Source organism: Tachypleus tridentatus, chromosome 6 (assembly GCF_004210375.1).
Source record: "Tachypleus tridentatus isolate NWPU-2018 chromosome 6, ASM421037v1, whole genome shotgun sequence".
NCBI classification, from domain to species: domain Eukaryota; kingdom Metazoa; phylum Arthropoda; class Merostomata; order Xiphosura; family Limulidae; genus Tachypleus; species Tachypleus tridentatus.
The window spans coordinates 37,003,911-37,148,089 of NC_134830.1; the positions used below are offsets into that span (position 1 = coordinate 37,003,911).

General features: G+C 35.1%; 1 protein-coding gene across 4 annotated transcripts; it reads left to right on the forward strand.

Moving 5' to 3' along the window:
• Positions 1-17,044: 17,044 nt before the first annotated feature.
• On the forward strand, positions 17,045-60,825 carry LOC143252257 (uncharacterized). 4 transcript variants are annotated; one of them, XM_076504127.1, is made up of 3 exons: positions 17,045-17,432; positions 48,059-48,110; positions 51,213-60,825. In XM_076504127.1, exon 3 carries the CDS (start codon positions 51,246-51,248, stop codon positions 52,479-52,481), a length of 1,236 nt encoding a protein of 411 aa, XP_076360242.1. In that variant the 5' UTR covers positions 17,045-17,432; positions 48,059-48,110; positions 51,213-51,245; the 3' UTR covers positions 52,482-60,825. The 4 variants fall into 4 exon arrangements, 3 of the variants coding, with proteins under 3 accessions (XP_076360242.1, XP_076360241.1, XP_076360239.1); XR_013028903.1 differs by lacking the exon at positions 48,059-48,110 and having other exon boundaries at positions 17,056-17,432; positions 51,213-57,919; positions 58,747-60,825; XM_076504126.1 differs by lacking the exon at positions 48,059-48,110 and having other exon boundaries at positions 51,187-60,825.
• Positions 60,826-144,179: the final 83,354 nt, after the last annotated feature.

A 144,179-nucleotide genomic window follows, 5' to 3' on the forward strand; every position in this document is an offset into this window, starting at 1 on the left:
GATATTCATCCTTAATATATTGCAAAAACTGTTATGTATTTGTGTATATGTATATAGCTTCCCATTGGCGCAGCGGTAAATATGAAGGCTTGACGCTAAATACCTGGTTTCCAATGGTTTGCACAGCATATATACTCTATTGTGAGTTTTACGCTCAACAACAAACAAACAAAGACATGGTTTACATTTTTACAATAATCACTTTCGTCTGAAATCACGCGATGTTTTTTTTTTGCAGACTATTTTCTCTTTGTGTTTCAGCATTTCGTCTCAAAAATTGTGTCTAATTTAGCAGTGTAAAAGAAAAGGGAAGGCAGCTAGTCATCCCTACCCACCGCTAACTTTTGGGTTACTTTTTTTATTAACAAATAGTGGGATTGATCGTAACATTGTAGCGCTTCCACGACTTAAATGGTGAGCGTGTTTGGTGGGACGTGGATTCCAACCTATGATCCTCAAATTGCGAGTCAAGCACCCTAACCACTTGACCATACAGGATCCGCAAAATTTAATCAACAAAATCAAACGGATTTTGGTAAGAAATGTAGAAAACTTCTTGTCTCTTGTTTAAACGACAACACTTTTGGTTTTATTAATGTATCAGCCTAAACGTAAATCATTATTTTCTGATATTTAACAAACGATTTAAATAAATATATATATATAGTCATATACTTTATGCAAAACAAATAGCAAAATATGGTGATACACGGCGGCCATTTTGTATAGATTTTCTAGCCGCGGCAAAGCGGTTCTAAAATGACTCTGAGTTTGAGCGTGCGTGTTTTAGCTCGTACCTCCGTCATCTCTTGACTGGTTTGAGATCTAATTACAGTTTTGGACTCAAAAAGTAAAACTCTTTCGACATGTGTAATTGACTACTCCAAAGTTCTCATCGATTAATTTATTCTAATCTTGCCTGAAATAATTTCAATTTGAGGGTAGACTGGTAGAGATTCTGATGAGTAATAAAATGGATCGAGTCTACGTGCGCCCCACGCTTGGTATTGCTGGCCCAGAAAAATATAATTATTAAAAAGGAAAAAATATATATTGTAAATTACTTTACTCTAATTCTTCCTATAAGAATTTTAAGTGCTGCGACTATTGAGAATTCCCTCTTTAAAGATAAATAAACTTTAAACATGTACACAGTGGGCTATATGTGCTTTGCTGAGCCACGGGTAGTAGGTTTAAAGTATTAAAATAACGATTTAAATAAACTTATCTTGTAACTATGATTTTTTCTATTTTCGTTATTAAAGGTTTTACTGTTGAAACACGAATACAAACATATTTCATCGTACTATAACAATCATTTGTATCCATCAGCCAAACTTGGTTTCGGTGAGGCATTCGACTCGTAATCTAAGGGTCGCGGGTTAGAACCCCAGTCACACCAAACCCCTTTCAGCCGTGGGAGAGCTATAATGTCACGTTCAATCCCACTATTCATTGGTAAAGGAGTAGCCCAAAAGTTGGAGGTAGGTGTTGATGACTAGCTGTCTTCCCTCTAGCCTTATACTGCTAAATTAGAAACGGCTAGCGCAGTTCATTTATTTATATTTTTGTATCATGAAATTTATTCTAGGCGCATGCAAGTTGAGTTAATTTATTAAAAGGCTGACTTAATAGCAGGGTGCTAGTCACGCAAGTTTTAACAGTTTAACTAGTACATAATATTGGGCTATCTGTACTCCCCCTTCACGGGTATCGAAACCCGTATTCTAGCGCTGTTCGTCCTCAGGCATGCCGTTATGCCATTAAGGGGTGGAGGAAAGCTAACGCGTAAATATTAAATACATGCATTTATTTGGTGACGTCATTGAAAAGAAGCAAAGTGTTATTCTTGGATGTATCTTCTATTAATGTTTTGAATAACAGGTTAACTCTGGTATGACATATTGTTTTGCTAGTATTCTTTTAACACAAATGGTTAATATTCCAATACAGCTCAAAATTGCAAAAAATTAGATTAACAAACACGACATTGAAGTAATAATTAAATAAAGTGGTTCAGAAGTGCCCCTGTTTACTATTGTACTAGAGAACTGAAATATATATATATATATATGCAATCGTCTAAAATCTTCCAGAGAAGGCAAGAAAAAAGCTACTAGTGACCTTTGATACTTGGTCTGATTAAGACAGTTTAAAATGCACTTGAACGTTCTGTCTGCTACTCATACATACAACGAGTGATCATTTGGACACTAACTTGCTGAACCAATGAGAAGGAACGAAGATGACCACTGGACTCAATAAAACTCTATGCGTTGTGTGACAACGTGTAGTTAGATAGAGGTGGATACTGGAAACGAAACAAAATCATTTGTTGTTTTTTGTAGTTAAGCGCAATGCTACACAATAGGCTATCAGTGCTCTGCACACCACGGTTATCGAAATCCGCTTACCAGTATCGTGCAACTGTGGGGACAAACTACATCTAAAATTTTGTATTTCCAAAATTTAAGTTTAATTTAGTAAAGAACAACGTTTACCTCATTTCCACGTATTTCATTTATAGTTTTTTTATTTTATCACAATGAGTTGTTAACGCTGTTACCATCGCAGGGATTGATCTCCAAATGTTAATGTTACATGCCATCAAGCTTATCGCAGACCCACCGGGGAGAAAAATCTAAATATTATATGGTATATATGGATAGAACATATGTGTAACTGACAAACAAATTGGTGTTACAACCGCAAATATATAGGTAGAAAATATGTTTAACTGACAAACAGTTAGAGTGTTATAATTGTAAACCAGTGGCGCATTTAGATGGGGACTAGAGGGAGCTCATGGTCTTATTAGAGGCCCGTTGATAATTTTATTTTATGTAAAATTACACGGGATGTCTGGCCCACAAAAAATATTCTCCCGTGGGCCCACACAGTCTTAAATCCGCCAATGTTGTACACACATACCTCGTTAGTGAACAATTTAACCTGCTATTAATTATCAGGACTTAAATATTTGTAGAAATAATATAAATATTTCTAATACGTATAACCATACAGTGAATACCTAATATTGCTTGTGTTTTAATAAATTACACATTTTCTGTATAGAATTTTCGTACAAAGCTATTCAAGGACTACTTACCTGTGTATAGTCGTCCTTAGTTATGAATTAACAGACTAACTGTAAGGCAACTAGTCAGTTAGCGCTCACCGCCAGCTCTTAGGTTATATTCGTTTGATTTCGTAGTCGGTTTCCCTGATAACTCTTAAAGCGCACCTCTGACCCGAAAATAAGTAGGAACGGGACGCGAACCTGAAAAGCGCGGATTCATAGTCAGGTCGCGCCAACCACCAGGCCACGCATGTTGAACGTAGGCAGACCTCAGATCAAAGCAGGTTTCAAATTAAAACACTTGCTATCCTTCTGCGTTTGTAACGTCTCACGACTTGTTTTTTTCCAATGAGACGAAAATGTGACCCACGCTCTCAGCTTAGGGCTGAAAACTTGCATACAAATTAAATATTCAATTTACGTTTCACTTTTCTTTTAGGATAAGGATTGTCTCATTTTGTTTTCACATACCACCGTTGTTTATTTTCATTATATCAGGGACCTTAAACGTTTTGAAGTGACCCAAGCCTTTTCGAAAGTCTGAGAGTGCCTGTAAATATATATATATATATACACACGCACATAGATGTATGACTTTAGTTGGTATGATATGCTCACAATTTCTTCGGATTTACAACGCTAAGATCAAGAGTTGTTCGATTTATCTTAGTGGGCACACCAGATAGTCTGACGTTGCTTTGCTACGAAATCAAAAACACGCACTTTTTGTACCCAATTATTCATTGTTCGCAATGATAGCGGTTATAACAAGTTACAAGTAATAATGCTAATTTCCTGTTGATAAAATACAGGATTACATATGTGAAAAGTGCTAATTTTTATTTGCTTTTCAAATTATTCATTCTTCGGGATGTATCGCAACCGGTAGCTTAGTGATTGATCAATGTTAACTGATTTCTAGGTAACTTTGCACGATCAGTGCGACTGAGAATTTTTAAGCTGAAAAGTCAAAGATTAAAACGAGTAAGTGTGCTTAAAATCACGTGATTATGAACAATAATCGTCAGCAGAAATAAATATCAAAGTTGTGATAAGCAGGATAAAGTTTTCACTCGTAACTTTGGGATCGTGAAACCCTACGCTAGTAAATAGAAATTAGGCATAAGTTGTTTATTTCGATACAGTGATTAGACAGTCTACGTGCGCTTAAATTTAGGGGGTGGTGATGCAAGAGTAGGTAAGAACTGGCGAACGTCCGAAGCAAGACAATGTTTTGCTCAAAAATATTCATTGAAGTGGCATATGGTCCTTCTGCGCTCCCCTGGTAAGGCGCCTATAACACATTTCGACTCTTTCATTAACTGATAGCTCATGAAGCACGGATACTTACACATATATGTATGTTTGTTCTGTAGTTTAACTGACTGAGAAAAACGAACAAACTTCGATAATAATAATATATCTGAGAAATGTCCAAGACAATTAATTATTTCCTTGTATATTATAAGAAGGATGTTTTTATTTGATATAACGATTTCTTAAGTTTGATCGACTTTTCTAATTCACGGCAGAATTAGAATGAGTGTTCCTTTCAACTTGAAAATGTTACATTTCAAGAAAATAAAACTGATATAATGAACCTCTTTTCAGCTTAAATATTTTAATATTCTCCTGGGTTTGTTTTACCATTTTATCTGATTTACAAATGAATGTGAATTAAAATGCACACTTCTTTCTGCGCCCACGTGATTTTTATTTTATTTCTATCTGGATATTAGATAACATCTACTTGCCTAGCAAGCTTTTATCAATCTATGATATCCTCAGTACTTCTACACCGAATACTTATATCTAGTAGCACGTGTATTTATGTGGAGTTTACATTAACAGCGGGCGTTCTTACGTTTTGGATATATTAGATATGACAAAATATTGCTTTTTAGTTTCGAGCTATATTTGAGGCAAAATTTTTTACCAATTTGAAAATTTTCTTGAGAAAATAAATTCATAATCTTCATCATAAAAAAGGATAGCACGTATTAGTTTCTGGTCTATAACTGTTCAATTGATTGTTTAAAGAGGCCTAACATTGCCTGATGTTTAAAGCATTCATTCACCCCCAGCCTGAAGGTTGAGGATTCGAGTTTTTATCTTAACATGGAGGCTCTTTCAATTATGGGAACACTATAACGGGACTGTCAATTCCATTTGTCGTTGATAAAGAGTACCGAAAGATTTGCGGTGGGTGGTGCTGACTAGCTGCCTTCTTTACAGAATATCACTTCTAGATTAAGAACAGAAAGCGAGTTTAAATAATTAGCAAAACTACACAAGAACCATTGGTACTTTTCTGTTATATGAATACAATGATGAAATATTTTTAGAAATTTATTATGGACATTTACTATATGAATAAAATGCATATCTATGTATATTATAATACACATATATATATTTAAGTTATTCAAATTACTGGAGTATAACGGAAAACTGTAGAAGATCCATCATCTGTACATAGCTGCCTCTAATTTTGAGCTGGTAGATTGAACACGTTTCTCGAAATACAGAATTAGAGAGGAATGATTGTACAGCTACACTATTCTCCATGTATCAGGAAAGAAGAACAGAGACAAAACTTCAGTAAGCAGTAGCGATGAGCAGCTTTCATTAATTCTGAGACTGTTAAACATCACTTACACATGAAAGGTTCTGTTTAAGAACCACTAGTGACAGTTTCACACATGTGTTAAATATTTCTTTTCTTTTTCACCGGAGGTGAAAGTGTAAAGTGAATCTGTGATGCAGTCAGTGGTCTAATGCTTTATTTTGATTGGCCATACTATCTGCTGTGGATTGCAGTTTCGTCTTTTCAAGGCTCGTCAGGACCGCTTGGGCCAGCAAATTAAAGAAATACCATTAAGCCTCTTATGTTTAACATATATATACAATTATTAAAGAGTTATTATATAGTGGAGTAAAACGGACTCAAAACCATATAGACAGTGACAGTTCTGTTCATATTTCGGTTCTTCGTGGGGGTTCTTAGAGAGGTGGGGGAGGCAGGGACGATTGCTTTCTCGTCTTCCCCGGCTCTTGCGCTACTAGTATAAAACAAAGAAAATTAAACAGAGTTACATCTACAAAATAACTTTAGAGTTACCTGTGAGACCCGAGAACCTTTTGTCAGTAAACCCATGTGGAACTATTTGCTATGTCTACCACACGGAATAGAACTGGGATTTTAACGTTGTAACTCCGTAAACTTACCAGTGTCTTTCCGGATAAAGAGATGTTTACACTGAATATTGTGATAGTGAGTTTTTTCTTATTATTATTATTATTTTGGTCAGGTTTTAGGATTAAGTGTCACGATAAACAAAATATAAAATTATTGTATGTGGTGCACTGTATGGGTCCCATCGGTAGTGGTTTGTGTATAAACAAGTTTATATGTTTGTTTGTAGTTAAGCACAAAGCTACACAATGGGCTGTCTGTTCTCTGCCAACCACGCAGACATGTCGCCGTACCACTGGGGAAGACGTTTACCAATAAACAGTAGAATTAGCCGTTGCATTATAATGTCTCCATTGCTGAAAAAGCAATCATTTTTAGATATGGGATTCAAACTCGCTGTTATTTGAGGTTTAGTGAGTGTTATTGTGTTTATGAAGGGTGGTGGTGGAAGAGTGAGATAACAACCAGCATTTCGCTATTCGGTTTGGAATAATTACAGACATGAACACGTAGGAGTGACGACGTAAGTGGTATTAAATGTTTGCCCTTTGACCTGGCCGGTTAGCCCACTTGTCGCTTAAGATTCATGTCGGATTGTTATTAGACCATATTTTGCTTGGTATTACATGGTATTTCAAAGATACAAACCAGTTACATTATATAGTACGATGATAAAAATCACGTAACATCAACAAGAACCTTAATGACCAAACGCTTTCTACAGGTGACCTTTGCCTTCGATAAAAACAAACCCGTCTATAGGAAACTCTAGGGTTTTATCGAGTTTTCCTGGGTGTGAATTACATATCGCGATATAAAGACATACTGTAAAGCTTTGATACTTTTTCAAAATTTTGATCATACTCTAATTACAAATAAGTATCTTTTTTTACATAATTTAAAACTAGAAGGCGGGTATTGGTGGCTCTGTACCAAAAGTTTTATAAATGACAACATAAACGCTGTTTAGACCATTAAAAATTAGATGGTTCATAATAAAACTGGTCTTAACATAAAATCATATTAGGCTTAACATCAATAAACAGGATTCGATGGATCAACACAAAGCTTCGAACACACACGTCTTCACCAACCGTGTCTTCAGTAATAAACACGAAGACTTGTAACGCTAGAATTCAAGGTTTGATCCTTGCTGTAGGTACAGCGTAGATAGTCTGTTGTGCAGCTTTGTGCTTAAACAAAAACCATTAAAGTAAACCTATGAGTTATCAAAATAAATATTTTTACTTATTTATCGAATATTTTCATGTTGCACACACAGTATTTGGTTCGGACATAACACCACCGTTAAGATGTTATTGATGGAAAACATATCTGAATTAAAAGAATTTCGATCTCTGATTAATTCATAAAATGTCTTAGTTTGATAGATAATCACACAATAAATGTTCTTTATTTCTTCTAAGTTTTATTAGAATATCACAAAAGTTATTATCGCATATTTATTTACAAAATATTGTGTATGTTTACTAACTTACACAACTAAAAATATATTGTAAGTATACACATTTGCCACCAGATGTAGTACAATTTAGAAAACTCCTTAATTACATTTTGTCAAATTAATTCTAATAAACTTTTTAAAATTACGTATTAAAGCTATAAATAACCATCTCAGATATGTAATCTTCTAACGACGTGTAATTGCATTAATCCCATTAAAATTCTTATAGGTTTATATTAAGCTTTTCAACTTAGATTTCTTTTAATAGACTATTTATTCTTATGGTTTATCATTTGTATATTTTAATGGTCACAGGATCCTAGGTTGTAGCAAGGAAAACAATAAGTTTTAATTACACACATATATTGAATATACCTTCTTCAGCGAAGCCTTAATATCTACTCAGAATTTTTGGTGTATTAAAAAATAATAACAACTAATTTTAAATAAGCTTGGGAACACGTCTGTTGAAATGCTGAGTGACACCTCTTCAATATTTGTCCTTTACTTTGAAAACTTCTCGAGAAACCCTAGCAAAAACACTTTTCAAAACAACAATAGTCTGGCATGCTTAGGTGGTTAGGGCGCTCTACTTGTTATCTGAGAGTCGCGGGTTCGAATCCCCGTCACACCAAACATTCTCGCTCTTTCAGCCGTGGAGCCGTTATAAAGTGACTGTCAATCTCACTATTCGCTGGTAAAAGAGTAGCCCAAGAGTTGGCGGTGGGTGGTGATGACTAGCTGCCTTCCCTCTAGTCTTACACTGCTAAATTAGGGACGGCTAGCACAGATAGCCCTCGAGTAGCTTTGTGCGAAATTCCAAAACAAACAAACAAACAAAGCTTCCATTTAATCTGTGGAACTGAAACTTAAACTACCAATGAAATAAGAAATTGTTGTCATTTTGTTACTCAGATATCTCATTTACTAATAACAATTTCAACCTAAGTATTTACGGTTAAATAAACGAATTTGAATTCCATATATATAATCTTCCTCTGTTATAATAATAATAATTAATTAATTATTAATGTAATCCCTTATACCATAATTCCTTTTTCAGTTAATTCTATTTGTTTTATACCCTGAACAACAGGTGTTGTATTGTTATGGGCTTATCTTTGTTTTGAATTTCATTGTTTATCTATTTTACTATATAATACAAGTACGTGGGGCAGGAAAGATGAACTTATATAAGGCTATAGGTTAGTTCAGTCTGCCCATGTTTGGTTAAACATATCTTAAATTTTACAGTGTTTTAATTAGGTTTTCTTTTTATTATGGATTACAGGGTACTTTTTCATTGGCGCTTTTCCTTTTACTTAGCATTCAAGGAAGGAGAATCGGCCATTTTTAGTTATTTATGGTAATGAGGAACATAACTCTTTTTATTCATATTTGTATTCCTTTTTTCTATTTTACTATTTTTAGTTTCTATCATTTCCTCTGTCGTATATGATACATAATTTTATGCTGTTGGTGTTCTGAATTATTTAGGTCTATCCGATTTTAGTTGTTTATTTTTACTATTTGTTCAACCACTTGAACCTGACTCTCTAATAATTTTAAATATGTTCACCTATTGTTTTCACAGTAAATTCTTTGCTTTGTTTGCTTGTTTTTGAATTTTGCACAAAGCTATTACAAATGTCGACACATTTGACCACACCGTGTTATCTGATCTTTCTTCCTGCAGGTGCTCACTTTATCTCATCTTTCACAAGCTCATCATCCATCCCTGCCTCACTCCATCTTATTCTCCACTCCTCCTCATCCAGATTGATGCCAACTTCATGGTCTTCAATGCACTGCCAGTAATTTTATTTCTGTACTAAACGTCATCATTGTCATTACCCGTGTAATAGACTTCGCATGTCTCCCTTCTCCTCTCAGTTTTTTTTTTTTTAATTTCGCTTATTAATTGGTCAGTATCAGTTCTCATCATATCCCTTTCTGATTGAAGGTATGGTTCCAACTACCACACTTCAGAAGGTAAACGCTTTTGCTGTGTATTTTGAGTAGAATTTTCGTTCTCCTCTGCCCCACCCTCTGGACTGTGATGCTCCCGCAGAAACACTCCTTATGTTTTGTTTGTTTTTTAATTTCGCACAAAGCTACTCGAGGGCTATCTGTGCTAGCCGTCCCTAATTTAGCAGTGTAAGACTAGAGGGAAGGCAGCTAGTCATCACCACCCACCGCCAACTCTTGGGCTACTCCTTTACCAACAAATAGTGGGATTGACCGTCACATTATAACGCCCCCACGGCTCAAAGTGTGAGCATGTTTGGCGCGACAGGGATGCGAATCCGCGACCCTCAGATTACGAGTCGCACTCCTTAACACGGTTGGCCATGCCGGGCCCAGTAAATTCTAATGGTCTCCAAATTATTCCAAATACCAACATTTTATATATTAAATGTTTATTCTAAGGCTTGTGGTCCTACTGGCATCAATAAGTTCTTATTCCACACGCTAAAATTTTGTGCGTTAAATTCTGGATCTGTGATCAGTGGATTTACAGACACCACTAGTTTTTGCATTCCACATACTAGAATTTTGTACATTGTACAATAGTTCTGGGGTGTGTGGTATCAATAGTTGGTTTTCCTCATGTGTGGCCTAACGTTCGTTATTATGTGATTTATTTCAACAGTAGCGAACCCTGAGCTCTCAATTAGCTAACGCGTAGATCATATTATTAAAAGTATATACATTTGCCACCAGATGTAGTAAAATTTAGAAAACTCCTTAATTACATTTTGTCAAATTAATTCTAATAAACTTTTTAAAATTACGTATTAAAGCTATAAATAACTACCTCAGATATTTAAAAAAACATCATCATAGAACGCTAGAGAAAAATAATTAATTAACTTTCAAAACGTTTCACACGGAAGAAGAAGAAAGACAGCTTGTCACTTAATAATATCACATTGATATTTGTTAAAGACAATAATAAAAAATTATAGGAATGTATTTTAAACTAAAACTTAGCATTTGATACCATTATCCTTTGATTTAAAATTGTCGTTTGTGATTATTTTATATTTTAAATAAATTGTTATTATACTAATATCTTGATGCGTCACTTAACACCTGAACAGTAACAATTGTTGTAGCAATTTATTTTCGATATCAGACCTGTTTAATGGGTTTTCATTGGTTACAAAACATTTTTGATGAGAATTATGAAAGGTTTTGCTCAAGGGCGTAGCCATAAATGGTCATTGGGGGGGGGGTTAGTTTCAGTGCTTGATGCAAGCGTCACAGGCGCGAAGCCATGCTAAGGGGTCCGGGAGCATGACCCCCGGGTAGGTTTTAAATAAAAACATAAAAGAAAAGCCTGAATTATGAATTCTGAGACCACCTTTTTGATAAATTTCAGAATGGCAAACTGAGGTGTTTATCTTACTCATAAATAAATATATAGGCCTATATATATATAATATATAACTTAAAGTTATCAGGCCCATCAAAGTAGGCCTACAGTCCTGTCATCAACATATAAAATATAGAGTCACTCAGGAGAGTGCAAAATATATGTATAGTGTCTATAATCCGTATTAAAATATCATGGAGAGTGTATGTTCAGATTCCCTGGATTTCAAGAATTAACTTCACAAATAAACAGTGAGTGGCACCGTAGCAAAAAACACTGCATGGGTTCTTTAAACCCATTCATGAGGCTGAACCTGATCAGTCTGCTGTAGCCAATCAGGTTGAATCTGAATTGTCAGAGTCATCACCATGGTCTTCTACCAATGCTGCCACAACCACCTCAGGTCCAGTCTGGGACATTGGAAATTACATTTCTGATGATGTCAGCATTGGTAAACAGGTAAGTCGACTCCTCATTATATTAATTTTGTATTAAAAATCATGCAAACACTCTGATGAGTTTTAAACTGAATATTCATTGCTGCTAGTGATTGTAGGCCTACAGCCACAGGATGTTAGGCCTGCTTTGTGAAGTACAGCTCTAAGCCTTTCTCTTCGAGGTTATTGTACTCTCATAACAAACTTTCTTATGTGCAAGATAACTTAATTAGATCTATGTCTTTCAGTCTTTTTTAGATAAACGCTGAAACCAAAAAAATGCCTCCTTGAGAATGCCTGAAACCAGGAAATGATTATGTTTTCCCCCAGTGTGGTCCAAGAAAGCTGCGTTTTCAGCATTGTTGGCTTTCACAGTGGAGATGGCTAATCTAGAGTCAACATACAAAGGGTGCTTTCTGCAAGTACTGCTGTCTTTTTGCTCATGATGGTGCTGGTGTTGGAAGCCAAAAATTGGGACAACTAGTGAAATTTTCATACACAAACTGGAAGAAGGCTGTTGAAGACTTCAAGGCACATGAATTGAAACAGTACCGCCAAGACAGCAAAGAAAAAGCTAACAATTTTCTACAGGTTGTAAATACAAGTTCATCTATGCACTTGCAGCTTGATGCAAGTTACAATATTAGCTGATGAAACAACAGATATTTCAGGCATTGAACAGTTTTCGCTGTGTGTTAGATATTTGCATGCCAATGACAACTCTGTTGCAATGAGAGAAGATTTTTTTTGCAATTTATACCTGTTTATGACGTAACAGGCAGAAACTTGGCTGATGCAGAGATGCCAACTATTTCAAATGACTGAGTATAATGATTGTAGACAGAGCCCTTTCACAGTTTTGGTCCTTTTAGATTTGCCAGAAACAAGACAATCTGGTGAACGAGGCCTCTTTTTTTCCAACTTGTGAACGATCGCATTGGTGTTTTTATGCCGCTTAGAAAACGAGAAATACCCATCTACGCGAGCGCTGATTGGCTGACAAGCACTGATGACGTAACTATGATTCCCCCATGTACCGAGTATGGAGAAGCACCACACTCAAACTATTGGTAGACGTCGGAGATACCAATATGTTTTATTTATCTCAAGCACAAACATGATTATCGCAAGCAGCCATTTGGACCGTGTCTTTTATTTATTATCAAAATTTATTTGTATCTCACTAGAAATTTTCTTTTCACCCCTTTCAAGTCCTGAGGGAACAATTTATCACTTTATTGTATAGGCCTATATAATATATAATAATTTGGGAGTTGCAACAAGTCTTAATATTTGTCTGTTAGAGCGTATAGTCGTAATGTATACACTAAAATCGTAATAATTACACTCAAATTGTTATGGTTGGCATCTCTGCTGATGTTATCATAACAAATCTGACAAAATATGGTATTGACATGGCTTATCTGCGAGAACAAGGGTACGACGGTGCTACCTCTATGAGTGGGAAATTCAATGGTGTCCAGAGACACATAACTGATAAATTCTCACTTGCACCCTATGTACACTGCAGTGCCCATTCACTAAACTTGGCAATTTCTGATGCTTGTAAAGAAGTTCCTGTGCGAAATTGCATGGGAGTAATTTCTAGCATTGAAAACTTTCTCAATACATCCAAACGAAAGCACGTTTTGGCTCTTTCGGTGGAGAATAAAGCACCTGAATTGAAAAAAAAGTCTGAAAGGTCTCTTCCCAACCCGGTGGGTTGAGAGGCATGACTCAGTCATTGTCTTTCTAGAATTAATCCATGCAGTTGCAGATGCCCTTGAGACCATATCAGGTTGGCAAGACAGAGATTCTGCCACGCAAGCCAATCAATTGTTGTGTTCAAAAACACAGCCAGAATTCATCATCACTCTACTTACCATTGCAAAATTGTTTTCCTTTAGTTTACCTCTGTGCAACTTACTGAAGCAACAGAACATTGATTTAGGTGCTGCGATGCATCACGCAGAAATAGTGGAAGATTTAATCAGATCACTCAGAAATAATACTGTGAATGAATTTAACAACATTTTCTGTGAGGCTCAAACTCTGTGTAGTGAGCTTTAAATTGACATCGTAATGCCAAGGCAGGCTAAAAGACAGATGTACTGTGCTAACACACAAACCACTAGCCCTGAGGAGTACTTTTGTATTGTTGTATTTGTACCATTTGCTGATCACTTTCTTTCGCAAATATGTGACCGGCACAAAACTCTCCTTACAAACTTCATGTGTCTACTACCATCAGGATCTACCACAGAACGGTCAGAACCTACAGCACAACAATGTGACCAAATTAAAAAGTTGGTCAATATGTACAAGGCTGATATTGACAACACTTCACTAGCTGCAGTAGGTGAACTTGGGTTTGGTACAAATCACTTGCGAACAACATTGCGACTATTTGTTGTGTGTGAAATTATCTGCCATGCAATCACGGATCTTAATGAAACTTCACAAGTGGCAACTGAACTTGTCTAAAAGTTTGGGCCCATTGGGGGGTTAACCCCCAAACCCCCTTGGCTACGCCCCTGGTTTTGCTAATACGCGGCTATACTGATGTGACATTGTTCAACGAACACTAAATATACAACTGCACTTGGCCCGGCATGGCCAGGTGGTTAAGGCACTCCCCTCCTAACCTGAGGGTCGCGGGTTCGAATCCCCATCGCACCAAACATGCTCGCCCTTTCAGCCGTGGGAGCATTATAATGTGATGGTCAATCCCACTATTCGTTGGTAAAAAAGTAGCCTAAGAGTTGGCGGTGGCTGGTGTTGACTAGCTGCTTTCCCTCTAGTCTTACACTGCTAAATTAGGGACGGCTAACACAGATAGCCCTCGTATAGCTTTGCGCGAAATTCAAAAACAATGTTACTGAGTTTACGGTTGAAAATATTAACAAGGAGATTACCCATCTGATTAAAGTATGCATTTTAATCATTATAAATAGGAAAGTAAGAAAATTATACTGAATTAGCTATAATCATTACGAGGCTAATTTTTGTTAAGTAACTTGCTTTGATCGGAAGTTAATGTTTGTGTGTGTTTTCTTATAGCAAAGCCACATCGGGCTGTCTGCTGAGTTCATCGAGGAGAATCGAATCCTTAATTTTAGCGTTGTAATTCCAACCCATTTTTAAGAACAAACCCTTTCCTCTTATTCCCTCAATAAGTTCCGGACCATAAATTCAACATATTTAAAGAAGACAGAGCAGCATGCTAAACTTGCAGACTCAAAACAACTTAAAAGGTATCGAGTAGACTACAACTACTTCACTTACCATCGCAAAGTTTCGATCTGAACTCCGATATACACATATGGGAACACTTTGACAGGAAACCTGGAGTCAAACGGCTAAGGTCAGTATCTCAGCAACAATTACAGAATTGTATGCTTAATCTGTGAAAATATTTAGACCAGAGTCCTATTGAAAATATGACTGATTCAATGCATAAGTGACTGCAGGTCTTTTGATTGTCCGGAGGAGATCCTGTCGGATATAGAACATTAGATGTTTGACAATAAGTAGGTCTCTGATCGTTAGTAGGAGTTAAAATGAAGAGATCTATGCAACTGACGCTTATTTCAACTCCATAATGTTGGTAAAAAATATGTCCTTTCTTTCTTACGCTCATCACATAAATGCTCTCCCTGACTCGTATTTAGCTAGAAACTGACATCCAAACATTCTTTCGTATTTCTCAGTAATCTAGGGACAAAACAAATATGATGCTCTGTGTTGCCCGAAAAATTTGAACAATACAGATTCAGCCATTTGTGGACCATTTTCAAATGAATCACAAGGTAAACTGTTACATAGAGTTTGGAAAGGACAGCATTTGTCACAGCCAGTCACAAATCAAGAATCTGAGGGGAAAGAAACTCACGGATTTTTAAAAATAGAAATAATTATTAGTTTTAAGCAGTTTTTGGTGTTATAATCAGTTGGGGCATTCGTCTTGTCTGGTATTTAGGTAAGTGTATTAAGCTAGCTTTTTGAAATACAGCATATAAAAGTATTCAATAATTAGTATAAATAAAAAACTTATTACAGAGTTTATTTATTTATAAGTTCTAAACAAACAGTCAGTGTCAAATCTGTACTTTCATTAATCCTGACCTTAAACTGTTATACATGGTCAGAAGAGCTAATCCTACTATGTCGTTCTTTGTTCTCTGTGTGTGGCTGGCATGTTTTATAAGTTGTTGATTAACTTTAAATATTGGCGCATTAATCGTATACAAAGACAGGATGCTGAAAACACTTACCTTTCTATTAATTGCACCAATTAGATGAATGTGTGATGTGGAATTCTGGGAATTTATAATAGAAATTTTATATAAATATTCTTCTAAGAGAAATTAGCTCTTGCACAGAAATCATCTAGAAATCATGAGAAATCCGTATTCTTTAAGTACAGACGTCCGTCAGTTGTATTAATAATAACAAATTACTACCAGCTGGTATATATTGATATAAGGTTATCAACTCAGGTGAAAATGTTTATATCATACGATCATCCCTTCAGAACGTCGAATTTAACAACGTATCTCTGAAATACATCTAAGTTTTTCAGGAAGTGATAAAGTTACCACTCTGATGATTAGAAAACAAATCAAATGTTTATTTATTCATTCCAAAATCGCTTGTTTGCTTTCTTTTACAGTTCTTTCTCATTAAATTACCGACACGAAATCATAGTTACCTGACAAAAGAGTCAAAAGGCGGATGTCCTCAAATTTTTTCCCATGGTAGCCATACACAATTATTAACAACTGAATTAAATTGACAGAATTATAAATATTGTTTTTTTTTTTTTTTGGTAATATACTATACAACAAGGTTAAGCGTCACTGCATATATCTACAGCAAACAATTTAGACAGTAGTGTCTGTGCTATAAAGATAAATCTTACGATTTAAAGGCGGAATTATGGAATGCCAATTGTGATACAGCTGTTAGCTTCTGTCTGTATAATAAGGCCACTTTTCTATATCAGTCCTTGATTAATATACTCAAATCTTTTTAGTGACTAGAGTGTAATGACTAGAGGTGGGAAATTATAAGCATTTGTGGTGATGAGTTAATTTTTTGTCAAACATATAAACTACAATAAAAATTGTCGCACGCCAGCTCTGTATAAACACTGTTTCAGTGCAGATGAATCTCGCGTCTTTTAATGTTTTAAGACGCATTTAATGATTTTTTGTAGTCGTCTTTGTTATATCTATTGTTATGTAGCTTTGAGTTTAATTCGGGGTTGTTTCTATGAGATTGACTGGGACATTCGCAATCACATTAAAAAGCTACTAGTCATAAATGTGGCGCGAATCTCAGTGCTCCCGCCTGGCAGCCTGCCAGATCGCACTTGTACCTGAAGTACGCGTACACAAATACCAACCAAAAGTTCTGTGGCGTCGCATTGGTTCGTTTGAGGCGATGGTTTAGAAGCGGGAATCGGAGCAACCAACGTTAAGTTTTGACGTAATGATTCCAGAGCACTCTCGTCACCCAGTGTCTATCTCTGATTCCCACTTCTCTTCAGACCCCCAGTTCGTTTGTCCCCTCCCGTGCAATAAGATCGGAATATCTCGCAAGCCTTAACGCTCTTGCGTTAGTTTGCTGGTGTCTTAGCGAGGGAAAGGCGAACTGCGCGTGCCGCAAGCGCCATGTTCTTAGGTCTCCGCACGCTGAGTGATGATGCAGATTATAAAGAAAACAAGCATGTGTGTCCATGGTTAATGCACTTTCTGTCATCAGCGACCGGCAGTCACTTGTTTGGCGGCGGACCTACAGCTTCTGTCTAGCTGAAAGCTCATGGCATGGGTATAGAGGTCCAGCCCGTCCCCTGCTTCGTTCTGGATAATAAGGTAAGTACAAATAAGATCGGGGCTTAAAACTATAGCACACAAGTGTTACAAACGGCCTAACTAGCAACGTTTTAGATTTAATTTGTTCGTACAACGTACAATTAGGTAAAGCGATCTCTACTTCTGTATAATCTACTCAGTGAAAATATGTACAATTTATATTAGTTTTAATGTCACAGTTGTTCTTCAACTGTCAACATAATAATCACTTATCTAGAATTACCGAAAGTGCTGTGCTCTACACCTGACATCATTTAGCAATCCGATGGAGTCGAAAAGAGATGATCAAAATGAAATACTTCTAATTTAATTTGTGTTCAAGTTCGGTTAAACAGTACTTAATCTATCAGATTCAGGAATGTAAGTCGTCTGTTAATAACTTAATGTTAATGTTAATGTCTCTAATAACTTCTTAATATTTAAATATAATGTAGAACCGGTGCTGGGCTGAGATATTCTCACGGCAAATTTACACCTTTGTATTTTTATATTTAATGTAAGAAAACTTTCATTGTTCTAACATTAACTTTTTACCGAAGCGATCCAGTAGTAACTAGAGCTATTTAAATAGAATATTCTAGTTATAATACTCAGTTGTGTGAAGTCACCAAGTACTACAGGCATATACATTTATTTTTTTTTTAAGTGAAGTGAATTTATTTAAGACCAAACATTTGCGGAATTTCGAAGAGATAAATTTGGATTGTTGTAATAGTTCTCTGACATTACAATAGGTGGCGGCACTATGTGTTCAATCTGCTCTGTATCTTTGCATGCAATAGATGTAAAAATTATTTCGTTAATTATAATAAAAAGAATCACACTTTTGCGTTATGCTTTATCTTCTAGTTTAAAGTGTTTTTTCACATTTATATTAGTACGATAAAAAGGTTAGCCTTAACTCCAAAAAAGAAAATCTTGCAGTGCATGAAACTGTCCCGTTATTTAAGTTGAGCAGTGCTTTAATTTACCTTAAGTATTTATGTTTATTTAAACTAAACAGCATAAATTTTTATGTTCATATTGATATCTGGTTTCACTAACATCACAGTTCAACATTTTGTAGCTTATCGTTACATATTTAATATTGAGTACTGATAACATTGTACAAAAATAATATCGTTCGACTTGGAGAGTCTGTGGACCTTCCGATTTGGGTGTACAACTTTAGTGTTCATTAGAATATATTAATTAAATATTATTAGACGTGTTTCTGGTAAAACACCGTTCCATTATACATAGAGACTATTATTATGAATCTAGCTTCTAGTGTAAAACTGTACCGTTATATCTATGGGCTTTATGGTGAAAAATTGTTCCATGAAATATATTAATAGACTGGTTTATCTTATATTACCGTACCATGGTGTATACAAATTTATATCAGTATACCGGTTTCTGATATACAATTAAACCATGATGTGAATAAATCTATATCAGTATACCGGTTTCTGGTATATAACCAACCGCGAAATAGGTTCTTATTTTATCCATTCCTCTCTCTATGTGTGTGTTTATTTAAAGGATCACGTATTAACTTGTTGATACAATTGTCACACGTATCTGTTTGTGTACAACTGAATTTCTGCTATTAGAAATTTTAATACTGTGTTGACTGCTTTGTTAATATTTAAAAGTTTCAATGTAAAAATATTAGCAAGAGTTTAAGTTGTAACTAAGAAGTTATTGTGATAAGAGTGACACAAGTTAAACAAGAGCTTTGGAAGCGTGTTGAATGATTGGTGTAATATAACACGTCTTGTCTATTTCGTTAGAGCAGAGTTCTAAAGATTACACTGGAGTGTACACTACAACAGCGTGCAATAAAACTAGTTTACGTTCCGATTTAACATCACGTGAATGGCATATCTTATCTCTTTCAGAGATTCCAGTACTTTGTTAAAATTCGAGATCTGTGTGGTAGTAGTACTACAATTTTTATTTCTTATACACATACATTATCTTCAGCAAAAACAAATTTATATACACCGTCAATACAGTAGTATTTAAAATTTGATTGTGGCTTTGGTTTAAATACATGTTTGTGAGTGCTTTGTTTTGAATTTCGTGCAAAGCTACTCGAGGGCTATCTGCGTTAGCCTTCCCTAAGTTAGCAGTGTAAAACTAGAGGGAAGGCAGCTAGTCATCACCACCCACGGCCAACTCTTGGGCTACTCTTTTACCACCAGATAGTGGGATTGACCATCACATTATTACTCCCCCACGGCTGAAGGGCGAGCACGTTTGGTGTGACGGGGATTTGAACCCACGACCCTCGGATTACGAGTCGAGTGCCTTAATCACCTGGCCGTGCGTGGTCGTTTGTTATTGTTTTTATTGTAATACTTTTTTTTTCTGGACACTTCATCTTTGAAAAATCAATCCATGGCAGACATATAAGTCAAAATGACTGGTGAAGTTATTGTAATTCACCGTAATATGTTGTTGATAAAATAAAGATGTAGAAGTTATGATTGAATACGTTGTAAAGTGTCTTAAATCGCATGAAATAAATTGACACTTCTTGGTTTCTAAAATCATACAAATATAAAGATTTTACTAAAACTATCTTAAAAGTAAAGCATATAAAAGAACCAATGGAATCAGCATTCGTGTTGGAAAGAAGTCAGTATCCACACAAACACAAGAAATTCATACAAATACAAAACCAACGTTTAACCAATTAATATGTTAAGAAACCAATAATGCTCATACTAGAAAGAAGCTAGTATTCTTCCGAATAAAATACATTCTGATTGGTCAGAAATGAATCAGTATTCAATTAAATACGATCATAAAGATTTTTTTTATTTTTACCTGTTTAAACACCAGTTACTTGCACTTACAAAATCAGATAATTCGCATAAATAAGAAAGAAACCAATGTGTATAGACATTCGTATAGGTTAAAAAAATGTATTTATGCAGATATAAAACCCATCTTAACATGAGAAATAAATATTCCGATAGAGACGAAAACCAACAATAACTTAGGTAAAACGTAGAAAAGAAATCAGGACACATAGGTAAGAAATAACTACTCACAGAAAGTAATAGTTCATAGGTAAGATAGAAATCAAAACACAGGTAAGAAGCCAACAATGACATATGTAAGAAAAAAGTCAATATTTACCTTGATAAGAAAACAACAACTGCATAGGTAAGAAAGAAGTTAATATTCACACGGGTAAAAAACAAAACAAAAAACAAACAGCGATATAGGTAAGAAATAAGTCAGTATTCACACAGGTAAGCAACAAACAATAACACAGATAAGAAAGAAGTCAGTTGTTTGTTTGTCAATTTCGCGCAAAGCTACTCGAGTGCTATCTGCGCTATCCGTCTCTAATTTGGCAGTGTAAGACTAGAAGGAAGGCAGCTAGTCACCACCACCCATCCCCAACTATTGGGCTACTTTTTCTACAAACGAATTGATTGACCGTCACATTATAACGCCCCCATGGCTGAAAGGGCGAGCATGTTTGGTGTGACAAAGATTCGAACCCGCGACCCTCAGATTACGAGTCGAACGCCTTAATCCACCTGGCCATACCGGGCATACAAGTAAGAAGTCTGTGTATAAAATACAACGTTATGCTCAGTAAGGAGGTAAATAACCATTACGTTTACACAACTAAAAGCACAAAATTCACGTTAGAAAAAAAATGAATATTCACGTAGTTGCGAACACAAAATTCAGATATGGAGGACAGAAACCAATATTTACACATGTATAAAATGAGTAAGTACAATAGAAAGACTATGGGAAAGAACAATGAATATTTGGTGCTCAAACAAGATAGATGTGTTTGATAGCTCGTTTATATACTTATTGGACTGTAGAATTTTTATTCTCAGTATTTATAACATTATTCGTAAAATGTCGGGAAACGAATAATCTATATGTGTGTTGAATTGGAACGTTATTTCTCATTACTCACACATCCGTTTTTAGTCACTTCCGGTATGACGTCATAAAGACAATGCTGGACGATATAAACAACAACTCTGACGTGTTTTAGTGAGTTTCCCCTCCTAGTTAAGACTAATATTACTTTGATATAATTTAAGAATTATGCTATGTACTTGCAAAAGTTTTTGGTAATATTTAGCTCATAAAGTAATGCTATAAATAGGGTTATGGGCTATCTTGTGTCTTCTCAAGACGGCTGGTATGGGTATTAAAACTTTAATTAAAATAAAGCAGAGAACAACGTTTCAACCTGCTTAGGTCATCTTCAGGTTAACAGGTTTTTTTGGTCGTAGCACATGAACCGTTCGTCTGGTACTTTCGTTTGTTATCGGTTTCACGCAATTTTCTAATCGACCTCCCTGCTCAACTGAGACCTGATTTTAAAACGAAAAAAACTGAAATGGTTACCGAGCTTGTACCGTTCGTTTTATTGGGAGGAAGGGGGCTAAAATACACCTGCCCCTCCCAAGTCCCATACCGGACCTAAAACCCTAGTCAGATGAAACCAGTTCGTCTCATTGCTTATTTATTTAAACTGGATTTCTAAGAGGTGATCCACCCGAGTTACTTTACTAAATTGGTTCAGTTGGTTCTTCAAAACAACTTGCAACACCAGACAGACAGCCGTCATTTTCCTCTTTCTTGATATATATATAGAGAGAGGAATGACGAATCTATGACTTTCTCAAAAAGACTTAGTCACTTTTGGTAATTTGATCATCTTATTAGTCAAATTATAAACCGAATTATGGAAAGAGTAGTCAAAGACTTTTAAATTTTGAAAGTTAAAAGTTGTCCGTTTACCATTGTGCGCTTTGGTGGATTAAGCACAACTTTTAATTAAATGTTGTCTGCCCTTGTTGAACAGCAGTTTAGAAGTTATAAACCACGTATTTTTGGTGGTGTTGAAGTTTTAAAACCATATTACCTTCCCCTAAAGAATTGAGGTTCTCATTCAGACTTGAGTGGAAAATGGTTACAAACGGATGTAGTTAAATGCCCGTATGAAGTATAGTAAGAAACAGAAGAAAGGTTATTGACTGCCGAATGCTTCGCGAAAAGGTCATGGGTCCTGTGGATGACAAGGAAAAGAATAATGAAATCGCCATTTGAAAGTTCGTCTTGAGTTTAGGCTAAAATTAGATGACCTTAGCTACCAGTTATATGGTCTAAAGGTTAATTGCGTCCAAGAAATGCAGGGGAAATTACTACTTACATGTAGTTGAAGTTAAATCAAATATGATTTTGTCTTTCGTCTTGGAGGGAGTGGTGGTGGTTAATGGGCTATCTAGTCGAGGCTGTAATATTTAAGGTATTGATTCCCGTGAAGAACTGTTTGAGAAAGTATTGTTATACTACCAGAAGGAGTAAACTTTAGGATTGCAAATCACAACGCTTCAATAAATTTCAAATAAGGGGTCATAGTTTTTTAACCCATCTAGCTACAGGCCACGGGATGGCCAGGGCCAGGTAATTTTATGTACAATTTGTTGACATAAAGCGAGAACAGTCGTTACAAATAACCTCCGAAACATTTGTAACATACTTATACGATCTCACTAACCTATATTACAGGAATGCTTTTATAGTATTTCAAGAAACTTTGCTACGTCAGAATATACTAACAGAATTTTCATAATACACCAAAGTTTAATGTCCTTTTCCAGTGCTAAAATCTTGTAAATGAGTTATTTCATACGTATAGAACGAATATATATTTTTCCTCTTATTAGGGTAACATTCTAGTATATATAATTTAAACAATTTCTTAAAGAGTATTTTTTCTTTTTTTAATTAATTGTGTTTAGTTAGTATTGTTTGCTTCGTGTTTGTCATTACTGGTTACAGTTTCTAATTATTTCTATTATTATTCATTACTGTGTATTTTTATTCTAAATATGTATTTAGGTAATTGTTGGTTGTTGGTAGTTAAACACAAAGCTACAAAAAAGGATTTTCTTTTGTGCTGTGCCTACCAGGGGTATCAAAATTCGGTTTCTAGTGTTGTAAGTTTGTAGAAATGCCGCTGTGCCATTGGGGAGGGGGGCAGTTAATTAGTATAGAGATTTAAGACTAGCCTTAGATTTCTAAGCTGGCCAAATGTCATGAGATATTATTGGGATTACGGCCGACAACACTTTTAACAGTAAGGGTGACCTTTTCAACTCATGAAACCGTGTTTTTTTAATTATTTAAGGAAAAGTAAGAATAGTAAACTAAATTAATCACTACTGGGTTTATATCTGTTCTGATCTTTGTATGTTGATGAAAAACTTAGTATTGAGGTCTATTTAAGTTGTTTTTTGTTATTATTGCTCTATTAAAATACAATTAAAATTATAATGACTATGCAATGTAAGCATAATTATTATTTGTTTGCTTGAGTTGACCCATTCGAATCATTTTATTTTTTATTCCAGAATTGTTCTGTAAAAAATAATGATGTATATATATTTCAATGATAGAGTTCTCCAAGTTTTAAATAACACTTTTATTAATTCAGTTGAAATTTCTTATTCCAACATTTCTTATAATTATCATTGACTTTCCAGATATAATTAAAAATCAAGGCAAAATTTTACTACTACAAAGACTTATAAAATTCATCGTTTAAGCGAAATGATATACCTTTGGCAGAAATAATTCAACGTTTCGGTTTTTGTGCTCTCGATATTTGGTGAAATCAATCATTTAAGTAGTATCGCATATTCTTACCTTGGAATATTAATATTATCTATTTTTGACATGATAGCTTGTCTCCCGGTAGCTCAGTGGCAAAATAACGGATTTACAACGCCAAACTCCAGGGATCGATTCCCGTCGCTAGACAGAGCAGATAACACATTGTATGTATTTGCACTAAGAAGACGACAGGAGCAATCGCACGTGACTTTGTGTTTAGGACACTAGATTCGTAATCAATGATGAGTGGGGTGGAATCCTCTCATCAAATATGCTTGCACTTTCAGCTGCTGGGGGCCGTTATAAAGTGTCGGCCAGTTTTACTGTTCGTTGTTTAAAAGTTGGCTCTGGGTGGTGTTGAATACTTATCTTTTCTCTAATCTATCTCTTCAAAATTAGGGAAGACTGGTATAGGTAACTCTCGAATAGCTTTACGTGAAATGTTACAAATAATATTTTACCGCATTATCAAGTTAACGCTGACGTTCGTTCAGTCTGAGGGCTGTATCCAATGAAAGTTTCTATATAAATGTTTAGTTTGAAGTAACTTACATAGCGTTAATAATTGCAAACAGCGAGAGCTTTGTTTCACGATGAAATGACACAGTACAAATCATATTCAATATCTAATCTAAATTTTATGATAAAAATATTACTCAGACTTGTAGCTTTATAGGAATAAAACTACTGGTGATATAACTTTGTAAAGTTTCTACGAAGTAAAAAAGAATCCTACGAAAAAATATTCAGTGGGCGTTTTAATCTTCATAAATGTTATTTAAGTTTCCTGTTTCTTGTTGATGTTTTTGGCAACAACTCTAAAAATGATGTTAAATTCAAGGAATAGTCACTTCTGGTCTGCAAAGCGCTGACATTTCGGATATAAATAGTTTCTGATATTGTTCGTAAATTGTCAGAGAAATAAGGATGTTCAAAACTAGCAAATGTGATCATGTTGACATTGTATATGGTAACAGAAGGTAACGATTGTACTATGTCCTAAGACAGATCGGGGAGAAAACTTTGAGGAAAATTATCAATTTGGGGTTTATATTGCTAAGCCTGGCCAAGTACAGTTCTCTTCAACTCTTTTGTCGACTTCTGTTGTGAGGCACAAAATATAAACGCAGACGGAAACTTTTCGAAACAGAACAACGTTTGTTAAAACAGTGGGTGGTTGATCGAAGCAGATGAATACCCCAGTTTTGTCGTACGGTCTGTTGTTTTCTGTGTGGCCTGTTGGTTTTCTTGACCTAATTCAGTGCGCTCGTTGCACCAGTACTGCTACTGTTACACGATCAGCGCACGTGCTCTGACTTACGTAGCCAATGGCTCGTCTTAGAACTTCGCTCATGCACCTGCAGCAAACCGCCACCTGCACTTACTTACGGAACTACCCAAAGACTTCGGAGTATTGTACCGAGTTTGCGGCAGATGTTGTGATGGCATGGATATTCGCGGTTAGCAACTCGAATTATCTTGCAATAGTTGCTAAGGGTAGACTTTCAGTCTTGCTTAGTCAGTCGTTGTTATTACTTGGGTATTGTTCATAATCCCTAGCGTTCTAAACTCAATTCAGTTCCATCCATTATTGCACTTGATTATTAACTAACAAAGTTTTACTGTTTACGAGAGCTTGCAGAGTTATTTCATTTGTTTTGTCTTCGTGGCTTAACCGATGAATGAACAGTGAGATGAGATGTACAATGTTAAAACAAACAAACAGAAAATAGCCAAGTGTCGGTTTATAAATACGTGAAAAAAATCGTTATGAAATGAAATATAAATCCTGTATGTCTCATCTTTTCTTTCAAGGGGCTTTAACGACTGTTGCCATAAGCATTTTTTATAAGTTTGTATTGGTTGTTTCCTTGCTCAAATATAAACAGTGAGCCATTTCTACTCTGTCCACCAGGGGTAGAGAAATTCGATTTATAGCGCTGTAAACCTGCAGATTTACCGCTGAGCTGTGGAAGGGGTATAAAATCAAAAGTGAACCTGAATTAGGAACTGAGAACGTTCTATCAATTATGTAACTGTCATGTGTATGATCGAATTTTTTTTTTTTGCGATTTTATCTGTATTACGTCTAGACCCGTTTCTTTACAATGCACTTTGTAACATCAGAACTCCATCTTTATAGTTGCTAACAAATAGATCGAATCACATATATTTATACGCGTATGTGTGATGTCTGATACCTTTTCATCGGACTTAGTCTTCCGTTTGATGTACTTTCATATTAAAGTATACCATTTGTGATAAAAGTATGTTCTGTGTCTGGGTTCATAATATAACAATGTTACAATTCGGAGCTCGATTTTGCACTGGATAGAGTGCAGATAGTCTACGGTGTAGCTTTTCGCTACAAGCAATGACAACAAAAACATACAACCTTTGAGTGTATCTGGAAGTTATGTTAACATAATAGTTAATACGTATTTCTGACTGTATTGGAAATTCCATCAGACACCCATGATATTCTATGCATTATGCAATGTGCCTCCACTGATGTAATAGAGTTCTATCAGGGGTTCAAGGATAATGTATCTAAAAAATGAGTAAGCAACTTTGTGACGTAAAGTGCAGACACTGTGTATCACATAGATAGTAATGATGATTGAAAATCGTCGTCGTCTGTCATTTTACGACGAAACTAATTATTGATGTGTGTATTCAATATATGTATATACATATCAACTGAACGTTAATAATTCAGTTTCAGTAAATTTCTGTCTCGGAATCAAACGACAGAGGGCACTAGTGTAAATATAACAATCGTCTCATAAAAATTGTATGCAACAGTTTTTGCAGCATAACGTTCTGATTTTCAATTTTAATGTATAAATGCAACGATTCCCCTCACTCACCGACTTATTTCCATGATAGTTTGTACTAAGTTTTATATTACTGCTTACTAGGCTGGGAACATATGACCTGTCGCAGCGCACTGCACACTTGCGTGCCTTATACACTTTGACACTTTGACATGCGCATAGGCTTAGTGAGACGTTACCCCCTAGAATTTCAAAAAAGGTAATTGTTTCTAACTATTGCTCTCTCGGTTTAAAACATTGTTCTCGGGTGACAAAAACACGTCGTTGCAAGTGTGTGCTTTTTTCTTTATTTGTTTTTTTTAAGCTCAAAGCTACATAACAAGATCTCTGCGGTTTCACCACCTTGAACATCTAATCCCGATTTTTAGCGTTACTAGCCTTTGGGTTTATCATTTAACCATCACAGGGATGGACATATGCAGTACTGTTGTTTTTGTTTCGAATTCCGCAATAACCGTCTATAATTATGGTATAGAGGGAAGGCAAAATCACCCACTGTTAAGTCTTGGGATTTCCTTTACCAGCAAATAGTGGAATTTATCGTAACTTTATGACTGAAAGAGTGAGCATGTGCGGTTATGAAATTACATGGGAATAAAGTGTTCTAACTACTAGGTCATGCTGGGCTCACGTGCAGCAACAATCACCGATAAGCTGGTTAGGTCATATCAAGCTTACTTAATAATCCAATGACGTTTCGTTGAGCACTGATCAAATGTTCGTTTTCTCACCAAAAACACGAGGAAAATTTGAACATTCTCAAAACATTGACTAGTACATTCAATCGTTTTTCTTCGTATCACACTTTGTTAACCAGAGAACGGGCCTTTTTTTACGTATTAATAAAATCTTTGAGAAGTTATATATACTTGTTAGTTCAATAAGAAAAAGCAAAAATATTCAATAACAAAAATTTCAGTATTCTGTTTTTACACCACATGTAAAGGTATCGAAATTGGCAGTAGATAAATAAATATATACAACTGACAATGACCAAAGAAGGTCGAAACGTTGTTCGCTTCTCTACATAGTGTTTTCTCTACCCATACCAGCCGTTTTTACATATGTAATACATAGCTTTTGTTTATTTTATTTCATAATTTTGCTAAAAACTACAGAATGGCTAGTTACGCGTAAGTGTCCCAAATTTTAAATTAATAACTAAGACGGAAGAAAACTGCCATATTTTACGCCTTGTAAGACGCTGCATCATGGAAGACACACCCTAATTTTGGAAAGACAATTCTAAGAAAAAAATATTTACTCAGCAACCAACACCTTGATGCAGATTTGACTTCTTTTCAACATACTGAGTAAATATAGTTAAACACATCATATTCTATCCCTCGTTAATACAGCGGTAAGTCAACGGAGTTACAACGCTAAAATCAGGGGTTTGATTCCCCTTGGTGGACTCAGCAGATAGCCCGATGTGGCTTTGCTGTAATAAAACATACAAACATCATATTATTCACAGTATATCTATTATATTAGTTTGGTTGTTTTGTTTTTTTTTTTTAATTTTGCACAAAGCTACTCGAGGGCTATCTGTGCTAGCCGTCCCTAATTTAGCAGTATAAGACTAGAGGGAAGGCAGCTAGTCATCACCACCCACCGCCAACTCTTGGGCTACTCTTTTACCAACGAATAGTTGGATTGACCGTCACATTATAACGCCCCCACGGCTGAAAGGGTGAGCATGTTTGGCGCGACGGGGATGCGAACCCGCGACCCTCAGATTACGAGTCGCACGCCTTAACACGCTTGGCCATGCCGAGCTCTATAATATTAGTTAAATTGAATGTTTTTTCTATTGAAAATACTTCTAATTGGTAAGCAATGACATTATAGACCCTAAGTAGACTATAAGCTCACCTCTTGCCTTAACCCATCACTTTTGTCTTGGAAGACGCATGGGGATTTTTCAAGGTATTTTTAAAGAAAAAGTGCGTCTTACGAGGCGTAAAATACGGTAGTCAATCCACGGTTTGCTATTGTTTGAACCAACAGTAGGATTTAACCGTCACTCCTATAACGCACTCGTAGGCTCAAAGTGTGATGCTTTTTGTTTTGTTTTTATGTGTAGAGTTCACAGTTCGAATACACTAATAAAAAAGCCACGCCCGTCTCAAATAGTTTATATCATGCATGGTTGCGTGAACCTATTTGTCACCGTAAGGCAGAGAGAGTCATTTACGAACGTGCTTGTTAGTGGTGCTGCCACACGATGAGTGAATACAAAGTACTGTTTTTTATCGAAGCATCTGTGTGTGTGTGTGTATGTGTATGTGGTAAAATTTGAAGGCCACCTAATTCCAAAGTTTATACTTTCTCTCGAATGCGAGGTCTTCAGACTGAAGTCGTAGGCGTTATTTCTACGAGTAAGTTGTTTCGAAACACAATCATACACTGGATTGTATTTATCATTTATTATACTCATGTTTCTGTATATGCAACTGACGTGGATGCTGTACCGTAGATAATTCTGTCTATAAGTAATACAACGTGTAAAATATAACATCCTGAAGTGGGTAAAAGCTTTCAAGAAATAGAAACTCAACAGGACAACGTTTCCGACACACAGTTTGTCCGTGAAAATGGTCATACGTTTCGTCGGAACGTTGCATTGCTTTATTTTTTGATTTAGGAAAATAAAGTGCGTTATTTCACATTTTCTACGTGCATGGATGTTTTTGCTTTGATATTTTAACATTTATAACTTACGTTGGCTCAAAATTTGTTTCCTGAAATGTTCTTCGTTTTCTTACGAGGCTTCTGTGAAAATAAATAAAAAAATACTTCTCTGTATAGTTTGTTAATTAACAATAAAATATATTTTTGTTTTGATTTGTCGGTGCAAATAAACTTAAAGTAGAGAATGAGACACACGTACACATTATGTACGTATTTGATGTAAAACGCAGCCCGGCATTGCCATGTGGTTAAGGCACTCAACTCCTAATCCGACTATCGCGGGTTCGAATCCCCGTCACACTAAATATGCTCGCCATTTTAACCGTGGGGGTGTTATAATGTGACAGTCAATCCAACTATTCGTTGGTAAAAGAGTAGCCCAAAAGTTGGCGTTGGGTAGTGGTGACTAGCTTGCCTTCCCTCTAGTCTTACACTGCTAAATTAGGGATGGTAAGCGCAGATAGTCCCTGTGTAGCTTTGCGTGAAATTCAAAACAAACCAGCCAAGTAAAACTCTAAAAGTACATCAAAAAATTCTCTGACATTTTTCCCTACCACGGGCGCATGTACAAGTAGCCCCCAAATATGTACCCATACTTTAAGTTATGCAATTTCTGTATATCGATTCTAAAAGCTTAAGTTTTCTTGCAGATAATGTTGGAGGATGTCTGAAAATAAACCCCAAACCATTGACTAACTACAACAATATTTTACAAATAGTTTTCATTTAATCAGAGTTGGAAATTGTTTAACAGCATGTTAAGCTCTGCGTCGTAGATGTCATGATTGTTTGGATGCTGGCGGAGCCCAGTTTTAGCATCTCAAATGATGCATCAGTGTGTGTACAGTTAAGTTGATAAATGAAATATTAATAAAGATGTTTGCTGCCTTGTAGGTTTATTTACAATAGCCATACAAGCATTCGAAATGACACTTCAGTTTTGGGACCATTCCGTATATCAGTTCCCTTTCAGAACACTACCATATAAATTTGGAATCTTGTGTCATGATGAAAAGAGGTTATTCCCCTTTAAACGTCCTGAAGATGACTTGTGTCATCTACCAGTGTCACGGCGGTATGTCTGCGAACCTCTATCACTGAAAAGAGGATTTTAATACTCATGTTGTACAAAGCGCAGGTGACCCATTGTGTAGCTTTGTGCTTAATTCAAAACAAACGTTCTTCACTTTAGCGAAATATTAAAACGTCTTTTTTATTTTATATTTTTAATGTTTATCAAAATATAAATAGTACTGAGATATTTATTTTTTATTTTTAAACAAGGTAGTGAAAGACTTAGTGGTTATCACTGTAACCAAGACAAGAAAGTCACTCGGATATTACTGTGTTTTGACTTTTGCATTGACCAACCTAAAATATATATCGAACGATTTCTCGACTTTAAAAAAAAAATGTTGGTTGAAATATCTATATCATTGTTCTAATTTCTCGATTTATTCTCGAACTTTCAACGTTTTTTTATAAAATCTCACTTTGTTATAATTACAAGTAAAGCGGTTGACCTACGGTGTGACCTTGACTTTTGACTTACGTGCATCAAACGCTAACCAGTTGGCCGTTTGGAAACACTCAACCCTTTCACCAAACTTGTTTTGTTTGGGTATTGTTCATCTGAAAGCTACTCAGTGGACTATCTGCGCTATGCCCACCACGAGTAACTTAACCCGCTCTTTCTCATTATAAACCTTCAGACTTACTGCTGAGCTACTGGGCGATTTGGAGAGGCACCATATTTGATGAAAGAGTTAATTAAATATATTTGAATTACTGTTAACACATACATCCATAAATGTATCATCACCTGCGCCTGTGGACGAGGATATAAAAACATTATATTGAAATAATCATTGGCAAATATTTCATTTTTAACTATTGGTTGGTTTGTTGTTTTTAATTTTGCGCAAAAATACTCGAGGGCTATCTGCACTAGCCGTCCCTAATTTAGCAGTGTAAGGCTAAAAGGAAGGCAACTAGTCATCATCACCCACCGCCAATTCTTGGGCCACTCTTTTACCAACGGATAGTGGGATTGATGGAAATTTTCTAACGTCTTCACGGCTGAAGCCTAAGCATGTTTGTTGTGGTGACCCGTAGATTACGAATCACGTATCTTGACTACCTGGCCATGCCAGGCCCGTTCTGTTTTTGTTTTTCGAGTGATAATTTTGACATAAATAAAATTTATAATGATAAAATACAGAAAATTACTGTTGTGGATTAAAACTACTGTGATTATTAATATTACTAATTAGTTCGCTTTTGAAATCTTGCACAAAGCTATGCGAGGGCTGTCTGGGCTACTCGTCCCAAACTTTGAAATGATAGCCTTGAGGGAAGGCAACTTTTCAAACACCACTCACCGTCAACTCTTGGACTACTTTGACTGTCACATTATAACCTCTCCCCTGCTGAAAGGACGATCTTGTTCAGTGATGGGATTCACGATCCATCGATAGTGCATTTGTTTGTTTGTAGTTAAGCACAAAACTACACAATTGGCTTTTTGTGTTATACCCACAAAACCTGGTTTCTAGCTGTGTAAGTTTCCAGACATTCCGCTGTGCCACTGGGGTCGGGGGCGCAGATAGTGAGATAGTGATTGTTACAACTATTAGCTTTTACAGATTTACACCTGTTTGGTTTTAGTGTCTGATAATTTTCTTTAGATATTGAGGCCCACCGTGACAAGGTGGTTAGAGGCGTTTGACTCCTAAGATGATGGTCGCGGGTTCGAATTCCCGTCCTAACAAACATGCTTTCTCTTTCAGCCGTTGGGGCGATATATTATAATAGTCAATTCCACTATTCGTTCATAAAAGAGTAGCCCAAGAGCTAGCAGTGGATGTTGGTGACTTCTCTCTAGTCTATCACTATTAAATTAGAGACGGTTATTGTAGGTGGCTCTACTGTAGCTTTGCGCGAAATTAAAAAAAAAATCACTATGTTTTAATTATTGTTTATTGAATACGTATAAGCTGGAAAATTATATTATATGTATATTTTTAAATAAGGAAATTAATTTGAAGTGAATAAATTTTATAAGTTATTGGGTTATAGAATTTCAAACATTACGATTAATACTTTAATGATTAATTTTGAAGAAGAAGTGTACTGTTTCAGAATATTCGCGCAAAACCACATATAATAATGAAATGTATGTATTATTTGCTATCAATAAATGTGTGTGCTATTTGAGAATTTGCTTGCTTAATTTTACGCAAAGTTACTCGATGGTTACCTGCGCATAACTGTTCTTAATATTAAACTGATAGACTGAAGAAAGCAGTCTTAACAGTACACACTATTAACACTGGGTACTGTTGCTGGATTTCACAGTTAATTTCTGAGTGCAGAGAGACTTTGTTTGTTTGTTTTTTCATGGCAACAGGGCCCGGCATGGCCAGGTGGGTTAAGGCGTACGACTCGTAATTTAACTGTAGCGGGTTCGAATTTCGGTCACACCAATCATGCTTGCCCTTTCAGCCGTCGGGGTTTTATAATGGTATGGGAAACCCAACTACTCGTTGGCAAATGAGTAGCCCAAGAGTTGGTGGTGGGTGGTGATGACTAGCTGCCTTCCCTCTAGTCTTACACTGCTAAATTAGGGACGGCTAGCGTAGATAGTCCTCGTGTAGATTTGCGCGAAATTCAAAAACAGACTTTATTTTGCCACTTCTTGACATAAGCAAAAATATAAGATTGCTTAATATATGTGCGTTTATTATAGAACAGCCATACCTGTCTCCACCAAGGGGAATCGAACCCTTGGTTTTAGTGCTGTGAGTCCGAAGATTTACTGCTGTTTCACCAGGTCACTAGTCAAAATGATTAAATATATGGACTCCTCTTGTAGTGAAAGTTATATAAACGAGTTGGTAAGTTAAGGTTAAACCTGTTTTTCCGACAATGCAGTGATTACGTTTCGCTTTTCTTAACACAAAATAGTCAAATACAAATTCCGATAGTTCCAAAAGTTATTGTGTTAAATATCAGTATAAAGTCCCACGAATAACGATGAAATTGACATTATCAGCTACTTAGTTGTGAGACAATTTTGGTTAAACACGAGCAACACGCAGTTTGGATCGATCCCAGAGGTTAGGCTTTGTAACATGTTTAAAACTATAGTTCACAGTTTTGTCTTTCTTATTTTAAATACTTCCCAAAACATAACTTAAGTCATATATATATATATATATATATAAAATCAGAGTCTAAAAAAATTAATGCATGAAGTGCTTTCTTTTGAAAAAAATAATTAGAAAAAAATATTAAGTTAAACTAAATATGACCTTATTTTTACTTTCTACTTAATGCACTTTGACACTTGTATTTTGAGTTTGAGATTTCTTTCTTTCCATACAAGCAAAAAGCTACACAATTGGCTAGTTATATTGTGTTTCCCATGGGGATCTAACCTATAATTTATTGTTATATGCCCACAAACTTAACCCTGAGCCACCGTGGGGTGCTATGTCACGAACCCTTTAATGGTACAGCGGTAAGTCTGCGTTAGAATCCGGATTTCGATACACGTGGTTGACAGAGCACAGATAGCCCATTGTGTTGTTTTGTACTTAAAATAACAACAAGTTATGTCACTGTAAAATATAAATTTTGAACTATCTTGGCTCGTGTTAAAAAAATACTTAGTTATTTATATAGATAAATTAAATGTGTAAAAGCGCTTTCGAATGGTTGACCATTCTTTATTATCCTAAAGAATAATAGTCAACTATTCAAACACGGTCCCGTTTTGAAAATATTACAACTTTTTTGTGATCGTGTGTGCAAACTACTTAACCGGAATTTAATATATATGATTACTGATATATATCTACATCAAGCACTGGTACAGTGTTAAACATTATAGTATGTTTAAGGAAGGAATTCATTCAATGGAGATCTCCTCCGCACGAATTACATAGAATCATTGAACATTTCACAGGTTATCACTGACAGTAAATTCAAATATTTGACGACATCTGAAAGGAAATATCGTAATAATCGCTTCCGGTTTAGAAGAACAACTGTGTACATGAAAAAACGTGTATAGCGCTCGTGTGTGCAGACTTCCGTTACATGCTTAAAATAATAATCTTTACATACTTGCTGACTTTAATGTGTGATCAAAGTATTTTCCTCGAGATAAGGTTAGTTGAAAATCGTAATTTATACAGTTTTCAAACCTATCCAGTTAACAGTATGCTGCTCAAATTTTTTGCATTGCTACATAGATCCCTATGACTTAGCCAAAATTAAGTTTGTTTTTGAATTTCGCGCAAAGCTACACGAGGGCCATTTGCGCTAGCCGTCCCTAATTTGACAGTGTAAAACTTTTGGGCTACTATTTACTAACGAATAGTGGGATTGACCGTACATTATAACGCCCCCACTTGTGACGGGCGAGTATGTTTGGTACGATGAGGATTCGAACCCGTGACCCTAAGATTACGAGTCTAGTGCCTTAACCACCTGGCCATACTGGGCCTAAAATTAAGTTCAAAGATAACATGTATCTTTGACTAACTACTGAACTAATATTTGTCTGTTTATTAAAGGATCTGTCTGCAGGTTCATAATTAATAATGAATAAGCTTAGTGTAAAATATATCAAACAATAAAATCTACGGTTAGTCTAATTGGTAACCAGTTCCAATCGCTTTCTCGCAAACAAATTGTATGATGGTAGGTTTATAACGAAAAACGCCTCAGATGTATAAAATATGCTTTTGTGCCTTTGTAAAAATTAAACAACCTTACGTTAAACAAAAACAGTTAGAAACAAAGTAAAACATCAGTTAATTTGAAGACATGTGATTGTAATTTCCAACTAAATGAACTTTTTTCAGTTTAACTGCTAAGCACTCTCACTCACTTTTTCGCAAACAAACTGTATGAATAAAAAACACACCAGAGATAATTTTTTTCTGTGTTATCATAAAGATTAAATAAGTTTCTTTAAACATAATAGCTATTATCCTTGACCAGATGGTACGATTCATATTTATAGTATCATATTGAACAGTTTTGTGTTTTTACACGTACAACACTCTGTCTAAAGAACTGTTCGAAAGATGCCAAACACGTATTAATTATCGTATTAATGGTAACTTTGCTTACATATCTTATTTTTGTGTGATTTGTATTTACCAAAGTTATAAGCCCTCAAGTAGTTTGGTATATAAGTAGTTTAGAAAATGTACTTACAAAGCTCATGGGGGGTCCATATAGAACTCACATCGTTGAATTTTAGGGTTAAACATTTTTAGTTAAATTACTTTATATAAAAATATTTGTCCTGTATCTTGTTTTTAGCAAGAAGGGTTATTTAATAGTAATATAAAAAACAGTCCCTAGCTACCTATTATATTACGCACTATAAACCATCAGTGGCTCGGTAATAAGTCTGAGGGCTTATAACGCTGTAAATCGGGGTTTATTACCCGCGATGAGAGGAGCTCAGATAAACAATTGTGTAGTTTTGTGCTTAACAACAAACAAATATAGTTTAGAATTTCGGGTCTTTGAACTTAAGTAGTTTTCAGGTTTCTAAAAATGAAAATATTTTTTCCATAACGGTAAAGTTTGAAGAAAACTACGTCACCATCAAATCAAGTTCTATTCTATGTGTGTTGGACGACTATGGTTTTATTCAGTTTGTAGACTGTTCTTATAAATGTAATACTTTTGTAATAGAGACGCGTCTGTTTTGTTTTTTCCTTTCATTTCTTCTGAAGATTTTATTTGAAGTGCTTACGTATATTAATTTTCTCTGTACATTCGTATAATAATTATTATGCTTATAGAAAATATGAACGCTACATTGGAATATTTAAAAAATAATGTGAAGAAGTTGTTGTTTTTGAAATTAGCACAAAGCTACAGATAGACTACCTGTGCTCTGCCCACCACATGTATCGAAACCCGGATTTTAGCGTTTTAAGTCCGGAGACATACCGCTGAGCCAGTGGGGGACAAATATGAAGAAAAGATGAAGAAAATTAGTTCAGCCATTTTGTCAAAATATCTTTTTTTTACTAGTGCTCCTTCTGTCGCACATTTAGAAAACAAAGAAGTGAATCTTAGTGTGTTATAATTTTACAAATATAATAGTAATTTTTGTATTCAAAATCATACTACGATTGAAATATTTTTCCTTGTTTGCTACAATATTTATACTCTTAAAATAATTTCTCAAATTTTCTGAGCACCCTCTATCGGAACCTAATAGAAACGTAATCAGTCCGCGACATAATAGTGTTAGCACTTTAAGGATCTTGTTGCTTACATCCTATTTTATATTCTTGTCGGGTTGATAAAGAAAACTGCTTTGAAAGCTTTTCTGCTGATTTTTATATGGGTTAGGTACGAGATTTGTTTATATCCAAAATTTAAATCTATTGTTTAGACTGATTTAAGCAGTAATACTAGGAATTGTGAAATAAAATCTGTACACAAGGTATCCTAACGTTCTTGTCACGTGCATTAATTTAGTTGTTTGTTTTAACGCAATGTTATACAGTGGGCTGTCTGTGCTGTATCAACTGCAGGGAATCAAACCTCATATTTTTGCGTTGTAAGTCCGTAAACTTAGCGCACGTCCACATGCGACCACGTGCATCAAAATGTACACAATTAATTATTTAACATTTTTACTGATAGCTTTCTTTGCCCCTCACTACTACAGCGGTAAGTCTACGGATTTACAACCCTAAAATCAGGGGTTCGATTCACCTCGGTGGGCACAGCAGATAACCCAATGTGGCTTTACACAAAGAAAACACAAACACAAAAAACTTTCTTTTCTGTCACCTGCATTTTTAGAAAATATTGAATCATAAGAAAACCATCTCTAACGCCCTCTGATGGTACAGCGGTACGTCTGTGAATTCGCACTGCTAGAAACCGGGTTTGATACCCGTGGTGTGTAGAGTACAGATAACCCATTGTGTAGCTTTGTGCTTAATTCAAAACAAGCCATCTGTAATAATTATTAAGTAATAATGTGAAGGTTCATCATTGTATGACAATCATTGAAAACACAAATTCCATTATTATGCACCAGGTTTACAAGTTAACTCCTCAAACCCGAGGGAAAAAAAAACTTTCGGCAGAACGCGTGAAAAATTATGAGTTTAAGGAAGGGTTTGTGGTTTTTTTTTTGTCATAAATACAGCTGTGTAAATTGAAAAGCATAAGTACGGTTATTAACAGTTATGTCGCGCGTAAACATTGTACATAGATTTATGAGAATGAAAACATTATACTATAGTCAATGTTGGTCTGTTTGGCACAAACAATTTGTATGAAATATTTAGAATGATAGCATTATATTACAGTCGTTAATAAGCGTGTCTCACATAAATAGTATGCGTATATTACTTATTTATGGATTGTTATTATTATTAGAGTCACTAATGAGTATGAGTTTATTATTAGTCAATAAGCTTGTAATTATGACCTGTGTTAAGTTTCCAGTACAATAGAACTACGGTGATAGTTTGTAGAAATTTCAGCTTTATGAGAAGAATCTGAGTTTTCAGTGTTATAAAAGTCACAAGTTTGTTTTTCGTTAAGCATAAAGCTCCACAATGGGCTAACTGTGCTCTGCCCACCGCAGTTTCTGGCGTTGTTGCTCTGCAGATATACCGTTATGTTACTGGTAGAGTAAAAAGTTACAGCCGTTTCACAGGCTGCCGTTTATTTGCTTGAATATTATAAACGTAGAATATTCCACATATGCATGTGGAAAGTTTTATGGTAAGAGTAACTAGACTATTTCTAAATATCTTTTAAGTATAACATTTGAAAATTACTGCTCTGGATGCTGAACTATATATAAGTCTTGAGAAGTTGTTACCATACGGAAAACTAAAGCCTTCCAAAAATGATGCTAAACTTTTATACCAAAAAAAAAAAATTGAAGTGATTTTCCTAATTTATTAATGAAAGTACTCTTAATACAGTACAATGTAATTATCCAGATATAAGTCATGAGTTTAAAAATTTACATAGTTTTGATGTTCGACTTAAGTCAAAGTTACACAGTAACTTCGTGATTTAACGTAAAAACGTAAACATCAAAGGTGTTCAGTGTTTACTTCACATGTATAGTAATATGCGAATCGTTTGCAAACAGTTTGGACTTTATTTTCATTTACACTTCATTGTCTTATTTTTCAGTTGTGGCTAACGTGCTAAGACTGTAGTTCTAAGAAGTTATGGTTTGCGTCTCGTTGTCGTGAAGTCGCGTTCCATACTGTGAAGTTGTATTGCGTTACAAGAGAAACAAAAAAAATTCCATCATTCGATAAGAATTGTTAAATGTTGGTGGGGTATGCTGGTGACTAGCTGTTTTCCCGCTTGTCTGTCAGTTCAAATTAGGGATGGCTGATACAGACAGTCCTTGTTTAGCTTTGCGTGAGTACCCGAAAAACACACACAAAAGAACTACGGGTATCACCGTACGTCTCATTCAGTTATTTTCCACCGATCGTATCTTGAAATCTTCGTGATACTTTTAGACCTGTTACAAAATATAATAAAAACACGCAGTAGAAGGTTAGTTTTAACTCCATGTGATGCTTCTATATAAGAGTGATGTAGTGCAGTCCATCAGCTCATCTTTTTTTATCAGTATGCCCTTTGACCCTCTTCTACAATCTAAGTAAGCATCGGTGATGACAAATCTTGTTAGTTTCATACAAGTAAACACGTGTAGTCGTAAACAAAAGTTTCTATGTTGTAATTTGCTTGTTAACTAGACGGAGTTGTGGATTTTAATAATGACATTAAGTGGAAAGATTTAATAATAATGCATCTATGAAATTATAACTTGACGTCACGTTTTTCTTGTACATTCAAAGCTAGATTATAAATAAAAAGTAGTCATGAGTATGTAGAATGATTGCAATATGTTTTCATGAAGTGTTTGGATGTTTGATTTTTAGAGTAAAAAATGTGTTACTTTGTACTAGTAAGTTTGTTTTTAGTTAGTTAACGCAGGTCTCTAACAATTTATGACAGCCGGTAAGTGTACAAGTTTGTAGAAATCTTAAACGAGCAAATAAAATAATTCTGTTATGCTGGTAAGCAACATTATTTTTAAAGTAACTGTTTAGAATTTATGGACACATTAAGGGATGGTAGGAAACATTATATTTTAGGATTTAAACATATATTTTATGTAACGATCGTATAACATTCATGGGCAGTAGGTCTAAAGGTAATGTCTATAAACAGAAAAAGGATCAAACCCTTATTCCGTGGATCACCTGTTTTGTAGATATGCTCCTCAAGTTAAGGGTATTTAAGTAATGGAATGAATGACAAGTTTTAAAATTCATAAGTTCACTCTTCAGCATATGTTTTACAGAAATAATAGGTGATATAATTATATTACTGTGGAGGTACTACAATTCTCATAATTCAGCCATACCTGATGACAGCTCACTGGGGTACCTTATATAATTATCTACTTTTAAGAACATACTTTCAGCGTTTGTTGGCAGAATTTTGCACAAACTACACGGGAATTATGTACACTAGCTTGGTCATGTGTTGTTGTTGTTTTTTTAGTTTCGCGCAAAGCTCCTCAAGAGCTATATGCACTCGCCGTAAATAATTTTTAAGTGATAGACTAGGCTATTTGCAATAACTGTACTTAATATTGAACTGGAAAACAATAAAGAGAGGTGATAGACAACAACATCCACCGCTAAGTCATGGTATACGCTTATCGAATGAAAGGATTTTACCGTCACTCTTTTAACGCACAGTTAATACGACCTCAAAGTGCAGAGATCGATTTGGTGGCAAGGGGAAGTGAATCATCTATCCATAAGTTCACAGTCCAGCACGTTAACTACTAGATCCCATCTGCCTGACCCGGCATGGCCAGGTTGTTAAGGCACTCGACTCGCAATCTGAGGGTTGAGGGTTCGAATCCCCGTCACACCAAACATACTCGCCCTTTGATATCCGTGGGGGCGTTATAATGTGAAGGTCAATCTCACTATTCGTTGGTAAATGAGTTGCCCAAGACTTGGCAGTGGGTGGCGATAACTAGCTGCCTTCCCTCTAGTCTTACATTGCTTAATTAGGGACGGCTAGCGCAGATAACGCTCGAGTAGCTTTGCGCGAAATTCAAAATAAACCAAACCAAACCACATATACCTATCACTTTGTAAAGTGTCTCTAAGCGTGATGGACTTAATTGCAATTTAGAACGTTAAACTTTTTTGAAAATAACTCTAGGGCACAGTATAAAAATTGCAGACTTTTTTGTATATGTACTTATAATGAAAACAACGTGACCATGACGTATTTGATGTGTATGTGTAAGTAACGTGTTTATTATAGAACATTTCGTGGTTTCTAAATAAAGCATGTATGTCATCTTGTTTGTTGTTCAGTTTCTGCGAGTTTTGTTATAGCTGTTTTTTATTTAAGTAGTTTTATTTAAACGTGGTGTCCGAGATATATGGATATCTCTGGCAGTGTTTTGTTGATGTTTTTAACGTAGAGATAAAAATCGCAAAACGTGCATGCTTTGTACAATGCAAAATACAAAACCTTGGTATCTGAGATGTTCCTAGGACTAAGTAAGATAATTTTATGTCCGGATAAAATATGTAACTTACTTGATTTGTCAAATAGTTTGTGTCATAACACGTCTGAGATAACAAAGAGCTAACCTCTGTGTCACTAGGTCAAAAATAAACGTTGTCTGGCATAGCCAGGTGGGGAGGATACTGGACTCGCAATCTGCGGGTCGAGGGTTCGAATCTCCGTTCTACCACACATGCTCACCCCTTCATTCGTGGGAGTGTAATAATGTGACAGTTAATCCCACTATTAATTAGCCAGAGAGTAGCCTAGGAATTAAGTGACTATGGGTACTGGTGATAGGATAGCTTTCACTGATAAACCGAACCGAACGTTAAATCACGACAGAGATAGTCAAACAAACGTAAGCGATAATTGTTCGTAGTGCATATTTCAATAAAATCCAAGTATGTTATATATTTGGAAACCAAGCTATGACTACATCGTTCTTGATAACGAGAAACCCACTTGAAATAAAAATGTATCTCAGAACGACTAGTATGGGTGTTAACACTTTTATTGATAAGCAGAGAACGTTTCGACCTTCCTAGGTCATCTTTAGGTTAACAGTGAGAGAATTTCCAACTGCAACTGTAAACACTGAGCTACATGACTACACCATTGTTTCAGTTTACATTAAAAGTTGTTAAGATGAAATTAAAAAGTAACACACAATTGTTCATTATGCTTTACCGTGAATAACAGAAAGTCAAACAAATGAAATGTTCTCTCCTATTTTTAGTAACGCACATTTTTTTGTATTATTTTCGCGACTGTTGATTCATGTAAACTTTTATTTTTACTTATAATTAGTGCAAACCAATTCACCTTTCTGTTTATATAAACGTTAAAAACTGTCTGAAATCACCTTTATATGTAATTTTAGGCTTTACAGGCACGACTGTAGGAACAGTTTTTATGGTAATTTTGATATAAGATTTACATCGTAGTAAAGAATTCTGCTATATGGCGGAAAGTTTCAATAAACACATTTTATTTTCAGTTTGTTTTGTTTCGGATATTTGCACAAAGGGCTGTTTATGTGCGCATACCTAATTCTGAACTGGTTGATTGCAGCTAGTCGTTGGAACACCTTAGCTACTTTAATCAAATAATGAGAGTTGCTCTTCAATCTTATGACACACCCCACGGCCCCAACTGCGGAGTGTTATATACGGCTTCGAAACGCGAACCATGCATTCTTCTGCAGTCCGGTTCGCTAACACTAAGTCAAGCTGGTCCTGTTTTTATGTTCGTAAGTTTGTATTACCTTTGATGGATATTTAATTATCTTCGAGCTGTATTCAATTGATTGTTTCACGAGTTGTGTATTTTGTACAAAAGTACTTGAATAGAAAACTGAAATCATCTTACCGTCGATTCCAGTACAAGATGTGATATGAAAACGGTTTTCATACAGAGCTAATCTGTTGTTTACTTCTGTTAATATCCACGCACAGAATTAAACATGTACAGTGCTAAATAATTGACACTTGCAGGAGAAAGTGTTATATGTTATGCAGTTTAAATCTTAAAACTTAATTAAAATTTTTCTCATTCACGCCCCCTTTAAGCCCCCATCCCCAGTGGCACAGCGGTATTTCTGCAGACTTATCGCTAGAAACCGGATTTCGATACTTGTTGTTGGCAGAGGCAGAGCACAAACAGCACTTTGTGTAGCTTTGTGCTTAACTATAAACAAAGAAATGTATGAGTGAAAAAGCGAATCAAATGACGAGATAAAACACAAAGATACACATTAAAATACTACACGTGTTCTAGTACTTACTTATTATTGTTATTAATGAGAAATGGATTAAAACGTTTTAATTTTTGCATTCTTGCACTAATGACTCTAAACAAATCTCTCTCTCCCCAGGATATCATGTGCTCACCTGAGGCACACTTTGTTAAACAAAGATTTAATGTATCATGTTGTTCATGTAATAGTGTTAGTGACGATGTTGATTAACCTCTTAACATGGGTGATCGATAGAAGTTCACCTTATATTAACCAATAATATCGATAGAAGCTCACCTTATATTAACCAATAATATTGATAGAAGTTCACTTTATATTAACCAATAATATCGATAGAAGTTCACTTTATATTAACCTATAATATTGATAGAAGTTCACTTTATATTAACCAATAATATCGATAGAAGTTCACCTTATATTAACCAATAATATCGATAGAAGTTCACCTTATATTAACCAATAATATCGATGGAGGTTCACCTTATATTAACCAATAATATTGATAGAAGTTCACTTTATATTAACCAATAATATTGATAGAAGTTCACCTTATATTAACCAATAATATTGATAGAAGTTCACCTTTATTAACCAATAATATTGATAGAAGTTCACCTTATATTAACCAATAATATCGATAGAAGTTCACCTTATATTAACCAATAATATCGATAGAAGTTCACCTTATATTAACCAATAATATTGATAGAAGTTCACTTTATATTAACCAATAATATCGACAAGCATACAGTTTTGTTTCTTTTAAATCCTTGTTATTTCGTCGAACCTGTTATGGACATTCAAAAATTTGTTCTAGGGCTATAGGCCATATGGTGACTATTTATCAACCACTGTCTGGATATTACTTGGGTCGTTTATGGGTAGGTAGTGTTCATCTTTTTAGATGTAAACTATTCTTGTAGTTATCCCAAGCAAGCAAAAAAGTTCAATTGTAGGATCTTATCTGATTGAATAAGTTACGAACCTATAGGTTTTTATGATTAGATAAAACAGTAGGGAAATGCAGTTCGAGAAATCTGATATTATGAGATCTTTCATATAAAGTCCTTCTCCAGGGACGAGTTAGAAACTGTTCTTTTGGAGTCCTTAGAAAAAATATGTCGTGTTTTTTTTTTCAAAACTTATTCCTCCATATCTGCTAGGATTAGATTCTAAGTTTAAACGTACGAAGATATAAATAAAACACAGCGTTGTTTAGAAGGCTAAAAATAAAGATTGTTACTTTCTCTTATTCTTGCGTGAGTCCCGGGTGACTCAGTTGTGAGTTCGAGAACTTACACACCGGTTTCAATACTGGCAGTGAAAAGAGCACTGTTAGCCCAGGATGTGTAGCTTATCACTTAACAACAAATAAACTTATCTTTGCATGGGTTATAAAACTTGTAAAGTGTAAGTAAATTATTGTACTACTTTAGTTCTTACAATTCCAGTGGCAAAGTCAGAATCTTCAATTTTCAGTATTTCTACTTTGTAAAAACTAATATTAGGGACAGAGTAGCTGTCGCACTGTTTTATTAACTTTTGATTTTGGACGTAGATATATATGTCAAAAAGAAGGACTGCGTTAAAAACAGGACATCCAGTTCTCTGACTAATAATATTTTCTAATGAACAAAATAAGCCTAAACAAAAATAAAAAATACTGCACCAATCGAAAGCTTCCCTAAGATACAGACCATAATGTGGGATATAAAATGTACCCTAAGTTTTGGAGGTGACTGAGGAAGTAGGACCAAAATTCAATGGGGGTACATCGTCTATCATTCTTATATGAAGAATAACTAAATAACAAAATAATCAAAGAAATAGAAATTAGAAGAGTGAGATGCGGGTGCTCAAGTATTCATAATTTCATGAATGCAACCAATTTTTTTTTTATTTGATATTACGTGACATTTGTATAGTGCCTACCATATTTATTGTATTCTAACCGATTTGATGAACCCTGATATTGGTCAAAAAGCTTCGTTGACAGTGTATATGGTAAATATGGTGTGGTTGACATATTATAATATTCCCTTTTGCCTTCTCTCATGGGTTCTTAGAATTCTAGTAACTTAATGAGTTTTTTTTTCCCTATCTAATTGAATATTGGTGTGAATTTATTGAATCATAATGATTGTTTATACCTTTTGAAACATGATAGCTTTAGATTCAACAGAAGTGATATTTGAAATCAGGCAAAGAGTTCTCGCGTTCCACTCGTCTCAGATGAAAACTGATAAAATACACGATCAAATATTGATTAATATTAATTCAAGAATAATACAGCATTTTATAGTTACCAATTAATATTTAATTCATTACTGTAATTGTAATATCCTAATGTATGAACGTACTAAATGACTGTATGTGATATCAGAATGTAATATACCGTTTACTAATTTTTATGGCCCGGCATGGCTAGGTGGGTTAAGGCGTGCGACTCGTAGTCTAAAAGGTCGCGGATTCGTATCCCCCTCGCACCAAAAATGATCGCCTTTCCAGCCGTGGGGGTGTTATAATGTGACGATCAATCCCACTATTCGTTGGTAAAAGAGTAGCCCAAGAGTTGGCGGTGGGTTGTGATGACTAGCTGCCTTCCCTCTAGTCTTACACTGCTAAATTAGAAACGGCTAGCGCAGATACCCCTCGAGTAGCTTTGCGCGAAATTCTTAAACAAAGAAACAAACTAATTTTTGTGTGTCTATTTCATAAGCTGCTGATAAAACCTCGGTGCCACTGAAGGCTCTTTGGTAAGTCTGCAAGCTTATAAAGATAAAAAAAAAACAATATATTTCAGCACTGCGGTGAGCGAAGCGCAGATAGATTTATTTAACAACAAACAAATTAACAAAACAAAACAGAAGTTATAACACGCTTACTCTTGTAGGTTCAAGCGACTTTACCTACATTTTCATCCTTAAACATAATATGTATGTTGCTCCTACCTATTCAAACAAAATACTGACGTTTTTATTATTTTCAAGCTCATTATTGAGAATAGCGAAAACTGGATATGGTTTCGACGAAAACATATAATGTTGAAATAATTATCACGTATCTTTCGTCTCATCGCTTTCGTCAACAGTCAACATCAAGTATAGAGTCGGTTTGAAACTGTCAGTAGGTCGTGGCTTCGAATCTCCGTCATACCAAACATGCTCGCCCTTTCAGCCGTGGGGGCATTATAATGTGACGGTCAATCCCACAATTCGTTGGTAAAAGAGTAGTCCAAGATTTGGCGGTGAGTCTTACACTGCGTACATTGTTAAAAGTTTCACCGTCTTAAATGCACAGAAAAAGCTGAAACAGTGCTGAAATAAATTACAACGAACAGATTTGAAGTTAACGTTTCTTCACACTCCTAGAATCGCTTTAAAAATTTCGAGAATCGTTCCAATAGTGAGACAAATAGAAGAACATTTTTATTATTTCACCACTTGTTATGGATGACTTATACTTTAACGCCACTTACGTCTATTTTTTCGCCACCATGGTTTACTCAGAAGCGACACTTTTGTATAAATAGCCCCGTTGTTTGTATTACCACTCCATCCTGGAATCACGGACAACCACTGCAGTACATAATACACCTCAAAGTTAATAAAAAAAAGTGTTCGCGAGAATTAGCCGATAAAACAAACACAAACAAAAATGGATGTCTGATTTCTCTTAAAGAATGCTGTGACATTACAATAAGCGGGTCAAGGCTTTTATTAATCTTTGTAGTTAAAGGTCATTGGGATTGAATAGTCAAATTGTTACCATAGGTCGTGAACAGTCAGTCCTCTAGACGTTTCTGTGTGCTTTTGGTGCATTAACGTATATGATTGATAAGTGATTAGTTCCTAACGTACGCGTCTTTCAATGATTTTAAACAGTGACATGTTTATTTGCATTACACCTAAATAATTACAAGACGTAGGTTTGTTGGCACACGAGGCGAACTACAATGTGTAAATACGCTTACGAGGTACAAATGCAACAATGTATAACAACGTACGTTTTGGTGGAAACCTTTAGAACTTCACACATTTTATTAGGTTGTCGCTATAAAGTTCAGTGAGGTCATATAATAGTAAAGTTCTTAGTTCGTCCATTTTATATTTCTATTCAAGATGTTTGTCAGGGTGTACAAATGGCGTGTGTGTGTATGTTATTTTCCGGCACCTTCAACTTAAACCCTTTCATGCATGAGCAACAACACTATCTGTTTAGGCCTTTTTTCTCGAAATTGAAAGGGTTGGAAGTTGATTTTAAAACTGTGCCGACACGTGATATAACATGCAGTTATGTACATCAAGGTTGAATCCACGAAGATACTAATCTTCTGTTCAAACTGTTCAACTGCACAAGCATGTAAATGTAAGACAGTTGGGGGGGGGGGGCGACTGAACCTCAAGCCTTTTCTTATCCTGAATTGCAAATCTTTACCTAACATACTAAGATCATCACTAGAAACCTCCGATTAGATATAGGAAGAAACCCTAGTCGGTCTATTCTGTGTATGCTATTTTAAATTTATACACCGGGTTTCGATACCTGGGGTAGGCAAGAGCACAGATAGCCCTTTGTGTAGCTTTGTGCTTAATAACAACTTATTATTTTCTGTATTTTTATTTTACGTATTGTGGTTGTTGATCGACTTAAGTAATATTTCAGTAATATTCCTAGGACGTTAAAACTTTGAACAGTGGAGGTGTTAATTTTATCGAGTTAGCTCAGATGTTTTTTTTTGATAAAGAGACAGACCAATGTTCCGAAAAATTTCCGCCATTAATTCTATTTTTTATTTAACTATTTTATCAAGTTTCGCTAATAATAAGGATTATATTATTATTATGAGAATTTTCATGTGATTTTTCAAAAGATTAGAAAGCTTTAATTATGGTAACAATAACATAGAATGATTAGAAACACACCTCAAAATGTCATCGGCTTATGTCCCTAATATAACATCACACACATGTCACTTTTTGTTTAATATAACGACCTGTATGAACGTTAGGCCTACATGAGTAATTATTTTTACGTTCAATTTTCAGAACAACACCTCTTCGGAACTCTGTGATGTAAATTATTTAACTCCTATCAAAGGTATTCTGACTTCTGTGAAGTGAAGTATCCAACTTACAGTACAATCACCTTCGTGACCAAAAAGAAGCTTCATATTATGATGCTGAGAAATGTCAACAAAAGAAGCTTTCACTTGTTATATAGAGGAGATATGTTTCTTGTGTTATTCACCTGTGTAACGTCTGTATTATAATAGATTGCTTTCATTTGTATATCTAACCATTTAGTTTCTCATTATGAAGAGGATAGCTAATGTAGAACCATTACTAGCTCCATTTATAAGATTGTTAATGTACTTAGTGAAGTGACATTATTTTGCTACAAATGGCATTACTTTTGAAAACCATATTTAGATACTCCGTTTACCGTATTCTCTTCTGAATAAACTGTATTTCAGTATGATTTCTTCTCAGTGAATACTATTGTAGAATGAATCAACGTTAAAGCGACCTGGCATGGCACCCGATTTGTAACCTTTGGGTTAGAATTCCTTCACCAATCATGCTCGCCTTTTCAGTCATGGAGTTGTTATTATGCAAAGATCAATCCCATTATTCGATTGGAGTAGCTAAAGAGTTGTCGGTGGATGATGTTGGCCAGCTGCCTTCCCTCTGGTCTATCATTCCTAAATTATGGACGGCTAGCCCAGATAGCCTTCGAGTAGTTTTACATGAAATTCAACAAATTAACAACGTCAAACCTGGTTATGCGAAAGTCGTCATCAAAATGTGAATTTGATGAAAACTCTTAATAATTCCTGATTGTCACTAGCGATATTCAATACTTTAGGCCTAACAAAAATGTTGTATTCCTGGATTTTATGTACATGACACCGATATTCAAACCCTCTGGTCTGATATAATGTTATCCTTCTTCAACTTCAACAGATATCTGATTTTCCCTCTCTTGTCGAAGTTCTGTATTTACTCGTATTTCACTACCTTGTTCTATATATTAGTTTTGTAACAGTTAGTTCACTAAGACATGTAGTAGTTTCACGTTCTTTTGTTCAGTTATATGGTTTTTCCCAACAATATAGCTGTTCAGGACTGATAAATCTATACTAGTTGTATTTGTTTTAACATTCTCAGAGTTTTGTTTTCTGAATCTGGTGAAACAGGATTCACTTTCAAATCCCTCAGTAACACTTCGAAGGTGGAGAAACTAGTATGAAATTATATTTCGCTCAATACACCTCATATATCCGAAAAATGATATATTTTCTCCTCTTCTGAAGTATTGCGATATCATTGTGAAGTTATTTTCATTACATTCATAAGAACCTCAGATTGAATACTATAATTTAGAAACTGTTTAGAAATATCTATTACAGTACATATTCTCACTAAACCAACGAAACTTTAGTTTCAGCAATCGATTTCCTTCAGCAACGTTTAACCTTTCTTTCTTATTTTAGGAGCATGTATGCTACTCTAATTTTAGCAGTGTAGACTGGCTCTCGATTGGTCAGGTACTGCACGTGACATCACCGATTTATTTATTTTTTTCTTATGCATTCAAGTGACTTTGTACGATTGGTTCATAGAGGCAAGATAAATTTGTATATTTTGAATTTGTAGAAAACTGAAACTATAATGCATATATCACACGAAAACTGTTTTATCTCTAATAGTCTATTGACGTTTAGGATAAAATACATTAAAAAATCTAGATTTATTTATCTTTTGAGAGTGGAAGATACAGCTGAAACTTATAATTACTTTTAATATTGCGCTTAGTATTGTAATATTAAAAAAAAGTTGAAACTTCTCTTTATTAATATCTCTTATATGTAACTTTTAAGTAGCGTTTGGTTAAAATTATAATCAAATGACTGTTTGTTTCACTATATCTGTATAAGCTAATGATATACAACATCTGGACAGTACTTACTATTGCTCACGTGTCGTACGTTTGAAAACACAAAACCGTTCAATATGATACTATAATTATGAATCGTACCATCTGGTCATGGATAATAGATATTTTGTTTAAAGAAACTTATTTAATCTTTATGATAACACAGAAAAATATTATCTCTGGTGTGTTTTTTATTCATACAGTTTGTTTGCGAAAAAATGAGTGAGAGTGCTTAGCAGTTAAACTGAAAAAAGTTCATTTAGTTGGAAATTACAATCACGTGTCTTCAAATAAACTGATGTTTTACTTTGTTTCTAACTGTTTTTGTTTAATGTAAAGTTGTTTAATTTTTGCAAAGGCACAAAAGCATATTTTATACATCTGAGGCGTTTGTTCGTTATAAACCTACCATCATACAATTTGTTTGCGTGAAAGCGATTGGAACTGGTTACCAATTAGACTAACCGTAGATTTTATTGTCTAATATATTTTACACTAATTTTATTCATTATTAATTATGAACCTGTAGACAGATCCTTTAATAAACAGACAAGTATTAGTGTATGTGTTTTTTCTTATCGCAAAGCTACATCGGGCTATCTGCTGGGCCCACCGAGGGGAATAACAAGTATTAGTTCAGTAGCTAGTCAGAGGTACATGTAAAATTTGAACTTAATTTTATGCCCAGCACAGCCAGGTAGTTAAGGCATTAGACTCGTAATCTGAGGGTCGCGGGTTCGAATCCTCATCACACCGAACATACTCGCCCTTTCAGCAATGAGGGCGTTATAAAGTGACGATCAATCCCCCTATTCGTTGGTAAATAGTAGCTCAAGAGTTGGCGGTGGGTGGTAATGACTAGCTTCCTTCCCTCTAGTTTTACACTGCCAAATTAGGGACGGCTAGCGCAGATAGACCTCGTGTAACTTTGCGTGAAATTGATAAAACAAACAAACATTCTATAGCTCATTGTTCTTATCTTAAAACTGAAACTTCGTTCTTTAAATTTTCACAAACAGGACAAAAGATCATTTTTTATTTCTTTGCTATTAAACCCTATACGTTTAATATGTTTAACACAAGCCTTTGCAGCTTTCTTGGATGGTATTACCTTTAAACATATCATTTGTAAACTAAGATTTGATAAAGAAAGAAATGATTTCATACTGAACGTTTCGTGTGTATTTATTTTTTTACAAATGATGATAAATTAGGATGCATAAATAATTAATTGTAGGTTCTTTTTTTTTCTGTCTTTTGTAGAAAACCCAGACGCTCGATGTAGATGAAGATAACATGTTGTGTGATTCCCAAGCTCGCGGTGTCAAACGGAAGTATGAAGACGGCAAAGAGTGTGAAACGCCCACCTCACTATATATCACCCAGCGTCAGTCAGTGTTTAATATTAGTGTTTGTAAACTGAACAGACTTCGACAGACTCTCAGTCTGAGACGGTCCGTTCTCATCTATAATACTCTACGTGAAATCCAAAGAGAATGTGAACAGGAAGGGATAAAAATGAACTATGCCCCTAATAATCACTTGTTCTTGGCACCTCTAAATCCGCAGGTCATGACCCTCGACCCACCTCCTGTTCCGAGCCAAACTACGTTCGAAGGGTATTCGGGAAACACATTCAACTCTGCCGTGGATTCCAAACCCATCCAAAGATGCCTTTCTGACACGGAGCAGCCTAACCCTGATGCTGATAGTAGCTACCCATTGAAGTCCTTACTGAACACTTACCAGTATAAATCACCATCTCAGGCTGAAGAACGGCTTAATCATAAGTCACAGACTAGCTCCGTAGAAAATAGCTATGCTTCTAAGTCGTGTACTTTAGCAGAAGGAGTTTACAAGCAGAATGGTGACGACTTGAGTGAGGAATACGACAGATACCTGATGGAGTTCGACTCTGCATCCGGAAGAATAACGCCTTTTGTAAAGACAGCGTGCGATCGTCTTGATTCCGGTGCCTTATGGAATGACGACAGTGACAGACTGACCAGTTTGAACTGGAGCTCAGTATTGAACTTCAGTTCCCTATCAACCAATACAGCCACTAGCGTTCTGCCACCAGAACCGGCGTTTGACTCCTCTGGGGATTGTCAGTTTGCTGAAAGAAACAGAAGCAGCTCTGCAGCTGACAGCGTGGCTGAAACTGTACAAACACCTAGCGAATCATCCAGTAACCCGGAGACGTCCTTACATGTGCTCCTTCCTGCTACAAGCAGCCCTACGTCAGAACTGCCAACTCTGAACTTCCGTTACACAACTTCTTCTCCAAGCCCAACCCCCGGGGCCACGTCCAGCTCTAGTTCTGGGGATGAAATATTTGGTGATATAGATATGGCACTTTACGACTTTGACCTGTACTCTCCCTTATCTCCTCCCAATGTGAAATTGGCCCCGGTTAGTGCTGAAGAACTTATGACGTCACTCACGGAAAACGGTCAGCCTTACCCTGTGTCCAGTTATTTGAAAGAAAAATTAAGCGAGGACGAAGAACAAAGTACTCCAGTTGAATCATGACTGAATGTCCATTCTCATGTTTTGAATGTAACATGTTTTATGTTCGTTATCAGCACTCGATTCTAAGAGCTTAATGACACTTAATTGAAAGAGCCTGAAACACTGATAGTGGGGGAGCAGAAAGATATAAGTGCTTTATACGTTGGCTTTAAATTACAAATAATATTAAAACTCAGAACAAAGTTCCTGATGTTCCCAAATATTTGACAACCGTTTTGTTTGAAGGTTATTATCGGCAAAGATATATTTATATACCAATTACTATATACACGTGCGATTTTCACTCAAAGGTTTCGTACTAATTTAATAATCATTAAACAACGATCCCGTATAGAGAGAGGTACAAGGGACCAAATTTGAAAATTCTGCTTCATGTCGAAAAATTTTCTTTTCTACTGAAATCCAGTTATGGATCAAATACTTTCGTTTAGACAAATAGTCCCTTGGAACGTTGATCGTCGAGTGTTCATACTGTCAATGTTTATTTGTCCTCATGTTTTTGGTACAAAAGGAAAAATAACTGTAATTAATTATGTAAATAATTAAAAATATTATCCTGTCCCACGAAAACTTTAATAATAATTATACTTAACTATCTATGAAACTTTATTTAAACATTAGTGTGGAAAATGTTTGTTTTTTTCCTGTATTTTTTGACAGTGTTGTGAGTCGTGTGTTGCTGGTTATTTACTTAGCATTTCTTGTAAACAAAGGTATTGAAATTAACTTTTTTATACGCGAATGGCAGATCTTTTCCCATTACTTCTTTTTACTTAGCTAAAGGCAGAAAGTTGCGTTAATATTCTGTACACAGTGAAATGTTACAGGGGTAAAGTGATGTCAAAACAAGTTCTGTAGGTGAGCCAATATCGCTAGAGAACTTTGTTTAAACAGCCAATCGTCTAGTTTTTAAGGATAATAGAAAATTGGAAGAAGTATGAGTAACTTTTTTGTATCATGATATGTTCGTAACGTCTGCGTCAGTACGAAAGCAAGGAAAGACCAGACTATTTGAAAACTGAACAAATGTACTAAGGAGCTCTGCTTAGCATTAATCATACTGTGTATATATTCAGCCAAAGAATAATATTGACAAGTTAATTGTACCACTTCAGTTATTACTACTTCTTTCATGTTTTGGTATGTATATAGAGTTACTTTAATGTAAGGAAACATACCACAGTCGGCATATTTATACAAATATTAAGAAATTAGAAGAAATAATGCTCTTTATCAACCAACTGGTATGATGAACAGCCATCTGCGAGTTGGGTCTTCGGAGAGCGAACTTGAAATGTTTGTACATAAAATATCTGCGTAAGTCATGAATAACATAATATATACATCGTTATTTTACAGTTTATTATATATGTATGTATGTGTCACCAAACATCAATATATTGTAACAGTAAGTGATGTCCATAGAGCAGTCGCGAATTTCATAATAGGGTGAAAAACCTAAATCGTATATAAAGTCACAAGTATTTTTCCAAATATTGATTGCTATTTTGCATATCTTTATACAAGACGCTTGATTGTTGAAAGGTTTATTGAAATATTCCCTAGCAGTTTTAAAGAAAGTTTTTCAGAGATGTGAAGATAACCGCCTAAGGTTAATATTCTTTGTTTTGAATATAATAATGTTGTTATTATATGTTAGTTATACTCTAACATGTAAGTCAGAATGAATAATTAAATGTAATTCAGAATGACATTTCAAAGTAAATTATTAAGTTCGCAGATCCTTCGGGAAATACGATATGATTCAAAACTGAATTCACGACATGAAATGAAGAATATTCAGAGAAGTGACATTTGAAAATAGCTTACCTAAAAAATTATTGCCTACAGTCTCTGGGGACTGTTTCTTATAAAGTTGTAAAACATGAGCAGTATGAGGAGCCAGTAACAAGTTATTCTTGTTACGTTGCAGGTAATTTTGTTATTTTATTATTCTTGTTACGTTGCAGGTAGCTAGCTAGTTTTGTTATTTTATCCTGCGTGCAATAGTGTGAAAATTAAGTGATGGTTGAATTGTTGTACAGCAGTGAAACGGTATGAGGATTTTTCATGTAATGTACATGATTTCAGCTTGTTATTTTGGGGGCTTATTATTTGCAATGTGGAGGTTTCCTACTTTGTAGTCCTGGAATGGAGAGCGCAGAATCACACGTGTAAGATGGAGACTGGCTCATGTAACATATAGTTGGAACTGTACTGTGTTGTAGGTAGATAAAGTAGGGGCTGTTTCATATAATATACAATTGAAACGGTGTGTGTGGATGTTACTAGGTGTATGGCAGGTATGTAAGATGTAGGCCGTCTTATGTAACATACAGCTGGAATAGTGTGGGTGTTACCACGTGTACTGTCTGCAGGAAGGTACAGTAGGAGCTGTCTCATATGACATACAGCTAGAACAGTGTTGTGTTTGGTTGCTATCACGTGTACTGTACTGCAGATAGATAATTTGGGGACTTTTATTTGCGAGTGGGTGATAAGTATTGTGATAAACAACGTATCACGTGTATTGTAGTGGAGAATTTTCATCTGCTTGTTAATAACCTAATTGGCTCTGTCCTGTATTATTTTATTGGTATTTAATGGGCAGGTGATTGTAACGTACATTGCACTTCAGTTACTTATTCATTTTCAAGAATGTAATATAGATGTTGCCATCCATACTGAATGTTACATGGGATATATGAGGTGTATCTTCTCTACCATATTGAATGTTACATGGGTTATATGAGGTATATCTTCTCTACAATAATTCTGGTATGTAGAGCGGATATTATTACTCTTATAATTCTGCAAGAAGGAAATAGAATAACTTGTTCTTTCAGGCAGATAATGTGGAATCTGTCTCCTGTACTCCATTCCAGGAGCTGATGTAGGTACTGTCTCCTTCAAGTCGTCTCATGTATCGTATTGCAGGTAGCAGGTTTTTTTTTTTTAATTTCCGTGTTGGAGTATGTTCCAATAGGGGGCGTGGAATTGCAGCACAAGTTTTGTTATTGCTAGGGAACAAAAGCAGAGGATGCATAAGCCTAAATTCGTTTTGCATTATCATCAAACAGTGAAAGGGTTAAAAGTAATATTATTCTTAGATTTTTTGATTCTATATTCTTGATTCTATTTTATATTCTTATAAAATATTATAACAGAGAAGTCATTACTAGACTTACGTCTCCAAAAGGTGAATTATGGTATACAATGTCCTCTGAATTATCGATCTGTTGTTAACACTGCGTTACCAAAAACATATTACTTGCTTAATTTATAGTGTTAATTTATAATAGCATGGTTTCTGTAACTGCTTTTAGTGGCGTTTTCCGAAGAAGCAAGATTTTTTATAAACTAGAATTGAAAGCTGCCTTGGTTTTGCATCTCAGACTCTGAAGTCATTGAAATTTAACTTTGTCAGAGACTGAAACGCTTTCCAGCTAGATATTAAATATCGAACACTGTTTGTAAATGTCAAACACTGCTGCTATTTAACAACACCAGTGTTCAAATACACTGTTAAGTACCAAATGTCTGATTCTAATATTGTTGAAAACGCTTCCACGACCGAAGGCAATGTTGTTAATTATAAAACAAATGTTATAAGGTTATATAACTGTTGCTTACATCTGACCATGACAATGTTTAATAAATAGTAAACTGTAAAGGTTCATACTGTTGGTAGATTTTCATATCCAAGGTAATGTTTTTTATGTATCAAGTGCCAGAGTTTATAATATTAATAGTTATCAAATGTTAAAGGTTGTTTAATGTCAGTGATAACTTTTCGATAGTGAAGGCAAATGTTAATAACTTATATTCGTACCAGAAACCAATATTACTGCTAGGTAACCAAATCTGAAGTTAATAGCAGTGGTAAGGTTCTGTATTATACTTGAACATGTTATTTGATCACATACTTACGGACAAATCAGTAGATTTTTCGGTTATCCAAGTTTATTTAAGAACTTATAAGATGATTCATTTATTAATAAAACCGTATTTACTTATAAATTAACCTGTACCTCATAACTTGTAAGATAAAGCTCGTGTTGTAAACGAAATTGTGGAAAGCTGTCACTTAACTAACCGCTCCATAGATTCTTGCAGAAAAAATAAACTTATCATGTTAAAATCATTAAATACATTGTACTAGATTAACAATTGTTTCCGATTATTAACTTATTATGTACATTATTAGTCCATGTCACTACACCACAATAGCTTGAAACATGTTCTTAAGTGAGTTAAATTTGATCATTGAGCTAATCATTAGTTTCAATGTTGAAATTAGTATTCCAGTATTTGATCTTACTTTACGTTAGTTTTCTAATTCACTTTCATATATATATATATATACTTTACCTTAACTTATATCACGTCTTATATCACTTTCTTTTACCTGATGCAAGAGTTTTGCAAACTGGTGTCCCGTGGAAAGTGTCGGTACGATGGGTTGGAGCGTAGGAAAGAAAGAAAATGCACAACACTCTTAAGGTATTCAGAAGGTACAGATTCAGTAGGTAGTAAATACTGGGAGGTTTTATGCTGGCTTAATGGATTGTCCTGCTACTTAATTTGTGTTACTTTTGATTCTACTTTCTCAGTAGATTTGACGCTTCTTTTTGTGACAGCAATTTCAAAATGTCCCTGTTTTATATTCTGTAATAGTCTGATATTCCCCAGCTTCCTCTTTATGGCAGATTGTGCGAGATTTTCTGACTGTGTGTTCGCCTGCAAGCGCTTCTAATTTGATTCTCGGCAACTTCTTGCAGGTTCAAGTGTTGGGAATTCTACATAACAAAATCAGTTCACATATAAATATCGTAACACACATACTAGTACGATTTGATTCGGTAATATTTTGTTTTGTTTTTCCATAGAAAGCAATTTTTTTGTTGTTAGTGTCAAAATCGTATTACCCTTGTTGTGAAAGCATAACATTTTCTGTAAGATTGTTTTATATTTCCTTTCAGAGGGTCACCGACTGGTCCAGCGGTAAGTCTACGGACTTAAAACGCTAAAATCAGAGGTTAGATTCCTCTCGCTAGACTCAGCAGATAGCTTGTTGTGACTTTTGACACATTTGTTTCCACACAAACTGGGAAAATACCATACCAAAAATGTGTCAATTGTTTTAATGTAAAGAAAATTTTCAAACTTAACGGTCAGTTTATAACATTTTACATAATTTTGCTTACAAATATATTCATAAAAACGGCTCAAGAAGTGCAATACTTGAAAAGTAAATATTTCTGTTAAAATAGAATTGTCTTCTTTACTTAATTTAAAAAAGCCTAAGATAATAGAAAATTTATCCATTTGGAATTTTTGTATAGTGTATGGAGTTTAATTTATATACGTGAGTAAATCCTAGGGTCGCCCCCATGTGGCTCAGCGGTAATTCTGAAGGTTTTAGGTTTGTTTTGCTTGTTTGTGTTTTTAAATTTCGCGCAAAGCTACACAAGGGCTAGCCGTCCCTAATTTAGCAGTGTAAGACTAAAGGGAAGGCAGCTAGTCATCACCAACCACCGCCAACTCTTGGGCTACCAACGAATAGTGGGATTAACACATTATAGCGCCCCCACAGCTGAAAGGGCAAACATGTTTGATGCGACAGAGATTCGAACCCGCGATTCTCAGATTACGAGTCGAACGCCTTAACCCACTTGGCCATGCCGAGCCATGGTTTGTTTTGAAGTAAGATAAAAGACTACACTCTGGGCTATATTAAGTCCGTAGACATTCTGCTGTAAAGCCTAGAGGTTTTACCGATAAACATCGGATTTCGAGGCACATTATAGATAACCCAAATGTGTAGGTTTGCTGTTAATAACAAAAACAAGGCAAGCCGTGAGATTTTTCTACATCAGTAACTCGCAATCATTTTCATTTGCTTTCCTGAAGTGATTTTTTTCTGCTATTACACTTATTTGTTGTTGTTTTTATCACGAATTAACTAAGCCTAATATTTAGGCCTATTTAACAATTAATAAATCTTTTTAATCGTTCCGTTTGATATCTGGCCAAGCGCGTAAGGCGTGCGTCTCGTAATCCGAGGGTCGCGGGTTCGCGCCCGCGTCGCGCTAAACATGCTCGCCCTTCCAGCCGTGGGGGCGTATAATGTGACGGTCAATCCCACTATTCGTTGGTAAAAGAGTAGCCCAAGAGTTGGCGGTGGGTGGTGATGACTAGCTGCCTTCCCTCTAGTCTTACACTGCTAAATTAGGGACGGCTAGCACAGATAGCCCTCGAGTAGCTTTGTGCGAAATTCCAAAAACAAACAAAAAACAACAAACAAACCGTTTGATATTATTATATTAATTTCCTAATATAATACAAAATGTCTAAAAACTTACGTCAGAAAGATTGTGTTTTTGTGATTAGAGATGACTACAAAGGGTTATTGGTTGGAATGTTAAGCTGAAAGGTATTTTCTAGTTCAATCTCCTTTCATTTCTTTTCGTAAATACATTTTGTTTAACGCATAAAACTGTTTTATTTTTAAGATTTACTTCCGCATCGTAGTGTTTAAACAAACTTATATATGTGAAAGATAAATTAATTCTGTTGAGATTAACATAATTAGATTTGTAGTTAATTGTTTGCGGGATAAATTTTGAGTTCGTAAAATTGTAGTTGTATGTAATTCGTATATAATTGCGTAGTCTGGGTGTAACGCGGTTAAGACGAAATACAGGGTGATTTAATGAGGGGTATTTCTTATTGAATAAATATACGCTAACTACACAGATGTTCATCGCTGAAATAGAACACTTGGTTTCCAACATTGTCAAAGTACGTGATATGTGGTAATGTAAGAGCACTTCACCTGCAACAATGTCAGTTTCCATTTTAGCGTATTTTATTATTACCGTTAAGTTCGGAAAGAACTAACAAGCCATAGAAAGTTACGTAACCTTTAACTATTTGTTTTTACTTTGTAAAAGGCCAATACTATTTTGATGAAACCTAAGCTACGGGAGCCACCTATCACTGAGAAACTGCAGGATAATGAAAGATTTAACTGATTTAGTAACCATCTTTACATGCAATTTTCACGATATTCCCTGTGAACGTATAGTTAGGGACGCTGTCCTTGTTACTACTGAACAGTACCGCTTACACGAGCTCAAACATTTTTGTATGAAACTGATATTTCCTTAATGTTACCATCTTGGTGGAAGGTAAATAATTATTTGTTTTCAGAAACATATACAGGGTAATACAGAAAATAGCGTTCAAAATTAAATTAGCACTTTCTTTGTATATGTTACCCTTCGGGGAGAGAAAAACATTTTCGGAACTAGTTCTTATTTATATTGTTGGTGCTTTGCAGTCAAATCGTTCGTGCAATTCTGTTTTCTTGAATTTCATTCTGCAGTAGTTAATTGCGAAACCCCTGAATAGATTTTGCTCAAGCTGAAAAGTCACATACTTGATACACTGTTGCTGAAAAGAAGAGAGAATGAACGGTTTCTTTTGGTATATTACCCGAGAAATACCATTTGTCTTATATCCCACTACAGAAACGTATGTAGGTCTAATGCATTACGACGTATTGTTTATAAACCGTATTGTAAACACGCTTACTACTTTATAATTTAGGCCTAATTTTACCGTTTGAGAAGTAAACAAATTATTTATAAAAATAATTACCAATCGCCATTAAGGTATTTCCTGTCAATTTTCTGAACATATCAAGAATAAAAAAAAACAAAGTTATTTGATTTTTGAAATCTGATGTTGATACCGCTTACTTCTTCCAAGAGAAAAAATTCGACTTGAAAACTTTCACTATTTACGCATAATAGAATTTTCGTACAGCAATAAACTTCGTAACTTCTGTATAAATATTTTGATTGTTTTTTCTTTGTCGATTGTTTGGCTTCTTTAATTTTCTGTGACGTATTTCCTATGTAATTATTACGAAACTGTGTTGGAGCAATAAAGAAAGCAAATTAATCCAAATTTTTGTTAGAAACGAAACGTTGAGGTTTTGTATTCGAAAGGATGGGTGATTACGAAGCTTTTAAGGTACCAAAGGGTGAAGAGGGGAAATGTAATTGCATTGATGTCCAACAGGTGTCTGTTAAAACAAAACAAAAGTTTTTTTAGTTGATAAGGGCAAAGGTTGCGATTAGATTTGTGCAATGTAATGTGTGTGATAAGGAATAACAAAAGAAATATTTATTGTTGTTAAAGTAAGAGAATGTCGAGATGATGCACATAGTTCAGAGGGTAAAACTGTATATTAATTTGTATGTTCATACAGTACGTGGACGAACAACATCGTATTCTGTCCAAAATTTTCCAAATAAAACGTTTTACCGAATAATTGTGGTGTCTACCTGAGTTTGATTTGTTATTTTGTATAAAAGCAAAAACGCATGATATACTTCTGGTGTCAAAATAATGAAACATCTACAAGGTATATTATCGCACTATCTACAAGTTATATGTCTAAAAACTAGATATAACTTTCTTAAGATTATCAGACGATAATAATACTAACTTATTATTTGCACCTGTCCATTCTAATTGGCTAGAACGTGTCATCTGTCGATAAGACTAAATCGGGTGTGTTACCTGACGACCGTAAACTATGGACGTAGTTGGCAGCAGTTGCTTTTCCCTAAGAGAAACTTTGAGTCCATCTCTTGTCTAAATTACAGTACCTACATTTTATTAAAATTATGAAGCTAATTACTAGTCAGTTGCCCCCTTGTGGTTTGTTTGTTTTGTTTTTTTTAATTTCGCGCAAAGCTACTCGAGAGCTATCTGCGCTAGCCGTCCATACTTTAGCAGTGTAAGACTAGAGGGAAGGCAGCTAATCATCATCACCCACCGCCCACTCTTGGGCTACTTTTTTACCAACGAATAGTGGGATTGACCAAAACATTATTACGCCCCCACGGCTGAAAGGGCGAACATATTTGGTACGAACGGGATTCGAACCCGCGACCCTCGGATTACGAGTCGAACGCCTTAACACGCTTGTGGCAAAGCGAAATGTCTACGGACTTACACGACTCAAAACCGGTTTTCGATACCTGTTGTGTGCATAGCACTGATTTCCCATTGTGTAGCATTATGCTTAACTACAAACAAACAAAAGATTTAATTTAGTTTTCAGTATCCACCTCTGTCTAACTACACAGTGTCATACAACGCATAGAGTTTTATTCTGTGTCCAGTGTATCCAGTGGTCATCTCTGTTCCTTCTAATTGGTTCGTCAAGTTAGTGTCCAAACATACTTGTGGGTTGTCATGATACTAGGAAATAACGTAGGATAAGAAAATGACAAGAATACCGATAAACAAATACCTTCAGAAGAAAAGAAATCGGGTTATTGATTCTTAACCGATAGACAAATACCTTAAGAAGGAAAGAAATCGGGTTATTGATTCTTAATTGGTAACATGATGTTATGAATGGATACGACACACCACTTGTCTATGTACTACACCGGACTTGAAACTTATTAGTAGAACTAAGTAGAGTGATTGAACTGCCGATAGGACAGCTATAAAAACTCTGAATACGACTGTAGCTAGAATATTATATTACTTGTCTATACGATTGATTGCTAAAACTAAGCAAGGCTATTTATTCATCAAAATAACGAAACGTGATCTAACAAATATAAATATGATTCGACAATGACATTCATCGATGTGATTGGTTATAGATATTACAATACATACTTTAACGAACAATTAACACTCCTACGAAAAGTGGGGCCTAATAGGCCCCAGAGCAACTTGAAAGGTTATTAATATTAGGCTAATAATTTTGTATTTAAATGAAATTGCCATTTAAATCCATTAATGAATGGAATTTCCACTGTTCCTATCTACTATCTAGCGAAACCACAGCCAGGGGAACGGGCTTGAAGAAATCAGGACTAGAAACGTCTTTTCGTAGGAGTGTTAATGTGTTATTAAATAGGGTTACCCAGTTTTCAATACCACTACACTGTGTACCACATCCCAGCGTAACCTTATAGCATTTTAGATTTAAATACAAATATTTTGGTTTTATATTTATATGTGTAATCTGATAATAATAATAAAATTGTCTTTCATTGGCATAATTTCAAGGCTAGTCCAGATAATTCTATGTTATTTGAATTAACATGGCTATAGATTATATTGTTATTAGATTCTTGAAGTTACATTTAACATTTCATATAAAAGCCATTAAAGGCATGCCATGGGCTGTTGGTTAAAGCACGCGACTCGCAATATGTGGATCACGGGCTCAAATCCCGTCACCAAATATGCCCACCCTTTCAGCTGTGTGTGTGTGGGAGTATTATAATGTGACTGTCAATCTCACTACTTGTTGGTAAATAGTTTGGGTTGATTGATGTTGAACACTTATGGTTTCTATCACTTGTAAATTATGGACAGCTAGCGAAGATAACCCTTTAGTAACTTTGCACAAACTTCAACTAACAAACAAAAAGCCATTAAAGCTATACATTAAAACAGAGGATATGAGTATAAGAGACCAATCAGTAGGTTAAACTACAGCTTAGCTGTTATATTAAATGAAAGTTCATAAACTATGCCATATCATAAGTGTTATCACACGATTTTAAATTTGTAAAAGCGGGCTGTGTCTCAACTGGGACTATCGAAATGTAAGTTCAGTAAACTACACTGTTCCTTAGCATTTATAATATCGATGTAAAATTAGCTTAATACTAGCTTGTTAGTTGTTATTATTCCCATAAAATAAGCTGTTTCATACTACTACAAAGTCAGTTAGTTAACTAGTTTAGTTGTTATCGTATCTATCTGTTATCATGCTAGCTATTATCACACTCCTAAAGTTAGTAAGTTACACTATATCTCCACTATTTTAACACGCTTAAAGTTAGTAAGCTACACCATATCTCCACTATTATCACACTCCTAAAGTTAGTAAGCTACATTATATTTTCACTATTTTAACATGCTTAAAGTTAGTAAGCTACACTATATCTCCACTATTATCACATTCCTAAAATTAGTAAGCTACACTACATCTCCACTATTTTCTCCACTATATATCTCCACTATTTTAACACTCCTAAAGCTATTAAGTTACACCATACCTTCACTATTTGAACACTCTTAAAGCTAGTAAGCTACACTACATCTCCACTATTTTAACACTCCTAAAGTTAGTAAGCTGCACTATATCTCCACTATTTTAACGCTCCTAAAATTAGTAAGTTACACTATATCTCCACTATTTTAACACTCCTAAAGCTATTAAGTTACACTATACCTCCACTATTTGAACACTCCTAAAGCTATTAAGTTACACTATACCTTCACTATTTGAACACTCTTAAAGCTAGTAAGCTAAATTATTTTAACAATCCTAAAGTTAGTAAGCTATACTATATCTCAACTATTTTAGCACTTCTAAAGTTAGTAAGCTACACCATATCTCCACTATTATCACACTCCTAAAGTTAGTAAGCTACATTATATTTTCACTGTTTTAACACGCTTAAAGTTAGTAAGCTACATTGTGTATTATCCGTTACCATAAAGTTGTAAAGTTAATGAGGTAGAAAGTTTATTAGCAGTTTTTATGTCTGTCTTTTATTCAAGTACGTTGAAGTCCAACAGATATGCCTAAATTATTCGCAAGAACCCAGATTCCAGAAATATATTAAAGAGGATAATTTCGAATTTAGACAGCAAAGGAAGAAGACAAAAAACCAATTTAAACTGAAACTGGGTGATGTGGTTGGAGAAGTTCAGAACAGGATTAAATCAGAAACAATAATGTCACACCGCACTTTTGAAATAAGACAAAGTGCGGTGTACCATGATTCCAAGCTGTACACGTCACTACACATTCCAGTTTTGTACAAGTATCTATGTGAGGCATGTAGGCTAAGTGATACATGTTTTAAGTTCTCATTGCATTTCACTATTATTTAAGTAAAAGTATTAGCACGTGTTTGTCACGTATCATAATTTATCCCGGACAATTTCTGGTTTATTATGTTATGTACAGCCGGAAATTTTAACTTAGAAGCTAATAGAATATCAGTATGTATCTAATTTATGATTTTTGCTAACAAAATTGTTACACACAATTTTCTTTTTTAACACAAATATATTTTAGTATATAAACAACAACACAATTTATAATAACGGTTATCACAAATAATAGTTTATTTACAAACATTTTATGAGCTTGCAAATAATGTTTAGGCTTCTATCTAGTCTGGAACTGAATATTTTATCGATCGTCCAGGTCCACGACAAGCGAATTAATTCTGAGTTGATATTCTTACACTTCGCTTAAGGTAACTAGCTGTCTATTCTTGGCTGGCCTCACGCCGCTTACAAGCTCACTTCATACCAACAACGATATCTAATGTCCTCGTAGAAACACTAATGTTCGAAGTTGAAAAGCTTATAATGTTCGAAATCTATAAATGTTCCTAGTCAAATTTTGTAGTTTTCCAATTAACAAACGTTAATCACAAATATAGCTTTCGAGATTTACAGTATATTGACTGTAGCTGACCACCTGTCTCTGGGCATGTCAATTTATAAGCTTTAAAGCGAAATTATCGAAAGTTCGCTTGGAAACAATATTCGAAGATACGCTAATATTTTAGTAAAACATATATTGTTGATTCTTACACTTGAGAATCTTCTATAATTTTAGAGAATAAGCAGAACTTAAGTAATACACATTTAACAATATAAGTCACATGCATTTCTAAACATATATTCAACTCGAACAAATATAAATATTAAAATAATATTAAATCCGTTGCGGTATTTATGATCTTTCAACATCAAAGTAAGAAAAATGTCATAACAATATGCAGAACAACTGCACAAAAATCTAAAAAAAAAGTACCTATATTTTATACTAGTTATGAAAGGGTGAAAGCCTTGGCTGATCTACCTATGACAATTCCTTCTTTCTTATCTGATGGTCTTTCAAGCTCGAACATGTTATATGAGCTCTTACTGACGAATTAAGAAGTTAATTACAGGTTGTAAGCTGATATAAAAGTTTTCCTTAGGAGACATACGAGACATCACTGCATCAATACAAAAACTACAAATAAAAAAAAAAACTCCATCAGACTCCAAAAAATAAACAAAACTAGAAAGTCACTCAGTTAGAGAAACCGTTACCCTACAACATTTTGACTTTTGCATTAACCAGTCTGAAATATGCACCAAACGGTTCTTTACCCTCAGAAATATAGTTCTAGGTACCAATATTCTCTTTGTATCTCAATTTTCTCTGAAATTTTGTATGTTTTTCAGAATCCAAATTGTATATTATTATAACTAAAGTGGTTGACATTCTGTATGATCTTCACATCTGGGTTACATTCACCCAGAGTTAACTAAGTGGGCTTGGTGTCACTCAACCTTTGTACTAAATATGATCAAAATGGGATTAAAACTTTTCCGGTTGTAATCTACACATTCACAGGAGTAGAAACAATAAGAGTAAAATCATGTGTGAAATATATCAAGTCAGAATACAAAATAGAAAATCATAAAGTGAAAATTAAATAATAATAATTATAACAGCCAACTGGTTAACAGTTTATAAAAAAAGATATAAAAATACAAAAGAAAATTTATTAGTAAAATAAAGCATATCGTTAAACAGTTAGAAAAACAACAACAAATAAATTAAAAGTACAAAATAACCCATGAAAATAAAAAAAGACAGAAGGAGCGAAAAACATGTAGAATAATTCAAATGTTGACTTCTACAAGGAGTTTAGACGCTTTCTCTGAACAGCGTCTTTGGTCAGATTCCATCTTCCAGTAATGGTCCCTTCTCTTTTGTCACACGTGTCAAATCATAATCGTTAATTTATAAAGCAGAAACTTGAACAACACATCGTAGGTGATATTACTTGTGTATCTGTTGATAGGTTGAACCGAAATTTGAGTGATTCACGGTAGTGCAATAAGTAATCAGATAATTTACAAGACTCGGGAAGGTAATGAATTCACTAGGTAACGTAGGGTTAAAGGCACAACTAGATGGATGGTTTAGAAAAAGGTTGGGCACAGGTGTAAGTCAACACATTGTTTAATGAATGCCGGAGCAGCATCTTTGTATATACAACCTAGAAGGATTTAAGGCCACTGTGCTTTAAATTGTGAAATGTTTTACAACAATCCTTCTAGATCTGGCCAATTGCTATCTCAGTAATAAATAGTGTCTGGTAGCTTCAGCAAAGCCTGAGTTTACTAGAGAAGAAAGACTGATTCCATATAACAGTTGAATGAAACAGCCCTTATACCAGAAGTCAAACAACACTGAAACCCAACATGTAAATATAATCTGAGAAGGTAAGTAAAAATCGTATCTGAATTTACAGATAAATGAAAAAATATAGTCGTGTAGTCCAATTACAAGTAATACTAAAACATTGTAACTGAATTTAATATAATTAGCCTGAACATTCCTACTCTTGTGTACGTATTACATTTGTGCACATAATTCAATATATATAAAATGGTTCAACTATATAATGGAAAATACTCTTATGTAGTACGTATCCATCATCACACGTTTGGCAGTCCTCATCACATATTAACCAACATGTACTTCCAGTACATGACGTGACTGTATATTGGTCTAGTTTCCATAGCAACTAACGTCACATTAATTACGCTCGCTACATGTTAAGTCCCAAGGCGCTAGCTAAAGAGTTGCATCAACTCAAACAATATCACGAGTGTAAAAGTAATATCAGACATTTATGAACAGAGATGGCTTGCTCTGTTCGAAATGTCATCTACCCATTCCTGTAGTTGACTGCAAAACACATGTATATATACTCAGTTGAATATTGTGGGCACACAAAAATTACTTTTGCGAACATAACATAGCAATCAGTCCGAACTGTTATATTTGTCACTAGGAGTCGTGAAAAATCGAAGACATCAGAAAAATTAAATATAACTCAGAGTATAAAATCTAGCAAGATAATACAAATTTCGTCAGAATTATGCAGCCTACTTTAATATTTTATTATGCTGTGTTAGAACACAACTGTTATTGCTTTTCAGGAAGAATAACATACACCAACCAGACTATGGAACAGAACCTTACAAAGTGACTGAAAAGTTGCGTGTTGGTTTATGAGAAGTTAGGCAACATAAACCACCAAACTTATCTTGTGTGCTCAGAAAGGAAGGACTGTAAATCCCTTTAAATTTATTGGTTTGCCAAAATTTCCAGTCATCATCAACAGTCGAACCAAGAATCACTTCCTTAGCAATTTTATTTTAAATATCCTAGCTCTGTATATAGTGTATGTAGTCTGCTCCAATGAAATTCTGCTACAATTCAGCTGTGTACAAATCGATTATAAAGAAACAACATGGGTGTCAAGACGACGTTGGGAGAACGTATACATATATAGCTTTCACCATTTCACACAAAATCTATGGATGTAGGAAGAACTTATTCTTGACTTTGTTGTATTCTCAAACCATATATTCACTTTCTCCTAGCTTCTTCCCTGCAACATGTTGTCTCAGCAAGTGATTTTCAATGATTATTGATCATTACAAGTACCAGAAAACTATATGAAAAAAAGAGTATATTCAAGGCAGTCTCTGCAATAGTAAGTCCTGATCATGGTACCAAAATGTTACATTTTAACTCTTTTATAGTATTTAATTACAAATATAAGTTTTGAAAAGTGTGTACAAGGATACAAATTCTGGAGATGTGCTACAGATGATAATTGTAATGTTAAAAAGCCTAGAAATAAAAAGTCCCAAATGTAAGTGGATAAATAAATACAGTTTCATTTGTGAGAATCATTTAGTTGTTTTAGTATTTGTGGCTCAAACTGCTTATTGAGACCAGAGACTACTTAGAACAAAGACAAAAATAATTATGCTTTATATTGTATTTTCAGAAGTATTAAACTGATAGTTAAAATGTGATATATCATAATTTCAAGTTGCATAAGAGAAACCCTCTAACTTATACAATTTTGTACAAATATCTGTGTCATCCCTTCAGAATGACTTACTTTTCTCCTTTCAGAGAGTGCACAGATGAAGAACCAAAGTGATATAAGCTTTCAGTCATTGCTGTATGTAACACGCACCTTAAAAAATGGTACACATTTAGGACCATTCGACATCCATTCACAAAGAACATTATAAATACATTTAGAGCACTTACATGGAATTTAGAAAACTTGTGTTGTTATTTCAATTAAGACAGTTCAGCAAATCTTAGCTTTTGCCATATTCATATAAAATTAGTAAGCTGTGTTGAACCTTTGATGTTATGACAATCCTATCCCGTAAAACTAGTAAGCTATAGTGCAGGTTAATTGTTGTCATATCATTACGTAATTAGTAAGTTAACAGTAAATCTTATCTATTACCATAACTCTGTAAAGTTTATAAACTATACACTGTACCAAATGACATCACACTCTTCCAAAGTTAGTAAGGTCCACTAAATCTTCCGTGCTATCCTAACGTTGAGTAATGGTTGGTTCCTTTGGATATTCAAGCGAAGCTGAAGAAGAGCAATCTGAACTAGCCCTACTTAATTTTGAATTTATAGATTAGAAGGAAAGAAACTATCTGACGGTACCCAGTGTCAACTCTTAGGCTACTTAGTATAAACAAATACTAGGATTTGACCATCACTTTTAATACACTCATGGCTTCAAAGTGCAGGCTGAAATCTTGCAGGAACGGGACATGAGCCATGGACCTTCAGTTTTACAGCTTTTAACATTAACCACTAACAGTCACGCCCAATTCATCTGAACTGTCATTATATACACGTGTAAATATATTCAAGTGTGCTGAGTCTTATCCATTAAATAACAACAGTATATAATTTACAAATAAAGCTTTATATTAGCTGTTATTATAACCATTTAAAGTTACTTAGTAGTACTGAGTCTTAGCCAATAAATAACAAGACTTTAATGTTATTCTACAAGGCTTGATCTTAGATTTTTTATAACCATGTAAAATTATTAGTTGTGCTGGTATCTTAGCTATTATAATACAAATGTCTGCGCTATAAAGTGGAATACGTCTTAGCTGTTATGACACTAACGCGAATGTTATAAACTGTAATATATCTTAGCTGTTTTCACACCAATTTAAAATTAATTCTAAGCATATAAATATGAACTTTTTTTACAATTTACTGTTATTGTATTTGAGCAAATTTAGTTATCTGGACTACAATTTAACTGGTGTAACTTTCATAAAGTGAGATATATTTCATCATCATACCAGTGCTGGGTGAGTTGGACTGCAGCTTAATTTTTATGACACTTGTGTACGGTTAGTAAGCTATACTGTACTTTACCTATATCACCCCAATGTAGATAGCTTTAACCTAAATTGGAATGTGTTTTAGAGTTTATCTTACTAGTATAAAGTTCGAAAGAAAAATAGTGATTTAAAACTTAAGACTAGCAGTTGGCAGAGCATAAACTAGCCTACATTTTAGCAACAGCGATATCAATGTAAAGTTTGTAAACTACATAATAATCAGTAGTTATGAAATTATTAAATAAACTCATATATTCGAGTTGTTATGATACTAAAGTGAATTATATAATCAATAATGTATGTTGTTCATAGCATAAAGTCTCTAAGCTGAATTGTCTTCAGTATTTAATATGTCAGTATAAAGTTAATCAATCACTGTTGATTACAAGCATCATGGAAAGGCTTAGAAAGCCCAACAAACATTGGCACATATTTATACATTCATTCCAGTGATACACCATATTTTAAATCCTGTGTTTCATTGCATATAGAAGCTTTGCATCATAGTTTGTGTTCTTGTTATAGCTGGATCTGCCAATTTACTCTGGCCAGCAGACCAAGTAAACCTAAACATGGAATGGTGAGATTTATTATAATAAATTATTATTTATTTATTATCCAGCTAAGGTGGATCTCGGATGCTATTTTTTTAAAATCCTAATGGTCTGCGATGTAGAAGTTTTGGACAGAAGATCACGTCATGTGGCATCCTCTACTGAGTCCATATAGTCTTATAATTCATACTAATGAGAAATATAGACCAGATAGCATCATAAGAGAGCCTAGGCAGAGGTTCAAACTTCTAAAAAATAAGTGTGTGCATCTGTTTTGAATTTGAAGACTGAAGATGCAGAAATAAAACACAATGTACCTCTTCCATGACAAAGTCATTTTAAGCTTGGCTGTGCAATAATCCAAGGACATCTCTGTGGACAATTTCATGAAAAGTTTAATGAGTGAATTCAAGTAGCACCATGCGTGAATAAGAGACATTTTGACATATTTAAAACAGGTTTAAATTGGTAAATATAAAGCAACAAAGTTTAAAATGCTAAGTTAGAATAAAACATCTGCAATGTGTTTTCTATGCTAGCTGTATTGCTTCCTGAGACATAAACATTTAAAATAACAAGTGTTGTAGTTCATTCAGGTTTGGTAACACCCGATCGATAATACTATCCAAGTTGTTTTGTATGTACTGGATTAAGGACTAGTCAAGCGGCAAACATAGTGAGCAATTTGGCAGTAAACCATTGAAACTTTTGCTTGAATTGTGGACAGTTTTAGAAATGGAGACATAACTATCCAATTTCTGTATATTATTAGGATTGGATTAAGGAACTTGCTTTCATTCAAGTCTCAGAAGTCGAAGTAAGGTTAGAAACAGGTGGTAGAAGCTGAAAAACCACCTAATATAAACTATGTGTTTATACGATATTGGAGGCAGTGAATAAAATGGGTATGAAATACAAGTATTATGAAACTGACTCCCTCTATCGTGTGAAAATGAACTTTACCATAGTAATGTCGTGACTTGGTTATTTACGTGGATATTGGCTGTCATTCAAGCAATCAGATAGGATCACATCAGATTAATGCCTATAAAAGTATAGGAAACCATGCTATTTCTAGAAATAGTGTTGTGAATGCACTTCTGACTCCTAGGAAAGAAATACCTCTAAGAAATATGTTATATTAGCAAGCAAAGGCTATTTCATGTGACAAACTGAGTTGAACTTTTATGTTTAATAAGAAGTTGTGAAAACGCCTTCCAGAAACTCTTTAAAAGTGATGTAAGTTAACTCTGGTTATGCTCTTTACATGATACACGACACCCCAAAAAGGTTCTCGCCAGTGACCCACATATATACTCTTTGAGAGAGAAATAAATTGGTGTTTAAACTCATTTTGGAGTTTCACCATGTTCGTGTACTCTTTTTGGTCATGTTCTGTTTGTGACTGTGTATTTTGGCATTAGTTTTTTTCAGCATAGTTTCTATTGCAAAATAATCCTTTGTAAGTCTATGGTATTAAAAGACACCAATCCTTTTTGTTTGCTTTCCATAAGTGATTAGCTTCTGGTGCATTATCTAGGAAAAGCTTACAATGTAAAATATAGTTTTGATACTTGAGATTCGATCACGACTTTATACCAGCTGTCATTTTCATGTAACTTGCTGATTTACTTATTGAGAATCGTTTCATAAAAACGTACTCAAGTTTCCAAATAATTGCACACATACGTGAGTAACTTGTCTTGATTATACGTGGCACGTAGCAGGAATAAATAAATAATGTAATACAATATGCTAAGTATTTTAGTTAATAAGACAGATATTTTCTCAAACTACTAGAACGACACAATATTTTGTTTTTGTTTAGAGTTCATCTTTCGAGTTTCGAAATAGCCTTATGTTTAATTATGTATTCATCTTGTGTTGAAGACTGATGCTGTACCTCTGGAAAGTAGAATCAAACAGAGATGTAACGTTTCGGTCATGAGAGAACTCTTTGGTGAATGTTAACTATGTTTTGATGATTAATAGAAACTGAAAAAAGATGGCTGAACACGTCCTAATATAAACCACTCTAACAATTTGCAGTTACACATGTTGCTGCTACAAGTCACGTTTGAGGTAGCCAACCAACTGGTACTCATTTTAGATGTTGTATTATTTCGATGTAGTTTATACACAAAACTTCACTTGGATGTGTACAGAATATCAACGTTTCTGCTGTCCGGGTGATCTTACTGATCTGCAAGACTGAACATAATAGTTTATTTGCAGGTGGCGTTACTGTCACAGCCCAAAACAAAGGTATTTCAAAAGTATAGGAAGATGGATAATCTGCTTTATTTCCACGACTCACTTTTTTTTTTCTTGCAACAGTAGTTGTTTTCTCGGGTTGTTGAAAATACCATCTTACAATTTGTAGTATGTTACACTCTTTGCTAGAACTTTGAATACCAACCTACTCCAAGACTAGAATTATTGTAGTGTGCCATGAGACTATGGGAAAAAAATCACAATGATGGTCAAAACCGCGAGTTAGGTAATTACAGCATCAAATATTTTGGCTCTAGCCCTGTGGATTTTAATATATTTTCACCAGTTTTGTTATTTGAAGTAACTCTGGTGTTGAATGCAAAGAAAATCGAGGAACAAAGCCCAGTTGACCCTTTTCTTGTTGAAGGAAAAACAAACTAACCTTTTAAAATTATTATGATCAATGATACACACACAAATATATAAAAAACAAAAGAAGAGAGCTAGTTGCTTCATACCATGAAGAAAGTGTCTAAATCAACCAGAACAAAAGAAAACTGTCTGCTTAGCAGAAAAGAAATAAAAAAAAATAGATGAAGGATCGGGAAGTTAACGAAGAATTTATATCAGCTGATTCATATCCACTTAAAATCAAAATAACCATAATAACAATTCTTATAAGGACTAATGGCAGCCATCATCATCAATAACATCACTGAATCCACCACAAATACCACCCAACAGTGCTCTGGTAATCTCAGATTGCTAAGTGCTAACAATCACACATTGGTACTATCCTGCTGAGCTCGAGCTGTTTATTGGACGAGAAATATTGGAGTCAAAACGAAGATGATCATTCTGAGGTGTTGAGTAAACTATGCCAAGAACTGAAAGTATTTAATAATCCTGTGAACATCTACTATGTACAAGATAGGGAGTAGGAGTTAGACTTACCAAACAACAACCGATACTTACATGATAAGGAGTAGGATTTAGACTTACCAAACAACAACCGATACTTACATGATAAGAAGTAGGATTTAGACTTACCAAACAACAACCGATACTTACAAGATAAGAAGTAGGATTTAGACTTACCAAACAACAACCGATACTTACAAGATAAGAAGTAGGATTTAGACTTACCAAACAACAACCGATACTTACATGATAAGGAGTAGGATTTAGACTTACCAACCAACAACCGATACTTACATGATAAGAAGTAGGATTTAGACTTACCAAACAACAACCGATACTTACAAGATAAGAAGTAGGATTTAGACTTACCAAACAACAACCGATACTTACATGATAAGAAGTAGGATTTAGACTTACCAAACAACAACCGATACTTACAAGATAAGAAGTAGGATTTAGACTTACCAAACAACAACCGATACTTACATGATAAGAAGTAGGATTTAGACTTACCAAACAACAACCGATACTTACATGATAAGAAGTAGGATTTAGACTTACCAAACAACAACCGATACTTACATGATAAGAAGTAGGATTTAGACTTACCAAACAACAACCGATACTTATGAGATAACAAGTAGGATTCAGCCTTAAAAAGGAAATGGAAGATGCTGATAAATCCAACTGTACAAATGTAAACCATATTATTTTTTCTATAATTTTATGTTTTCTTTCGCGAAAATAAATACCTTGAAGTCTTTGATTTTTTAAGTGCTCTAAATGCATTTTTTCTAACAGTTTATATGTGTGAAACATTCACTAAGAATGAGCAAATAGTCAGTCTATACAGAGTTAAAATTTGTAAACGTTTCAGTTGTGTTAATATCGGTGGTTTATTTTTTAGTTTTTTTTATATTCTGTGCCACATATGAAGTTTTCACTTTATTTCTATCCGAGTCTTTGCATTATATCTTTATTTTAATTTTACATTTTATGTAAACTAAACATGAGTGAAATGCTTTTATTTGTGTTGATTAATTGTTTGTACAAACATTGTTAGAGTTTCAGTGTACCCTTGTACTTTTATTTGATGTCTAATAGAGAGGGGTTGTGTATAGTTCTGTTTATTTGTTTGTTCCTGGTATCCAGGCTAAGCTATACAAATGCTATCTTTAGTTGATATTTAATACAGAGAGAAATTGTGCAAATTTTGTGTGTTTTTTCTGGTATCCAGGTTAAGCTATACAAGTGCTATTTTTATATTTAATAGAGAAAGTAATAGTGCAAGCTCTGTTTGTTTGTTCCTGGTATCCATACTAAGCTATACAAGTGCTATCTGCACTAGTTGTTTCTTAATTTCGATCTAATTGACCAGACGAAATGCACCTAACTAATCAACAATAATCCTCTACCTCCACCCACCCTGTTTTAGGGTACTCTATTTAAATAGTGGGATCTAACCATTACTCCATGGTCGTAAATAAAGTGTTGAGCGATATTTTTTAGTTGTAGTCGGGATCAGACTATAGAACCCAAAAGCCACGTCTACAGTATATGTAGTTATATTATTCAGCTAGTAAGCTAAATTATATCTTATTACTTTTGTCATACTACTGTAAGTTGTGTAACCAAACAGCTAAAGATGAGATTGAAAGACTTAGACTCACAACAAAATGATTCACCCCAGCTAGTGTGGCCTCATTTGATGCACTACAGTCTATAAAAATACACCTTCATAATACATAATAAGAAACCTGATCCTCAAAATATACATAAACCGTTCCCTTTTATTTTATTTATTAAAAGCTTCTTTCTTTCTTTTTTTCTTACATTAAACAGCTTACTTATACAACATTTAGTTTGGTAGTTTTATTTTCATTGTGATATAATGTGTTTTTATAGTGTTGATAGATGTTCGATGGTACCCATGTTCCTCAACTATAGAATCTAGGTCCTGTTCAGTTTATTTTATAAAAAGACTGCTATAATTCGGCACGTTCTGTTCACCAATTTAAGTTTTTCAATAAACAAAGAAATTAGACCTCTTTTCTTACACAAAATCAAATTAACTCGAAATGGAAAAAAATTTGTTGTTGTTTTTTTCCATCCCATTGAAAACTTATTTGTTACTATAAAATACCAATATGCTATTATTTGTTTTCACTCTTCGTTTATCCAAACATCCTTTCATTAGTTAAAGAGATTTCATATCTTTAACGAGAAAGGTCTTTGTTTGTACTATCTTTTAAACTTTTATTATTTGAACTTTAGAGACTTATTAGTGTTCAAAAAGCTTTAATGACTGTTTTCGATTTTGTAACATTTAGTATACGAAATTACTATTCATATATACATCTCAGTGCGAATTGTCTTTATAAACATAAGGTTCTCTTTATCAAACGGAATATTCGGGCCTAAATAATTAAAGATTATTATAAGAACCTCAACCAATCCAGCAAGATGTTTTCAATACATATATTGCATTAACAAGAAGTCCTAAATTAACCGAACTATTAACGTTATAACTACGTTCGTATACACTTGCAAGTGTGAACGTTATTTCTTTCAGTTTGATTATAAAAATTCCCATTACACTTAAAATCGATAGTAATAAATGTACTTGATTATATAAAAGCTAAGAATATTTGTCTCATACACTTATAGAAAGCTGTGTTGGTCCCTTTCACTCCCATGAGGAAGAGAGTGCACAGCAGTAAATTGCTGTATTGATACTTGCGTTAACAATAATGACGCTATGTCACAGATAGCTCTAAATACTCTAAGGGTTATATGAATTCATATTGTTAAATAAATGCGCTTTTAGTACGAACAGTTGGTCTAACAGGTGCATCCTGTTTGTACACCTTAGGTATTTTATTAACGTAAAGTATCACAACATCTCTTAATCTTAAGAAATAATTACGCTAAACATTAAGTTGATTGTTTTTCAAACCCATAATGAATTGTTTCAACGTTCTTTTACTCCCCTTAACAGGGTTACTTAAAAGATTATACAGTAAGTGATTTACAATTAATTTATACGTCTTTTATTGATGACCCTAATAGTTTATCATTACCCTAGCGTCCCGTTTATCAGCAATTTTCTCATAGAGGTCCTTACTAGTTTTTAAAACACCGATTTCTCTCTCTGTCAGCTCATGTTTTCAATAGTTCGATTTCACCAGGAAAAAAATGATAATCTTTCAGCACGTCTGATAAAGCTTTATCCATTGGAACGAAAGACAAAAATATGAAACTATTCTTTTGTCGTATAAATTGAATAATTACCCTAATAACAAAGTTTAACTTCTAACAAAATGCAATAGCATAGATTTGTTATTTTTTCTCAACATATGAACTTGATTAAGTGGTAACATAGTCACAAATTTTGAACAATGAGATAACAGTCAACGGTTCTTTCAGATACTTGCTAAGTTTATGTTAAAAGCGAGGTATTTCGTTTATTTGCAGAGTTTGTGGTTGTTGTATAACGTGTATCAAACAAGCATGACTATCAGGCGTTGACGTTCCGTGCTTGACTGGTGCCGTTGACAACCAAGAAATGTCAAAATAAGTAATTCATTTTTGCAAGTCCTGAGAAATGCTTGAAACGGGTAATGTAGTTTTTGTAAATATTCTAAAGGTTTGATTGATCAAGACAAAATAAAATTTCAATCATTTCACTCTTAAGAAACTACTGAATCACAGAGCAATGCACCCAAATATCCAAGCATATCCCAAAATATAAGCTGAGAAATCAATACCTGTATACGAAAAAAAGGGTGTTCTGTGCCTAAAGAACTTGTGTAAAATAACAATTAAGAGCTAGATTGTAAAACGCACAATGTTTCGTTCAACATATTGAGTGTATTATTAGATGCAACATATAATAACGCTAGTGAAGCTATCTTGCAATGTCGGGCTTAAACATTCATTCTATAAGTGGGAATGTGGGCTGCTATTTTCATTATTTGAAGTCATAGAATACGAACCGTCCTCTCGATTTATTGGTAAACACGTGCTAATTGCGCAATTAAATGTGCATTATGTTTGGCATCGGACTCACATGGTTTGCTACCTGTTTCTTGGCTAAGTTGGATTTCACGACCCGAATCAAACAGTAAAATAGATATCGTTGCCAGAAACAATCCGTTTGTCTATTTTCTCCCAATTTCTTATATATTTAAACCCGATCTTTGTGTGTGTAGAAGGGTCTGCTTTGAATAGATACCAGCGTAAACGTAAATAACAGGAAAATACTGGAAACTAGAACTATTCTGTACAAAACTGACAATACACAAAAAAATGTAAAAGTTTCTTTCCCAGAAACATGCTGCGTATTGCTTCTGAATCAACAACATATAACTGAGCAAACTTGGAACATATTGGTACACTTCGATAAAGGATTAAAACATACGATCTTCGCGTGATTACATACAGCCCTGTTCTTCTTTTGAGCAAAAGTCGTCCTACTTCCTACAGATAATTAGTATTTTTTAACAAAAATGTGTTGTAATAAGTCTCAAGCATAGATCTACCTAGCCTGACGTCATAATGATGTAGATGATGTGATGCCACACGCATTAAGCCTGATCTGATTCTAGGAGCTTCCTTCTTGACAGGCTTTAATATAGCAGAAAAAGCGCCGAAAAATAAAATCTATTTACGCCTATGTTAGCGATTAAATTCAATTGAGGCCCTGCATGGCCAGGTGATTAAGGCATTCGACTCATAATCCACGGGTCGGGGGTTCGAATCCCCGTCACACCAAATATTCTCTCCCTTTCAACTGGGGAGGCCTTATCATGTGACGGTCAATCCCATTATTCGTTGGTAAAAAAGTTGCCCAACAGTTGTCGATGGTTGGTGATGACTAGCTGCCTTCCCTTTAGTCCTACACAGCTAAATTAGGGACGGCTAGCGCAGATGGCCCTGGTGTAGCTTTGCGCGAAATTCAAAACAAAACAAACCAAAATTCAAGTGAAATTAAAAAGTGCAATCAAAAAAAGAGGTATTATAGGAGAAAAAAGTAGAATTGGACTCGTATAAATTATATATACTGATGAGATATAGATACAACAGATTTAAACACACTAGTACCTAAAATGTAATTATAATAAGCTGTTTTTTACCATTTTTCATATCATAATGAATTTAATAAACTGGGCTGCACCTGCCAATCTTTAATTTATGAAACGAAAGCAATATTAGGTGTTTCGAAAGTGTGACACTAAAGTGATATACAAAGAGGTATAAATGTTCCCCTTAATTAAAAAAATAACAACATTCACATATAACATATGTATGCCCAGCTAATTTCATTTCAGTTGCGGTGCTAGACTGACGGTCTTGAAGTGTCCGAGGAGTGTCTTATCTGTACGGTATAATTTCCTGCCAAGAGGTGGGGGCTACAATACTCCCAGAAAGTCCCAAGCATTATGTGGACTAGGAACAGATTTTCAGGGTTTATTAATTTGACATATATTTTGTGTTATTTACCTCCATGGGAAAATAAAGCAGCATGCTTGGTTTGTACGTATCTTTATTCGGCTAATCACTACTAGAATTTTGGGGCTAGCAAGACCACAAAATCACCTGATTTCGAACCAATCTGTATAAATGGGAATGGAAGGATAATTAGAAAGACGTTCAGCAAATAGAACGTGGTACCTCCAATCAAGTGTTTCTGCCTTCCTCAGACGACTTGAAGAATAGATGGAGGAGGCATTATAATGTGATAGTCAGTCAAATTTATTTTTTTTTGTGTGTGTGCGAAACAGTAGCCTAAGAGTTGGCGAGGGGGGGGGGGCGTTGCCAACAACTTGTCTTTTATCTGATTGGTAGTTCAAAATTAATGATGGTGGTCGACAACCTTAATTGTAATCTCATATGATGTATACGCGGTCACCAAATGCGTCATTAATAGACGTGTATACTGCGTCTGATAGTGAGAAAATGTTCTATTCTACTCCAGAGACAATATTATAGAGTGCAAGAATTGTATCAACAAGTAGTACTGAGACAAGAAAGAAGCTGCGACGGCCCGATCTCCTGGTCATAAGATCACCAGACATCATATTTGTGGAATGTTACCTCTGGAATTATGTGAAGAGAATCCATCGTCTTGCAGGATAAAAGTGACTGAATGGGTCACTGGAACATCAGTTATTGTAATGACCAATATGCTGGCCAACACATGTATGAAAACGAAATATCGATCTGATATCACGAAGGCCACAAACCGTGTATATCTACTGGTAACAAATGGTATCTGACAAAAACGAATGCATACATGGTGCCCTTCATTCACGACAAATCAACAAATTTGTAACCATTACTACACTGTCTCGGCTTCAATTTGTAATACGTCCCATCATATTTGGACATTTCATATTTAAAATGTATTTATTGTAGTTATGGTTATTATGCCATTGCAGGTAGGAGGACAATTAGCACTGAAAGAAAGGTTCTGGATAAGAGTTTTTAGAAAAAAATGTCTCACCTTCACGATTTTATGCTTTGAAACTGAGATCGTAGTTTAGTGAAAAAGCGAGAGTACGTTAGTCATACAATTCTATAAGAAAGACCAAAATTATTACGGTTTATACGTATGTTAACACATTTTGTGATCACGTGATTGTGGTATATAAATATTACACATTTATATCTTGTATTATTACAATATTTATTCTGAATTTATCATTCTGTATACGTATAAATATACTACACATTTATATCTTGTATTATTACAGTATTTATTCTGAATTTATCATTCTGTATATGTATAAATATACTACACATTTATATCTTGTATTATTACAGTATTTATCATTCTATATATGTATAAATATACTACACATTTATATCTTGTATTATTACAGTATTTATCATTCTGTATATGTGCAGGTTTCATGTAGCTTGTGCTCGAGAAAGTTCAGTTCATGTCATTCTATGTTTTTTTGATAATCTTTGTTCTACTCATTTATTGTTGGTTTTTTGTAATATTGCATGTTGTACAAGAATGTCGATAACATTATTTCCCTATGGTAAATCATATGATATCTCGATGTTAGGACCACTCTTATATTTAAGTTTGATTGACCAACAGTTTAATAGGTGGCCCACCCATCGTTAGCGTAAAGTATTATACGTATTTGTTAATACAATGATATCTCAAGTTCAAGTCGTCAGTTTGGTAAGTAAAGCTTACCTTCTTTCTTCAAATACCAATACTCTCCCAAAGTTTAATAAGTAGAATTAAATGAGTTATTTATTAAACATATTTATAAATTGTTAGTATAGAAAGGTAACTTTCCGTGTTCTTCTTTCTGTAAACATTATTTTGAGTGCACTATTAGCACTATTTTCTTGTGATTTTAAACATTTGTGTCCAATCACTTTCTCTCTCAAACTCAGAATCACTTGCAGTATAATTCTTGTTGTGCCTGCTGTTTGCAGACATATCCCATTACTCTAAGGTTCCGGCACGTTCTATTATAAATGTTTATCTTTAATTGCTTTTCGAACCTTGTTATTAATGTTTAGTTTCAAACTAAGCAATAATAAAATTGTTGTTTATATCACTTCGAGTATAATGAGTTTCGGTAATGACGAGTAAAACGATTATCAATGAATTGGTTTATTGGAATGTTTTTAGTTATTTCTTTCATTAGCGTTAGAACTGGAATATAACCATAGCCATATTGTATGAGTATGTGAGAGAGAGAGACTGTGCATGTGTGCCTGAATACATCATATAATAGGAAATAATGGAAAATGTTCAAAGGACTTTTACAAAACAAGGCGAAATGAAAACGTCCATACAATGGTGTATAAACTATTCAAACAATTTTTCCTGGTACAATCGTTTGTAGTAACGATGTATGAAATAAATGCAGGCTGAAGAACCGAGTTGTCTAGCCGTCGATGAGAACCGGTTCTTGCCCGGTCCACCTGCAAAACAACTATATTCGTACACGTCTGTGTCCCAGTTTTATGAACTTTAGACTCATTGTCTACACGTTTGAGAATTTAAAACTGTTTAACTAAAGTATCCATAGTTTCTATGATGATAGTATCTCTTCTAGCTTTTATATATGCCTAAATAAGTATATAAAATGGGTGAAAATAATGCTGAAGTGTGTTCTTTTGTTTTACCAGTATACACGCGTCACTGTCGTTTGCAATGCATTGTGGTATATTAGTTTTGTTGTTGTTTCTATGTAGCGGGCGAGATTGTTTTTTTTTTGTTTTTTCTATTTCGCGCAAAAGTACACGAGGGCTATCTGCGGTAGCCGTACCTAATTTAGCAGTGCAATATTAGAGGGAAGGCAGCTAGTTATCACCACCCGCCGCCAGCTCTTGGGCTACTCTTTTATCAACGAATAGTGGGATTGACTGTCACATTATAACGCCCCCACGGCTGAAAGGGTGAGCATGTTTGGTGTGACGGGGATTCGAACCCGCGACCCTCAGATTACGAGTCGAACAGCGGGCGAGATACAGTGTTTGAACCTTTCCGCTACTGAAGTATTTCTTATCGATGAGACAAAAAATTAATCAACTTGAATACTTAATTTCTAAAAAAATACTGCATAGGCAGTCCGTCGAAATAATTAATTAGTCTATTAGACTTCTACATACCTTGAATGTTTAACATTTATCGAAATACTGTACAAACAGCTCCTCCATACAACCCCATTGATCGAAATAATTACTCATTAATCTATCAGACAAACACTTACATAACTTAATACCTATCGAAATAGCATATAAACAGTTCCCCAATTCCAACACATCCATCGAAATAATACATTATAAATTATCATTTCTTGCTTCTTATAGGATTTGTAATTAAACTATCCAAAACTTTTCTTTACAAAAACAACTAAGCTAGCCACTTAAACTGCAAGAGGTTCTATAGCGTTTTCCAGAATTCAAGGGGCTCAAGAAACGATCTACAAAAATAAAGACATGTATATATATATCTGTGTGTGTGTTTTATATGACGAAGCTCCCCAGTGACACAGTGGTCTGACTGCGGACGTGTACCACTAGAAACTGGGTTTCGTTACCCGTGATGGGCTGAGCACAGATAGCCCATTGTGTAGCATTGCGCTTAATTCCAAACAATAAACTATATGATGAATGTGTGTTTATCACATATATATTACTTTTTATTTGTAATTCAATAGTCAGTCATATCGTTGTATATATATATATATATATATAATATAAAATAATATTTTGTCTTTTCTATTACAATATTTATTGTAGATTTATAAGTCTAAATAGCATGACAAAATATTAGAACACTAAATATAAAACACAGCTTTTTTTTAATTTTCAGGGGGTCGCGAAGCCTTGGCAGGGGTGTCGCAAAGCCTTGGCAGGGGAGTCGCAAAGTCTTGGCAGGGGAGTCGCGTAGCCTTGTTAGAAGTAGCTTGGGATAACATTAATTTTATTTCATCAATTACATTTTGAAAACGCGAGTGCCAAAAGGTTGGGAACCCCTGATTTAGACACACGATATAGTCTTACACTAATTCTGTTGTTATTGGGTTTTTCTTTTCGAAATCTTCTGCAGAAGAAACGTTAACTTAAAAACTGCAGAGTGAAGAATAATTTCTTCTGCTCTTTAAATGTATAGCATGTGACGTGTATAATTATTGGAAAAAGAAAAGGACCTTGAGATACATTACACTGCCTTATAACAAACGTACCCGCCTGATGCTTAGAGAGAAGCTTATGAACATGAATAAATCATTTATATGATCCATTTGTTAATTTTGTATATAGGGGTCGTAGTTTCCTTTATGTATGACTATATATACAGAAAATTACCTGGGTTGGTATGTCGGTATTCTTTTGTTGGGTTTGTAGAAGAGATCCTTCTGATGATAAAGATTTCGCTAAGAGATTATTTGATCCGTCTATACCTAACAGTATCATTTCTATTACACCTCATAATCGTTTTTCTTTCAATTGTCCTTTCTGTTCTTGCGTGCTTTCTTTGGTATAATCGCACCTGATTAATGTGTCAAATAGAAATAAAGAAATAATGTGTATATTTAGTGTTGATAGGTGTTTGTATAAAAGAATTTTAAAATCCCTCAGCTGACTAATGAAATTCGTAAATTAAATTTTTGACAACTCCGAACATGAAAATGTGTTGTTGTTTCTTTACCGAAATATGCCAGTGGCAATATATAGACTGATTATTTACAATATACAGACTGATTATTTAAGTGGCAAAATAAAGACTGATTATTTAAGTCGCAATATAAAGACTGATTATTTAAGTGGCAATATAAAACTGATTATTTACAATATAAAGACTGATTATTTACAATATAAAGACTGATTATTTACAATATAAAGTCTGATTATTTACAATATGAAGACTGATTATTTACAATATAAAGACTGATTATTTACAATATAAAGTCTGATTATTTACAATATGAAGACTGATTATTTACAATATAAAGACTGATTATTTAAGTGACAATATAAAGACTGATTATTTAAACAAAACTTTATTTTGTACTTTAGCTTTTTTTATATTAAAAGTCAATAAGTAACACATGACTCAAAAACACCTCAGTTAATATGACTACATTGAAAGTACGTATGAAGAATGTGTTTAGAAAAAAGAACTCCCGCAAATGGGATTTGAAAATGGAATATAATTAATATTTAACCAGTATTAATATAAACAGTGTTTCTGCTTTTGTCCTAAGTATGCCAATAATGATTTAAAGTACACAGATTGTATGTTTATTCCACGTAATTAAAGAGGTAAATGGAGAAATCCCATCAGTACCACTAGTGGCCTTTTCCTCAGTTAGCCATCACTGGAGTTATAAAATCCGTGGAGTTTAAACGAAAAATAACTTCTTGGTGCATCCTAAATCATTACTAGTTGATTAAACCATGTTTCACAGGTCTAAGTGTAAAATATAAGACGAAATTAGAGGACAAACATCGTTGTGAAAGACATGAGTGACACATGGCTTGGTGGGTAACATATCGGTCTGAGTACCGAAAGGTTCCAGTCCACTCTTTGTTAGTGCAGAAACATAAACGCTTAGCACTTTGAGGCCATTTGGATGTCATCAGAATGAAACATAATATCACTTTTCGATTATGGTAGCCCAATAGTTGAAGACATCAGCTGCCTTCTTGTCACTTTATCACTTTAAAATTAAAGACAGTCAATTGTGTTCGCTTAACGCCAACATTCCCCCCAAAAATGACTTAGGTAATTCTTTATGTATAATTATACTCTATGTTCTGGACAATTTGGAATGCTCTCCGTGTTCTGATTCAAAAAGATAATATCAATATATAAGAAAAGACAAAAATAAGAAATCCTGTCACCGTAACGCTTTGGAAAGGTAGTCCTTACTTATCACATAGCAGACTGGTCCTTGATGAAGAAATATCCATCTTTCAAAATCTCTAAGGTTATAATATTTCTAATTTTTACCTTTAATTAAATTTTGGAACCTGTTTTCTCAGTACTGAAGAATAATTTACAACATTTCAGTGATATTTTCATCAGACACTTTTTTATATTTCCTATAACAACTACTATAATGTAATAAAAATACAAACCACTTGAAATCTTCCTGGTTAAGTAATTGATACTTAATAAAATTTTATTAATACTGGAAAGATTAAATATCCAGTATTTAATTTACACCTTTGACTGATGTCACCAATTAGTGACATCACTAATTCACGTGTTTGTTCCTCGTTTGTTAAAAACCACTCAGTAAAAGGTTTTTACTTTTTATCAAAGGTTAAAAAAAAGTATTTATTTCTGTTAAATAATCAGAAATACGATTATTTGGGAATCACGCAAGTGATCGTCTTTGACCTTGCGATAGTAGAACTTCGAAGAAAGCATACAGTCAAATACTAAGTTTATCTATTATAATTATAGATTAGTTTTTGTTATTTTTTTACACTTTAAAATATTCTATAATCAAATTGTTTGGGAAAAATAAAATTTTGAGCCAGGGAATCAATGCCACTGTTGGTAAATAGGTATATCTTTTGGAACACCCAGGGAATCAGTGCTACTGTTGGTAGATAGGTATACCTTTTGGCACGCACAGGGAATCAGTGCCACTGTTGGTAGATAGGTATACCTTTTGGAACACCCAGGGAATCAGTGACACTGTTGGTAGATAGGTATACCTTTTGGAACACCCAGGGAATCAGTGCTACTGTTGGTAGATAGGTATACCTTTTGGAACACCCAGGGAATCAGTGCTACTGTTGGTAGATAGGTATACCTTTTGGAACACCCATTCCTTCCGGTACTTATTCCAAGCAAAACTAATATTAACGACATTTCCACTACCTTAGTTTTAGAATAAGGTACTTGTATGGTCTACAACATCCGAAGAGATTCCAAATCGCTCTTTTGTGGCCACTCAAGTATTTCCTTTGGTTCATGTTTATCAACGATGATTGGTTATTGGTCAAAACAAATACGTATGCACTCTTTGGATATTTAATTAGCAAGAATTACATTCGGTTGATTTCTTATCGAGCGACTAACGGGCAGAAGCCAGGGGTATTGAAGATACTGATAATATTAAACTTGCAAGGTCAGTCAACCTGTCTTCTTTTTTCTTTTTTCCTTTCCATGAAGCAGGTGTCGTTAAGTAGGTTCTCAGTTCGAGTTCACTGTGACGACCTACATACGTATTATTTCAAATGTAAGTAAGCGAGTGTAGAATAAGTTATATAAGGCTATTTGAGTCGAACTCTTTTCATTGCTACGTCGTTTATACATTACATGAGCGAGAGGTAGTGAAAACAAACCAGAATAATCAAAAGAATTGCAAATCATAACAACTTTTTGTTTCTTCTTATACCAACATTGCTTTGAAAGATACACAAGTGAAGAGAATAAAATATTTCTTCTTTATCATCTGGTTGAAAATACTACTTTGACTTCATCATATTCATAAGCAAACAAAAGTAAATTTATATTATTAATGTTTATGAATATCATTAGGTATGCGTTTGTTCCTCGTTTGTTAAAAACCACTCATTAAAAATATTAACAACGATAACAAAACCCAACTTTAAAGAAGAGATTTTGTAAACCCCTGAGACATGCGAATTGAAATTAGTATTTCAGGTATGAATAATTTATTTCTTAATATTCTATGTTAATCATGTTAGGGTAAGCGATACTTGAGCTAATCCTACATACTTTAGTTTGAAATTTACACTAAAAAAAATTACACACATACAAAAAATATGCCTTATCTTCATGAGATTTGTTCGAAATAATTCCATGTTTCAAAAAAATATTTAGCCCAGTTAGTTCTGCCAAACCATCTCTCGCCGTATTTTAAATTATTTTTCTGAATTTATCATGTTATCATCAAGTATTATAATAATCTGTCAAAAGCGAAATATAAAAACAAATGTTGAGCTCATTTCTAGAAAAAGAAGAGAAAAAAACTGATAAACTGATACACACGAGTTAACAACTTGTGTCACAACCTCTATTCACGTCGTTCGTTCCAGAGTGGTTTGTTCATTCCCTGAAACAGTTGACATACACTACTGTATTTATGGTAGAACTGCTACGCCTGTATGTTGCTGCCCCTAATTTTGACAGCCGGTTAGCAGCACCAAACCTCTCATGATTCACATTAACGTATTGATCGTCACTGTTATAGAACATCCACGGTTTAATAAGACAAAGACGTCAGATGGATTCAAACCCAGATCATCTTTTAAATCTAGAGTATCACCACAAGGCCATTTCAAGTCCTCTTACAATGAAGTACAACAGCAATCAGTTAATTTATCGTATTGTAAATTACAACGTAACTTATGATGAATTAACGATAGGTAATAACAAATTTCTGATTTAAAAAGTTTCAAGATCATAATCGCAATGAAAACTGCGCGTGAAGAAAAACTGAAATAATTTGACGTATGTTTTAGGGAAATCTTGAAATATGATTATAAGTATACAGTACATTTACTGAAAAAAAGAAACGTGTATTTGAAAAGAACGCGAAAAACCATTATTCTAAAATACAGAGCCTAATAGCCATATCTTTTTTTTTTTCCATAACTTTATACATCATGGGCAATTGTCAGTAGCAGAATTATAAGACTTCCATACGGATATTACCAAAGGATAGGTCCTCAAAATTGGGGGATTTTGGCACTAATATCCGGTGAAACAACAACATAACAATAAGGAAAACAATGGCCCTACATGGCCAAGTGGTTAAGGCATTCGACTCGTAATTTGAGGGTTGCGGGATCGAATTACCGTCACACCAAATGTGCTATCAGTCGTCGGAGGTGTTACAATGTTATGGTTAATCCCACTATTCACTGGTAAATGAGTTACTCAAGAGTTGGCGGTGGGTGGTGATTTTGTTTGTTTGTTTGGTTTGAATTTCGCACAAAGCTGCATGAGGGCTATCTGCACTAGTCGTCCCTAATTTAGCAGTGTAAGAATAGAGGAAAAGGCAGCTAGTCATCACCACCCACCGCCAACTCTTGGGCTACTCTTTTACCAACGAATAGTGTGATTGACCGTAACATTATAACGCCCCCACGGTTGAAAGGGCGAGCATGTTTGGTGCGACCAGGATTCGAACCCGCGACCCTCGGATTGCGAGTCGAACGCCTTAACACACTTGGCCATACCGGGCCATGTGGGTGGTGATGACTAACTGCCTTCCCTCTAGTCTTATTCTGCTAAATCAAGCACGGCTAGCACAGATAGCCCTCATGCAGCTTTGTGCGAAATTCAAAATAAACAAACCAAGAGAAACAATAAGTGTTGCTTTCGGTGGTGCCACCAGAGCCCTACTTCCCAGCAAGTCTATATGAAGATTTATTTAAATCTTTTGTTGACATGTTATTTACATGCAAGCAGATCTCGAACACATTAACGTATACCGCCATAATATCTGCACACTACATATAATGAGATATATGTATGTATGAAAGTCAATTTGTTAAGTGCGTGTGCTCACAGCGTAAGGAGAATAAAAGTAGTGAAGGACGTCGAAAAACTCAATTGTTATATATGGGTGATATATGTACTGCTTCATCATATATACTCTCACATTCATACGCTTTGTTTTTCAAGACTCACCAGCAGACATGCCTAAATATAGAAAATGCGACATCGGTCCACCAACATTCACAGGATTCCTGGACGATTTCAAAATCACATCACTGGCGCAGCCTGGTGGATACACTGTGGTTCTAACGACGACACTGGCGACTAACGTTCTAGTGACACTATTTATATGGACATTATTGATTAAAACATTACAGATCTCAACGTACACTTTCACATTTGTTCTTTATGTTCAGTGTACCTGTGGGTTCTACGGGCTACAAGAATAACACCACGGCAAGGTGAACAAAGGTGTTTTTGCAGTTGGCACACGTCAGACTACCATGTGTGTGTCCCAGTGATTGATACGCACAGTAGTACCAAAAAGAGCTCTTACAGAGACATATCCTTTATCCAAAGACTGTTAAACTCTTGTATTCAATACTTTAAACCACAGGAGGGGTGGAATATGTGTAACGTTCAGATAGTACGATAATATAACTTGATATTTTTTCTAACGTTTACATGTAAATTTTACAAACTCAACAATGGATATTTGACATTTATATTTTTAATTCTTTATTTTATATACCAGAAAGTTACGCTTATAACGCAGAGAACCATTCAAAGCAGATTTTGAATTTACACTGTGTGCAGCGTAACGCACTGTTGTAGGACACGTAAAATGGGTAGGTTTGTGACGTATGAAAGAATAACATATCTTTGTAAGTCTGTGAATCTGGAGGGAAGAATAACATATCTTTGTAAGTCTGTGAATCTGGAGGGAAGAATAACATATCTTTGTAAGTCTGTGAATCTGGAGGGGAGAATAACATATCTTTGTAAGTCTGTGAATCTGGAGGGAAGAATAACATATCTTTGTAAGTCTGTGAATCTGGAGGGGAGAATAACATATCTTTGTAAGTCTGTGAATCTGGAGGGGAGAATAACATATTTTTGATGAATTGGGTCTTCACTTCCCCCAAAAAACTAGAGCAGGGAATCCCTGTTTGAAAATACTCTGTTGTTGAGTAACTCTTCCCTAGACCAGTGGGAAGACAGCGGATAAATTGTTTTTATATTGCATTATGGACTGCCGAGGGAAAAAAAAAACACACCAAAATAATTAGTCCATGATTGGTTTGTTTTGAATTTCGTGCAAAGTTACACGAGGGCTATCTGCGCTAGCTTCCCTAATTTAGCAGAGTAAGATTAGGGGGAAGGCAGCTAGTGATCACCACCTACCGCCAACTCTTGGGGTACTCTTTTACCAATAAATAGTGGGATTGACCGTCACATTATAACGCTTCCATGGATGAAAGGGTGAGCATGTTTGGTGTGACGGGGATTCGAACCCGCGACCCTCAGATTACGAGTCGAACGCCTTAATCCACCTGGCCATGCCGGGCCAACGGGCGAGATACAGTGTTTGAACCTGTCCGCTGCTGAAGTATTTCTTATCGATGAGACAAAAATTAATCAACTTGAATACTTAATTTTTGAGAAAAACACTGCATGGGTAGTCCGTCGAAATAATTATTTATTAACATATTAGACTTCTACATACAAAAGAGTTTAATATCCACTGTTTTTGGCGCTTAACTTGAATGACCTGAAATATAATGTTGATTTAATCATCTGAATCTGAAGATTTCGGGAACTACTTATTTGGATATTTAGAAACCTCTTTAAATTATTAAGTATTAACACTGAACGATGAGTCTTTGTGTACTTGATTTCGTCCATGCTAGTACAGCGGTATGTCTACGGATTTACAACGCTAAAAGCATGGGTTCGATTCCTTTCGGTGTTCTCAGTAGATAGCTCTATGTGGCTATAAGAAAAACACTCAAATACTATTGGACTTTAATAATTATATTCAATTTGGAAATTATACTATTTTTGTATTATAGATACCTTTACAGAAGCTCAAGACAATAAAATCATGGTTGTTCTCAATATTAAAAATACAAACGAAAGAATAATGAAACACATGAATAAAACAAAACAACGCTTTAAGTTACAATTTGTAAAGAACAAAGCCATCTGGCGGTTTGTTTCAGAAAACGATTTATTTGTTTAAAGTAAGAGAACTGGGAAATTTATAGGAATAGTTTATTGACTTAGTGTCGTTGGCTGATGGAATGGCGCATCAACAACAAAGGCGTTGATTAAACTAGAATAATAAAAAAATTTAAATAACACGAGATGTTCGAGGGTGCCAGGAGCTGAATCATTTTTATCGTTAGAAGATACAGGTACTGTTGTGTCAACATAATGTAATCAGATGTAAATATTACATATTCGACTGAGAACTTTAACGGCGTTTCTAATTAGGAGATGAACACAGTATTTTGTAATTAAATACAGCACAAGCTAAAATTTAGTGATAACCATTGTGTTCGTCTTTTCTACAAAACCTCAAAAGATGTAGGCATCTAACTGGCCCCCATGTGGCTCAGTGATAAATATGAAGCTTTATAACACTTAAAACTGGTCTAAATACCGTGGTAGGCACGGCCCAGGCTGCCCGTTGTGTAGTTATGCGTTTAATAACAAATCTAACTTTAGAATTAATTATTAAGGTCCCTCAAAATTAATATACAAAATAAATATAGATCAAGATTTGTTTACAAAGGTCATTTATTCAAATTCCTTTCAAGAGGTGTATGTGTGGTTAATAAGTGTTCTCTGATATCGAAACAAATCAACAGTGAGTTTATAAAAAGAACAATACATAATGTTTAGAAAATGAATATTTTATCAGTCCAGCCCTTGACAAATGAACTTTTCTCCTCGTGATAAGCTTGAGGGGACGGCCCGGCATGGCCAGATGGTTAAGGCACTCAACTCGTAATTTGAGGGTCGCAGGTTTGAATCCCTATCATACCAAACAAGCTCGATCTGTCAGTCGTGGGAGATTTATAATGTTACGGTTAATCCTACTATTCGTTAGTAAAATAATAACCTAAGAGTTGGCGGTGGGTGTTGATGATTAACTGCCTTCCCTCTGGTCTTACCCTGATAAATTAGGGACGACTAGCGCAGATAGCCCTCGTGTAGCTTTACGCAAAATAAAATAAAAAAAACAATTTTAAGAACTTAAATTCTAAAATTAAATATTTTATCCTTGAGGGAAGGATAGAGAAGGCGGCTTATTACGTAGATTTGCAAAACAATCAACTCTGTAAGAATATTTTGAAGTGAGAATGACCAACAGTCCCATGGGTAGTTCCTGTGACTTGGAGAGTGAGAAAAAAAAGGAAAACTGCATTTTTGCTTTACATTTATAATGATATATTTTCTTAGTCCGGAAAATAATTTAGATAGACTGATGATGGTAGTTTTGTTGGGTTTTTTTCGACTCAATGTACTCCTTTTTAAGAACCCTCCGGTAAAAATACTATTATTTTAAAACCTTCCTTCATCTTTGTTTGACATAATGATTCTTCATCTTGTGTCCTTTTTCTTCTATATATCACAGAGTTTATCACAGAATTCAGATTTTTGTTCCACAATATAATTTTCTATTGGGACTCGTCCAATTATTCTATGGAATATTAGCGCACCCGAAATTACCACGATGCCAACTGTCTCACACACACACACACACACACTAAAAAAGTGATTTTAAAAAGACGACCATTTTTAGATAAAAATAATCTACATTTCATGTCCAAAATTTGTACTTTTTAGAACATGTCAGAGAATTACTATAATAACTACGTTTTAAACTATAACAGTTGAGTAATAGAAGATTATGGATTAATCAAAATACATTGTAAATGAAACAGAGCGTGAACATTTCCAACAAGTACAAGTATTATTGATACAATCTTTCACACGTGATTAGTAACAGTTACAAACGTGTAGAATCTGAGGGATATAAAAGGTTCTTGAAGAAAGTTTATTGTGATCTAGGCATGATCTGTGGTTAGGGTTCTCAGCCTGTGTACTGGGGATTTATGGTTTGCAGCCCGTTGGTATAAAAACGTGCTCTGCACTTTGAGGCCATGGATGTGCTACGAAAAAATGGTCGAATCCTACTATTCTACATTAACCAAGAGTAACTCAAAAGTTTATGTTGGTTATCTGTCTTCACTATATTCTCGTGGTTAAAAATTATGAACGACTAAATACTTTTTGTGTAGCATTACACAAAAATTGTAAATAGTAATACTTATAGAAATGTCTCCTGCTGGGACCGCAGTAAGTCTTCAGATTTAACTGCTAAAACCAGGTGTTTGATTTCTCTCAGTGGACACAGCAAATAGCCTGATGTGGCTTTACTATAAGAAAAACGCGTGGCCTGGCATGGCCAGGTGGTTGAGGCATTCCACTCGTAATCTGAGGGTCGCGGGTTCGCATCCCCGTCGCACAAAACTTGCTCGCCCTTTCAGCCCTGAAGACGTTATAATGTTACGGTCAATCCCACTATTCGTTGCTAAAAGAGTAGCCCAAGTGTTGGCGGTGGGTGGTGATGACTAGCCGCCTCCCCTATAGTCTTACACTCTAGATTAGGGACGGCTAGCACAGATAGCCCTCGAGTAGCTTTGCGCGAAATGCAAAACAAACAAAGACGAAAAACGCACGCACACACGCGCTTACACTTATATCTATTTTGGTTAACATATTTTTTAATCAATTGTTTATTATTTCTTTATTTTGCACAAGCGAATTTAGCTGAAAAAGAGGCAATAGTCCATTTATTTCATTAACCGAATAATCAAAATGGAACTGAAGTATTTGTTTCTTTGTAGAATATTGTTGTTTGGCACGCAACAAAGTATTCTACTCTGACAACTAATTTAAATTGTCACTGAAGGTAACGTGAACTTGACTTTATTTCCTGTTCCGTTGGATATCCGTAAATTGAAATAATAAGTTATGAAATAGTTTGGAGTGGTTTTCACACCAATTGTTTTTGTAATCTCTGTTTGTTTTTTTCGTTTTTTCAGACAGAACAAATGATAAACATCAAAAATAGATACACGTGGAGGGTTTCCTTTATTGGTGAAATAATCTGAGGGTTTGATCCTCCACGTGCTTGTTATGCCCCTTTAGCAGCTCTTATGCTACGTGACATGATTAGGGAGTGTATGTTATTTAAGAGTCATAGTTAGAAGCTCACTATTTCTACTGTTAAAGGAATAATAAGAGAGTTCATTTGGTAACTTTAATACTTTTACTTTAATAATAAAAGGGTCCGGACGCTCAGCGGTAAGTCTGAGAGCGTATAACGCTAATAATTGGGCTTGGGTACCCGCCGTTGCCAGAACACAAATAAACCATTATATAACTTTGTGCTGAAGAACAAAATAAAAAAGAAATGATAATTTTAAAGAATCGATATTTTATTGGTACACTTTACGAATTGCTGTAATTTAATTTTCACTCGCATGTCTCTGTGAGTGTACGTGTTGATGTAAGGATACCTAAAGTGTATTATAGAGGTGTAGTTTAAAAAGATTTAACGTATTTCTTGAAATTAGCTTCCCCTTTAGTTTATCACTTTTACATTAAGAACGGCTAGCGCAGATAGTCCTGGTAGAGTTTTACCCAAAATTCAACTAACTACAGTAAATATAGATAATGTCAGAAAGGCCCCCTCCAAAGAAAGGTTGTTATAAACTTGTTCCCTGTGTTTTTATAGCTTTCAGACAAGTATTATTGATTTCATTTGACCAATGGCAATTAACTGTTTTCATAGATGACTGTAATTATATTGCGTGTCAGATACAAAACATTAAGTGACATTATCAGTTCATAAACATATTTAAAATGACATTATCAGACACTAGATATACTTCAGAATGACGTTATCAGATCATATATAAGTTTCAAGGTGATTAGTCTAGTCAGTCGGATGTGGACCAGGGGCTGGTATCCCATATTGCGATTCTGAAGTTCGTGGTTCGCTTCCTATTGTAAAGTGCACTTCACATTTTAGAGTAGTATTTGGGTTTAAGGAGAAACGGTGAAATCCCAACATTCGATCAGATAGGATTATGTTAATTCAAAATTAGGGACAGGCTAGAGCAAATAGCTCTCGAGTAGCTTTGCGCAAAATTCTACAAATAAACATATAAAATTGATGGACTGATTATAGAGACTGGTAGCTTGAATTCATTAACATTTAATAATCGAGTGAACCAAGTTTCAGATTATTAACATTCACGTAGATTCAAGAAAACATTTTTAAGCTTTCATACTCATGGTAAACGTGTTAACAAGTGACCGAAAAAAGAAAAGGAAACCAGTAAATATGTGTCTAACACGTGGCCTTCCTTGTACATAAGCCTTTGCAAGGTTAGAAATGTACAGCAAGGAAGGATTCTTCATTGCTATGCTCCGTGTAGTTATTTGTGGATCGAGATGTGTCTGTACTACTTATGTTAAAAAAGTTTGGAACCACAGAGATTTCAACGAATTTTACAGAATGTATTTCACGTGCTGTTCTTGTAATTTTACAGAATGTATTTCACGTGCTGTTTTTGTAATTTGAAACAACTTTGGAGACGATGTTTCTATTCCCTAAAAAAACTGCGAAATATATTAGTGTTATTGTCAATGGTCTTCGTGTTTTGCTCACTCTCTGGATGACGTGTTATTAAACTGTGTAGCAGCCTTGTGTTAGAATCAACCGTCTCTGTACACCATAAACAGACGGATGTGTGAAGTCTCTGTAATACAACACCATAAACAGACGGATGTGTGAAATATAGAAAAAGTTGTAAACCACTTAGCTTTGTTTGTTTGCTTGCTTTAAAGCAAAATCAGGTTGGGCTACCTACTGGGCCCATCATCGGGAATCAAATCTTGAATTTTAACGTGGTGCGTCTGTAAACCCACAACTGCCCCATCAGTAATGTCATAATTTTTTAAACAAAAATTCTACATGTTTTTACATACTTTGTGAAATTTCCATGTTTACTGACAGATCAAACAAACTATAAGAAACTACTGCATGTGAAAACGTTTCCGTCTTGAATGGTTTCTCAGTAAGTGTAAAGGTTCAAGAAAATCTAGGTTAAAGTTGAAACAAAATAAAATTTAAGACTAGCTCACATAAGGTTTTTAGAGCATACTAGCACTATGAATCATCTATTTCTTCAAGTTTCAATAGTCCATTGTGTAGCTTTGGGTTAACTTCAAACAAACAAACAATTATTGTTAAGCGCAAAGCTACAAAATAGGCTGTCTGTGCTTGCTACAGGTATCGAAGCCTGGTTTTAAGTGTTATAAGTTCTCATACTTACATAAATCACAATAAAAAACAAATAAATCAAATATTCTCGAAAAGTTCTTGTTCAGAATTTATATTGGAATATTTCACAAAGATCGGTATCTGACATTATACATAAGAAGATAAATAATAAACGTGCAATAAAGTATTTGAAATTAGTGTAGCTTAACGGTCAATAATAGTTCAGTGGTTAGGATACTCAGCTGTGGCATTTGCAGCTAGTATAAGTTAAAATTCAAGTACCGTCTAGTGGTTTGCATGACATAATGTGGTATTTTGAGCTAGTATAAGCTGAGGACTGAGCGTGGCTCAGCGGTTAGTATACCCCGCTGTGGAATTTATAGCCAGAATAAAGTTTGAACCGAGAAATACCTTACATGTATTTGTTTATTTGTAATTAAGCACAAAGTTACATGATGGACTGGCTATCTATGCTCTGCCAGCCACGGGTGTCAAAACCCAGTTTCTAGCGATGTGAATCCTTAAGTATAACCGCTTTGCCACTGGGGGGCTTTACATGTATATCACGTATTGTGTACTCCGCAATTTGTTTATACTAAAATAATTTGTATTTATTTATCACATCCTAAAAGATGTGGCTGTTGTGGCTACCTGGAAAGTATGCCAATATACCGCTTTAAGCGTATGTTGAAGCAAAGGAACTTATCTTTTTCCGTGTTATTTAATACACACATTTGAAACTGCAATTTAAATGATTATGAGGCAATAAATATATTACAATTTTTTTCCAGATAGCCACATCTTCAGCATGGTGTGAAGTTGGACTTGAACTCTTCTAAAGTCATTTTATTTTCGTACATGATAGCTTATAAATGGTTCTGTGAGACGGTGCTTGGATTGGCCCGATGGTAGAGATTCAGATTTCAAAGCTGGGTTGGAATTCGTACAGCACTATGGAATATTTTCCCCACTTTCAGTCACACATGCGCTATAAGAACAAAAAAACAACAACAAACAATTCCTTAACGTCGACTGTGTGTAAGATAGTCTTGTTGGCCGGCTGAATTTCCTCTGGTCACTAATTCATATGCAGGGACAATGACAGATGACTTCGTATCTGTATAATAAACTTAAGCAATGTATTTTTGTCTTTGACGTACAATGCTTATACAAACACCTTTGTTTTTTAAAATACGTAAGTCCTATATAGATGAAATTAGGTTCGTTTATATAATGTTGGTAGCTGTGCCGAGCTTGTTGTTGTAAGTTGTTGATTTTTAATCATAAGAAAGTAATATTGAGAACAGCTTCGGTCTTTAAAATCTTTAATGCTTAATTCGGTCGGTCTGTCTACATTCTTACCAGTTTGTTCAGTTGTGTTTTTTTTGTGTGGAAATTCTTTCTATTTCTAAGAGTTCATTGTTCATTTCGAAGTAAAGTTTAACGGATAATTGTTCTGAAGACTTCACTTAGACGTCTGGAAAGGTTTATTGTTACTCAAAGTCGAGGTAGGTTTAAAGTAATTTAGGAACTATGTTCTGCGTGGTGTATGGGAGGCGACATAAAACTGGTTCAAAATCAAACAGGTTGACGTGTTAACACAAGCAGTTACCAGCCAAGGTCAAACCCAGACTTAACGATGAAAACAGCAACAGTTTACAGTGCTAGACACGACTGTTTAAGTTCGGAACGTTTTTACATAAGAAAATATGATAATTACAAAAGCAAGTCGATTCCAAACAACTTAGTAAACTCCAGTGTAAAAGTGTAACTGTTTCATGTGACTTCAGTGTAAATGTGTAACTGTTTGATATGACTCCAGTGTAAATGTGTAACTGTTTGATGTGACTCCAGTGTAAATGTGTAACTGTTTGATGTGACTCCAGTGTAATTGTGTAACTGTTTGATGTGACTCCAGTGTAAATGTGTAACTGTTTCATGTGACATTTTCTGACTATACTTTTTTCTTTATATATTATTCCGTTATTTCCCTGTTATACTTCTGCATGGCCAGGTGGTTAAGGCATTTTTCTCCTAATCTAATGGTCGCAGGTTCGAATCCCCGTTGCACCAAACATGCTCGTCCTTTCAGCCGTGGCGGCGTTATAATGATACGGTCAATCCCACTAATCGTTGGTAAAAGAGTAGCTTAAGAGTTGACGGTGGGTGGTGATGACTAGCTGCCTTCACTCTAGTCTTACACTGTACAATTAAGGATAGCTAGCGCAGATAGCCCTGGTGTAGCGAAACTCAAGCCAAACCTTTTATATTTAGAAGAGGATTGACTACGACCGTGTTACAAGTTTTTATTAATAATAGATTGAAACGTCAGATATCTGATTACTTTAACTTACATACACATTTAACTTCGTTAACTCATAGTATAGTATGTTGTCTCTTAAAATTACTTTAATTGCAATATGACAAATGTTATCTAATACTCGATAACCCCAATGTCCATTACCTAAACTTGACACGTTGAACTGCAGACGGTGTAAACTATTCTAAGCCTTCATAGTTGAGATTAGTTTTGTTGCGTATGCATACAACTAATTTAATTTGCAAAATAAATTGTAATCACAACACGAAAAATGTCTAATGTGGTAAATCCAGTTTTGATTCAAAGATAAAATATTACACACAAAAAGTTTACTTTCTACCTAACTTAAAATAATGAAGAGAAATTTGGTTTAGACCAGGAACATCAAAAACACCGCATCTAAAAATCCAAGTGAGTAAATAGTTATCAAAATAAAAAGGTTTAAGATAGAGGACCTGATAATGATGAAGGATCCATTTGCTATAGTCTCAGGTATATAAAATTGAACAAATATGTTTTTAAAAAACTTCTATGTGATTTGTCCCAAAATCCGACTACCGATATCTCGTTCATGCTAGAAATAGCATTTCGCAGCTAAAATTCTTATATCGACTATTTTTCAAAGTTAAAAATTACGGGCAGGCTGAGAAGACGACAAGAAAAAATATCTTTGGAAGTATGAGAAAGATTCTGCTCTTATTGACCAGATAAAAAAAGTCATCTTATGAACATAAACATTAAAGTTATGAAATACCAGTTTCAATATGGAGTCTGTTAGTTACAGCATTATGCTACAAACATACAATCATGGATTTATACTACAAGATTTGATTCAGTTTGTCCTGAATTTCGCCCGTAGCCACACGAAGGCAAACCGCGCTAACTAAAAGGAAGGCATCTATCTAGTCAACACCATCCATTGCTACTCTGTTACCAACGGATAGTTAGATTAACCATCATAGAGTCTTGGTCAAAACGTCTGCATAATTTCTAATAAACAATATCATTATTTTTAAGACGTAACACAAATATAATTAGTGCTGTCAAACTGAGAAATGTGTTATATTAAACACATACATTTGTAATTTTCATGATGAGACAGTTTCTATAGACACATGAACGATTTATTAAAACACCAAACAATGTTATTGGACACCTTTACAAAGATGTGTAATTTAACATTTCACCTATTACAACAAAGCCTTACCAAAACAAACATAATGAAAAGAAATGTAACACAAAATTATTATAAATAGTGCCCGTAACTCTACATCAGCTTACAGTAAACATTCGAGTACTTCATTTATCCTCCTTGTACTCGAATAATCTCCGCAAGGCGACGTAGAGAGTTGTCGATGAGGTTGTTGATGTAATACATCGTGATTTCATACCATTTTGCTCTAAAAAGCGATGCAACTCAGCGTAGTTGGTTTAGCGTCGTGTTTAGCAATTTTTTTATCTCAGTTGTGTTCAATAGTTCTCAATGGATTTACAATCCAGTCGAGATAATTATATACAATATGCACACTGTGGTCTTGTCATTCTGGAACACAAAGTTATTGCCAAACCTTCCTTTAACATATGACAGAAATATCGTCTCAATGTGATGCCTGTAGGAGGCATCATTGACGCTTCCCTGAAGGATAAAAATATCAGTTTTTTACCATGATGAACAGCTACCCAAACATATACTATACCACTTTCAGTGTGTTCCCTGTGGAAAAGACAGTCTTTACCATTAGCCTTAACAAGACTGAAACAGGATTCCCCTGAAGAAAATTACAAGTTACTAGTGTCCTAACTGCACGTTGGCATGCTGTCTTTCCCAAAAAACACAGCAATGGCAGTGAATTCTGGTTATTATTAGTTTGAGATGGTCTTCCTTACAAAATAATCTTGTTTGGTCAGTCTCCTGTTCATTCTTCTTCTGAATACTCTGGAATCAACGTGTTCGTGCTTTTCCTGTCAAAACTTTTTTGACCTTGATGTGTTAACTTAAAAACACGACCATTTTTGGCGTCTACCAGTATAATTTCCCAGAACAATGTTTCTTGTATTCTGTCTGATGACGTTTGAGGATTCTGGACGCAGTACATCTACTGTTCTGGTAGTGACTGTTTGCTTCATACTATTTCTGGGCAGTCGAACAGTTTGATGCCTTATAACTTCTAGCACGTGAAGAAACACGACTGCACAGTAAGTACAGAGAAACTGTGTGAACAAAGTGTTGATTTGTTTTGAGAAGAAAAAACTATACCAAAGCACACTCTTTTATCAAATGTAACACATGAGATGTCAATGGAAGATGTTGACAACGCTAATGCTTGAACACAAATGACTAAATTTCGTTACGCGTTTATCGATTAATGCTTCGTTTCAGTATGGTCTTAAACTTTTGACCAGCTAGTATTTAGGCTAATTTCATAGTGTTCCCATTTCCCCTATTAAATGCTAAAAAGGTTTTAGTTTTATTTTCCCTTTTCATTTGAAGCTCTACTGAAATAAGTGGTTGAGTCTCACAACGCAAAATGCATATTTTTTCTTTATGTTCATTGGCCTTAAGATTTTGGCCAGCAGTGAATGTCTCACAGAGCCCAACCAGCTCATTGGAAGAACAGAGTTATTCAAACATAAAAAAAGGAACTAGCTGAAGTTAAAAGTTACAGTTTAGCTATCTCAAATGAGATAAAACTTATTATCTGAGAAAACCTTTATGCGAATCCATGAATTTATTGATGAAAAATCTTGCAATATGTTGATCTACATTGATTCTACAGCTACAGTTGTTTCAAGTGGATTTTTTGTTAATAAAAGGTGGTAACTTGTCTCCAGAAATGAAGGAAGAAGGACGGATTGATGTAAACAACAGGTATGTATATAAAGCTTCAGCAAAAGGGAAGTTAACCTTACTATAAAAAGTTTCTCTAAACTTCATGATGCAAAGGTGTTGCTGTAGCACTTCTACTTTTAGATAGTTGACTTATATAGTAATTGTAAATTATATTATTTTATTAATTTGGGAGTGTATGCTTCCAAACCTTTTAGATTAAGCTGCTGAAATCACTTCCTTATACTTTCAATCTCTCGTTTTAAAATCTGAACGTCTAACCAAACACTATCACTCCTCAACACCTTTGTACACCATTGTGATGCATGGGTAATTCGCACCGAAGAAAAGTGCATATTGGGAACTTGCGAAGACATGGATGTGAGATCAAGCTAGGTTTAAATAATTCCACAGTATATGACCAAGAAATCCTATTATACTTAATAACAATTATTACACCACAGGACACACCTCCAGAGACAACATGGAAGTTGGTCATTGAAACACCAAAAAGGAAACATACGAGGAGTTACTATCAATAAATGTACATATATTGACAGGAGTATTATAGGACCAAGCACTCCAACATAGAATGAGGGATTGATTAGTTAGAAGAGCTCTCGTTGATACGGAAGATATATTGTGTTATATGACTTTAACAGGGGAAGACTAAAATCAGCTCGTGATAAAAAAGTTGTTCATGATTTTAATGCTGACAGAACTAGATTCCACTGAAGTATCATGATGGGGTTATACACTTCCTACCGAAATAAATAATCAACTCAAAGGATAAGCAATTAATAAAAAGGACCACATCTAAAAGGACGGATAGTCTAAGCTAAATGTAACATACTGTGAATGTCTTTGGAAGTATGTCCTGAGGAAGCAATCAATCAGATACCTTCAGAGAAAAGTTTGTCAAGAAAAAAAGCTATTTAACTTTTTCAGTTCATTATGATCAAAAATTCGATTAGACGATTTAAGGACATGGTATAAGAAGACTGCCAGATTTCTTGTTATCGATAAATATTTTCTCAAAGTCAGACATATGGACACTTCAGGCCATCTGAAAAAACGGAAAATTTTAACTATAGAAGTACTCCAAAATTTAACTTATACTCTTTATCTGCAAATTCATGTCCTACCCTTTTAGGTAAAATTCTTATGAGGGGTTAACTAAAAGATAAAACATTAGTGGAAAACAAAACTAAAGCATTACTATTACGACATGCTTAGGTACACTCCAATACGACCCGGGATGGCCAAGCGGCTAAGGTACTCGACTCGTAATCTAAGGGTCACGGGTTCGAATCTCCATCACACCAAACATGCTTGTCCTTTCATACGTGAGGGCGGTATAATGTGACAGTCGATCCTACCATTCGTTGGTAAAAGAATACATGATGACTAGCTTTCTTCCCCATAGAAATTCAAACCAAACCAAAATTCTTAAAGTACATCCAAAAATTCTTTAAATGTTTTCCCTACTGCGAGCACATGTACAGGTAGCCTCCAAAAATGTACTCATCCTTTAAGCTACGCAATTTCTGTATATCTGTTCTAGAAGCTTTAGTTTTCTTTCAGATAATGTTGGAGGATGTCAGGATATAAACCCCAAACCATTGACTAACTACAACAACAGTCTACAAATAGTTTCCATCGAATCAGAGTAGAAAATTGTGTAACAGCATTTTAGGCAGATAGTCCTCGAGTAGCTTTGCGCGAAATTCAAAACAAACCAAGCCTTACACAGATGGCTCATTCTATTGTGTGTATTATCATTTGATTTTAGACAATAAGTGCATTGATGCTATTTTTATTTAAGTTTGAATCCAGAACAATATTTCAGTGTTTAATGGCCACTGTCATCCTTCTCAAAACACTGAATTATATATTTGATAGTTCAGTTCTATTAAAAAACAAGGCTTCCAATGCTGCTCCTAGCATTTAATTTATTTCTGGTTTGTTTTGTTTTATTTCAGGTATTCACAGAAAGGATCAGAAGGGCTATGTGTTTTATCTATCTCTAATTTTCAGTAGAGAAAAGGCAGCTAAACTAATCGATAGAACCAATTACCAAGGTTTCGAGCTACTCTAATTAAATATTCGGATTTTACAATCTCTCTTGTAACACACTCATAACCCCGTGAGTTACCAAATGTTGTTTATTTTGTGGCAACTAGACGTTAGCCCTGTTCCCTTGGATCCACAGTCCACAGGCTAATTACTAGTCCACTCCTGGTTCCAAATGTATTAATAAATGCAAAAACAGACCATCAAGTGGTCGGTTATTTTGTTCATTATGTGCTTACCATTTGGTACGCTTATCTAACCCTTCTTTATATTATTACTATAATCTAAACTCATATGAGATTTATCTTATTAACTTACACTTACACTTTGTTGCCTGCATTTTACGATAAATTTTGATGAAGTGTGATTAAAAATAATTAATTCAAAGTCAAATAAAACATTGGGTGTACCAAGCTTACCTTTGTCACGATACCTACTATTGTTTGTGAATTTCACTTTACTCAAGATAATTTCAACAACATGAAAACAATTCAGTTTGATCCAATTGAAAAGTTCTTAGCTACAACAAGTGAAACAATAGGACAAACTCTTCGTTTAGTTAATGTGGCGTGAACCTAATTTTTGTATGAAAATGCCCTTCGTGTCAGACGTTTTAGCGTCGAAACTGAAATATTCTTTCTTCCACATCAATGAAAATAGCAGCTCATTGTATCATCACACATCACTTTACAGACCAATAATCATAGTTAACTTCAAATTACGAGATCATAACATCCAGATTTAATCTTTTTGTCATTCATGTATTTCTTGTCAGTTTTATTATATTAATTTAAATTTCGCGCAAAGCTACACGAGGGTTATCTGCGTGATGGTGATGTCTAGCTGCCTTCCCTCTAGTTTTACACTGCTAAATTAGAAACGGCTAGCATAGATAGCCCTCGAGTAGCTTTGTGCAAAATTCAAAAACAACAACAAACAACCAAATCTCGAATTTGATAAATAAAAAATTTAACAAATCAGAAGTAACTTCCGAAGAAACTTTGTGTAGTGTGTGTCAGATTCATTTGGAGAACTCTTTGATTAAATTTGTTGCATCAATGCCTAAAAGTGTCTGCAGTTACTAAAGCAAAAGGGGAAAACATAATATATTAACTGTTTCCTGAACTCGAGCACTTCAGCTGTGTTTCTGTTGTGCTAACTGTGTAGATTAATAAAGTTTTGATGTTTCCCCTGTAGTTTACCTTCCATTGTTCTTTGAAAATAGCCTGAAGTCTAACTTTTGACTTTGTCCTAATGCTTTCGCACAGTACTGTACATATATTTTCACAGCATATATGGGATGAACAAAAATAAGTACCTCCTCTGAAAATATTGTTAATTTATTATATATTTTATTAAATAACAAAAAAATATGTAAACTAAAGAGTTTTATAACGCACTCGACTCGATCTCAAATCCTTATTTTAACATTGGCTTTCATAAATATCTGATCTTTTCATGATTTTAGTTACATATTCTCATAGAACGTGTTGAGCACGTGGTGTAGCTGCTTAGTTCTTCTTATTCAAATTAGTCCAAAAAATGATAAAATAAATTTCTCATTTTATAGTCTACAGTCATCATCCAGCTCGATCTTTCAGTAACTGGAGACCAGACCCAAAATTTTCACTAATTGGACACCTTCCAACACGTCCAATTATTATTCTTTTCACAGTAACACGTATCATAGGCCCGGCATGGCCAAGCGTGTTAAGGCGTTCGACTCGCAATCCGAGGGTCGCGAGTTCGAATCCCGGTCACACCAAACGTGCTCGCCCTTTCAACCGTGGGGGCGTTATAAGGTGACGGTCAATCCCACTATTCGTTAGTAAAAGAGTAGCCCAAGAGTTGGCGGTGGGTGGTGATGACTAGCTGCCTTCCCTCTAGTTTTACACTGCTAAATTAGGGACGGCTAGCACAGATAGCCCTCGTGTAGCTTTGCGCGAAATTCAAAACAAACAAACACGTATCATGCCACTCATCTGTCGTAAATCACTGTATAACGTGTACATGTTGTCTTTCCTAACAATCACAGATGGAGGTGAATACACACTATCTAAAGGCTTTACGATTCCATCTGCTGTATGTCAATATTCACAATACCACTAGGGCTTCAGGTAAGCTACCATGACAACTGTTTAAATCAAACAGGCATTCCAGATACTTTTGTTATTGCAAATGATTTCTGCTCAACCTAATCGGTCATCTAGTCTCACAAATACGTTGGTATATTTAACCAATTCGCTGCTTACTGACTTGAGTCCAGATTGCTTGTTCATTTCTTAACTAATAATCTCAAGAACTCAGAACACATTGGCAGCCAAATACTTAGGGATCCGGCGCAATAGATGCGACCCTAATACTACTGGTAGCCTCAGTTATCTCTGCTTTATTTACCATTCTACTGACCACTACAGCCATTGACCGTAGCTGCAGACCATTGCTTCTGTATTCCCACTCATAGAGATGACTTTCGGAGCCAATGCTGCTGGCTTTCTGAACAACAAACAGTTCGTATTAATGAACTGTCTTCGTGACTGTACCACACGGCACAAATGCACAAGAAAACAAGGAAAGTTATTCGATTTTTTTTATAGAACCGGCACTCTAAGTATTGTGCTGCCATAGAATTATGCTCAATTAATTAAGTGCTGTTGCCTACTTTGATTTATATCAAAGCGCACTTATTTAAGAGATGCCTATAATAATCTTGCGCATCTTAATACACCCAACCCGACAAGGCCAAGTGGGTCGGTGGCGCTCGACTCGCAATCTCAGTGTTTTGGGTTCGATTTCCTCGTTTCACCAAACATGCTTCTCCTTTCAGTCGTAGTAGGGTTATGATGTGACGGTCAATGTTACTATTCGTTGGTAAAAGAGTCGCCCAAGCGTTGGCGGTGGGTGGTGATGACTAGCTACCTTCTCTCTGGTTTTCACTGCTAAATTAAGGACAGCTAGCGCAGATAGCACTCATGTAACTTTGCGTGCAATTCAGAATAAACCAAACCAAACTTAACAAGCTTTCCATAGAACCTCCACAGAATTATTGTTTCCATGACCACATTCACTCAGAACAAGGGCAAAGAAACTCACTGGAGTTGCATCAGGAGATTTTACAGATATGTCGTCAAATGGAAATGTTTAAATTCTAGATTCATCAGTTCTCTTTATTATTAGAAGCAATCATTGATTTTGAGACGCAGCTGAAAGTTGGGCATTCGTCGACTTGAAATTCTTCTTTATGGTAACAGTATGTAATTTCAGCTTCACTGCAATGAGTTTTTTAAACAAGGGTTTTCCTTTTGTACATTCATTTTTCATATGAGAGTGTTACTTGAAATGTGGTTTCAAATTTACGGAATTACATCGGTGTGCTACTTCTGTTCGCCATAGTGATTAAGGCGCTCGAAGAGCAATATGAGGGTTGCGGGTTCGAAACATGTCCGCCATTACAACCGTGGGGGCGTTATAAGCTACGGTCAATCCAAGAGATGAAGGTGGCTGGTGATTACTAAGACATTCCTTTAGTTTTCTGCTACATGAGGGACAGCTAGCGAAAATAGCCCTCACACAGCTTTACGCGAAATCCAAAATAAAGAAACATTTACTTTAGCGTTTAGTGAATTCTGCTTTGTCTGTGATTTCGATTACGTTATATTCCATATAAAACATATAAAAGAAAGTAAAATTTAATATTTACCAATCTGATACTTATTTTCGAACCCAAGAAAAAGAGGAACGTAGATTCATTCCTAGGCCCATTCCGGAGTTCTGGGGCCATGCCCCCCAAAACAATTTACTAAAAGAAGCCGGTATAAAAACCTGACAGAAGCAATATGGTTTCAGTCTTCCAGTTACGAAGTGTCAACAAAAGTCATTGTATGTGATTATTTCAAGCCAAAAAATGCTTATGTTTCATCAGAGGAATGTAGGCTATGTACTAAACGTTAAATAACATAAGCAGCTGTGCTATAATTATCAGATCATCCCATAGGTAGTCTCCGAAGATTTAATACAGAAAGTTCATGTTCATTTTTGTCTTTGTAGAAGGCTTTAATGACTAAAATATGTCGTAGGAAGTGTATAAAAATGTTCAGTCGAATAAAAAACTAACCTAATTATACTTTTTCAGATCATTAACCAAATAAATCCTTATGAAGATGGTTGTGTCTGAGGACCATATTAGACAATAATGCTTTATGGGTTTAAAAAAAGGCAACAGTGGAGCAGAAACTACACGAAACATTCAAGGTGTTTATGGTGCGGAGTCTATCAATGAAAGAAAATGTCTAAAGTGGTTTCAAAGGTTCAGATGAGATGATTACAGATTAAATGATGCACCACGTTCAGGTTGTTTGGTTGAGTTTAATGATGACTTGCTGCTGCCTGCATGTGATGAAGGTTGTGCTGTAACAGTTGAAGAACTAGCACGGAAGCTTAATTCAGCAGTTCACCGTCATCTGCAACAGCTTGGAGAGGTGTCAAAACTTGGAAAATGGGTCCCTTATGATTTGACAGAAGCCAACCCAAGATCAAGAGTGGACATTTGCACTTCTCTGCATTCTCGTGAACGTTACTCTCCTGTTTTGGACAGGTTAGTGACTGGAGATGAAAAATTGATATTTTATAAAAATGTTTAGCGCTGCAGACAATGACTCAGTGCAGGTAAACTGGCTAAAGCATAGCCCAAAATTGACCTTCATCTAGGAAACTCTTGTTAAGCATTAGCGGGGATACTGTTGGTGTGATCCACTTTGAGTTGCTGCCACTCAATGTAACGATTACATCAGACTTCTATTTTCAACAGTTAGAGCACTTGAATGTTGCACTGAAAAAAAGAGACCTGCTTTGATCCATCGTAAAAGTGTTGTGTTACACCAGGATAATGCACAGCCCCATACAGCAAGGATCACATCTGCAAAGATTGAAGAGCTAGATTGGGAAAAACTTTCACATCTTCCTTATTCTTCAGACCTTGCCCCATCTGATTATCATCTATTCAGAAGTTTGCAGAACTGTCTTGATGGAAAAGAACTTGGAACACATGAAGATGTCAAAACTACAATCTCTGCATTCTTTTCCTCCAAACCCCAAAAATTTTATAGAAGTGGCATTCAGAAGCTTGCGAATCGTTGGCAGGAAGTAATTAATAATAATGGAACAAACATTATTGATTAAATAACTTTAAAAGCATTGGAAATCCTTTCTCTTTTTTTGTACCTAAAACCGGACATCACTTAAGGGATTACCTGATATATAAGCATTACTTATATACCACAAAAGTAGGGGGTTGAATTGAATCTCCTCTAAATCCGCGCCCATGAGTAAGTGCGCGATTTCGTATTTATTTTAAAAAATACTGTGCAGTCATAGATTTTCTTTTTCATCATGTATCCCTTTTTTCTATAACATTTTCAAACATACTAAATAATTATGGCATTAATTTAGTGTTTTCATTCAAACAGTATGTTGCTATCTGAGGGTAACACACGAGCATTTGCACCCGACATGGCGAGGTGGTTAAGTCACTCGACTCGTAATCCAAAGGTGGCGGGTTCGAATCCCCATCACATCAAACGCGCTCGCCCTTTCGGCCTTGGAGCGTTATTATAACACGGTCAATCCCACTATTCGTTGGTAAAAGAGTAGCCCAAGAGTTGGCGGTGGGTGGTGATGACTAGCTACCTTCCCTCTAGTCTTACACTGCTAAATTAAGGATGGCTAGCGCAGATAGTCCTCGTGTAGCTTTGCGCAAAATTCAAAACAAATCAAGACGAGCATTTCATACAAAATGTATAAAGGAAGATCATTTTTTCTCTTAAAACATTATCACTTGTAGTTGCGATTTTAGGACTACGTCAGATAATACAAGTGAAAGATTCTATGATATAAATTTCAACAGAAATTTTGACTATTATTACAACTTGACATTACGATAACTGTCACGTTGAACGAAGAGATGTAATATTGATAGTAAAGAGGGCAGGCTTGTCCTGTGGTAGAGCTCAAGGTTTCGTGTGTTGTTCACATTCCGAAAATTAATTAAAAATGGTGAAGCTAAACCTAACCTTCTTGCCTGTTATAGAGTTAAACGTAAGAATAAAACTTAATTTGGTTCTTTGAAATTTAAGTGTAAGGACCAAATACAGACATTTATTCAGTTGTAAGTTGAGGTTGGCTACACGTTAAATTACCTTAATTCAATGTAAGAAATTAATATATTGTACTGTGATGTTTCTGTAATATGTAAGTTGTTGTTTTTGAATTAAGCACAAAGGGCTATCTGTGCTCTGCCCATCACGAGTATCGAAACCCCGGATTTTAGTGTTGTAAGTCCGCAGATATACCGCTGAGCCACTGGGAGGCTGTAATATGTAAAGTTGATTGTTTGTGAGTTTGACACAAATATTTATGTATTTGGCTTAGCTCTTATCTTGGGTGAATATATTTAAAAAAAAGCTAGCGATTTGAGTTCGATTTCGTGCGATACCACAAAACATTACAAAAAAAATAATATAATTCAAATGATTGGTGCGTTATGAGAGTGACAGTCAATCCATTAACGTCAATGGTGAACGGTATGATGCTGCTTATTTTTTTGTGGTTCAGTATCAAGGATCAAAACACAGATAGTGAAGTGCACAAACAAGTATATTTGTGATATGATGGTAAAATAAAGTTTAATGTCCACCGTTATTTGCTTAATCAAGCTCATCTGTTTAATGATTTTGTATTTCATTTCTGAGGACCGTGGGTACGGATCTCGTCACCGAACACACTCGCCCTTTCAGCACACGCGTGTTATAATGTGTTTGTCAAATCTCGCTGTTTTTCGTTGGTAAAGAGTAGCCTAAGATTTCATGGTGGGTATTATTAACCAACTGCCTTCCCTTTAGCACATAACTCCAAAATTAGAGACGGCTAACGCAGGTAGCCCTCGAGTAGCTTTGCGTGAAATTTAAAAGCAAACATATTCTTTATAGTTTATGGTACATACACCTGATAAGCAAAACGCTTTTTCAACAATGTATCTGCCAAATAATTAAACAGTTACATAACGATATAACCATGCGGTAACTTAAAATTCCACGATTTACGGTCGAGAGCAAAATAATATTGGTAATTGAACTTAGAAAAACTGAGTAAAAGACTACTACAACTGAAACCATTCTGATAATGAGGTGCTTTTAATTCATTCTATAGCGTGGCGTGTAATTACATCACAAGCTGTCTCCGCTGGACAACAATAAAATCAGGGGTCCTATTCCCCTCGATGGTCACAGTGGATGGCCCGATGTGACTTTCCTTAAGAAAATACGCACACATCACGTTTTCCTTGAGTTTCGATAAAAGGTTTCAATTAAGACGCAATTAGGCTTGTCAAATCATCTAAGTTTGAAAGTGTGAAATTATTTAATATTTCTTTTCTAACATGGCATAAAGAACTTTTAGAGGCTGTTAGAAATTGTTTGTGTGTTGGTGAGAAGAAAAAAAAAAAGCTTCCGATATTATTATGAGCAAACATTTCAAATCCAACAGGCCGCTCGGATTCCGTGACGCGCGTAATCATTACAACAGGTTTAACGTTATTACGCATACACTGGTTGGCTGCAATGCGCAAATAGTATTCCCGTCACTATGGCAACAAGTACTGGTATCACGCCAAGTTCCTACAAGTTCCTGCGCATAGAAGACTTGATCGCCATGGCGCACTACTGCTTTCTTGAAGTTATCTAGGTCATTAAGGCGTGTTCATTTTTTCTACTAGAACATGTTTTTAATTTTATTGTTATTTTGACTAGTTTAGGAATATTTGTAAGGGAATAAGCCTTGTAACTCTAGCGTAAATGTTAAAACAGATTTCACTGAAGATTTTATTTCTTCTAAAACAACTTTGATTTACAAACCAGTTGAACATTTACTTCGTAAACACAAAAAAAAAGAGTAAATATTAGGTAAGCTTATAGATGGACATTGGTTGACATTTATACGAAAAAATATTACAAAAATACAAAGTAGCATTCGTACATTGTGAATTTGTCAAACTAATAGCTTTATATTCTTATTTTTTATGGCTATCTTTGTTCATCACTTCGGTTTCTAATCTTTGTAGCACAACGTAAATGATATTATGGGAAAAGACCGATATTCCGAAAATTTTCTGCCACTAGTATTGTGTTTTGTTTATTATTTTTTGTTATTTAAATGTTTCATCCTGTTTCATTAATAATAGTAATTATTGTAATAATATTATTTTATCCAACTTTTATCCTGTTACTAAAATTAATTATTATTGATAATTATTATTATCAAGAGAATTTTGATATGATTTTTCAAATAAATTACAAAGCTTCCAATACGCGTAACAATAGTACAGGTCTCTGGAATTATTACAAATATACTTCAAAATGTTATCGGCTTATGCCCCGAATATAACGCTATGGACATACTTCTGTTCGTGAAATATAACTAACTTGGGTTGGCCTGTGGGCTTCCCGGAGGGTGTGCCCAGCGGGTCACAAATCCTCTCCGCCTTGACCTTTCCGGTCAACAAGAGGTCGAGAGCACTTCTGCTAATGTTGCTGGTGTTTAGCTGATTCCTGTGACATCGACATCTGTCCGGACCTTTGTTGTGGCTGTTACGAAGGCGCCAAAAGGGGTCCTGAGGCTGAGAATTCTATCTCCCTCTTCTGAGTGCATGAGAGACTCTCTGATGCTCTGGCGTGCTGACTGTTGGCACAAGAGGAAAGAGTGACATGTGGTCTGTTGATTCTGCTGCTGCTGCAAGTTGGTCAGCCTTCTCATTGTACTTGACACCAGCGTGGCCTGGGACATACACAAAGGTGGGAGATTTATCATGAAGATAAGGTGCAGCCTCTATCCAACCATCAGGTAGCCAGGTACTCTGGATTCATATAACTACCTGAGTGAACATAAGGTCTAGATGAGCTATTGCTTTTACGTTAAGTTTTTGGAATATCATCCATTCAAATATTGGGCAATAACTGGTGTTGTTGTTATCATAAGTTTAAGCTAGCTATTGCACTGATACACCTTTCACGTCATTATGACACAGTTTGTGGACAAGTACAAAGTCAAAAAATTGTGGTGGAATGTTTCATTTTTTCTTTATAAGGTCCATCCATCGCTTTAAAATTGCAACTTATGTGAAATTATGACACTTGCACACATATACATATGGTCTCGCATGGCCAGGTGTTTAAGGTGCTCGACTCGTAATCTTAGGGTCGCGGATTCGAATCCCCATGACATCAAACATGCTCGCCCTTTCAGCCGTGGGGGTGCTATAATGTGACGGTCCATCTCACTGTTCGTTGGTGAAAGAGTAGTCCAAGAGTTGCCGGTGAGTCTTACACTGGTAAATTAGGGACAGCTAGCACAAATAGCCTTCGAGTAGCTTTGCGCGAAATGCAGAAACAAACTAAACATATATATATGTGGAAAAATGAATAACTTGCACCAGCAGCCATGTCTACTTTGAATTTTTTTTTGTTTGCATCAGCATATAATCCTGAGTTTTTTTAGGCGTACAACCTTTACCGAAGTATCTTGATGTGGAGGCCATTTGGGCCTCTGATAAGGCTATAGCTCTGATGCATTTATGTATTTTTTTACCTTTTAGGTAATACAAGTTTAAAGTATCCCCTGTGTGGGACTACTTGGAACAATCTATTCCTTTCAACAATACCCCTTCTTTTAGGATTACATCGAACACTAAAATTTACGTTTTTACACTACTTCAATGTGGCACAAACTTGCGCATGACACTAATGTTCTACTGTAGTATACCACTACACTTAGATGTCTTAATAAATACTATAGAATCAGTCTACAGCAGTGGTGTCTTACAGAAAACAAAAGTTAATGTGTGACACTCATCTTCTAGTGGACTAGTAAGTTTTCTAATGTATTGATTAGTCTTAAACACAATTGGTACAGTCTGTATCAACGCCCTCGCAAAAGTCTCGACCATTTGATTTAGCAAGCATTCCATCTTCTTGTCTTGTCTCATTTGCATAACTCAATTGTTTCATTAACTGGTTTAATGCCTGAAGAAGGCATTGTAGGGAAGACGAAACTTACAGAAAACCCCCATGAAACTTGTTACATGTGCTGGAATCTTAATCGAATTCGTTCATTTTCCAAATATAATGTATTAGATCGGTGCTGTTGCTCACCTAAAACTGTACAAAATATCATCGTTTATCGTAATGTGAGATGTACTAACAAGTCTAGAAATATTGATGCCAATTGGAACAGTGTTTAGGGTGACACCACTTTTACACATAACCAGTAGCGAAATTCTTTACTGTTAATATTATACGACAATTTGTTTTTTTTTTTTAAGAAACTTGTAATGGACAGGAATACGGGTCCATAGCTACGTAACATCTAAGACATAATTAAAAACATATAATTGTATACAGACCTATGTCAAGATGACCATAAATATCAGGTGGTCAATTACGTCTGGACCTAATCATCTAATGTTCAACATTAATAACGGTAAAATGACATTACATCCTTCACTGATCATGTGAATGGCCAATATCTTTACAACAGGATGTCATTTATGTTGTTTACAGAATAATTTATATTTGCACTTTGATGTTATTTCCGTTTTCTATTTTTCGTCTCTAAGTAAAAGTTTGCAACATGAAGGTAGCCATTTTAAGTCTTTTCTGCAAAACTACACAGTGCTCCCTAAAATACTGTTCATTTGTTCCTTACATGCTAAAAAATACGTTATTGGATATTCAAAATGAATTATTTTAATATTTCTATGCTTTATAAAACGACCTATACATTTTCGTTAAATTTACAAAGTAGCCGTAGTTGAGGGTATTTAAACATAAGGTTGCACAAAATAACCATGCTTATCATGAGTGTAGGTATAGTAATAAAACATACATTAATAATGTTCGTTTTATAATAATATAGATTAATTGAATTACAATTGCATTTCTATGTTTTTCTAAGCTTGACTGTTCAATATGTAAAAAATTTCGGAGACTGTATTGAATAAATGTAACTATAGTTACATTTGAAACAAGCTACTAATACATAAAAAACTATTTCAGTTTCTATTTAGTTTTGTCCACCGCAGTTACAGCGTAAGTCTACGGATTTATAAAACAAAGATCAAGGTTTCGACTTCCTCCTGTGGGCTATGAAGATAGACCAAAGGTCTGGCATGGCCAGGTGGGTTAAGGCGTTCGCCTCGTAATGTGAGGGTCGCTGGTTCGAATCCCCATCGCACCAAACATGCTCGCCCTTTCAACCATGGGGGCGTTACAATGTGACGGTCAATCCCACTATTCGTTGGTAAAAGAGTAGCCCAAGAGCTGGCAGTGGGTGGTGATGACTAGCTGCCTTTCCTCTAGTTTTACATTGCTAAATTAGGGATGGCTAGCGCAAATAGCCCTCGAGTAGCTTTGCGCGAAATTCAAAAACATACAAACAAGATAGTTTAATGTGGCTTCATTATAAGAAAAAACACACACACACTATTCAGTTTTAAATTTCGAGAAATAAAATTATTAAACTGAGTTATAAATTAATAAGATTGTTTCTACAATCTATACAAAAAAAATCTCCTTGAAGTCTGTTTGTTGTGAAGCACAAAGTAGCATCATGGTTTGTCTGCACTCTCTCCCAACAGGTACCGAAACCCGATTATTAGCGTCACAAGCCCACTGTTTTATCACTGAGCAACTGGGGAGGAAAACTCGTTTACTTCATATTCAGAATTTTCCTGTTTTCTTTCATTTTCAAAGTTTTCGCATGTTTAGTCCCTTATTAGCCAATAAATTAATATATTCTTTGTGACAGCTGTCCAAAATATTGCAGAGTTTGTTTTGGTGTTTGGCCTAAACTTTAGTTTATAATTTTTGACGACCTTTTTTATTTTTCGAAATTAGTTTGGTTATTCACTGAGTTAACAATTTCGTACTAAATTAAAAACAATTTATTTTTTACCATTAAATTACTGAATATCTTGTATTCTGTAAATATCATAAAATTAGGGTAATGAAATTGCAATGAGGCAATAAAAGTTGAAAATATTACTAACATAAGTTTGAAAGATATTTTTTTTAACTAAAAGCAGTGTTTGTTTGTTTGTTTTTGAATTTCGCGCAAAGTTACTCAGTGGCTATCTGCGCTAGCCGTCGCTAATTTAGCAATGTAAGACTAGAGGGAAGGCAGCTAGTCATCACCACCTATCGCCAATTCTTGGGCTACTCTTTTACCAACGCATACTGGGATTGACCGTCACATTATAACAACCCCACGGTTGGGAGGACGAGCATGTTTGGTGCGACCGGGATTCGAACCCGCGACCCGCGGATTATGAGTCGAACGTCTAAACACGCTTGGCCATGCCGGGCCCAGAGCAGTGTTACTGCTCTAAAGTTATCCATACCTGAAATATTTCTTCTATATATTTAAGCTTTAGATCTCATATAGTGTTTTTCATTTCAAGTTATTTGAACGTTTTTGTGTTTTTATATGTTCAGATATCAAAGAACCGTATATCTTTATTCTGTAACATTGACTAACCATGTTTTAAAGTTAATATCTGCTGGATGGTGACATTACGTCAAATTATTTTCTCATTTAGTGCCTAAGTGTTAAATAAATACAGACAAAAAAACTTGCTTATTTAATTATACTTAACTAAATTGTTTGGCGGGTGACGACTACACGCTGCGGTAAAACATTTATAATAGACCTTGAAATTATTCGGTATGTTACGAAGAAATCAATGTTTATACTGGGTGAACCATTTATATATGTCGTGTTTCTTTTCGTAACACAATGAACATGAACCAAAAAATCGTGTTTTTATTATATTGTAGTGAAATTCATACTTTGGCTTGGTTCTTAAAAATTAGATTCATTAACTGTTGTCCACAAATTCATTAACAAATAATTAATGAACTTCTCGTATTCTTCATATTCATCAATAAACCAACTAGAAAGAGTTGTACATTTTCAAAATATTCATTTTCAAGTGTCTGAATAATCTGTAATTAGTACCGCCAAGTGTGAACTATATGTCTGATATGTGTAAGCACCACTTTCTGCTGAAAAGCGATGGGTCAACTTCTCAGGACTTGGCCAACTCGCCGCAGCTACGTTTTCTTCTGTTCTCACTGTTGGATGTTTCACATGCATGGATGGACAAACACTTTGTTTTTCAAGAACAATCTCAGTCCGTGTTGGTACATCATAACGATTCAATATAAAAATGTTCAAGAGCTCACTTGTAACAAATCAACAAAATTATTTACATTTATAGTTGTACTTAGAACTATCAAATAACAATGTTTCTGATATAAATGGCCCACTCTGTAGATTCACTGTTCGAATGTCCGAGAATATAGGCTTGGGTTGCTGCATTACGTACGTATAAAGTGATGCTGAGGAGACCTCAGCATGACTTCAGAATATATTCTAATGTTCAAAATACGTATTTTAAAACTCTTTGTTTACGAGTTATTCTTCGAGCTCGAGGAATGAGGTCTCTTGCGCATAAAGATAATCAAATCTCGAAAAACATTAACACTGAAATGTTTCTAATTACAAATTGCTTTGTCTCGTGCTCTCTATCTCACGAACAGGAAACCCAAAACTACAGAGTCCTTTTTGTGTGAGCGGGAAAATAATAATGCCGTAAAACACGCAATGTGACTATAATAGTTTTCTGTAAATTCTCTACTATTAACATAAATAAAATAACGACCGTCATGTCTAGAATGTATCCTTTAATGTTCAATATATTTCACTTTACAGCTTCCTCAGGAGATATTTATAACCTACAATTCAAGAATAAGTTCTGTGTTGTTGAATAGTATGGAATAGCCTAATAACAATAATTAATGGTTTTTCGCGATTGCTGCTATGGAATTGTGATGAAGAGTAAATATAAACTGCCTAACAAATGTGTTTGTACACCTTTTGAATTGGATTACTCACTCAACCATTACACCTTTCTGAATTATTCACAATTTAACTTCTGTATTACTTGCAACAGTAGTTTCACTCATTTGTATACCTGTTATAAATATCTATATATCTATTTATTTACCAACGGAGAAAATAGTAATCCAAAAGTAACTTTTTTATTTTATATAATTTAATAATATGAGTCTTTATCCTAAATCTTTAAATTTTGGCTGCTTCGTCTTATTTGATTAATGATTTTTTCTGTATTACTGGACAAAATAAATCATAATTTTATAACGCTACAAACTGGGTTTTGATATATTTCGTTGGCACATCACAGATAGCCCATTGTATAGCGCCCCCAAGTGACTCAACGGTATGTCTGCGGACTTACAACGCTAAAACCCGGGTTTTGATACCCGTGGTGGGCAGAGCAAAGATAGCCCATTGTGTAGCTTTGTGCTAATTCAAAACAACAACAACCATTGTATAGCCTTGAAAACAAACAAACACGCCATAATTTTTTGGGCGTATGAAGCCGATTATAAGATGCGTAAAGGATCCATATAAGATGTTTCAAACTCATTTTGTTCACATATAACCTTTTAAGATGCAAAATGTATTCTGAAAAATTAAAAATTTCTGGTAACTGGAAACTGTGAAAAACAATACATTTTGAATAAAACTAGGTAATAAATTGTTAAGATGAAATAATTACTTCATGTTCAATCCCAATAATAACGAGAAAAATGAGTATTTGGGTGTACATTATGTCTGAAAGAAGGACTTCTAAACCTGTATGGCTAAGACAAAGGGAGGCACCAGAATATCGTGAATGCTTACTAGTCCTAGCCAACACCTTCCCAGTGGCACAACAACATATCTGCAGACTTATAACGCTAGAAACGGGGTTTCGACACTCGTGGTAGTTGGAGCACAGGACTAACAGTTTCGGTGGGTTCGCGGTCTCTGTTCCAAGAAAACTGTAACAGTTAGTTGCGCTAAGCAATGAAAAGTAACAGATGCAAAAAAATAAAAAAGGGAAAAACAAACGAACAGATGCATTAACTGAGTGAAAGAGTGAGTTCGTATCCATGGGAAAGGTCAAACGTCAGCGTTTTAAATAACAATTTTATAATAAACCTATTTATTACGAAACAAAACCCCTAGGGTTAATTGGTCGAACGAAGCCTTTTGCTGTTACATTGATAATGTTTGACTAAAAAACGATGCTTGAAACTAGTTGTAAGCTGGACAACTATGTGGTTAGCATGATATCTTATAAATCAGGAGGTCCAATGTTTGAGTTACGATATGATAGTACCGTAACTGTTAACGATGCTGTTCGGTTAATCGTAGTTAACTAGGTGATCAGTGCTGTTGATAAACAGTCCTTCCTCTGGTTATATCTCGGATGGAGTCTTATGAGCATGAGTCACGCCATGAGACAGCCTAGGCCTAGACAATAATGTAGAATTGAAGCTAAAAGTCTGAGATTTCTGTATACGAATTGCTGAGATCCCAAGACAGTAAGATAACAATCTATTTAAGTTATTCTTTCTTCACGAACCATGTTTGTTTGTTTTCTCAACTCGCGCAAAGCTATATGAGAGCTATCTGTCCTAGCTGTCCCTAATTTAGCAGGAGGGATGGTAACTAGTCATCACCATCCACCGCTAACTCTTGGCCTACTCTTTTATAAACGAATAGTTGGATTGACCGTTACATTATAACGCCGCACGGCTGAAAGGACGAACATGTTTGGTACGACGGGGATTCGAACCCGCGACTCTCGGATTACGAGTCGAGTGTATTAACCACCGGGCTATGCCGAGCCGTGTACTAACATTGAAAATAAACTCTATATTTCTTATAAAATTACACATTATAAAATGTGATATATAATTAAAGATGTGGAAATTTCGGTAAACAAAATTATTCATTAAATATTTGAATAATTTCTAGATTAGAGTGGTTTGTAACAAGAATATATTTTATGATTTGTGTGATTTCTACAAAGTAGGTCCGGCATGGCCAGGTGGTTAGGACGCTCAACTCGTAATCTGAGGGTCACGAATTCGAATCTTCCATCACACGGCTTTCAGCCCTGGGGGAGTTATAATGTTACGATCAATCCCACTATTCGTTGATAAAAGAGTAGCCCAAGAGTTGGCGATGGGTGGTGATGACTAGCTGCCGTCCCTCTAGTCTTACGCTGCTAAATTAGGGACGGCTAGCGCAGATAGCCCTCGTGTAGTTTTGCGCGAAATAAAAATTAAACAAAGAAACAATCTTCAAAGTGTTATATGGTAAAATCATTAACGTTCTGTGTGTTATATTATTTTTGGTTCTTTGAAAATACGAAGAGCAATCAAGTACCTTAAAACACTTAGACTTGAAACGTTTAAGATACGTGAATGAATAATTCTTTGATTGAGATATTTGTTATCTACTGTTCATCTGCAACTATCCGTATGTTCGCGTCCGTAATATCACTCCATTATCACTCCATTTCATTTGTGATTAAACCTTCCTTTCGTATAGGTTGATTTCGCCAACTTTTTGGTACACGTATGGAAGTTGATATATATATTGCCACTCCTATGTTGTGAGATATGGGAGTCTGTCCGACAGGCGATGTTTCGAGTTGTCATACAACAGCTACTTAGAACTCAATTAAGACCTAAGCTGGCCAAGAGAGGTCACAGATATCATTTATCTCAAACTATTGCTAGGCACATCGTGCAGTGATAAAGAATGGTGAACTCTCGTTCTATATGAGTTATGGAAGTTTCTCCATCGATGCTTTTTAGTGCAAATAGTGAAATATTGTTTAGAATTTTAACAATACAACACAACTTTAATGGCTCTCTTACAAATATGACTAAGTTAAAATCAGTATCATGATACCACTAGTAGACAAAGTTTAAACACGTCGAAACACTTTAATTTCAGGTGGTTACCCATAGAAAAAACCCCACAGCCATTGAAACAGTCCCATGTCATGATATTATCAGCAGACAAAATTCACGTTATTTTTGCGACAGTTCCAGGGCATGATATTATCAGTAGATAACACCCATTGAAACAGTATCGTATCGTGATATTGATGAGTAGAAATACTCCACACCATCTGAAACAGTCCCATCTCAGGATATCATTAGTAGAACAAAGTCCACGCATGTTGAAATAGTTACTCGTCACGATGTAACCAGCAAACAACACCCGTCGTTGAAATAGACCCATGTCGTGATATAACCTAAACTATTCTTCACAGTCGTGTCATAACTAAAATTTTTCTAAGGGTTGTCGTCAAAACGAAGAGTGAAAAACCTTAATAGGTTTGCTGTAAATACAAAATAAAATTATAATTGGGTGATGAACCCATTACCAATTGGCACGTACTGTTATTGTACTTTTGGTGGTATAATACAAAGATATTGCTAATTACATTTCATATATAAAAATCAACCCTCATAATAATTACATAAAAACATGAACAAACGATTTTTCATATTGTGGCTGTTGGTTGTTATTAGCTGTACAATTCTCCAGGTAAACTTGTTGTAGCTGTTGGTTGTTATTAACTGTACGATTACTATGTACACTTGTGGCTGTTGGTTGTAAGTTCTCCACGTAAATTTTTTGTAACTGTTGGTTGTTAGTAGTTGTAAGATAAACATGTTTACAGTAATATTTAATGCAATGTGAGATTGTCGAAATGTGTTTGTTTGTTTATTAGCGCAAAGCTAAGTAATGAGCTATTTGTGTTGTATCCACCAAAAGAATCCAATCAGCAACAAAAGCATTTGCGAGACATACCCGTAATCTCACTATCTGTTCCATTCTAAAATACATTATTTTGGTTGGTTTGTAGAAGTTCAGCACGTAGAAAACCTGAAAACATCCTCAATAACTTTCCTTGACAGCTAGTATTGTATAAGTGAACACGAATCAGAACGACATTAAAACAACAAATACAAAATTCAATGCCGACAAACCATCATCTAAAGTTCAGCCCACCACTTCAGAGAATTACCACGTTAAAATCCAAGGCTTGATTCTTCTTTGTCCACGAAACCCAGTTAGCCCATGTGTAGCTTTTCGATAAAACAAGTTATGCTTACCTCCCTTCCAGTGACGTAACTATTAGTCCGACGACTTGCAACGCTAAAATTCGGGTTCCGATACTTGCGGAGGGCAAATTACAGATAGCGCATTGTGTAATTATGCGCTTAATACCGAACAAACGTATATGAATGCCAGATAGCGGTTCTGATACGTAGGATCACATTTTTATTGTGTGTATTCAAAAATACTTTTCGGCTAGCACAGATAACCCTCGAGCAGCTTTGTGCGAAATTAAAAGAAAAATTACTGAATTAATTTTTCAGTCCTACTATAAAGCTGTTTTTATACATCATTAACCTAAAGATATGTTTTTGTGTCACCTTTGTCAAAAGATTATTACCATGTGAGAAAATATGAAAAAAGTTATCATGACTAAAATTACTGAAATTGTTAAACCATGAATTTCTGAAAATAAAATTGTAACTAAATTTATCAATCTCAAGTTATAATGTGATTATTAAACAAACTGACAGATTTGAGCCTTGAAGCTTGAAGCATTATACGACACAGGACTAATATTTATGTTTAAGAGCACTTTATACTGCAGATATTTTTCCCTCGGATATTTTTTAAATTCAAGTATTACAGATTTGAAATTACAAAAATATGAAAACAGATTTTTCCTTTGTTTCTCACAAGTTATAACCCAGGACATCTTTTGTTCGAAGAAGGATCGTAGAAATAGAAACAAACGATTCAAGGCAATAATTCACTTGAATAATACTCATATGTAAAAGAAGAATTTTAGAGAGACAGCTTTAAATGATAAAAGTTAGTGAAACATTGGAATTCACTAAATCTAATATTATTTCATCAGAAAAGAAATAAAATGCTGATGATGGCGTTGTGATAGCACCGAAACTCGTAGAGTTTATTTTAACTTTATAACAAACATAAGGAGATTAAGAGTGATAGACAGTGTATCCCCACCGCAATGTGGGCCCTACATCCTCAGCCACCTCCAAAGCCTAGGGTACATTCTATATCCCACACTACAGCCTGTTATCTGGTATCCTTTCAATTGGTGTAGCGTCTTTATTTTTATTTTTTATTTTTCGCTTCTTTTGGTTATGACAAACTAACATTAGTCAGAGGTTTATATTTGCTGTTTTTAACGCAGTCCTTACTATTGATTTAGGATTATTTTACTTAACTCACTAACTTACTTAATACTTACTGAAGTATTAATATTCTACATATACATATATATATACATATATAATGCCTTAACTTGTTTAATTTTTATAAGAAACAAAACTGAGATTTTTGAAGTTTGTTTTCACACTACCGAGGTTGAAAAACGTCGACTGTAGCTAGCTGTCTGTAGGAACGACGTTTCGGCTTCTATAACGAAGTATTTTCCAGGATCTCAAATGTACAATCCACCTGAAGTTCCACTGTAACAAAAATGTGCATATACGTGTTAAAGACATTTTTTTTTTCCTTTCACTAGAGGTGAAACTGAAAAGAGAATCTGTGACGTAGAAGCCTAATGCATTATTTGATTGGCCGTGCCCTTTGGTGTGGACTACAGTTTTGCTTATTTAAGGATCATCAGCTTGGGTTAGCAAACACCAAAAACACCATTAGGCTTCTTATAATGGTGAAGTGTGTACAATATTTATGGGAATTTGGGTCCGTTTTATTTCACTATATAGTAACCTAAATTAATTTAAGTTACTATAGATTGTTAAATAGAAGAGATCTAAAGCTCTGCAGCTAAAATATATACATTTTATTTATACTCTTCAAAACAAGAAACGCAAAAGGGATATTTTTGTTATTTTAAAGAGAAATATATGTAATAACGTTACAAGCTCAGAGTATGTGATGTTACACGTGTTAAGGCACTGATTGTCAGACCAAAATGACAATAAAAGTTGTGCACTTTGGAAACGGAGGAAAACATCGGATTTTTCGCCAAAACGCATGCGTGTCTAATAAATTTGTTTGAGAGATCTGCATGTTCTGCAAGTGTAACATGTGCAAAATCCCCATAAAAGTGACGGGTTCTTGGTTTCCATAGCTCAGTGTTAAGCCAACGACACGCAATACAGTTACGCCAAGACTGACTGAAGCACAACGCAACAACGCCATTGGTCGCTTGGAAGCAGGCGAATCTCGATCAGATGTTGCCAGAGCTGTGAATGTCCACCCAAGCACCATCACAAGACTATGGAATCGTCACCAACGACATGGATCAACTCGTGACCGTCCACGATCTGGCAGACCTCGTGTGACCACGCCCGCACAAGATCGCAACATCCGGTTACGTCACCTTCGGGATAGGACCACCACTGCAACGTCTACTGCCTCAACCATACCAGGGCTGCGTAGGATTTCCGATCAAACCGTACGCAACCGTCGACGAGATTCTTAGACCCCATGTGCAACCCATCATGGTGAACGTCAACAACGTTTTTCAACATGACAACGCCCGTCCTCACACAGACCGACTCACCACTGTCTTCTTGAAACACCACAACATCAACGTTCTTCCCTGGTCCTCCATATCACCAGATTTAAACCCCATCGAACATCTTTGGGACGAGTTGGACCGACGTCTGCGACGGCCACAACCTCAACCGCAGACTCTACTGCAGCTTTGCAGGCTGAGTGGACAGCCATTCCATAGGATATGATACGTCATCTCATCGCTTCCATGGGCAGGAGATGCCAAGCAGTTATTGATGCTTACGGGGGGCATACTCGTTATTGACGTTGAGTGACGTTAAACTTTACCTAGTGAGCGTGAACTTCGCCTTTGCAGACTTTGGATGTTCAGCAATGAATGTGCAAAGTTTCACACATGTCATACAGAACTACCCGGAATATACTTGTTAACAATGTGTCTCATATTTTGCCTTTTGCGTTTCTTTTTTTGAAGAGTATATATGTTTGTTGCGCAAGCTTACACAATAGACTATTTGCACTGCAAAGTTAAAAACTTAAAGTTTGTTGAGTGTTTAGTCGTCGTGATTGTTTTCTCGAATATCTCAATATAATTGTCGAAATGATGCTAAAACAAAAACACTTAGTCTTAAATATACGAATTAATTACGTATTAATATATAAAATATAGGTATTAATCTTGACGAACATGAAATAGTGTTGTTTTCCTCGTGCTCACATCAATCAGTATGATATGAAATAAACTACTAAGATATACACTACACTGCTGGCCAAGATCTTAAGGCCAATAAACATAAAAAAATATGCATTTTGCGTTGTTAGACTCAACCACTTATTTGAGTAGAGCTTCGAAAGATGAAAATAAAAATAAACTTTTTTAGCATTTAATAAGGAAACTGTGAACAATATGAAATTAGCCTAAATACTAGCTAGTCAAAAGTTTAAGACCATACCAAAAAGAAGTCCTAAACAGGGTAGAAAACGCCCAACAAAAGGTCTCTGTAGTGAGTTGCACGGCTGTCATTGCGAATAACCACAAACATTTGCCTTGGCATGATCGATATAAGCGTTTGCAGAAGACTGGCTGGAATGTTATTCCAAGTGGTGAAGATGGCTTCACGAAGATCATGCACTGTTTGGAATTGACGTCCATTTCTATAGACTTTCCTTGCCATCCACCTCCAAACATTTTCAATGGGGTTCAGTTCGGGCGAACACGCTGGATGGTCCAAATGAATCACGTTATTTGCCATGAAAAAGTCCTTTGTCCTGCGAGCATTGTGGACTGCAGCGTTGTCCTGCTGAAAGATCCAGTCATTTTCACACAAGCGAGGGTCTTCAGTTAATAAGGATGCTTTCTCTAACAAGCCAATGTAGCCAGCTGCTGTTTGACGCCCCTGTATAACCAAAAGCTCCATTGTTCCGTGGAAGGAGAAAGTACCCCAGATCATGATGGACCCTCTTCCACTGTGTCGTATAGAAAATATCTGCTGTGGGATATCCTTATCCTGCCAGTAACGTTGAAAGCCATCTGGACCATCCAGGTTAATATTTTCTCATTAGAGAACAAAACCTTCTTCCACTTTTCTACGTCCCATGTTTGGTGCAACTCAGCAAAGTTTAACCGAGCTGTTTCTTGGTATGGGAGGAGGCGTGGCCTTTGAAGACGTTTACGGTTTTTAAAGCCTTTCTCTCGTAGATGCCGTCTTATTTTCTTGAGCTTCATTCTGCGTCCGTAAGGGCCTTAATCTGGTTCGACGATCGGCTGGTGTCTTGCCGGACAATCCATCGAATCCTCCTGCTCAACGTCGGCGAAATTTTCTTGGGCCGACCACATGAACTTCTCGTTTTGTATCCTTCAGGGTCTTTTAAGAAATTTTCAACAACAGTTTTACTACACCCAATCTCACCAGCGATGGCACGTTGAGAGACACCTTGCTTTTGCAGCTCAACAATTCTGCCACGTTCAAAGTCTGTCAACTTTTTAGCCTTTGCCATGTTTTTACCTAATGTAACACAGGAGGTGTCAGTGGGGATGTTGACAACGCTAATGCTTGAACACAAATGACTAAACTGCGTTCCGTTTTTACCTGTTAACGCTTTGTTTCAGTATGGTCTTAAACCTTTGTCCAGCTAGTATTTAGGCTAATTTCATAGTGTTCACATTTTCCCTATTATATGCTAAGAAAGTTTTTTTTTTTTTTTTATTGAGTCTAACAACGCAAAATGCATATTTTTTTCTTTTGTTTATTGTTCTTAAGATTTTGGCCACCAGTGTGAATACTGACATAGATGAACCTGAAGAAACGAAAATTACTTTATAAAAACTTATTTTATCGAAAATTTGGGATATTCATGTAGAGTTCGTGTGTTTTTTGTTGTCGTTTTTTGCCCTTTTGAATTCATCTTGTCCTTCAAATTGAAAATAAAACAGTCAGACTAAAATAAAACATAGAAAATAATGTGACATGAATTGTTTTGGTAAGCTGTCTCAACCATTGGACATATTTTTATTACGAGTGTTTAAATTACTGTATTAGCTTAGCTTCATTCAGCGCCATCTCCATAGATTTTGTTTCCATCTCCTCATGCTTGTGTTGGATGTTAGACTCGTAGTAAAAAATTTGTCTCAGATGTTAGTTCAATTTAATTTCAATGTCCTGAATACCATAATATTCTATTACCCGCCTCAATTGCCATGATTCGTTGCTGATTTATTTAGCGTATTTTAATGATAAAAATACTAGCTTTAATCATAACACAGTTAAAGTGTCGCTCTGATGTTTTGCACATTATATTATTCATGTGAAATTATCAAGTTCTCGGAAGGAAAAGGCTGGAGTGTTCTGCGTTTCCTTTGACATCACACATTACAATATCTCGTGTGCGAACAGCAGTGCACCACCATCGCCAGACACTGTATACTTATATACAATGTTTATCTGTACTGTCGTCGCTGATGTTGTCAATATTTGAGGTTACCATAACAACGTTTTCCGATAGGAATAGTTGTTCCAGACTATAGCCGTTCGTTTTCTTTTTTCTCTCTCTCTTGCGCCTAAGATCAAAATGCATCATATATTGAACACTATAGAAAGGAAATATCATAAAAAATACGCTTAATACGTTTGTACTGCCTATGTTCTACCCGCTCCAATAACAAAAAAAAAAAAAACTTGTATAAAACTATATTTTGAAAAGACAAGGAATAAAAATCTTCCACGTCAAACCTAAATTAGTCAGTGAAACATTCTGAGTTAATTTAATGCACTTCTGTTATATTTATATCGATTAATGTTGATCTTTTAAATTTGATGTTAAGTTTTATATATGCATTGTACAAAACGGTTAAAAGATAATTTGAATTAATATAATATTTCAACTGTAAAAAAATAAAATAAAACAGGTGTAACTAAAAATATCAATCATTTTCCAATTATCTCTTGCTTTATGTTTATGCAAATAAAGAATCTCGCGAGACTCGCGAACTTTGAGATGTAACTGACCGGCCATTATTGGCGCTTCTGTTCATATGAACACTTGAAAGAGATGACTTTACATCCTCACAGTTCACTGAGTTTTCTCCTTAATATGAATTCTGGCTGTCATGAATAGCAGGGCACCCTGATTTAATACTTAATAATAATTTTGCCATTGCTACTGAAGCATTTCTACATTCTAATAATGACACTTGTGGTCAGTTCACAACACTCTCTCTTCTTTTATCTACAACATATAAACCCTTCGGAGTTCCAGTAGAAAATTAACTGTATTTTATTAAGCCTTTTTAACCACACTAAAGTGTATTATATTCATGAAGGTGCACACACCACTATGGTTACTGGCAGATCATTGTCTGGATCATTGTTTGACACCCAATCACTGGGTAAACTATCAGCATGTCACAGTATATTGATGCAGTTTGTTTTCATACAATAAATGAAGACCAATCTCATAATACTTGGACTTTATACCTATTTCATACCTGACACACTATGAGCTAGGGAGAATTTTGGAATAATATAATAACCTATTTATTGGGAAAGTTACTGTGCACTTATATATTTATTAACAGACATGTTTCAATATAGAATACAGGAGATAAATATGAATGACAATTATAAACAATGTTGAAAGTGACCCCGTTGGCTTCAATACAGGCCTGGATCCTCCTTATTTTGTTTCTAAACACCGCTATCAGTTGCTGGCTTGAAATAGACTGAATGAATGCTATTATCACTGCTTTCAAAACTGCACAGTGACTTTCCGAACACCCTGAATAATAACCTATTTCTTCCGTAATATGAATAATGTGTAAATTGAAGTCAGAAATTCAGTGCACAACGGTATAAAAAAGAATGAGTACTATTTTAAAACCACCCATTTAAAGTTGAACCTTACCAGTTTAGGGCTCGCATGATTTCAATTTTTTTTTGTAATAATTGATTCTTTTTCCGGCTCTAACGTCATGAAGGTCTGGCACTGCTCTTGGGGCCCGGCATGGCCAGGTGGTTAAGGCGTTTGACTCGTAATCTGAAGGTCACGGATTCGAAACCCCGTCACACCAAACATGTTCGCCCTTTCAGCTGTGGGGGCGTTATAATGTGACAGTCAATCCAGCTATTCGTTGGTAAAAGAGTAGCCTAAGAGTTGGCGGTAGGTGATGATGACTAGCTGCCTTCCTTTTAGTCTTACACTGATAAATTAGGGATGTCTAGCGCAGATGGTTCTTGTGTATCTTTGCGAGAAATTCAAAAACAAACAAACAACATGGCACTGTTTCGGCTTGAAGATTACTCCCTACGACATCTACTTATTTTAGGAACAGCTTTATGAAACTATATTTGTAAACTGTATCTTTTAAGTAACTATTAAAAATATCAACGAATGCTTCATTTTGAGATTCTGAGAAGAAATAGTAGAGAGGCTGTTCTAGAATAAAACTCACCACGTTCAAATTATTTCTGTTGGAACAGAAATCAAATCTTTGTAGAGTGTTTAACCAGAATTAATCACTGTTAAAATGTAATTATGCTACAAAAAACAACAACAAAAAAACCGACAGGTCGTGAATATATTAGAAAAGGTTCATGTTTCAGGTTAAGTTCAGATAAATTAGTATTTGACCCAGGCTGCCATGTTTTGGTGACTAATTAATTGGTAGAATAGTTTTTACATTCACAGTATGTCTATTTAATACTAAACATAACAATATATATATTAAAGTAGTGTATTTGTTTGTTTGTTTTTTTGAAATTCGCACAAGGCAAATCGAGGGCTATCTGTGCTAGCCGTCCCTAATTTAGCAGTGTAAGACTAGAGGGAAGGCAGCTAGTCATCACCACCCACCGCCAACTTTTGGGCTACTCTTTTACCAATGAATAGTGGGATTGACCGTCACATTACAACGCCCCCACTGCTGAAAGGGCGAGCATGTTTGGCGCGACGGGAATGCGAACCCGCGACCCTCAGATTACGAGTCGCACGCCTTAATCACCTGGCCATGCCGGGCGATAATAGTGTCTTTATACTGAACATAACGATATCTGTACCAAGGTGGTGTCTTTATACTAAGCACAGCATTATCTGTACCAAGGTGAATTCTTTATACTAAACAAACAATATCAGTACCAATGTAGTGGTAACACTTTTTTCGTTCACAGTATATCTATTGATTTGTCACTTCAACTGGTGCAAGGTTAACAACTCATCTGCAAAACTACATATATAAGGATAAAAATTCTCTCTCTCACACACACGCAGTCTCAATATTTTTCAATTTAAAAAAAATATAAAATTAAATATAATTCTGTAGATTCATACGACGAGAAACCGGGGTTCGATACCCGAAGTGGGAAGAGCACCCACTTCCAACACTAGCCCCCGGGGCAGTTTTGTGCTTAATTTTAAACAAACAAACAAACCTTTTTTACTCTCTGTACAAAATACCCTAAAGAGACTTGGTAATAAAGAAATCGAAACTTCATGTAAACCTTATGTATTGTTCATACTAAAATCACGTAAAGTTATTTATTGGTTATTTAGGTGCGTCTGAGTGATTTCATAACCTTCAAGGCCTGAATTAATCTCTTTTAAACGATTTAAAACTAGTTGGAAAAAGGAATTTTCTAAAGAAATATACTATAACTAATAAAGACATATTCTAGTGTCTGTGATTTTATGTATATCATAGTATTTTATGTATATCACTTCCCTCTAGTCTTACACTGCTAAATTAGGGACGGCTAGCGCAGATAGCCCTTATGTAGCTTTGCGCGAAATTCAAAATAAACAAAACAAACCAAACTTTTAACGTTCAGGGAGGAAGAGGTCAAATGTACCTGACCCTCCTGGGTATTTAACAACATCAATACCCAAATACCGACACAGTGAAACTTTTAACGTTCTCAGACTTACATTTCCCGCTGAACCACTGGGATCTATATCAGTAGGACAATCCTATTCAATTTACCCCCCCCCCCTCTTCCGTGGCACAACGGCATGTCTACGACTTACAAGGCTAGAAAAAGGGTTTTGATATCCGTTATGGGCAGAGTACAGACAGCCCTCTGTATAGTTTTGTACTTAACTACAAACAAACAAACTTGAACTTGAGGACCGTTTTGAATTAGAAATTCTCTTTTCTAAAATTGCACACTAACTTCAAATGTGAATTTAATATTGTTAAAATAAAAATGGTGCTCATGGACTTTGATTTCATTTCGTTCTTTTCAAGGTTAATAAAGAATCGTCATAAAGAATATTTTAGTATGTAAATAATTTTTTGTGTGAGAAATATTGACACCGAGAAGGCACTACGGCGTTTCTAACACACCTCTAACTCGCTTTGCTGCTTAACAACTGAAATAAATGGTGATGGAAGTTCTGATATCTCTTTTCTGTGGAAATCATCATGTTGGGAAGAAAATTTAAACAAATTTACAACAGTATTTTTGTATTCGTTTAATGAAATCTCTTGCTTGTCCTCTTGATAATCGTAACTAGAAATACGTTATTAAAAATCTTTCACAAAATGAAGGCACAAACGACAGACGATCAGTGTAGCGAAATGCTTAAATATTTTTATTGTGTTGTACTTTATGTGTAGACAACCGTGACAATGGATTCCTGGTGGCGTGAACGTACACGTGCAGAGAGGTCAACACACTTTAGTTGGGCCGGGCCTTCACCTCGATTGAGCTGGTCGGTGGCCCCCTGCTTCGCTCCTCCTTAGTTCAGAATCTCAAAACCGCTAAATTTTGTAAATCATGTTACAGAACAGCATAATATCAACAGGAAAACGTTACTTCTAAAACAAAATCGTTATGTTTGAAGCAATTGATAGGACTGACCTGAACAATGAGAATATTTTATTACAGTTGCTAAAAACATGTAAACATTAAAAACATGCCGCTGATTTTCAAATTTCATCCAACTTTGTGTCCCATACCATCGATTTGATTTGTTTTTATATTTCCAAGCACGTTGTGTATAGAGTTTTGTCTTTTACATATTTGCTTCCCTGTAATGAGTTTTCATATACATATCAATTCATCTCATACTAGTGTTCCTACTTTAGGTATTTTATTCAATTAAGAAAATTCATCCGGGCATTATTTTCTTATTATACGATAAATATTATCGTATTTCTTCTTTGGCAAAGTCTGGCTAAGCGAAACGTTCCAAATATACTCTCTTTTAACATTATCTACGGAAATTAGCAAAACAATGACTGGCAAAAAACAAACAAACACCAATACAAACAACCAAAACTATGTTAAGTAAAAAGACACTTTTTAGCATATCATATAATACTTCCGTTTTTGTTAAAGTGTTTTTATTTTGTTCAGTAAACTAATGTGTAAATTGGTTCTACGCGTCAGAAAGAGTTGCCAAGAGAAACGTTACTTTTTAACAGGAGTTTATCAAGTTCATGAGACACTAATTTATCATTGAAATAAAACATCACGGTTCCAGTTAGATGACAACTTTTTTCCGGGTGCGTATTTCTAGGTCCTCATATGAAATGCACCTACTACATCTTATGACACTTCATCTAACAATGCGCAAGGTATATCTAAAGACGTATAATCTACTTGTCCACATTGTACTGGTACAGGTTGACTAATAAGTGTATATTGTGTTATTTATTGTTTCGATATTACTTCCTTTCAGAATTTTATTCATTGGACTCCTGCAGAGCAGTTAGTGAGTGGGACTGTTACTTTAATTAGAGGTGCAAAAATTAGTAGGAGAGCACGTCTGTATATTTTCCTGAACTCTAATTCGTAGTTAAAAAAACAAAGTAGAAATGCAAAAAGTGTACGGCAACCTTCTTCATTAACAAATAAACACAAGACCAAATAAGGGCAAATGTATCCATAGTAAGTATATTGGACAGGCGCGAGAGAAACAAAGGAAACAAAATCTTTCTGAGACAATTGATAATGTGGTCCTTCTTCTTGTAATTAAAACTAAAACCAATTTTAAATATATATAAGAGTAATCCCAAAGTTAGAATAAACAATATAAGTAAAAGTAACATTAGACAAAGAGGTAAAAATGCAGCTACTAAAAGTTAAACCAAAGTAAAATCTAAGTCTTAGCAAAATAATCTGAATTTTAGTTAAAATTTAAGTTATAGAAAAATCTGGCTTTTGATACTAAAAGTAGTGTGACGTCACACAAAGCCACATTTCACAAGTCATTCGTCAATTGAATAGCCTTCGTCCACTACATTCAGTTACAGGAACCTGGGGGAACGAACCATGGGGGCAGCCTTCTATTTTGGAACACCAGAAGCTATTTTACTTGCAAGAAAATATGATTAACTCTTACGCATTATAATTTATCTCGTAAGAGTTTTCGATTAATTATTTTACGTACGTTACTTATTACGATTTCAAATAACTAGAAATTTTAATTCGAATTTAGAAATTAATTAAATGTCATGTGTATCAAATTTATGATATTTACCTACAAGACTGACACACACGATTTTCTTTCTTAATACAAATATATTTTAACATACAAACAACAATACAATTTATAATAACGGTTATTACAAATAGTTACTACAAATAATGATTTAGATACAAGAATTTTACAAACTTACAAGCTATAATGAGGCTTCTTTCTGGTCTAGAATTGAATATTTTATTGACGGTCCGAGCACACGATGAACAAATTAACTTTTTGTTGATATTGTTAGACCTTGTTTAAGCTAGCTACCTTGGCTGTTCTAACGCTGCTTATAAGCTGACTTTATACCGATAAAGATATTTAACGTTCTAGTAAATATACCAACGTACGAAGTTAATTCTCTAAAGTTGAATGAGTTATATTGTTCGAAATATATAAATATTTGTGGTCATCATATTCTGTAGTTTTCTGATTAATAAGCATTAACCATAATTCTTAAAGTGAAGTGTACCGACTAAACAATATTCTATGACTATGTCTCGGCTAGCTTTCATACCAATTAGGCGAGATTCTCGAACGTTCAACGACATACAAAGATACGCTAGTGTTTTCGCAAAATATGTATTGTTGATTCTTACTCTCAAAAATCTTATACAAATTAAAAGAACAGACGGGACTTGCGCAGTACACATCTAACAATATACGTAACATGCATTAAACTGAAATAAATGTAGATATTAAAATAAATGTAAGACAGTAAATCCTTTACATTGTCACTTACTGAATTCAGGGCCTAAAAATCTAGAATCAGAAAAACATTAGATGTATTTATTTCAGCTTTGTTCTGTGTCCAAATTAAACTGAAACTTTGAAAAATTTACGTAGTAACATGCAGTATCATTCTATATCATATTATTCTCCTCAAACTTAAATTACACATATCACTCCTCAACCATAAGATAACCGTTTGTTGCTAAATCAAAATGCTCTTTTATTATTAAAGATATGTATAATAAACTGATCTTTCAAAACCATTGCATATGTTACAAATAAAATAACTCTTCTATAAAAAGGAAACACTACTACAAATGTCCTTCATGTATCATAGGTATATATTAAGGATAACGGAAAATTGACTCTTTAATTTAAACAAAACAAGATGTACTTTATCCTTTAAAACCACATGCTAAAATAAGATACCTCAAAATATATAATCTGTCCACAAAGCCCGTAGATATAGAACTGACATATATATATATATATATGTACAGGGACCCTTTAAAGTAAAGCGTTATATAAGCAAAGTAAAATATAATTCTAGAAATTAATTACATAGATACTCACGTACAGTGCAACAGTGACATAAACATTAAAAAAAACATATACACTACACTATGTGGAATCAAATAAATAAATAAATACAAATATTTTTAGCCATTCAGCTCATAACCTCAAAACAAATAATCTTAGAATGCTCACAGTATTTACAGAATTCTTAACTCTAGATCATGCAATTCTGTGGCCAAACCATAGAACCGTTGACGAATGTATTACTGGAAACGTGGCATTTGTATACCTTGCGGAAATTTATGATAGTGTCTTGTTACATTACACCATTTTAAGAATAAATTCTTACACAAAATTGAGGCATATTATATTCCTCTCAACTACCCAACTAGAATAAGTGCTTCATTCTAATTATATTGTGATTGTTCCATCATATTCTGGCAAATACTGCCATATGGTTTCAGTGAAAAACACTTTCCTTTATTTGCCACGGTCCTGATCTGATGTTGTTGACACTGTAGTCACCCTTCTAACAATGGTTTAAGACACTTTCCGTGGTACATGAGGTGTCTAGATAAGAGATGACAAAACTTCAGTCAACGTTCACTTCCCTTAGCTTAGTGCAGGTTTGCAGGTCTGAAATGTGATTTGCAACGTTGTTAGATTGAATAACAACTGTCTAGTCCAAAGCAACTTCGCAAGGAGGGCTAAGAACTTGGCCTTAAGCCGCAAACCTCAGAATAGAAAAAATTATAACAAACAAACTCTGATAGGTAAGAAAACGCCAGGCAATAAGTTAAATTATGGCTGTAACAGGCTTGTCAACAGCAATCATCTAGCCTAACATTACCTTAAAGAGCAGACTTTGAGAATTAAACACAAACAAACCTGGTGATCAGGATCCACATGTACAGGTTTCAATGTACTCATGCTGTAGAACATGATCTACCTGCCGACAGCTCAGCCAGTGCTGGCACCGTTGGTATGAAGCTTCACCTGGATACATACTTGAGATTATCACTGCTGTTATGATGGTCCATAGCTATCATCAAAAATAGAGCCTGGGTTCGGTAGGAAATAAATAATAGACCAAAGAATAACTGTACACTGATGTACTTGTCATCACTATCCACCGCCAACTCTTGGACTACTCTTTTACCGACGAATAGTGGGATTGGTCGAAACATTATAACGCCTCTACGGCTAAAACGGCGAGCATGTTTGGTGTCATGAGAATTCGAACCCGCGACCCTGACATTGCGAGTCAAACGCCTTAGCCATCTGGCTACGTCGGACCTAATTCTAAGTGTATTGATACACTCGTTCAAGAAAATACAATGGAGATCATTCAGATCAGTGAAAGCACATTCGCTGCGGACAACTGTATTCATTCGAAACTGGTTATAGTGTGTATTGATATACATGGTACTTACAGACCAAATGTTTATTCTGGTGACAATAATTTGGGCTGAATAGTCTATCTCAGCCACATTCTGCCAGTTGTTATTTATTTCGTGATGCCTGTGCTGTGAGTTTCACCACTTTACCAAATCGTAACAACCAATACAGAGTATGTTGCTATGGTAATCGCACACGTGTGAGACAGCTTGTTGAAGGTTATTAGTGTAGGCAGCAATGTGTAGAAGTTCGTTCTGCAGTACTTCTGTTGTCGTTAAACAGTACTTTTGAAAAATTGCTTCCTTTTTTTCTCTCAAGCCGGTTCGTTCTGCAGTACTTCTGTTGTCGTCAAACAGTACTTTTTGAAAAATTGCTTCCTTTTTCTCTCCAAGCCGGTTCGTTCTGCAGTACTTCTGTTGTCGTTAAACAATACTTTTGAAAAATTGCTTCCTTTTTTCTCTCCAAGCCGGTTCGTTCTGCAGTACTTCTGTTGTCGTTAAACAATACTTTTGAAAAATTGCTTCCTTTTTCTCTAAGCCGGTTCGTTCTGCAGTACTTCTGTTGTCGTTAAACAGTACTTTTGAAAAATTGCTTCCTTTTTTCTCTAAGCCGGTTCGTTCTGCAGTACTTCTGTTGTCGTTAAACAGTACTTTTGAAAAATTGCTTCCTTTTTCTCTCCAAGCCGGTTCGTTCTGCAGTACTTCTGTTGTCGTTAAACAGTACTTTTGAAAAATGGCTTCCTTTTTCTCTTCAAGTCGGTTTGTTCTGCAGTACTTCTGAAAAATTGCTTCCTTTTTTCTCTCCAAGCCGGTTCGTTCTGCAGTACTTCTGTTGTCGTTAAACAATACTTTTGAAAAATTGCTTCCTTTTTCTCTCCAAGCCGGTTCGTTCTGCAGTACTTCTGTTGTCGTTAAACAATACTTTTGAAAAATTGCTTCCTTTTTTCTCTAAGCCGGTTCGTTCTGCAGTACTTCTGTTGTCGTTAAACAGTACTTTTGAAAAATTGCTTCCTTTTTTCTCTAAGCCGGTTCGTTCTGCAGTACTTCTGTTGTCGTTAAACAGTACTTTTGAAAAATTGCTTCCTTTTTCTCTCCAAGCCGGTTCGTTCTGCAGTACTTCTGTTGTCGTCAAACAGTACTTTTGAAAAATTGCTTCCTTTTTCTCTTCAAGCCGGTTCGTTCTGCAGTACTTCTGTTGTCGTTAAACAGTACTTTTGAAAAATTGCTTCCTTTTTTCTCTCTCAAGCCGGTTCGTTCTGCAGTACTTCTGTTGTCGTTAAACAGTACTTCTGAAAAATTGCTTCCTTTTTTCTCTCCAAGCCGGTTCGTTCTGCAGTACTTCTGTTGTCGTTAAACAATACTTTTGAAAAATTGCTTCCTTTTTTCTCTCCAAGCCGGTTCGTTCTGCAGTACTTCTGTTGTCGTTAAACAGTACTTTTGAAAAATTGCTTCCTTTTTCTCTAAGCCGGTTCGTTCTGCAGTACTTCTGTTGTCGTTAAACAGTACTTTTGAAAATTGCTTCCTTTTTCTCTTCAAGCCGGTTCGTTCTGCAGTACTTCTGTTGTCGTTAAACAGTACTTTTGAAAAATTGCTTCTTTTTTTCTCTCCAAGCCGGTTCGTTCTGCAGTACTTCTGTTGTCGTTAAACAGTACTTCTGAAAAATTGCTTCCTTTTTTCTCTCCAAGCCGGTTCGTTCTGCAGTACTTCTGTTGTCGTTAAACAGTACTTTTGAAAAATTGCTTCCTTTTTTCTCTAAAGCCGGTTCGTTCTGCAGTACTTCTGTTGTCGTTAAACAATACTTTTGAAAAATTGCTTCCTTTTTTCTCTCAAACCGGTTCGTTCTGCAGTACTTCTGTTGTCGTTAAACAGTACTTTTGAAAAATTGCTTCCTTTTTTCTCTCAAACCGGTTCGTTCTGCAGTACTTCTGTTGTCGTTAAACAATACTTTTGAAAAATTGCTTCCTTTTTTCTCTCCAAGCCGGTTCGTTCTGCAGTACTTCTGTTGTCGTTAAACAATACTTTTGAAAAATTGCTTCCTTTTTTCTCTAAACCGGTTCGTTCTGCAGTACTTCTGTTGTCGTTAAACAGTACTTTTGAAAAATTGCTTCCTTTTTTCTCTAAGCCGGTTCGTTCTGCAGTACTTCTGTTGTCGTTAAACAGTACTTTTGAAAAATTGCTTCCCTTTTTCTCTCAAACCGGTTCGTTCTGCAGTACTTCTGTTGTCGTTAAACAGTACTTTTGAAAAATTGCTTCCTTTTCTCTTCAAACCGGTTCGTTCTGCAGTACTTCTGTTGTCGTTAAACAGTACTTTTGAAAATTGCTTCCTTTTTTCTCTAAGCCGGTTCGTTCTGCAGTACTTCTGTTGTCGTTAAACAGTACTTTTGAAAAATTGCTTCCTTTTTTCTCTTCAAGCCGGTTCGTTCTGCAGTACTTCTGTTGTCGTTAAACAGTACTTTTGAAAAATTGCTTCCTTTTTCTCTTCAAGCCGGTTCGTTCTGCAGTACTTCTGTTGTCGTTAAACAGTACTTTTGAAAAATTGCTTCCTTTTTTCCTCTCAAACCGGTTCGTTCTGCAGTACTTCTGTTGTCGTTAAACAGTACTTTTGAAAAATTGCTTCCTTTTTCTCTTCAAGCCGGTTCGTTCTGCAGTACTTCTGTTGTCGTTAAACAGTACTTTTGAAAAATTGCTTCCTTTTTCCTCTCCAAGCCGGTTCGTTCTGCAGTACTTCTGTTGTCGTTAAACAGTACTTCTGAAAAATTGCTTCCTTTTTTCTCTAAGCCGGTTCATTCTGCAGTACTTCATTTGTGGTCGTTTATAGTTCCTGCTAATGTTTCGTCTCTCCTTACTTTTCATGCACTTTATCCCGTTGGGAGTGACCATCTTCTGATCCATGTTCTCCAGTGTCGACACCCTTCAGAAGACTTTGTTAACATTTCCATCGAACAAGCTGTAATGATTACTAAATTTGTCTCCATTTCTTTTTATTTTGGATCTCCGCCCTTCTGCTATTACAAATGTCGACACATTTGACCACACCGTGTTATCTGATCTTTCTTCCTGCAGGTGCTCACTTTATCTCATCTTTCACAAGCTCATCATCCATCCCCGCCTCACTATGTTCTCCATCTTATTCTCCACTCCTCCTCATCCAGATTGATGCCAACTTCATGGTCTTCAATGCACTGCCAGTAATTTTATTTCTGTACTAAACGTCATCATTGTCATTACCCGTGTCATAGACTTCGCATGTCTCCCTTCTCCTCTCAGTTTTTTTTTTTTTTTAAGTTTCGGTAATTAATTGGTCAGTATCAGTTCTCATCATATCCCTTTCTGATTGAAGGTATGGTTCCAACTACCACACTTCAGAAGGTAAACGCTTTTGCTGTGTATTTTGAGTAGAATTTTCGTTCTCCTCTGCCCCACCCTCTGGACTGTGATGCTCCCGCAGAAACACTCCTTATGTTTTGTTTGTTTTTGAATTTCGCACAAAGCTACTCGAGGGCTATCTGTGCTAGCCGTCCCTAATTTAGCAGTGTAAGACTAGAGGGAAGGCAGCTAGTCATCACCACCCACAGCTAACTCTTGGGCTACTCTTTTACCAACGAATAGTGGGATTGACTGTCACATTATAACGCCCCCACGGCTGGAAGGGCGAGCATGTTTGGCGCAACAGGGATGCGAACCCGCGACCCTCAGATTACGACTCGCACGCTTTAACACGCTTGGCCATGCCGGGCCTACACTCCTTATGTCAAAACTCTATTTTCACCTCTGTGTCTTTTTGTTATAGCTTCTGGTGTCTACCTCGCTCTATGTCATCGTCACAACTCGGATCCTGGACTGAATGATCTCACCCATTCTCATCTCTGTGTTTTTTTCTCTTGGCACTATTATACACACTTCTTCTTCACGGAATTTTATACTACAGTTTGGAAATGCTCTACTATTCGTCTTTTCTACTGAAGTCACCTGTTCATTCTATGATCCATCAGTATAACAGCGTACTTAGCCAGACTTTTGAAATGATTCTAGTCCGATGACTATACGCTTCTACTGTGCCCAACAAGTTGTTAATGTTTACACAAACAGGTTTTGCCCTCATCCTTCTAGGGGTCATTAGTTCTTCAAGCTCTCCAATTTAATTACAAATAATTTTAACACTTCTAAACCTAATATTTGATTCTGTTTGCCACAGTGATCTGATCCACAAACTTTAACATCTATCTTTTTCTCCTCTTTATGCTCCCTTAATTTTTCCACCAAGCTGCTATTTCCATTGAAGGCACCCTTCTCGTTCATTCTCCATCAGTACTGGTGCTCCACAAGGATCCAAACTTTCCCTCCTCTGTACAGCTTGTTCATTGCTCATTAGCCTTCAGCTTATCTCTTACAACATTTCGGTGACATACCTCTTCTCGTTCTTTGTTCCATTATGATGAAAAACTGAACAAAGTTCTTCAAAACGTTATTACTTCTTTTCTCATCTTCTTTCGTCACTAGAGACTTACAACTGAAACTGAAAATACTAAAACTAGTCTTTCTGGCTCAACTCGACGCAAATTCGTCAATGCCATAACTTTTATCTTTATAGTGACAGTATTGAGAACATTTCTATTGCCCTTTTCAGTACCATCAAATATCTTGGTGTTATATTTAATCATCATCTAAGCTGGAGAACCCACTTGGACATCCTACAGAAAAGTTACTTCCCGTCCTTAATTTACTGTGGTGCCTCAAAGGTTCATCCTGAGATTTGAATTTTTAGATCCTTCTATATTCTTAAAAAATTCTATTAGTCAGTGATTTACTTACAGTCATGTCATCTGGATCTCTGCATCATCTTATTTTTTACAGCTGCTTGGAAATTTTGGAAGTTCATTCTCTACGTTTGGCTTTTTACCTGCATATTTTCAGTCTTACACATGAATTGTACTGCATTTATGAGTTCCTAATGTTCAATTTGTTTAACGCTGCTTTAACTACTAGAACCCTGTCTTCGATGGGATACTCTCCTATTCTGTGAATATCCCTCGAAAACTCGTCTCTCTGAATGATCACCTCCTGAACGTTACATCATGTCGTTGTCACGAGATTGTCGTGATTAGAAACCTCTAGTCTTCCACTTCACTTCTATCCATGATACGTAGTGTTTGAATGCCAATTTCTTTTCCTGACTACTTCCGTTACTCATTCACGAAATACGTTTTTCTGGCTTCCGCTTTTTTTTATGTCACACCCACCTTTCTACTGTTTTAATATCCTTTATAAAAACATCATTTTTGTTTGCACTTCTTTTCCATCGCTCGTTTCCTTCACGCTACACATCATTCATCTTCTGGCCGAAGAGAGGGCGTAACCCTCTGATGCCCCACTGGCCTCGGTTAGCTGGTGTGAAATAATATACATGAAATACTTTGATATCTCGAAAGCACCAAGGTTTTATCTATTTGTTGTTTCTTTATTTTGTACCCCTGTGTACAAACGGTAAACTTATGGACTTACAACCATAAAATTTGGTGTTTGATTCGCCGCAGTGGACACAGCAGACAGCTCAGTGTGACCTTGCTTTAACACAAACAAATCGGTTTTGTTTTACGTGACAGTTGATTGTACGAGTCATGCACTAAGATAACACCATTATATGACATTCTTTTACTTTATAGTAAAGAAGTACCTTTAAATCATTTGACTGTCTCAGTTTCACTTAAAAAAAAATTAATTATCACTTATGAAGAGCGAGGTAACTTACAAGATAAATGTTGACTAGACAATCAATTTACGTCATTATGATGTATTGACAAGCATGAATAAATTAAATTATCTTCGACTATTATTAATACAAATATAAAAAATAATTAATTTTAGAAATACAAGTATGGATCGATGTATACATAACCTAGCTAAATATGGTAATATAAAAAGTTTTAATACTACAAGAAAGTCAAAACTACAAAATCTTCGATACTTAATTTTTTTTAATTATTCCTACTTTGGAAAATCCTTGAAAGTATTTTAAGTATATTTCTACTCTTTAAGTAACATAAACATAAATTTTTCTAGTTTTATTTTTCTTGTTCAAACTTCCTGTAGCGTTAAAATATTTTAAATTATTAGAGCTAATTGGGTTGCGTATATATTAATCTCTGGTTGTCGTTACAAAATTTAATTTTTTTGTCATTATATTTGTTTGTTTCCTTTTTATTACTTATATTTTTTGTCCGCCAGCAACACCAAGCATGGGGCGCGCGTATTACCGATTGGAATGTATTATTCATCAGTATCTCTACAAACCTACCCTCAACACTAATTATATGCCAAAAATAGCGTATTGTCTGTTTTAAACACACACATATACTAGAATTATTTTCAGTACAAGAAAGAAATAATTGGAACCCAAAACGGAAGAGTTCTATGAAAACATTAGAGCGATAATATCCATCATTTTTATCTACGCTTGTATGGATAAAACCACTTAGATGAAAATCCGTTGAAATAGTGAAAATTTGATTCACTTCATAAACATGAATATATCCACGTATATCTCGAGTTAAGCAGCATTATAACTACAATAAGCTTTGTTTTTTACCAGCCAATGCTGTGAAATAGTCATTATTAATATTCAGACATTTAAAGGTGGTTCTAAATAAGTGATCTTTATGGTCGCCATTCTGTTTCTTTACGACCCCTACTATTAAGTACTACAGTATTTAATGATGTACTTTTAAGTCCACCCCTTCCATTGCGTGTAATAAACAGTATCAGTCTCAGTGAAAATTACTGAACCCTTTAATCCTAAAATATCATGTTTTTTAAAGCACTCTGAAATTAAAAACGTTCCAAACATATTCAAAGTGCACACTGATGTCTTCTTTTATCAATAAATATATTTATACCTTCGAACATTTACGATCATATGTAAAACATACTCTTTCTGCGAAAGTGAATTCACAAATATCGTGATCTTACAAATAAACTCAGACTGAAAAACGTGATAATATGCTTCCAAAACAAGGGTTGAGCTGAATGTATATCGTATACATCTTGTATCGGATTTATTATAATTTATTTTAATCTGTGTTTATTTCAGTTTAGTTTATATTTAGAAATGCATGTAATTTATAATGTTAAATGTGTATTGCAAAAGTCCCGCCTATTACCCAACTGTGTAGAAGATTCTCGAGAGTAAGAATCAATAGTATATGTTTTTGAAAGCACTAGCGTATCTTCAGTATTGTTGCTAATTGAACTTTCAAGAACCTTAGCCTAAAAGTTTAAAACTCGACGCGCCAAGAGACAGTATACTGATGAAGGTTTGCTACAGCTAATATACTATAAACCTTGGATGCTATAACGGTGATTAATGCTTATATATTACAAATATTTGACTAGCAACGTTCATACATTTTGAGCATTACAAACTGTTTAACTTCAATCGATTAATTTCGGACATTAGTAATTCTAAGAGGACATTGCCCTCAGTGGCTCAGCGGTATATCTGCGGACTTACAAGGCTAAAAACCGGGTTTTGATACCCGTGGTGGGCAGAGCACAAATAGCCCATTGTGTAGCTTTGTGCTTAATTCAAAAACAACAACAACAACTAAGAGGACATTAATATCATAGTCGGAAAAATAGTCAGCTTGTAAATGGTGTGAAACTCGCCAAGAATTGTTTGCTGTTTAAATTTCGCTCAAATCTACACGACTGCTATTAACGATACCCGTCCCCAGTTTAGCAGTGTAATACTAGAAGGAAGGCAATTAGTCAACACCACCAACTGCCAATTCTTGGGCTACTCTTTTACCAATGAATAGTAGGATTGGTCTTCACATATAACGCCCTCACGGCTGAAAGGGTGAGCATGTTTGGTGCGACTGGGATTCAAACTCGCGACCTTTAGATTACGAGTAGAGTGCTCTAACCACCTGTCCATCCCGGGCCGCCAGCCAAGAATATAGAGTAATCTAGCTACCCATGAAGCGAAGTGTAACAATATTAACTCAGAATTAATTCGTTCATCGTGAACCGTTGATAAAATATTAAGTTCCAGATCAGATAGAAGACTCTGTATCATTTCTAAGTTTACAAACTTTTGTATATACATCATTATTGGTAATAACTATTTGTAATAATCGTTATTATAAATTATATTGTTGTTTGTATATTAAAGTATATTTATTTTAAGAAGAAAAACTGCGTATACCAATCTCGTTGTTAAATATAATAACTTTAATACATATTGATATCCAATCTAAATTAAAATTAAAATATTCGGCTATTTCAAATTGTAATACGTAACATACTAAATCAGGAACTCTTCCGAGATAAATTATGATACACAACATAATAAATTGGGTGCTTGTCTGGAATCTGAATCAGAGTTGAAATTCGCTCTAAATTCAAATCATAATCCAATTTATGCCTATCAGTGACAACAAGATCTGATCGTGTCTGATCATCAAGGTTTTCTTGAATCACCTTCCTTTGAACAACTAGACAGATATAATAAAAGTAAATTAGTAAAAATTTCAGAATTAGAAGTTAAGAAATCAATGAGAAAAAATGAGCTTAAAACATATTATTGTTATATTAATCTACGACGATTTGTTGTCCGAGGAAGCATTACTGAAATACTCTAGTGTCTCCATTAGACAATCAGAGCTGGGTGATAAAGATAGGTTAGAAGTTCAGCTATGAGTCAAATAAATCGAGCTTGAACAAGCTCGTATCGAAGCTGAAAAAAAGTAAACTTCTAGATGCTGAAAGAAAGTAGCTGAGAAAGAAACTAGTTGAAAGAAATAGAAATCTGACTCATTTGACCAAGGCAAAATAAACTCAATTGATATATTAAAGTACCACCATTTAAAAAAATGAAGTTGAATTCTCTCTAGCAAACTGTGCGGATTATGATAAGGTTCAAGCTGCTATTTTCAAAGCATACAAGCTAGTACCAGAAGCTTATCGCCAAAAGTTTTGAAGTTATTGCAAGCAAGAT

What these genes read in the sequence shown, in the direction of transcription:
- LOC143252257 (XM_076504124.1), top strand. Translation starts at nt 17,385, where the DNA reads ATGGGTATAGAGGTCCAGCCCGTCCCCTGCTTCGTTCTGGATAATAAG. An exon ending in GCTTCGTTCTGGATAATAAG is followed by an intron (nt 17,433 to 51,212) that starts GTAAGTACAAAT and finishes TGTCTTTTGTAG; the next exon opens with AAAACCCAGACGCTCGATGT.